Source organism: Dermacentor albipictus, chromosome 3, assembly GCF_038994185.2.
Source record: "Dermacentor albipictus isolate Rhodes 1998 colony chromosome 3, USDA_Dalb.pri_finalv2, whole genome shotgun sequence".
Lineage (NCBI taxonomy): Eukaryota > Metazoa > Arthropoda > Arachnida > Ixodida > Ixodidae > Dermacentor > Dermacentor albipictus.
The window spans coordinates 32,901,573-33,045,751 of NC_091823.1; the positions used below are offsets into that span (position 1 = coordinate 32,901,573).

General features: G+C 49.2%; 1 long non-coding RNA gene across 1 annotated transcript; it reads left to right on the top strand.

The window, feature by feature from the left end:
• The first annotated feature begins 33,019 nt into the window (after window positions 1–33,019).
• On the top strand, window positions 33,020–101,679 carry LOC139057347 (uncharacterized). Its single transcript, XR_011512694.1, has 3 exons — window positions 33,020–33,074; window positions 90,414–90,481; window positions 101,278–101,679. It is a non-coding gene; the product is annotated as an uncharacterized lncRNA (long non-coding RNA).
• Window positions 101,680–144,179: the final 42,500 nt, after the last annotated feature.

Sequence of the window (144,179 nt, forward strand, 5' to 3'; positions counted from 1 at the left end):
ATCTTTTTCTTGTGTAATAAAAAGAACGGTCTTTTGGGGCTGCACGGCGACATTAGCGAGCTGGGCGACAAGCAGACCAAGTTAATCCCGAGAAATGCGGCCACGGAAGAGTGATATACTCTGTCCGCTTCTGACACTTTAAAAGCAGCTCGCCTGCGTCCCAGCAATGCGAGCGCTGCATCTTTTCCCTGGCAAAAAAGAAAAGGCGCCGATGGTGGCTCTTATCTCCAGTCGCCGTGGTCCAGATCGACTTAAGCCGTTAGCTTTGCGGCCGTCGCTGTTCGTCCATGCTTAAGCGCCGAGAGAAAACGTCTCAGTTGCCCGCGTCTCCTCTCTCTCCTCTCCCATCGCGGATAAGCGCATCGGCCTTATTCATTACGCGTTCATCTATAACGATTAGAACCATTCTCTGTCGCCGAGATGGCTCGGCTCGGCGCCCGGACCGGCGACCATTTGTCGTGGTCTTATGATGACCGCTTCGCCCGCTACATTCCGAGTCACTTTATTCGCCTCGCCTTCCTTCCCCCCCATTTTTTCCTCGCTGCTCGCGTCAGCTCTCCAGATTAAATAAAGAACGGGAGTGAGCTTCGTAGAAATTGCATGTAGCGTCGCCGTGGAAAAACAAAATGTGGAAAGCAAGTCGCGAGAAGCGAAGAAACATTGTGGAGCACTGCTTGCACTCACGAGTTCCACACATCAGGTCGAAAGATAAATAGCACTGAGAAGGAACATAGAAGAAAGCAACGCCAATGTTGTTGCCTGTGAAAGCCTAAAGAAGCAATGACGAGAGAGAGAGAGAGAAGCAGGGGGAGAGGGAGGGCAGTTGGGGCGAAGTGCCGCGCGGGGAGACGTTGGTCGTCGGGCTAGTAGCAGCAGCAGCACTGCTCGTGCCACATAACTCAGGTAGAAATCGCCCAAAACGAGGGGCACCGCCAGCGCCACCGAGCGCTCGAACGTCTCGTTAATGGGCGCCGGCTGTCTTATTTTCTTTTCTCCGAGTGAGGAACGGCCCCTGCCTTTGGAGAACCCCGCCGGAAACTTATTGTTGTACCCCCCCACCCCAGTATCTCACCTCCTCTTCGGCCAACATCACCGTGCTCGCCTCACAGCTCCACCACCACCCCCGAGCCCTCGCTCCGCTGCTGTATGGGTCTTCACAGGAAAGGCAAGCGTTCGCGTGCCCAGCGGTAGACACGCGCAGAGCTTGGAACTGTTGTTTTCTCTTCGTGAACCACTTTCCTCCATTTGCTCACCATCATCTGGGGAGGACTCTCAACCTTTACCCTAGCGTGCCCATCCAGACCTAGGTAATATAAATGGATATTTGTTCCTTCTCGTTAGAACTGACTAAAAAGCAGCAGCGCGTTCTTGTTAATAGGTTGTGGCCTGGGTGCTATTTTTGTTTCTGCACCCTCGAACGTTGGCCCTCGCTCTGAAGGAACAGTTCACCGTTGTAAGCTCTTCTGAACGAAAACTAAGAACTGGTGCTCTGTACACTACTCCTTTTCTGTGCTAGAGCGCTAATTTTTATTTTAGATGAATATTTCACGGTCTCAAGCAGCGGGGTTAAGAAAGAAGCGCGCAGGGCCTAGAACTGTTAACGCCAACTCGATTTCACGTGGCCACAATTTTATTGATATCTATAAAAAAAATGTCCTTAGTTTAGGACGCTGAAGTGCCATAGGGATATTAAAGGGCACGTGGTACACCACCGGAGAGCAAAATGGGGATGGACGTAATGAGCGTGTTGACCAGCTACGGTTACTCGTTCACTCATGGCTTATGGCCTACTATCACGACTCAGATGGTGAGTGTAGTGGATGGGCACAATATACGTTAACATGTACAATGCACACGACACTAATTTAAACGTGTTTTCAAGCGACGCTTTCCTTGCCTTTTCTCCCCTATTTGCGTGTGCTGGCTACTGGCTGCTGCCCTTCCGACTATACAACTGGGACCATTGCGTTTGTGCAACTGAACATGTGATTGTACTTGTAATTTACGTTACACAAGAACAAACCTGCACTTGGTGGCGTGCTAGGCGAAGCAGATTGGCAAGGACCCTTGCGTGTGAGCACCTTCAAGCTTTCCCCCAGTGCTGGGAAAAAATAAACAAATGAACAAATGAATACGCAGAAATGAACAGAGCCAGCCACGCGTTATGCTCTTTGTCTGAATTTTGATGCTTCGTGCATAGGATGAAGTGGACTGTCGCAAGACTGGAGGAATTGGAGGTCGCTATAATTATTCGTCTGGCAGTGAAAGTAAGGCCGTCGATGAGGATGAAGACCATGTATCCTTCTACCTATGTAATGTAGGGGCAGGGAAGGATAACTTGATACAACACTGTTCGTTAGTTTTCCGCCGGAAAGAGTCACAGGTAAATATTTTACTTTTTGTCTCGGTTTCGTGGATAGCCGACATGTCGGGCCATATATTGGTATTGAGAAACCTCGTTGTTGCCTGATTTAGGCGTCGACTATATCGCAGAGTGCTTCGTTTCCTGATATTGTCGTTTACTTCTTGATGAAAAAAAAAAACAAGTGTTAATATCCAGTCGGCCTTCAAAAAAATTGTTGAGCGCAAGCCAACGCTTCAGTTTTAACACGTAATCATGGAAATTCATCCGCTCGCTCACCGGTTCCTAACAACGTTTTCTGAAGCCTCGCGGTACTGCACCGAATCACAAGCCGGTCGTGCACCGAATACACGACACCATGACGGGGCACCGGGTGGTACGCCGACGTTTCGAGCGCGCACAGGAGGCAGTTGGGGATTCCGTCGCCAGTTGCCGCGCGGCCCCGCACCTTGAAAAGTGAGGCCGGATGTGAGTGGTATGTCACCTTGGGGACGTGTGCCGAGTTCCCAATGCGCTCGTCACGCGAGTCTATAGGAACGGGGCGCGCGGCTATACCGCGCTCGTATCTCGTCCCCAGTGCTCGTAATGTGGTGGCGCCCTGCGTTGTACGCCGTCACGACGACATGGTCGCTCTTCTTGGACTCTCCTTTCCAACAGCTTTCCCTCGCCCACCCGCGCTCTTAGCGGCGGCTTCGCGAAAGACCCCTTTGCCCGCATTATACGGGGCGACCACGGTGACTTCCGTTCTGTCGCCTGGCTCGTAATTTGTACGCAACCTCGTCGTAGATCGCATCTTGCGCCACGCAGTGGGTGTGTGCGTGCGTGTGTGTGCGTGTGTGCGTGCGTGTGTGTGTGTGCGTGCGTGCGTGCGTGCGTGCGTGCGTGCGTGTGTGCGTGTGTGCGTGTGTGTGTGTGTGTGTGTGTGTGTGTGTGTGTGTGTGTGTGTGTGTGTGTGTGTGTGTGTGCACGCGCGATGCGTGTTGTGTCGCGGCGGCGGTTTATGTAAACGCCGAACGACTTTTCTCCCTCTCTCTCTCTTTCCAGGCCGCGCGTCTTAGTGTGCTCGCCTCAGTCCCGCCCGCGTTTTCGCCTGTATTTCGCGCTCCCCTCGCCCCCGCCAACGTGTTTACTTTTCTCAAACGCCGCTGGTGATTCCCGGAACGCGCTCCGTGGGGCGCGTTCCAGGTGCAGCTCGCCTTCATCTTATTCGTCTTCCTGCGCCATTTCTCTTATCGCGACAAGGCTGGCCCCGAAAAAAAAAGAAAAAAAAAGACGTGCGGCTCGCCACAGCGGTCCGACAAGCCCTGACTGCGGTGCGCGTAGCGACCTTGCTCTATCGGCATGTCGGTCTTCGCTTTCCTCCTCGTTTCTGGATCGTCCCTGCGGCACCCGAAATGACGTTGAGTGCCGCCTTGTTCTCCCCATCTTTTGCCACGGGGGAGAATAACGCACGTCACCCAGCGGTCTTCGTGCGCCGCCGTATGCACTCCGAGGTCTGGACAGGACTCGTATACATTTTACGGCTGCGTCTTTCTGTCTGTGCTGCGCACCGGTCGCTAGCTTCAGAGCCATCCAAAGTACATGCATCCTACATGCATGAACAATAAAATTTCCCGACCGCTGTTTTCTTTCTTCTTTTTTTTGTACGTTCACCCTGCACATTACGTTATCTCATTTGCTCGCGCGACTTATGCTGGGATATTTGTGGCTCTCGGCATTACTTTCCGACAGAGCTTTGTTTTTACTATGCTTACTCTCTCTCTCTCTCTCTCTCTCTCTGTCCTTCTCAAGTGCGTGGGTCGCTGTCGGGGCCGTGTAAGAAGCACGGTGTTGTTGCCCCCCGACATAGCTGCCTTCTTTATCTCACCGCACAGGCATGCACGCGTAGAGGCTTCGGACGCCACTGGCTACGGGTCGAGTCCGCGTGACGCCGACTCGCGCTTTACAGTCCGGCCGTGTGGAAACGGGGGATTAAGAGGAGCGTATTTTTTACGGTTACGGATCGATTATTGGCGCTTTCACTCTGCCCATACGTTGTGCCATCGCCACGACTACCGGCAGCAGCGCCGAGATGGCGGGCGGCTGTGCCAGACGTGAAGAAGAAGCGCGGTCGGACCGGGAGAGCACTCCGTCGGAAGCTGGGCCGGCCGGTCGTGATTGAGTGGGCAGTGCGCGGGATGCGTTGTTCGGGGAGGACGAGCGGGCCGCCCGAGGCGTAACGCGCGGTTTTAGGACAAGCGCGGCCGGCGCACTATAAAGCCCGACTGCGGTATATGGCTTGAGTGCCTGATCCGGGGCCCGCGAGGGTGGCGTGTTTGAGGACTGATCTGCATTTCGCTCCTCAGCGCACGGCTGGCGCATAACACAGTCCGACTCGGGCTCGCTGGCCGGATGATTGCAGCGGCGCTTGGAAAGTGCTGTTGAGCTTGGTGGGAATGCGCTGCTAAGCAGAGATTATAGACCGGATTTCTTGCACACGCGTTCGTTTCGTGCAGCCAAGGTTCTTTGGCGCCGGTACGGTAGCCCGTTTTGGTCGAGAGGGAACGCAAGACTGGCCTGTTGTATTTGCAGTAAGGTTGTGTCTCTTGTATAGCTGCCTTCTCCTTGTTTCGCAATAATTATATTATAATATGCTGTGATGATGCCCCCTTTTCAGTTCGCTGTAGTCAGGTGTGTGCGTGAAAGGGGTGGATGGCCGTGGAGGGGGGAGGATCAGAGAGGAAGAGAGAGAGAGAGGGAGAAATGAGGATAATATTATTATGCGCGTGTGCGTATTCGTTGAATGTCGCACATAGAGAAGTTCACGAGTAAAGTAATTATCTAATCTACGTATATACGGTATAAGTGTGGAAGTAAGCCGGTTTATAATTACGAAACACTGTAAAGAGAAAAAAAAGAAAAAGAAGCCCACCGACCCAAATCGCTGAGGAGAGGATGCGCAAAGCTGAGTGACAGGAAGCACCGAGTGGCACGGGTGCTCTCAAAGAAAATAAAAAAAACCGTTCATGGCGGCGCACTTATTTTTATTTTCCCCTGAAAACGTTCTGAGAAGGGAAACTAATCTCCGCGTTCGCGGCCAAAAATACTCGTCGAGGTAGGAGGCCTCCGATGGAGGGCAGGCGTTCGCTCAGTGACTGATGCTGGCGGTGGGAGAGTTAAGAGCTCCGGCAAACAGGGCCTCGTCGCAGAGGATGGCGCGGTCTCGGTTTTGCCTCCTTCGCGAGCTGACGATATTCATCCGCGTCGCTGTGTACACTGTACGCGCACTGCGCCTCGGTGAATAACGTACAGCACCGTCGAAGCCCGCATGGTTCCTGGCTCGTAGTCAAGTCAGGAAACAACGACGCAACTAAAATCCCCCTAAAAAAACACTTATGAAGTTCATAACGGCACATGTGTCTTAAAAACCACTCTTACTCTTGACCGTTCTTTTCTTTTGTCTCCACGTAATCCACTGACAATGCGTGTCCAACACTTGAACAGTTTGGGGACACAACTGCATAGGACTGTCTGCAGACACTCTATAGACATTTGGCCCTCTGCGTAAGTATACTCGATAGAGGTATGTCTGGACGATCTCTGATTAATAGATGGTCTATATAGGTCTGTGTGCAGACAGATGCCGGTGGCGGCAAGTTAAGAGCCCAGGCAAACAGGCTAGCTCTGGAGTAGATGGCGCGGTCGCAGTTTTGCTTCCTTAATTCGCGAGCTGACGATATTCATCCCCGCCGTTGGATTTACTATGCGCTCACTGCCACCTCGCCTAAATACCATGCAATGGTATTGAGACTCCTGGTTTTTGCCAGCAGAACTGATTGCCTGTATACATCACTCCTAGCTCATCTGAAACGTATCCTACGTGATGTAGACGGAACAAATTCTACCCCTATTGACATCCTGAATCGTGAAACAGATTTACAAGCCGGTCATGTTTGCACACATCTTAGAATTATCTGTTTCTCTAGGCATTTCCATTTCGCCTACACGCGATACAGTTGGGTGACGCCCAAGGCTGTTGTGAATCGAGACTTTTACTTTTTAATTTAGTGATATCGCGCACAATGGGCAGGTTGCATTGTGTTTCCTCGAGGACACGTGGTATGTCGGAGATAAACGTATCTCGTGTTTTCCGAATTCCTAACTTGCCCTTGAAGATACTAACGAATGGTGAGCCCTGTGTAGACGTGGCCATGGCTCGGCGTGAGGTCTTCAGGAATGGCACGGCACGTAAGCTTCTGTCCAAGGCCAATCCTTCCTCTTTTTCACTAATCTACCTCTGGCCTCGACTTCAGCCGGCAATGGAGCATCTGATGTAGTATTTAGAAAAAAAAAAGGAGCTTGATGGGAGCGATTTCCAGTACTTCCTCGCAAGGATGCAGGCGCACTTGCAGATGTACCCACTCGTCCTCCTCCGCGAAGCTTCGCTTACAAATAGTAAAAAGTAAAAAAAAAAATGAATTCTCAGGTTTAACGTGCCAAAACCACGGTATGATTACGAGGCGCGTCGTAGTGGGGCACTCCGAAAATTTCGACCACCTGGACATCTTTAATGTGCCCCCAATGCAAGAGCCACGGGCGTTTTTGCATTACGCCCCCCGTCGAAATGCAGCCACGTTTCGATCCCACGACTTCCTGTTTCAGAGCAACACCAGAGCCGCTAAACCACCGCGGCGGTGTATACACACACTATGCGAGCATATATACACAAATGTAATCATTATACATGTAACGGTATACGTCGCGTTGCAATTATGCGAGTATATAGAGCAAGCAAGCGCTCGTTTCTGTCCAGGGTTCGCGAAAGCCGTAAAGATGGCGACGTCGGTGACCCGTCAAACGATTCGTTTGGCGCCCCCTGCTTCTGCCTCCTCTCGTTATACGCCTCAAAAAGAGAGCGAGCGAGAGAGAGAGAGAGATAATTTGAGAGACGTGCCGCAATTATTCTAACGACCGGCGAAATCATCCCACAACATCGCGATGCCCCCGAAAAAGCCGTACGCTCACGTCGCAAACTCGATATTGCAGGGTGCACCGTTTCCACTCTACACTGCTACTGTATACTTCCGTTTCCGTATCTACGTGTCCTGAATCTCTCTCTCTCTCTCTCTCTCTTCATTTACTGGCTCATTCGCTTCACTTTGTACCATATTTTTGCCGAGCTTCATGTGTGGGTTGGCGCCCAAACTCGAAAAGCTGAAAGGCGAGTATCCATCTGCCCAATGGTATAAAGGCAGGAAAGAGAGAGGAGGGGGTGAATAGGGAGATGGGGTTTGAGAAAGAGGCGGCGTGTTTTATAAGGGTGGCCGCGGCGGCACTCGTCAAGCCGCCGACGCATGCCGCCGCTGTCGCCGTTTAGCATTTTTAGCGGCAAGCTGCAGCTTTCCGCGGTGATGTGCGAGCCGTCGCAATTATCAAGCCCGCTCACGTTGTCATGGTGCGGTGCGGTACGCGACCGCGCGTGCCGGATTCCCGGGATGTGCACTTCGGGAAGAAAGGAGAAAGGGAGAGAGAGAGAACGCTGCGTCGCTCAAGAAAAAGAGAAAGACAGCAGCAACAAAAGTGGAACCAAAAGGAGGCGCGGAGTCGGTGGCGCTTGAAATTCCGTCGCGCGCGCGCGCGCTCCTCTTCATAAACAAACGCCTTCCATCTCTCTCTCTCTTCATTGCCGTTATTTTTATTGCCGTTTCGCCTCGGCGTTTCAGCCGCGGCTCATTTGCATAATCTACCGGCACCTTTTTCCCGCTGGCTGACTCTGCTTAGTCGAGGGGAACGCTCTCGCGCGCTCTTATACTCGGGTTGTGCCGGACTGCGGAGAAGCTTGGGCTGCGTGGATTGAGACGGTGGAGGCGACCGCCGCCGCCACCACCACTTCGGGATTGTTTGTTTGTTTTTGATTCGTCGCTCGACGAACTCCCTCGTGCCCGCCCACACAGCGCCGAGCCTTCTTCTTAACTTCTCTCGCTTGGGTGAGCGATTAAGTTGCGGGAATGTTTTAAGCAATGTTCATTACGCGGGAGTCGATCTGCGACGCGACTTCTCTCCCGACGTGCCCGCCGCCGACGCTTCTATATAGCTCCGAGTGCGTGCGTTATATGCATGCGGAGTCGCGTTTCTCGCGTCGTCTCTCTCTCTCTCTCTCTCTCTCTCTCTCTCTCTCGTGGCGGCCGGCCCCGCAGTGCTGGTGCGTCCTGGGAGAGGAGGAAAGGAGTGAAGGACGAGGCGGTGGTTTGTCGCGTTTGAAAATCATCTCACGCTGCGGCGAAATGACTCGCTGCAGCCGTGCCCGCGGTGCGGTTTAACCCGGAAGTCTTTATTGCGTGGAGATCGTGCGCGCGCCTTCTTCATCGTGGCGGTGCGTTCCGCTTGTGGAAGCGTCAACATTGGAATCAGCATACGCGAGTGCGACCCGGCCGTGTAACCAGCAGTTTGTGTGGCTCGGCGAAAAAAAAAAAAAAAAATCACCGTTTCTTTTTTTTTTCGTTATTTGGAATTGGGTTACGCATCCCCGCGCTGCATATGCCGTGCTAGTTTGTTTACTCTTAAGGGTAATCCGGTGAACTACCTCCCGGTCCCGAAAACGATCGTAGTTTGTGTTTGCCGGCAATAAAAGAGCGCAGAAAACGAGTATCCTGCACAGTGTCATTTAGCGGAAAGGATTATCTTGAATGTGAAGTGGAAGTACCGTTGCTAAGCTTAATTAGCGCAACCTCACCATCCCTAGCTTCGTTTTTCTTATCTTTGTTTTTTCATGGGAATGAGGTCTGTCGGGAATCGAACCCTTGAGCTCGTGCTCAAATTTCTTTTTTTTTTAACTATTTACACTGTTTTCCCGTCTAGTGTGTGTGTTCGTGTGTGTGCGCGCGCGTGTGTGTTGATTGTCGCAGGCGATCTCTCCGGTTTCTTCTCAAACCAAAGCAAACGACCAAAAGTGCTGCTCCGAAAAAACGCGTGAGTTTACACGTGCACATCGAAGCCAAACACTGATATAGGCTACATATACTCTTCCAACATAGATTGTCTACAAAAAGCCAGACATGCGACTACGTACGATGCAGTTATCATTATCGTTGCCAATGTTAGTATGTTTCTTTCTTCTCCCTACACGTACAGTGGTAGACGTTTTCTTTTCTTTTGTTTTTATTTTTTATTTCTTTGTCGGTATTTATTTATTTATTTATTTATTTATTTATTTATTTATTTATTTATTTATTTATTTATTTATTTATTTATTTATTGCTTATCACTAGTTACGCCTCCGTGGTAAAGACTCGTAGTCAATACATGCGAAATACCGTAAGGGGAGCTTTCCCACACATCTTAATTTCCTTACCAAGATGGCTGCGTTCCAGTTAGTAGCGCAGTTAAAGGTGAAACGCGCTTTTTGAAAGTTTTGATTGTGCGGGAACACAAGGTGGTAGGAATGATGTCTCCGGCCAGTATGTCGAGACCTTATTTAAGATTCTAGCCCTAGGTCCGCCATCTTGCTTAGGTCAGGCAAGGTGTGCGGAGTAGCGTACTTTCAGAATTTCGCGTATATCACCTATAGGAAAGCGCTCATGTCCCGCCGTTCTCTCTGTGCTACCGTCTAGTTTGCGATACTGTGCCGTCAACGCAGAAAGAGAAACCCCGCACGACTTTAACAGGAGTAGGGAACAGCATTTTGTAATATTGATCACAATTGAACAAGTAGCGAATGAAGAAGAAAAAGTGAGGCGCAGCACTTGCGCGGCACCATGATATAGGAACCAGCGTGCTAAATGGATTGAACCAAATATCAGAACGAGATTTCTTCTGCCCGTCATTCTCGGAATTTTTCTTTTTCTCCATGCTACATTAGAACTCTCTGGCGGCGATCCCAGATGAAAGAGCCATGTATTCTTTCACTGTTTCGTCTGTTTCTCTCTCATTCGCGTGCATTTAAACTCGGGCTGTTTTTTTTTTTCGGCATCTTATTTACGACACAGCTCCTTTCTTATCACCTTCTCTCTCCCCCATCTTCCTTTGTGCTTCTCGTTTCTTTCTACAGTTCTCGAGAAAAAAAAAGAAACATTAAAGGCTGCGCACTGGGCCGCTATTGCGACATCCGCTGGCAAGTGCGAAATGAAGATCGTAATCTTGTAGACCATGCAGCTACACCAAAAGGGATCAGAAGTCCCTCTTTTCCTCTAGCTGTCCTCGGCGCACTGGGTTTGGTTGCCTTCGGATCCCGTTTTAAATTACTTGGGCCTTTTGACAGAGTGCCTAAGGCAATTCAGGCCACTTATCGCGCCGATCGAAAAATTCTCTCGGCCGGCTGGCTCGAACGACAGAAGAAGAAAAATGAAAGAAAAACAAACGGTCAAAACGAAATCGTTTAAACCTTCTGTTTTTACCTGCAAAGTGTGCCGCGCTGCCCAAAGGTTATATAGCTCGAGAATCGTACAGCTCCAGTGATTTCGTCTTGTTATCTTTTTTCTCTTTTCTTCCCTTTGCTCAGCTTCGGCCTTGTATATTATAGGCGGTGTTAAAATCAGTGTTCCTTTCAGATTCGATCTGTAAGTGCAGCCACTTCCTTTTGCCATGCCCAGGTGCTCGAAGACAAATTGTCGGTATCATTTTATATCGGGATTCATTGTGAAAGGTTGTGCAAAGCACGAGTACGGTTAAGTGTGTTGCGTAATTTTTCTGGGCAGAGACGCTGATCTCAAGAGTACTATAATGCGATTCTCGCGTTACTAGCTGCGTTCTTTCTTCATTTCATTTCTTTTTTTACAGGCCGGCACACTTAGTTACAGCACCTTTGCAGGGAACAGCTCCACGGTGGACAAAATAATGAACCCGAAAGCAGCGGGCTCGGCAAAATCTGCATGGGGCACATACGGCTTCATAACGCGCAATTTTATCTAAAAGCTTTCCAGGCCAGTTCGCGAACTAGTAGACCTGTCGCCAAATTAGTTTTCGAGTGAAGACGACCTCTCCTTACTTGTCCTAGCACTTCGGCTGTCTTCTCATCTCGGTGTATAGCTTGTATGAACTGCGCAACAATTAAACATTGGTTAGGTGCGTGATCCCCGCGGCGGATTTCAACAGTGATACGAAGTACCTGGAAGCGAGTACGCGCTTCCGACCACTCCACGGGATTCCCCAGTTATCGCTGAACTGCCCTTTATTCTTTTAATCTCGCTTTCACGCGATGCGATGCTAAAACCCGCAGCCGTGCAACGTTGCCCCTCCCGGCGAAGGCGCGCTCCAACCATTTCGTGCGCAGTTCTCTTCAGCCAGCGTCGTCGTCGCCAGCCCCCCAAGTTCAAGACCCGTGGCATCGAGCTGATATCGCGCCTCGCCGAGCACCACGGCATGGCGCGATGATTCGGGCTGCCCGCCCGAGGCCGCGGCGCGTTGTCACCGCTGCCGGCTATGACAATAACCTCCCTGCGGCAACCCCGCCGACTCTCTCGGCGAGCAGCGACGGCGGGGCGTGTAAAGAGAGAACGCGCGCGCGCGCACACACACAAACACAGGCAAAGCAAGAAAGGAAGCCGGCGCGTGAGCGAGCAGGCAGCGAGAGATGAACCAGCGAGGAGTGAGGAGGCCGGGCGCAACAGCGCCAAGACAGCCGTGAAAACAAGCGCGCCGTGTAGGAAATAGGCGACGCCTCCCCGAACCCGAAGGAGTCGCGGGAGCAAAGACGCTGTGGGGCACGCACAACAAGGAAGGAGCGGAGACGGAGGGGAAGCCGGGGCTGTGCTCTTCGCGGGCGGCAAGAAAAAAGGCGCGCCTTGGACGACGTCGACGCGAGCTCTCTTATCTCGGGTCCCAGGTTCGCGCTGCAGGCGGAGGCGATAGAATGAAGCGCCTCGCCGTCGCAGACGCCGCCGCCGCCGCCGCTGCTGCGGCAGGCTGGCGGGGAAGGAACCGCGGCGGCAATGCGGCGGCCGCTCCTCTCGGCTTTGCTGCTCGCCGGCAGCCAGCGCCTCGCTGGCCCCGAAAATCGATGGCGTCAGCCCCTCTCGCTTCCCTCGGAAAAATTCTTTCGAAGCGCCGCTTCGAACGCCGACGCGCGACAACGGCGGGTGGCCCCGCGGTACAAAAGTCTTTGTTTCAAGCCTGCTTTGATATTCGCCTCCCCCTACCCTCCTTGTGCTCGAGCGCAGTTGCCTCGCTTCTCTGTTTTTTCTCTTCAGGGAGTGCGCTTTTCTTTCTTAGACTTAACTGCTCGCGGCGGCCTTCAGCATCCTTCTCCTCCGTCCCGTCGTCGACGTCGTGTTGCCGCGTGGTGGTGTTAGTTGTTGCTGCTGCTGTTTGATCGTGACATGGCAGCCTTCCAGCTGGGTTCGCCGCGCCCTGCCCGGTTGACAGCCTTTGGGAGGCGAAGTAAAGGACGCCGGTGCGGAAGCCGCCTTTGCTTGGTTCACGCGCCGCGCGGCGCAGCGACAGATACGCAGCCATGAGGTTGCTGGGGTCTGAGCCCACGTACTTGGGAAAAACAAAAAAGAAATAAAGCGATTGTGGTGCTTTATTATCCTGGTTGTACACACGGTTGGTTCTGGGCTAGCAGTTCACATCCCACTTTATTCCATTTGCTTTTCGAGTTTGCGCTTTAATCCGTTTGTTGGAGATACAGAGAATCGAAGATGCCGTAACGGGGCTATAACAGAATGACGGCCGCCGCTACGAGCACCTGAGTTAGTATTATAGCCAACAAACAGACACCAAGGACAGCATAGAGTCAATTGCTTGTACTTATTAGTTGAGTTAGAGAAATTATAAATTGGCATCAATGAAAGTGGATGAAAAAACAACTGGCCCCAGGTGGGGCTACAAACCCACGTCTTCGCATTACGCGTGTGATGCTATTACCAACTTAGCTGCCAAGGCGCGTATTTGCCATCCAATTTCAGGAGTAATTATGTTACTCTACTAGAACTAATCCTAGATGGTTTTAGATAAGTACCTCAGAAATGAAACGAAGATACCCCAGATAAAAAGGTACGTATATATATATATATATATATATATATATATATATATATATATATATATATATATATATAATGATTTCACTTCTTCCGTTGTTCTTGTCTGGATCGCACAGGTTTTCCGCATAGCTGTGAAAGTAAATATCCATACTAATAGAATTATCCCTGAACAAAGTACAGTATAACATCATCGCAGTTAAAAAAGCTCGTGTCTTTCACATTAACGACTAGTAGCCTTGTTTCCACCGAGGAACACCATTTGTTTCAAGTATCCCTCCTTTAAAGCTGTTTCTTAAGCTAAACATGAAGAATCTGATCTAATGCCATTGGCTAGTGTTACACTGACAGATTAACCTTTTTTTGCATAATCACGTTCCGGACGTTCATCAATAAATGCGCTTGCGGACTCACGGACAATGTGAATAAGCGGTTGCGGCCGCTCCATCACAACTCGGCTCACATAGCACCGCTCACCATCGGTTTGTCACCTTCCCCTGTTTTACACGGCGCGCAAATGCGTCGGTCTTTCGTTTTGTTTAGAATCACGTCTCCCCCCCACGCCACCGCGTCCCCCGTATTTTGAGGCCCCGGCCGTGGCTGCACGCAGCGTCACCTCAAACCGGTCGCGCGGCGGGGGTCTATAGGCGACACTTTTGTCAGAGCGGGCCGGTGGACTTTCTGAAACGATCCGGCGCTACTGCACCTCTACACTGACGCGCCATGTATAATGCTCGTTTGACATCGTGCATACATGCTATACGTGCATGCCGGCCGCTGCAAGACGAGTCACTCCTCTGTTTAGAGAATTCACCGCGTCCGCTTGACAACATCGCCTCCCCCGGCACGCCACAGACGTGTCCAACGTCTACATTAGGACTTCGCTCATTCTTCTTAGAGAGGTGTTTGTCAAGACGTAAAGCATGCGTCCTCGTCAGCGGCAAAACTCTCTGGGATTCTGCGACGTTCGCGTGCGCTTTAGTTATTCGCTTCATTTGAGGTTTCGAGGCTGGTTCACTTTTCCTCTCCTACTCGTCACAGGTCGAGAGCTCCTCGTGACCCGATCCTGTTGCTGCGTCTTCTTTGATTTTCTTTGCTACCGCTGCCAACCCAACAATACGCGGTTGTCAGAGCGTTGCACACAGTATATCATAGCGCGTGATTCCAGACAGCTGTGACTTCGCCACTTTTGCAGGAATCTTGCAGCTACAGGTGTCAAGCTTGCTGGTTTCATATTTTTGCCCAAAGTGCTACCAGGATATCTGATATCGTGACAGAGGTAACAGACTTGGAAAAAAAAAAAAGAGAACGATTTTCTGCTAGAGTTATTCTTGCACGTATGTGTGCGAGGCGTACTGTGCTCAATCGTGCTTACGATCCTTGTTGCATATTCCCAACACATGCGTTTCTTAGAAGGCGCCAAATTCGCATTAGTGGCCTTTAATGCTGATTGTCTTTGAAAAACTTATTGCGCTTCGCTATGTCTTCAAGATTTGCTTTTCGTCGAACTATATATATATATATATATATATATTTATATATAATGTTACAGCAGCTTGCAAACATTCAAGAAAATGTTTTAATGCATGCGTATACATACACGGATGCGCGGCTATGTCGAGTTGTCATTTAATGGCAACTACCACATCATATACATTGATGCAAATAAAGCTTAAATTTAGCCGACGAAAATGCTGATAGAACGTTGTTTGCTTGTGCCGCCAGTATGCACGCTGAATAGTCAAGAGAGCTATAAAAGAGAGAGAGAGAAAATGACAAATAAAAGGCACGGAGGTTAATCAGGGCCTAGCCCGGTTGTCTACCCTGCACTGGGGAAAGGGGAGGGAAAGATTAAGAGAAGAGAATGTCCAGTGTGGTTATCGCCGACCGTGGTAAGGTTTTCTGCCCTACATCCACTGACGGTCACTCAATCCTGATCACAGACGGTCGCTCAGTCCGGTAGCTTTCAAATATTGCAGCAGCACTTTTGTGGCCTTCTGTAGCTGCGATATGCGAGGCCACGATCCCAAGGTGTTGTTCAAGGTGAAAGCTTTTCTAACAGATTTAAAGATGTGCAGAGTGTGTCTTTCATTTTCAAAAGATGGGCAGAAGCACGAAAAATGTTCTATAGTCTCCTCGACATCGCAGCCGTCGCACTCGGCGCTGTTAGCCATTCCAGTCAAACACGTACATGCATTGCTGAATGAACCGCCCAAGCGTAAGCGGCACAGCATTATTTCCTCATTTCGCGGAAGCCCAGGTAACAGCCGCAGTTGCATAGATGAGTCGACGGAATGCAATCGATGCTGGGTGAATTCAGGTGCGTGCCACTTCTCCAATGTCATGTGGTGCGCTAGCTTGCTTAAGTGTTGGGCTGCGTCAGTCCTCGATACAGCCATAAAAACAAAATTTGCTCCTTCGCGTGCTTTCCTAGCAGCTTCATCGGCGAGGTCGTTGCCGCAGATACCGCAGTGACCCGGCAGCCACTGGAAAACGACGTCGTGTCCTTTCGCTGTCATACGATGGCGTGTTTCTCGTATATGCGACAAGAGCTGTTCACAGGACCCGCGACGAATAGCTGGCAAAAGACATTGTAGGAGCGCCTTCGAGTCGCAGAGTATCGCCCACTGATTAGCCAGTCAAGAGTTTCCATGTGACTCCCCTACGTCAAGGGAAATCCCAACCTACTCTAAACATGGAGGATGATGCGCCTAAGGAGCAACCTCAGACAGGAGCGTACGTCGACATGTCTTCCGTGAACCTGCGTTCGGGCGTCGCCACGTCAGCGATCCGACGGCACAGACGTGTGGCAAACCGCACACCCGATATAATGCGATGGTCTTTGATAAGACAATGTAGGTGGTGGTTCCGAACTTTGGCTTTCTTTGTAGACGCCATTGTATTTTTGCAAGGCATGGCTGGTTCGCGACGAAATGCAGGAGACAGACACTCTCGTTGTCACGGGATACGTGTGCATTCCAGTAGCTAACAACCATACCGCGTTCTCGACCGTCAACCAAGGTTTGCGCAAGGAAACCACCTCGATTTCTTCGCGCCACGTCTTCGGCGACACGCAGATGGATGAGATCATCATGGCGGCACTTGTTGTTGACTCTGTATGCTCCAGTGTCTTTACACAGTGGCGCAGACCGCTTCCAGTTTCTCCTTCTCGCTAGGCGACATGACATTGGCTTCGCCGTCACCAGCGACACGCCTCTCACGTATCATAGCTTCTTGGAGCTCTGCGATCAACTGTCATTTTCGGTGCTTGTGCAGTCCTGCTCGTCATCCTCGGTGATGACGAGCAGTGCGTCGATCTGCTATTCCGAGATACATAAGACTATCGCGCCATCGAGATTACGTATCACGCTACGGATTGTATGACTCAGTGTACGCGCAGAGGCAATCGCTTGTTATCGGATGTGGACTGTTTCGGGCGAATGCTACAGCCGATCGTCAGGGTTCACTGAAACGACCACTCCTTAGTCCGAAAAATTCGCCGAACAACTCCCTCTCGCGCTTGGCGTTGTGGGCATTGTTTACGACGTATTCGCCGTTTCATTCCACATGGTTAAGCTTGCTGATGTGGCGATGGTGGATTGTAGCTACACGGGGGGGGGGGGGGGGGGGGGGGGGGGGGGCTTAGCCTGGCGATCGAGCAAGGAAATTTTTCCGGCTTAGCGTATCTTGCATAGTCACTGGGGAATTCGCCACCCACGAACAGATCAGTGGATCTTTGGAATGAAAGAATACATGGGTCTTCTTTGCGGTCTGTAACAGACCCCTCCGAACACACACGGTATTACAGGCACGCACGTCAAAAGTCCTTCTGTAGGTTCTCAAGAGCGTGGCTTTGTTCTCGCTAGGTTGGACAAGACCACAGAGAACTATTCTATAATCTCCCAGCACTTTGAACGCGCTGTTGCGCTCCTTTGGCTCGTTTTTCTTCAAATAAAACCTAATGCTCATTTTACAACTTCAATAAAGTTCCTGATAGGACACTGCTAAGCGCTGCCATGAACGCGCGCATCAGCCACATCACTGCCTCTCACGATTCATCCCCCCTTAATTGCCCCGAAGACACACACCCTCGATAGTTCGGTTCTATAATAACGTTGGCCCTCTATCACCACCGGTATCGTTGTTAAATGCGTCGGGTTCCCGGATGCACGGAGATACTGTTGCTCTCTCTCTCTGTCACACAGCCATCTGCCTGTCTATACCTTAATCGGCATTACAACCCCTTCGTAATCCTGTAAAAAGGCCCGCTGAGCTGCCGTCACAGGAAACTAATCCGTCTGCAGGGTCAGTATTTCGCTGACGCTCTTTTTTGTGCGCCCAGCACACGCGGTGCGAAGCAGACAACGAAACAAAGGAGAAAAAAAATGAATAAGGGTAAGTCGACAGGACTCGGCAGGGGAGCCGCAGGGACGCTTCCTGTTATTGCATCACGAAACGTGGGGGATATTCGGACCGCGAGCGAACGGAGCAATCCTTATTTGCGAGGCGCCGGCGTGTCTGGAGCGCTCATTTATACTTTGGCGTAACATGGTAACAGACACGGCACGTCGACCGACGTTGCCTGCCCTGCCTGGCGTGCGTGCGTCTCTGAGGTATATGTGCGTGTGTTTGTGCACGCGTAGTTGTCCCGTGCACGCGGGGTTTCTTAACGTCGCACTGGCGGCTTAATTATATCGCCTTGATTTATGAGATCTGCCGAGGTGAAACAGGCACTTCGCTGTTGGGAGTTGGTTCTGCTCTTTGTCCTATGCCGATGAAAGTGTTGCCACTTGCGCTGTAGGAACAGCCGCCTCTGGCACCGAACCAGCAGGGCCTTGTTTGCCCGTGCGCTGTGTCTCATTGATTTTCTGCGCGTACAGGATGACGCCGCGCTACCGCTGCACTGTCACGGTTTACTGGTGCAATGAGTGTATTAGGGCGTTAATTTCCCTGTTCACTTCGCCTGAGTACAGCCGCCCGTCTGCTTTTTTCACCCCTCATAACACAACGAAGCTCTTCGAGATGATTGCTTGCATCATCGGCCATTTTCTTTCATAACAACGCAAATGTTCCGGCAAGGATTGACCTCGGGGACGAGAACTTCTGGCGCTCTGCTAGGACCTGTGTCGTAACGCGAGATACATTCGTTCAGTGAAAGTGCAACTGTACCGACCAACGCAGTTCTTAATATAGCTCTAATTTTAACTTCCACTACGTTGTCACTGGCAACGGTGCTTGTTCGTTGCCGATGATTATATTAGCGTGCGTCTTTAGGTATAGCTCCTTACAGTCACGCGCACGAAGTGCCCCTGGTGTAGCAACATTGAGAAATGTGTGACGGGTGCCGGGTGTAGCTCTTGGGCGAAGATATGCCCATACGACAGCTGGCGCTAATAGAAGTTTAGCGCACGGCGAGGGGTGGAACTAACTTGGGTGTTTTTACTTTTGTTCCCCCCCCTCCCTCCACCCGCTCAGTTGCGGCCGCTGCGGGGTTTCGCTTCTCCTTTTTGAGGCGCGTGTTACCGCCGTCCGCTGGTAGCTCGTGTTTTCATCTTTCTACAGCGGCGCTTGGCGTGGTGTAGGTAACAGGGTCGCGTTGGCGTCGGGCGGGGCTGGGTGGTGGTGGTGGAGGTGGGTGGGAGCCCCTAAATTAATCCGGTGTTAATCCCCTGTGATGGATTTGAGGAGAAGCGGAACGCCGCCCGCCGGCACATAGATTGGACGCCACGTGCACCGGATCGCGTTGCGCCCTCAGGAGCTGAGTGGCAGCAGCCCTGCGGCTCGATTCGCCTTGGCTTGGCTCGGCTTGGTCTCTCGCCGCTGCGCGTGCCGTCTCTTGACTCGATAGCCCGAGCGCAGCCTAATATATTGGTATCAGGAACCGAGCGAACCCCCCCTCTCCCTTCCTATACTTCGCCACCGCCCCATGAACCATTCCCGTTTGCTGCTTCCTGACATTTCCTATTTCTTTTGTTCTGTTTTGTTTATTGCTTTATCCTGAAGTTTCGAAATTCGAAAAATTCCTCGACTGTTGTGGCGCAGTTGGGCCTCCTGCAGCATCCAGTATATCGCTTGAGTGACAGCGTTTCACGGTAGAATGCTGGAATCTTTGGGGCCTGCGAGCAGCTGGCATAGCTCCCGTAGCAACCCGACACGAGCGACATTGTTTCTTCTTGCGTTGTTTTCTTTTTATCGGAGGGACTGGCGGATTCAATTTTGGTTATAAATGATCCTCCACACAAAGACGCTGTAAGAGGAGGCTTGCTCTGTGTGTTATGAAAGCACGCTCATGTGACGGTGTTTGGAAAGATGTATAGCCGAACTTTTCTTGCGCTTGTCTTTTTGCATTCGTCTTTGTTTACTGCGAAACGGGTCATGAATAAAGAGTGGCATGTTTTTCTTAAGCACTGAAAAAAAAGAATGAATAAGCTAACCCTCAAAGGAGGAAGTCTATGTAGTATGTTTTAACGGTTCTTGTCTTTAAACGAGGCGGATGCAGCTTCTCAGAGTTGCCGACAGTGTGCTGAGCGTTGAACTTGTCTTCATTTTTATTATTCACTGGGCGCGCACGTTTACAAACTTTTCTGAAGATATCGGACTCTTACTTACGAAGCAGTTCGTGCGCCTGAGCGATGCGTAAGAACAGCCTCCAGCCAATCGCGACAGCGAGGTAAAGGGAAGAAACAGCATGTTAACCCACACTGACCTCGATTTGGTGCCTTCACGCTAAACATTTTACACCTTCCACATAAAAAGTGTTCGGCTATCCCATGACTAATACCCTCAGGAGTACCTTTTTCCCTCGGTGTCCTTTCTTTTCATCTCTTAAACCACTTCCCCCGTGTAGAGTAGCAAACCGGACATGCGTCTGGTTCACCCTCCCTACATTTCATTCCTTGTATTCTGCTCCTATTCCTTCCCTCACATTAATGGGGTAAGATCGAATTGTTGGTGTTAACCGATGTTGTTATCTTGTTTGCCGGCTTTTTCTCGCAAGTAAAAATGAAGATGTCTATGACAGACGACACGAAAAGTGCATTAAGTAACCTTTAAAGGCTATATCTCTGTCAAAATCTCCTGTCGGAAATTTCTCTTGCACCATTAAAACCCAATCATCAATCAATCAAATCCCGTCGAATATTTCTAAGCGTTTAAGGCTGTCAGCATTATTTTTAACCGTGCTGTGCTTTTTCTCCTCTCACGTCTAGTTAAAGCTCCGTCGTCGTGCTCAATATAATTTTTCAAGAGCCTTAACCGTAGCTGTATTACCCATGGGACAAGCAAACGCACTTAAGGGTACAAATATTTTTATTCTATGCACTCGGTGAAAAGGGTAGGGCAGTGTACAGCGAGCAGATCATTAATTAAGACGGCTGTCCCATAACAAACGCTTCTATTGAATGAAAAACCATTTTCGTTTCTTCCAACTCGGCATCGTCCACACAAGAAAGAAACCCGGGCTGTCTAAATTTAGAGCGCAACATGCACAGAATAACCTGTAAGCTCTTAACTATACGGGTTATAGTGGCGCTCTTTGTGCACTAAGTAGAATACGTCTATGATTAAGCTACGCAGATACACCGCTGTATTCCTATCCCTTACTGTGCAATCTGAATGGCGTAACCAGCGAAGCCCTTGTGATTCTCTTAAACTTTTCTTGCTATTTTGTCATTAATTGTATTCTTAACCCACGGTGTACGCATTTACTGGTTCATATATTATAACTAGCTATAAGAGTATAACAAATTAGAAGGCAACAGAGTAATATAGAGCGGCAATAAAAAAATTTGCAGAATTAGATATCTGAGCACTTTCGGTCCGTCGGTTGGTCGGTCGGTCTTCATAATTTTTTTATAAGAAACAATGCGATAATTGCAGTTATCGATCTTCTCGCATTACTAAGTCACCGCACCTTTATGACACCCATTCAACAAACACTAAAGGCATTAAGCATTGTGCTGAAACATGGTTATTTGTACTTATTTATTTACTGCTTCCTCAACTCTGGGAAGTAAGCCTTCATTCTAAAGGAGACCGAAAACTTGGAAGAGAAACTAGTTGGCTTTGCTACCACCTATTGGGACAGGGCGAATGTGAATAAAGGTACGTGATCGGTAAAGAATTTAAGGACATGTTATTGCTAGAAGAACCTCGTCGCAGCACCATAGCTATCGCGGGTGCCGGCTTAAACACCCTTTGAAACATGTAGCAGCGACTACCGAGTCAATCTCGTGAACTGACTAGCAGCAATGCTAACATTTGAGCACCTGCTCCCAGCACTGTTCGTGGCCTCATAAACATCCTATGGATCGTTTTATTGGCGAAGAGCAACGTAGCCTCGAACGAGTGCGCCGCGCCGGTGTCCTCATCTGAGAGACAATTACTGCGCTGCACTTTACCCCATTTTTTCCTTCCCAAACCAAGAATCTCTCTCTCTCTCTCCTCCTCGCACTGGTATGTACGATGTCAGTTTTCTCCCAGCGGTAGCTTGCAAAGGTAGCGGTTTAATTGTGAATTAGTGAGAGTGTAACGTGCTCTTTCCTGGATTTCTGCGATGTCAGATGAGTCAAGGTCGACGGGATACCACTTTGCTGTATTTGGCTGCAAAAATAACTTTGGGTAGCAAGGGTGAAGCGCATGTTCAGTCGCGGCGACTTCGTGGGCACCGCCGCTGCGGTAACAGAGAAGCGTCCGCGTTGTACAGCCAGCATAAACAGAAATGACTTAATGTCATCGCGTGTATGTTCGGAAGGTGTTCCCAGTGAGCGCTCGGCGACGAACTAAAAATTCGGCACCCATGATAAAATTGGGATATGAAAGAAAGCTGCGTATCCGAGTCGGTCAACTATTGCGAATGGATGAAGTTAACTCATTTTTCGTGCGCGTGCATTAAACTTCTTCTGTTCGAGCGTGTTCTAATGTTACCATGCTTGGTAATTAACGTTCTGGTGGAAGATCGACTGAGGACGTATCATGAAAACAGTACTTGCCGACTAAAAAAAATTAAGGTGTGTTCTTTTCCATTCTGTAACCAAAACCATGCCTAGCGTGTGCTGGCCAACCCTAGTTCACATGGCCTCTCCCGTTCTTCCGAATCTCGCCGGCAAGCAGTGGACGCCGCTCATCGCGCGCTGTATTACTGCAGAAAAAAAAAAGTTGCTGTTACAAAGAGTAGTTCGTTTTTCAGCTCTCTCGAGTAGGCGAGGTGCCCTTGCACGCACAGGCACCACTCGAGACCTAAGAGTGCGCACAATCTATCCACGCGTCGCGTGCGTCTGGTTTATCGTGGCATATTCGCGGTCACTATCATAAACTCACTTTATTCGTGTTAACAGCCCTTTTGATTGAGTTATGTTATAGTTCATCTCTTTAGTGAAGCTTGATGCCCGGGTGCCAGATCAACAATGTTTAGAATATGGTATCGCAAAAATTTTAGGAGGACGAAAGCTAGGAAAACGTCCTTCCTCGGAGCTTCGCAGTTACCTGGATTGGGATGTATACGCTGGTACGGCACACCGCATGACGCATGGAGATAGCTCTGATTGTTGTCGCCTGAATGACACCTTAATAATAACACGCTACTTGTATAGGCCACGTGTGGAAAATCTTCAGACTTGACTCACCTCCCATTCCTATTTAGGGCAGAGCTGCGGGAGCGCCTCTAGGCCCGTCGCCGTTCGATATCGCTGCTATATCGAAGCTAAAAGCTTAGTGACGGCATGCTAAGAAGTTTCCCAATCCAAACAGCTTGTTGACACCTCTCGGGAAAGCGCGAAATCTTGCTAGTCGCCGTCAGCAGCACATTTGCCGTGCACCCTCCAGCGCAATCCCACATACCAGCATGGCGCCGGACGGCGCTGTGATCGCAATATGGCGGCGCCCTCAAAAAAACGGCCTATAGTGATTTCGCGGGTCTCTGTTCATTAATCAAAGAAACGTGAAACAGCAAGCACCCCATAAGCTAAAGCCCAAATGCACAGTTACCCACTGCTGACACTCCGAGTTGCATCGTTGAGGGTTCAACGCGGGCAGGGGCGTCGTCCTGACGAAGCAGGCGGTAGAGGAATTCACTGTCGGGGCAGATCTTTCTCCCGGGCTTCTGGCAGCCAGGCGAAACTCTGTCCTCCCGTGCTCACGATGCGACACTTTCTCTTTGTTTATTTTTCCTTCGCTATCCGCACCGCGGGGCTGACTCCGCTAGCAGAATCCGAAAGGCGCACGCGCGCTGTCGCTCCGGAAAACTTTCGCGTGTTGTTCTCTTTTAACCTCGCAGTCCCGACGCGTTCTTTCTCCCTGACATTTTCATTCTCCGGGCCGGTGCGGTCGTATAGGCGCAGCGGATTATTCCGACCGGCTTGGCGTATCTGCTCGTTAAGCACCGCAGAACTGGCGCTCGCTCGCGCGCGGGGCGTCGTCTTCGCTTTCCAAATTCCGCGCGTGCCTCGTACTCCCGCTAGAGCCGAACCCCAAGCGCGGCCGCTGCCTACACTCCACCCCTCCCCCTTCCCCTGTTCCCGTCCCGTAGCGCCCCCTCTCCCCCGTAGACTACTCGAAACGAATTAGTACCGTTCATCCTTCATTCGGGACGCTGTCGAATTTTAGTCTCTCGCTCCTACCGCGTGCCACCCTCCAACTGCGCCGCGCGAAGTGCAGCAAGGACGCGCGATCCAACACGGACTCGCTGGCTCTCCCCACCTTCACTCCCCCTTCTCCACCTCCCTCCCACATCGTTTCGCAGAGTCGCGGCGCTCCTAGACCCGTCACATCGGCGAAGCCGTCGCTTCCCGCGCTCGTCACACCGTTAGCTGCGTGGCACGCGAGAAATTCGCGTCAGTCATGCCCTCTGCGCGGTGCCGGGAAGAACGGCTGAGAGAGAGAAAAAAAATCGCCCGTGCTAAGCGGTTTCCAACGCTGCGCTCGCGTTGTCTTTGGGAGCCGGCACGTGCCATCTCGTTCCTTATGCGTATACCTTGGGCTGTGCGGACCAATTTGAATGCGAAGAGACGCGACGCGCGCCGGAGATGCGCCTGGTGCGAGGCTATATTATACTGGAGACGCGAGCGTCACATCCATGTCGAGTTAATCCAGGTCCTCTAGCGTCTTAGGCCGACGTGCCTCTCAACTTCTCTCCGAGTTGAGCCCCCGCTTTCCAAACGGTGCGTCTCTCTCCCTCTATTTCTTCCTCCTCCGCTTTTCTCGTGCCTTACTAGTCTATCTCTCTCTCTCTCGTATACATCTTCCGCCTAACACGCGCCTGCAGTATTTCAGCTTGATACCCGTCAAGCCCGAAATTAAATGAGGGCCACCGTTCGAAGAAGCGCCCGGGGATGGGAGCGCTGTGCCGCCGTCGAAGAACGCCGAAATGCGTCAGAAAGGAGAAGGAGGTGGGCGAGGAACGATGGGTGAGAAAGGCGCGAAGTGTACGGTCTCGATCTCGTTAGCCTGTAACTCGCCCAAATGCGCCACCGTCTTCTCCGCGGAACTTCTAAATTTAGCAAGAGGTGGAGAAAGAGCTAAAGAGGAGCGTTAGATGGGGGCGGAGGTGGCATCGGCCTAGAGCCTCAGCCCAATTGAAGCGACCCCCGTCTCTTTTCTCACCCTGCTCTTTCGCTTCGCCTTCCGTTTTCTCATGGATCGCGTGCGAAATGCGGGAGCACTTCTTCCGGGGTGGCCATGCAGCGGCTGCCGCCGCCACCGCATTTCAGCGGAGAAACGGATGATGTTAGGCTCAATTGCCGGGCCCTCTAATGCTCCGCCATTCCTGCACTCGGAACGTTATTCTTCTTGTACATTATTTGGTTCATTTTTCGTTTCTGCCTTCATTCGCACCCTCTTATACGTTTAGACTCGCCTCGAGAGAGTTACGTCCAGCCGAAACTGCTTCACGCGTTCGAAGAAAGCATCCCCCATCACCGATGCAGCACACGCTCGCTTCGGGGCTGCAGTGCGTCGCGCTCTGTGGCGGTCCGATTTTTGTTTTCATATTTTGCTTTATTAAGCACCTCACAGCACCGCGAGCGCGATTCGAATCCTGAACACGCGAATGCGTGTCTCTCTCATGTGCGAAGCGCGAGGCTTTTGATGCGCAGGCATTGAACTGGGGAGGCAGAGATGTTCGGTCTTGTAAGCCAAGCGGGACGGCCAAACACGGCGGCCGCAAGAGGAGAAAAGAAGCGCGCTTTGCCGCAGTGCGGAAAACGTAAAGGAGAAGCCGCCTTTTTTGGTGGAGGACGACGTATTTTTGGAGTGCCGGTAGGCGGCGGCGGAAGCAAATTAGCTGTGGTGTTGGGGAAAGCCTTTGTTGGCATCGGCCGCCATATTCAGGTGCGCCGCTTAGTGACTTTGTCGAACGCTAACCGTGGAAGTTCGGCGAGCGAAAAAAAGTTTATTCTCCTGCGGGAAAGCTCGTGGCGCCCCTTTCAACTAGCATAGTTCCTATATATAGATATTATACTCAGACCATACAACAGGAACTGCTTTCAACTAATTTCCGATGTGTAAAAGCATGATTTTTTTATGATACGGCTGCTTAAGAGTGCTGACATCACATTTTTTTTTGACGTTTCTTTTCTTCTTTGTTCCGTTGAATGAAGGTTCGAATCTTTTCAGCACTAGAAAAAAAGAACGATCCGGCAAGCGCAAGAGCGCCATAAATTATTTACTATGACTTTTTTTCACGAAACAGTTTCGGTACCCAGGAGGTGAATGGCCCACAACATCAAGGTGTATTGGCTCGCACCGTTCCTGCGATTGCTGCAACTTTATTGCTACACGACGTCCCCAAATATTGCTGTGTCATTACGTCACGGCAATGTCGTTGACGCCAGGTTCAGTGTTTTGAAACTAACGTTAGTATAAAATTAAAATGTCATCAGAACGTTTCCCAATGTCAGCACTGACAGTGTCATCATTTTACGGGCGAGAAGCGAGCCGCACAGCGTGGAGTTCTTTTGTTGTTTTCGTTTCAAAACCCCAAAATGTGAAATGGCGTCACTGTTCTGCTTGGAAAACAGCGCGGTACGCAATCACTGATGAACGTCGGCAGTAAGAAAGTCTCTTGTCTTCAATTCAGGGGGACTCGGCATTGCTTTTCATGCTGCTATGCGCTACAGCGAAATGTTGTCAAAGGGTATCAACGCGGGCTTGAAAGTAGATGTACGATCGTAGGTTGAGTTTTCAAGGGAAAAGAAAGGCTGCGCACATGCGCGAAGACTGTTAGAGTTGAGAGATAGGGGAATGCTGGCGGCATTCCTTTAAGGTAAGCCTGCCGTTATTTTGGAACACACGCGCTTGACACTCCAACGTGTACGAATATGCAAACGAACTAGCGTCAGTACAATTTCTTTACTTTCGTGGTGCCGTCACTCTCCATCCCGTACGATGTCATTAAAAAATATGTAGTTAACCTTCGCTTTCATCTCAATGACCTATGCGCGGTATTTATGCAGTGTATAATATTCGTGATACTGGTCGTATCGGGGTTTAAAAGTGTTATAATGTACTGACCGACCCTTGCTGCTGCACTGCCATCATTGGGCTAGTCTAGTTCACCGTAATGATTCCCTCTCCACGTGGCTGGAGCAATGTCTATATAGCATACGGCTTTCTTGAAGCGGTGACACTAGAGAAAGTAAAAGATGTCCTAGTTTTGATGCATTTCATTGCAGCATAGGAGGAGGACGAAAAAGAGGAGGAGGAGGTGGAAATAGAGAGAGAAGGCAGGGATGTTAACAAGAAATGCGTCTGGTCGGCTACCGTACTCTGGGGGACGGGAAAGAGGGAATAGAAAGATAAGATAGAATAATGCTCGAAACAGTATACCTAAATGCGTAAATGCGTCAGTTTTGATTTTACAGGTTCTAAAAGACAAATATGCGTGATGAGACCGACTTAAGTCATTGTTTCTTATCAAAGGATCGATTTCTAGCATAGAGACATACATGAGGCTACCTAGCACTTGCCTACAGGATCGAGAAACATGTACGCAGCTCTTGCAATCATTTCTCAACCTTAAAACGCAGTGTTTTAAATTACCTCAAAGTGCGATCGCTTTAAGTCAGTCACTCTGTGATCTCAGGTGTGTTTACTTCTTTCATCATCATTCAGTTACGATTCATTTTTCGTCGTGAGACGAAATAAAAGGTAAACGCGCTGCGTTTTTAACGCTGCCTTTCATTTATATGTCGCGATATCGCATCACGCACGACCTCGGCGTTTCCAGTGAAACTGAACGATCGCCGCCGCGTAGGGACCTCAATAAAAGAATAAAAGAAAATGCAAAAAAGAAATCGCACGACCATTGGAAAACACCGCCGTCATCAGTCCATGCGAGAGATGGTTTAAACGTAGTTTAAGCTTTCTCGATTTCCTTTTTCTGTTTCTTTTTCTTTTCTTTGCCATCGTTCCCTGATTTGCTGCAGCGATCCGCATCCCTTCCATCGCAAACGGTGCATCGACCGCGCAATAGCGAACCAGGAGCATAGCGAGCGGCCCGCGAGAAAATGCAGCCGGTGCTGCGCCGAAGGCGCGCCTAATAAAATGCACATCCGGTGGCGCGGGCCATAAAAACGTGCCAGTTGAGGGCCGACCCCTTCCCCCCCCCCTCTCCTTCCTTTCGTCCTCCCACGCGTTCTCGACCCTGTGTACCGGCGTCGTCCACGCATCTTTTCTCCGGCGCTGCTTCAGCGGCCTTCCAGCGCTTTGACCGTTAAAACGCTATAAGGCAGGTTGCCGTCGGCGAGGCTAGCTATGGTCTCTCTCTCTCTTCTTTTACGTATCAACGCGCCCATGCGTTAGCCGTCTGCTCGTGACCCGGGTTAAGTGCTAGGCGCGTTCCAGGTTTAAGTCCTCGTGTGTGTTTCTCGGGGTTAAGAGTACAACGAGGCGAACGATGCAGAACTTTGAACCGACGCGCGCGCTATTTCTGTAGCGGCCTTGGGAACGCTAGTTATGAATAAACGCAAGAATAGGAAGGAAAGAACACCAGGTTATCCGGTTGGTGGCAATGGGGTGTTCATTAATGCTAGAAACAGTGCTTAAATGACAAAGAAAATTCGCGGGTAAAGAAGACTTGACGAGAACTGACGAACAGTTTCTCTGGACTTGATGGCTTATTTATTAACTTTTGTTTGTTTTGTGGGATACACACTTGTATCGCTCTTACTGCTCTCTGAATGTCTGAGACCCTCCCGCCCACCCCGGTTCAAAATGTTGGCGCTCTATGCCAGCTGTCCCCCCTTCTTCTTTTTCTTTTTTTTTTTCAATGTCCTCGAAGCGAGAAAGGCGCGAATCTTGATAGGCGCAGCTGATCCTCTTGATGTGAGATAGAGACTACTGCCATCAATTAGTTTGAGTTTCGCTTAACCCCGTAATGCCAAACGTGTCATATGCGCCAAGCCGAGTGGGATATCTCAAAATCCTTATTGAAGCAAACCAACCGTAACACAGCCTATAACTAGTGTTTAGTGGTCGCTATAGAGCAAGTATTTAATCGTGCCTAGTTCAGAAAACTAGATTGCTAATTAACTACCGCACTAGTTCAAGAACAGTGTTTTGTTCCTGTTATAGTTCTATATTTCTTCTTCTGTTTTCTTATCAGATGCATACTCAATTGCGAGAAATAAAGACAACAAGTTGATCTAAATTTTCCTGATCTGGAACTGGGATAGGGAATCACGGAGCTGAAGCCCTACGTTGTATACTCTAATCGTCTTAGTTCGCGTGTTCTATTCTTTCGCCAACACGAGCCAGCAAGCCTAGCAGCACGACTTGCTTAGCGTCGCTGCCCAGTATATCATCTTGAGACCCCCAGTATGCACTACAGATTCCGTCGCGGCGTCAACCGAGCTATAGAAGAATTTCAATGCCGCACAGTTTCGACGGATCTCGTGCCGGTCTCCGGCTCCTCGTCGAGGGTCTCGGTTGCACTACCCTCCATCCGCGTGCATGTATCTACATACTGCGCGCACTCCTTCTTCTCAGAGACACACGGGGGGTTGAGCGCGCCAGTTTGGTACATAATTAGGAGGTAATTTAGCGGCGAAGTCGTTATCGCGCCTTCTCCTCGCGCCCGCATCTTGGAAGTGCGCGTTCCTATAGTCCCGGCACCATTAAATTTTTCATCTGTCTTCGTCACGAAAAAGTCCCCAGTCGGCGGCCTGCTCTTGTGCGCACGTTTCTCTCTTTTTTTGTTATTTGTTTTTTTTTTTGTTTTTACTCTATCTCTTTTACAGCTCCGACTTTACCTTCAGTTGGGTCTTCACGAGGCTCGTTTCCTTAATCGCGTGTTCCAAGTTATCGGCTCCTCTCTATGTGCTTGTATGTTCCGGTGCCGCTGTTCCAATGCCGTGCTCCAATTCTGTTGTTCACAATCCTTCTCGCGTTTGCTTCTTATTTTTCCTTTTTCTTTTATTCCGCGGAGGCGTCATTCATTAGGCTATACGCCGCAGCATGTGTATTTTGCCGTCGTTCCTTGGCTCGTTGCCGTCTCTCGCTTCTTCAAAAAAAAATAAAAATAACAAAATAAAATGAAACATAGCCAGGAAGAAGAGTCGCTTGCAAGTCGACCTGGTGCTTTTTTATATTCTTTCTCCGTGCCGGGTGTATACTGTTGGCGGAGAGATCCGCCGTTCTCCTGACTTTGCGTACACAGTCAGTCTCTTCTTCTTTGCTTCGCCTTTCCTGCCCCATCCATTTGTTTCACTCGTCTCCTGTATAGCGCGTATAGGCCGCCAAGTCGGGTCATTATTAGGTTGTCGTCCGTTTTCGTCCCCATCTTTTCTGCCGTTATTGTCTGCCTCGCGCGGGCTACGTTAAAACTGGATTTCTCCCCTAATGGGAGCGGATGATGAGGCGCTTCGCCGGTTTTCCATCTTCTTCATTTTCTTTTATAGCGCGTATGATTTTATTTCGAACAACGCATTTGTCGTTCAATGCCTGTCTTTCTCGTGATCTTTATTTTTTTTTCTTTTACAGTGCCGTGCGCTCTGGCCGTCTTGCTTGTCCCCCGAAAGCTCTTAGAAAGTTGGAAAGATGTTTCTCCTCTTCTTTTCCTTCATTTTTTTTTCTCTTATTTGCGAGCAGCATTTGTCGCGCAAGGTGAAATCTGCAGTGCCGCCGGCTAAGCGAGGTGCCCCGAAAACGGAAAGTGCCGCTCTCTTATTTTGCGCTGTACGAACGTGAGGTTAATAACGTTTAAGCCTGTTCCGCCCGAGTACATTGGTACGCGTGTGTGCCTCTGGTACATCTTTATGCACGCTTCTGTAGATGAAGTTGGGCCCCGGAAAAACAAGAGAAATGCCGGTTGGGCCAATTTTCGTCGTCGCTCATTCGTTTTGAGTTTCGCGCTGCGCTGAATTCGCCGTGTTCGGGGCAACGTTGCGCGGCAGCCTGCGAGTGTATACACTATGAACAGTTGTCACGTGTCTGGATACAAAAATCGTGATTTGCTAGACGTTAATGGCTTAGAATGTGCGCCTCCGACCATAGTCGCTATATGGAAGAGGAGCTCTGTTTACAATGACTGCTCTTAAGAATACTTCTGCCAGCTCTCGGAGCGCTTGAAGCAGACGTCACCATATCGTTCTGGTAGTAGAGGTCTCCATAACCGACAGATGTTTTGCCCGGGATCTCGTAAGATTCGATGCCGGTACAGTATAGCGTGTGCTTTCCTAATGCGCGATATTTCCGTGATGTTTTCTTTCGTTGCGTATATAGTTCTCGCTGATGATAGGACACAGCTAACTTCTTAAATATTCATAGAATTGTCCGAGGCGACATTCTCCTGTATACCCGTTACCTCCCTGCATTTCCTTGCGCCAATTATCCCTGGTTACCACCCGGCGATGCAACTACGGCATGCGGCTTAACTTGGGCGCTTTTGGCAGGAATTAAAGTCTGTACTTACCGCATTCTCAGGCTTGAGTCACGCAGCTAATCCCCTTCAGGTTTCGAAGAGAAAACAAAAATGAAAGTTGAGAATTCTTTCTTTACATTGGTGTATTATAACGATATATAAAAAGAAAGTTATGGCGGGGAGTGATGCGAAGGATCATGTGGCGTTAACGAGAAACGCAGTATCTGCATAGGAGTCGAAGAAAAAGAAGGCAAGCAAGAAATAAGAAGACAAGCGGGAAAACTCGTGGTTTAGCTTTAATCTACGACCCGTGCATGATCCGGGATACGGCGTCCGGCTCACCACAGCGGATTATCCGCGCGGATAATTTGAGCTGGGACAACATCCTCTCCATCCCTTAATCTAGGGTGCTAAGCGTTTCTTTACTTCCTCTTTTTTGGGGGGCTTAACTTAGTCGGGGAGCCATCACTTCCGCGCTCCTGTGTATTGTTCTTGCGGGTGTGACTCACAGCATGACGTCGCCGAGCTTCGAACAACGTTCCTACGACGTGACTCAAGAGCTGATCTCGGGGCAATTTTTGTTCGGCGCTTAAGTGTCACTGCCTGGTGCAGGCAAATGTTTTGTATGCGGCTGCCATGTCCCACTGGCACTCGGTGAAGATTTGCGCATGTCTTTGACGTTCGTCGGCGCCGTATTTTATATTTGGATTTTTCTTTACTCTTTCGCAATTTAGAAACGATTACAACCAGAGGATGTTACAGCGATGTAAACTTAACATCAGCCGATTGGGGCGATTATCCCCAAACATGCAGGTGTTTTTATTTATTTATTTATTTATTTATTTATTTATTTATTTATTTATTTATTTATTTATTTATTTATTTATTTATTTATTTATTTATTTATTTATTTATTTTATATAAACAGTTAGCCAGTCGTCAGTGTGTAAGCAGTGCTTGTTTTAACAACTGTCGTGCTCTGTAACTGAGTGCGTAGTCTCGGAATCGATTCTTGAGACCTCTGTTGGAGTTTTCCGAAAGGGCGTACTGCGGTAAGACGTCTTCTGCGCTGAAACTTCTCACATAATAAAGAAGTCCGGCGGTTCCAGGCCGATCCAGAACTGAAGCGTTTCTAATAGATATATGTGGGAAGCGTGTTCAGCCGATCGACCGCATGGAACAAGTCACGAGAGAAAAAGTTGGACGAAACCAACAAAACTCATGGCTCGTTGCATCTGCCTTGTCAGGCTTTTCTGGCTCTTCTCTGTTTTACGCAAGAGTATTCTCCTGCCGATTCTGGAAGGGGCTTCAGAGACTACGTTAGGTTTACCTTGTCGAGTATGCTACCCTACGCGTGAGGAGGAACATGGGAAAACGAAAGTGGGCGAGAAAGAGAAAGCTGCAGGTAGCGATACTTAGCAGATAACAACTCTTTGATAGCGTGGCTGTAAAGTGTAGGATGCCAACTATGATATACTTTCTTTTTCTAAGCCGTAGCAGATGAGCCCTTCTCTATAGAGAAATTAATTATCTTTAGTGATGCCATTTGCATGACTAGATATGTTTTCGGGAATCGGAGCCCAACAATAGCGTCGTTCGCGCCCTTATTTGGCCGAAATTGAACTGTTCAAGGGAGTGCACTTGTGTCATTTCACTTTTACATTTTATTTGTCAGCGTTCCTATGGTACGTGGACAAAATGTTATGATGCGTGGGTGTTCACGTAGAACAGCAATGATTTTACCCGTATAGTTACGGGCTCTGATTTATCACATGACAAGTCAACAGTAAGCTTCTTGTCTGCTGTCATTGCTTGCAAAATCTACAACCACATTTTTTTTTCTCTTTGCAGGTAAGCTGCTACGTTTAGAACCTCGAACTAGGCTGGGTCGATTGACAAGATGGCAAGTGTTCATTTATATTTTGTGTCTGTGTGTGCGTACGTGTACTTGAACAGAAGGAGAGAGATTTATAAGTAGGTCAGTCGTCAATTCAAATGCAGCATCTTTCTGATATCAAGATACAGCGCAAAAAAAAGAGGTTCGCCGATGATTACGATACTCCCTAACGCGAAATTTGAGCACAGCTCTATACGTGTTTTCGTTTCGCGATATATTGGCTGGCACAGACAATCTGTCTCGTGCGACACTTTGCAAAACGCAGATGCATGCAAGCATGCGCTCTCGTCCATATCTCGGCGAACTCACTCATTAGCAAACTTATTCAGATTAAAACCGACCGTTAATGCACGTGGTTTGAGGAGGCACCTGAGCGATAGAGGTACAACAATGCAGCAGCAGTATCCCAGAGAAAACGTTTTGATCAACAGAAGCTGAGTACCCCTCATGGCTGCTATCAATTCCTGAGGTTTCTACCAAAGTGCCGGGCATCTCTCGTGGATGTGACCTGTCGGAAATAGCTGTGACACAGTCAACACTGTCGCATATCTGCCATACCTACAGGGGTTGCATTAAGGTTTGAACAAATGGTTTACACAACGTCTGCATTCCGCATATCCTTTACGAGAGAACAGGGAAAGTTCAAGCTATCAAGAGTGCCTCACTGCCTCTACCACAGCAGAACTTTCCGCCATAATGTCTGCTTTGACCTTCATAAGCTCACAACCGCACCTGCTCGAATGGGTCATGCCGAGCAACTATCAAGCCTCTTAATGGAGCATTGATTCCACAAGCATGAACAAAAAAAATAGTGATGCTCTAATATATGAAGCAGAAAAGACATATAAAAAAGGGGGTAGAATCGCATCATGAAACATGATCCCTAGTCATTGTGGCATTCCAGGCAACACAGAGGCAGACAGTTTAACAGGTGCGGCAAAAACTGAAAATGACTAATCTGATACCTTCTTTTCATATCAATGCACGCAACAGTTTGCGTCAACCTTCTGTCCGATTATCGAGAGATAGCTGGTTTAAAAATGGTGGTCGAAATTCTATATGGTTCTATATAAATATATATGGTTCTATATTCTTAAATTACATTACTTCCTCTGCAAGTTCTCTGTTGTGACGTACCAGGCGCCAATCTGAACTTAATGTGAACTTTGCGTTAGCGCTTTCGGACATATATTCTTTTATGTTGATATTGAATCTTGTTTTTTTCTGTTGTCTGTTTTAGCCAGCCCATCTTTGTTATGCACTGTCTCTCTTTTTTTTCTCGTTTGTTTCTTTTAGCCGGCCAATTCCTTACAAGCACTGTTTATCTAAGACAGAGAGGAAGTAGCGGACATCCCCCGTGATCCCAACCTTCTTGCACACGCATATAAATAAGTTCTAAAGAAACGTAGACCGGCTGTGTCTGCTTTTAGTGAGTTTGACTCCGAGTGAGCCTTAACATACATATATTTCAATTTCGCGAGTTAGCCTGAATGAGTTCTGCATATTTTGCCACCCGCGGTCTCTACACCGGAGCACCTCCTATTTGACAAACTTTCGGCCGTGCTATCCGAAATAACCCGCATGCTTACGCCGAGCAGCAGCGCATGCGTGTGCGACGCGAATAACCCGCATTGGACCTGTTTGCGCCGGCAGCTCCAGGACGGCCCGAACGTAATATCGCCACGCGCGAGCTCGCTCCGCATATGTGGAGTCATTAATGAAGGGCTTCTCATAATTGCACTTTAGTCCACACGCGCGCCACTCTACCAGATCGACGGCGCCGTAAAAGAAAATAAGAATAAAGTTAATGACGGAAACACAAGAGGCTCAAGTTTTCGCCGTAACGGGCTCGTTTTTTTCCCGCGCGGTCTTATTATTGCACTTTGCTTTTCGTTTCCCTCATCGCCATGCTTCCGCTTCGTTTTATGACACCCCCAGCTTTTTTTTTTCCTCTTTTATTTCCCAGTTCCGCGCACGAGCAACAAAGCTTGTGGTCGTCTCTTGCTTCTCGTATTGTCTGGCGCTCTCGCATCTTTGCTTTCCTCCCCTTCTTTCCTCCTTTCTTTTTTTTTTAACGGGCGTAACTCGGTAGTTGCGGAAGATTGTCTGGCAGCAGGCGCTCGAAAGAGAGAGAGGGGCCTGCGCTGTTAGGGGGCGAAGTAGCGGGAAACGAGGGAAGCGAGATGGTGTACATAATTTTGGTTTAACGGTTATGGTAGCGGGCACGAGCGGCAGCAGATCCCTTTGCAAACGATCGGAGCTGTTAGGCCCGGGACGATATATACCGCTTGTTGGGACGGCCCCTATACTGGCGGTGCTGAGCTCGGCTGCGTGTACAACGGGTGAAAGAGGGGGAGGGGGCGCGGTACGGGCGTTTTTCTGTCTTCGCAGAGTGTGAAGAAACGAAGATGTACGACGCGTGGTCTTTTTCTTTCTTTCTTTCTTTCCTCTCGGGTGCCGCTAATCTTGCTGGCTGCTACCAGATCCCTTCGCCGTGTACGTCGGCGTTATAAGCGGCGCAGCTGAGAGACGGTATAGAGCGACGTCGAGCGTGATTCCGCTCCCCATTTCCCGCACGCACTCTTCCCCTTTCCCTGCCCCCCCTTTATTTGCGAGCTCGTGGATGCTCAAAGGAAGATTAAAGAACCCGCGGTTCGCTTTTAATGAGATGCCGGGAGCCACGGCTGAATGAACGCGTTCTCGCCTTCATGTGAGATCCGGGACTGTTCATTGATTCTTTTTTTTTTTCGTACTTTCGAGATATTAGCATTGTCCCTTCCGTCTCTGCTTGCTCTTCTCATATATTTCCCTTCTGCGTACTTAATAGAAAGATGGAAGCAAAGGAATCGGCAAGAGGAGAGCGGCAACCATTTAAAACTGCCACGGTGGTATCTGCTGCGTAAACGTTAAATGTTCCGTGAAATCTGAACTCTTTTTTTAACCTGTATTTACGCGATAACAATATCGCATTTGTGTGCTCGGTGCGCCTTGTTCAGGTTTTAGTTGCGTCTTCTCACTTTATGACTCGTAATTTCCGCTGCAGTTTTCCTTAATCATTAGTGCAGCATGCCAGGCCACTGGGTATCCTCACATCTGTAGCTTTTATTGAAGCGTCTAACTTTCTCTCTCCTGTCGTGCACAAGGGGAGACAGGCTGAGGACTGTTCACATAAAACTGACTTAGGATAGAAAGAATGCTTTTTTGTAGCAACTTTTGGTGTGTTTCCGCCATATTCCTTATGCTCTCCGACATTCTCTCTCTCGGTCCTTTTACTCTCGTGCTCCCATTCCCGCATTCCAGAACACCGTTCAAGTGTCAGCAGTGAAAGCTGGGAGGTTACAGGGTGTTCAGAAGTAATTTACCTCCCTTCGTTCTCTCTTGTGTATTTTATTTTAACAAAAAAAACACGATACGGTGTCATGGATGGCGCGCGTGGTGCATGCGCATTCAAGCGTTTGTGCGCACTTTGCTGGGCGTAGTGTAAGCTTGCCTTGGTTGCAGGCCGGTGCTTTGTTCGTCGCACTTTCTTTCGTGTGAAATTATTTATTTCGGCATAGCGGTTGCGCGTCAAAACTTGAGGGAGAAAAATAAATCAGCGCTCGTCCTTGTCGTCTCGTCTCCGTCCGCGTGCTTTTTCTTTTTTTTGCGCTGCCGCCTTTTCAAGTATGTACGAATACTCCCAATTCGTCACATTAAACAATATTGCCTATTGTATCGTTTTCTTCTTTTTCTCATCCTTATGGTCCATATTTCATCTCCTCTAGTGAAAGGTGGTAAAACAGACGCAGCAGAAGTTAGCTTACCGGCTTTTAATGTTTGTGGCGCAGAGGATAAGCCGAAGAAAGAAGAGATGGGCAGAAAGGGTGCTCTTGTTACGCTTGTCTATTGTGCAAGAAACATTGCCAGCTATGCATCAACTAGTCCAATATAACACTTCGCTAACTTACGTGCCTTTCCTTCTTTCTTCGTTTGCTTCATTCTCTCTGAAAAGGGTGTAGAGGGTAAATAATTTTGGTTCGCGTTTTGACACCGAAAATCCTCGACAACTCAAAGGCGCCAACTTATTTATGTATTTTTTCTTTGCGGCGAGGGCCAACCAGCCGCAGCAGCACGTCCTGGTCCTCCTCGTCGTCCGTGGGTCAGCGCGCGCTAGCGCCCCAGCACGCGCGCTGCTAGCTGTGACCCTCTTTTTTTGGGGGGGCCTCGCCGAAATCGATGTCTCAACCATGCCCGTAGCAGGCCGCGGCACGGAGCGGGCGGCGCGCCAATCAATATTTCATTTGCATTTCGCGGGCAGAGACGAGGAGAGGTGCGATGGAACGAGAAGTGCGAGGGCAGCGCAGACGCAAACGGGCGGGAAGCCCCGCTACCCTAAATGAAAGCGTAGCCCGTTGGCCCTGCGTGCGTGCGTGCGCGCATTCACTCGTTCGTTCGGCTGGGCCGCCGCCTCTTCATCTCCGGGCCTCCTTTTCTATACACCGAAACGGGGCTGACCCGAGTGGCCGGTTGTATCGTTATCGCCGGACGCGTCCGCGCACCGGATCCCGCCCATTCATTCTCGTGCCTTTCCCGCTCTCGTTATTTTCACCCCTCTCTCCTTGTGCGTGTGTCTCCGACTCTCTCTTATTAGCGGCCATTCGCCTATATATGAATAGCTAAGAGCCGATATAGTGGTGAGGCGCGCCGACACAAGAGGCACGCCACATGCATTGGCATTTTCGGCAAGGCACCGCCCCACTTACCTTTTATCTTTTTTTTTTCCTTCCCGCACCTTTGCGATCTCCCTGCTCTCTTACCTCTCTGCGCGTACGCCTTTCCCGCTAAAGAGATAGGCTTGGATGCGCGGAAATTGCCGAGGCAGAAGGCAGCACCGTTATAGCGGTGCTTCTGGCGAGCGAGCGAGCTCATCAGCGCTAGCCCCTCCACGTGCTACTTGTGTGTGTGCGGTGGAATCTGCGTACTCGCACTCGGCGCGAGGGACGCTCTCCCGAACACCACGGCGGGCATCCATCAAGCCGGTTCGCGCGCCGAACCCGGGCGGCGGCGGCGGTGAGGGACGCATTTCCTCGAGCGATGCATCGTGCGGCTCACGCCTTCGCCAGGACTAACCGTGCTATATGGCGCGCGGGCATCCATTAGCACCGATAGACAATGACGCTCTCGCTGCGTTTCCTTCGCCTCACTTTTTTCTTCCTTTTCTTTTTTTTTCCGGCCTCGACTGATAGGCAAATTGCAAGTAGATTCACGGCCCTGTTATAGATAGACTGGGTATAGTATATCGCGCTACGGAGGCCCTTCGTGCTCGACGCCTCGTTGGTATATAGCGCTCATTAGTTTTGCAGGGTGCTCGTTAGATTCATAGTGCCACGGTGGCATCATACACTGCTGGGCGCGCTTTCTTATCGGAAGTACGCATTGCCCTCAGCGGTCGATTCCGCGATTTTAGGGAGCGATGTGACCCGTAAGGTCTGTGTAGATGGCGTTACATATCAATGTCGCTGCGCACTTTAAAATTTTCCTTCCTCCTTACTTGACTCCAATCAAGCATGAATCTATATGATGTCAAATAAAGGCGCAAGTCAGTGCAACTTTTTCTTCTTTTTGCGCACGAATCCGGATGCATTAGTTCGCGATTACTACGCAGTTCACTATCTAGAAACAGGCATATCATGCATCTCAAGAGCACGCGTGCTATACAACCGATCGCTAAAGTGTGATCAATGCGCTGACATTGTGGCCGTAAGACTTACTAATCAGAAAGTTGGTTATGTCGCGAGCACTACTTATTGCGTTAACGAGAACACAAAACCAATACTGGCGGCTTCTCCAGGAGTTGGCTAACGTACAGTCGCACGGTTTCATCCGCACAAAACAGTTCTTCTATACGACCACGTCAGCCGGAACACCTGGTAGAACTCCGGGGCCTCTAATGGCCTCCCGCATATTTCTGGGCTTCCACTCGCGAGTATCCTTCGGCGCAAACACTTCGTCCCTCGCCAGAGTAACCACCCCGTGAAGTATCGCGTTCCACTCGAGCGTCTCGAAACGCGATGTGTGTGTGCGCGCGCGTGTATACCGGCCCTCGTATGTACAACAGGGTGTTTGTTCCTCGCGCTATCTATCGTGGCGCGTTGCGCACGCATGTCCGCGCGTGCTCCCTCTAGCGGACGCGCCGACCAAGATTGCCTCTTCCCGACGACTTCCAACGCACCGCCGCCGCGTTCCTCGAGCGTGTCTTTGCGGGGGCGAGCGGGACTCGAACGGAGGAGGACGGCGTCTTCGTCGGCTTTCACGGGTGTCACCCATCGAGGAATCCAATTAATTCGCGCTCGCGGGGCTCCAGGGAGATCGCATGTGTTCGCGAGCGAGCTCCTTTCTGCTTTTTTTTTTTTTGAGTGAGAAAGAGATTGGCATACACGCTTATCGCGAGCCGGCCGCTGCGGGAAAACTGGGAAGCTGGTCAAACAACGGTGCTCCCACCCTCTCCGTCTCTCCCAGCGGTAATCACGCGCGGGCTCCATGGAGGCGCCGCCGTTGTCTCTGGCGCGAGACGCGCGCTCGAGGAACGCCGAACCTGCGGGTGCCCTGCTGTTGCGCCGCCGTTCATCGCGAGGACTCTTAGGCGGGGGGTGAGGTGGGGGGGGGGGGGGGCGGAAGGCAAGGAAGGTATTTTAGTCCGTCTGGGTCCGCGCTACTGACCCTCCAGCGCCGTCGGGAATCCCGGCTATAAACTAGTCCCCGGGAGCCCGGCATTGATCTTCGAGAGTATCCTCTTTGCCGGTGTTGTTCAGTACATTGAGAGAGAGAGAGTGTGTGTGACACGGAGAGAGAGAGTGTGTGTGTGTGTGTGACAGAGAGAGAGAGAGAGTGTGTGTGTGTGTGTGTGTGTGTGTGTGTGTGTGTGTGTGTGTGTGTGTGTGTGTGTGTGTGTGTGTGTGTGTGTGTGTGTGTGTGACAGAGAGAGAGGTGGGGAAGAGGGGGTGCGTGTGTCTGTGCGAGTGTATATGAGTGTGGATGAGGAGGGTAGTGATTGGGGCAACAGTGAGCCACTGAACGAGCGTGTGTGAGAGAATGGGTCAACAAAAGTAGTGAGTGCGGTGAGAACGATTGAGTTAGCTTGTGTACGTGCGTGTATACATGTGCGTGTGTCAGTCTATAAGAATAACCTTGCAATGAGATGCTGGCAGAGCTCTGCTCATCATGATTCTCGGTTCGCGCTGCATAACTACGCTATACGAGGTCGTAGCTTAATCTTCGTAAACTCAATCACGCCGTTTCCGGGCATGCACTTCACGCATAGGTTGAAGGCTGAGAGGAACTCGCCCCTCAAAGCATATACTCAATAGACACAGCGAACCTAATCGCGGCATCGTAACATTAAGGAAATAGCGCCTCACCTCTGCCCGTTGGAGGCGAACCGGGAGAGCCATAAGCGATCCTATCACAATAAGAGCACCTCTTGGCAGCACCGCTCGACTCTGAACAACCATGGGAAATTGTGGCAGTCTCAAAAAAAAAAGGAAAGAAAGAAATCTAAAAAAAGAAGCACTACATAGACTGCAGTATCTTCTGCCACCTTGCAGATTTATTTCCCGAGTTTTAAGCTTCCCACGTGTTTCTAACTGGCCAGTACCTCGTTCTGGTAAGTGCACGGCCAGCTACGAAAGTCGGCAAACTAAGGAGAATAAAAAAGAAAGAAAGAAAAGAGCCGGAAGCGAGGAAGACGTGCCCGTCATCTATGTCGAAACTCTGTATCGGGTCTGCGGAATCCTTTTACGCCGTCGTAAACCGGTATCACGGGTCTCCTAGGCGCTCTTCCTTGCCCAGCTCAGACAAAGGCGCACACGGGCTGCAGCGGCAACACCGCGGTCTCGTAGAGCGCGCACTCTTGTCGGCGCTTCGATAACTCAACTTGGGTTTATTTGTCGTGCTTCTTTCCCTTCGCCATCCTCGCTTCTTTTCGTATTTCTTTCATTCTGTCACGCTCTCATTTCTTGCTTCTTTAGTCACACCGCGCTAGAGTTTACATTACATCGTGGTGGCCCTCTCGACTCCTCCTGAGAGATTAGTTTCCTCGGGTCACGGCCTATGTTTATTTATTTATTTATTTATTTATTTAGTTAGTTAGTTAGTTACTTAAGCATCGAGTGACGGGGGTTGCAAGGTGGAATTGAAGAACACGAAACATATGGTAGCATGCGTGCAATGCTATCGATAAATACGACGCTGTAAACGCAAACAAAACGTAAGTAGCCAATACTAATAATGGCGTGCTATTTTTTTTTTATTTAGACAAAGGCTATAAGAGCAGGTAATGGCTTATTTACAATGCTATAGAAAGCAACCAATGTGTGACACAATGCGTACAAGCATATGCGATGTGAGGCAAAAAAAAAGAAGAAACTATGGATAACACGCCCGCACGCGTACCCTCATCCACCGCAGCCAGCCAATCCCTAATTTGTTAAAGCCAACAGTGCAGGCGGGTGCTGGCTACCATGCATTCTTCCTCGCAAAAGTGTCGCTGCTTCAGCCAAGCAGCCATAGTGCACCCAGCAGTACGTCAGTGCGTCAGTATGGTGCAAAGCTCAAACACCAACCACGCTTGCGCCACTACAGTGACGCGCAGACATGAGGGGTTCTGGTGCCATCGTGGTGACACCAGTCGCCCTCACACCTGCTCTATTCGCGTGCTCTAAAGCAGGCGTTCCCAACCAGGAGTTCCGCGATCGACCAGAACGGTGTCAATTTCATCCCTGCCTTGGTTGTATTTTCTACATCATAGAGTTTGAATTTAACCATTAAAACCAGCACTTCAGCACTTCGGTAGTCTTCGCGAGAAAGATTCATTCATCGCAGCAATCATCACAAGGCAGTGAAAAGGTGCATCGCTGGGAAAAAATAAGTGGATGGAGAGGGGTGCATAGCACCCTTTGAAGGCAGATGGGGGTTATCCAAGGCCAGAAAGTTTGGGAACCCCTGCTCTAAAGTGACGCGATTCAAAGTTCTACAACGAGCTGTGTCCGAACCTATGGTAGTCCGTGTTGTTTAGTCTAAAATATCGTACATACTCGAATTTAACAACTTCGCTTTTGAGAATTTCACTCCTACTACCATGTCGCCATTTAACTGAGTATTCGACCGCTGCCCTAACATGTACACCGGTGCTACATGCGCAAGATTCCAAGTATTCTTTGTATTCCAAAGTAGGGAGGACAGGTAGAAAAGATAGAGACAGGAAGATCAGCCAGTGGCTTGACCGACTGGCTAGCCTCTGCTAGTGCAAGGGGGTAAAGGGAATTAAACTATGGCACAAGTGCTGGGAGAAGCGGGAAATAACACCACATAGGGTCACCGACCATGCTTCAACACGACATGTCTAGGTCTCTATAGCGGCTGTGCAAACCGCAGTAATGTAATATGTTACTTTAAACAAATACGTACATCTATGAGCAAAAGTACACTGACCAAGGGTTGCGCGATAAAACTCATTTTCTCCTCTGTCTGTGAATGCAACTTGAAATTAGAGACTGCAGTTCAAACTTGGCATTAGTGCACTCGTCAGTGTCCGTTTAGGACTGTTAATTACAAAGAAATTCAGTTTTTTTTTCTTACTACCCTGTGGCCCGTATACTTTTGCTCACGAGTGTACGTATATTTCGAATAATTGGCAAATTCACCCAACAGCGCTCGCTCCACGCAATGTAAGCTCTTCCAGTGTTCGCCTCGTCTCCGGTGAGGCCACTCTGGTAAAAAGGCGCTCAACCGGTATCTCGATGCAGACGTGTCCTGTTTCGTAAGCAATCTCGTCTCCACCCTAAAAACACACAGGTAGCGTTTCGCCTAGCGCATTGCTGCACTGACTCTCAGCTGATACAACGACAATCACCGCGACGTCTCGACAACTCCGGGTTATCTATTCCTCGGGCTATTTCCCTAAGAGTTTCCTCTACTTACATCAAAGGCATGTTTTCTCAGCCGTTGAGGAATTTCTGTACTTGTCTTAAGGGATTTTCTTGGGGAAACTCTTAGTACACGGACATTTTCAATATCTAAGACCAAATATCTGTTTGTTCGTTTATTTTTTGTAGCCGACTCGTGGCCAATCATTTCATAGTGTGCATGGGCCATGGTTTGCAAATTCAAGGCAAACCAAAATTTTAGCTTAACCAGGCGCTGCACTCGCTCGCTGCTGACACGTAGCCTACTACGCACAGCCTCATTTATTTCTTTATATTCGGGGGAGGGGGCGTGAAGGGGGGTGAACGCATCACTGTCAAGAATGGCCCCTTTTTTTTGGATGGTTCTAGGAGTAACCGTCTGTAAGGACACAGATGGAAGGCGCCCCTTCTAAACATAGGGTCTGAATCCCACCCACCTCGGGCCTATCCGTTCTCGTTCTTTTTTTTTTCTTTCTTTTCCTGCACGTTTCTTTCGGGAAACATCATTCCTGCGTTCTGATGTCTGATGCGTGTACGTTTCTTTGTCTGCGCGCACGCGCTTCTTTCCCGTCCTCTTAAGTGCAACGCTTCGTCTCCCCGGGCTGCGCGCAACGTCTCTGGATTGTCTCCTTCACTTTGGCTTGGTACGCGCATGCGCTGAAGACGCGGGCTATTACTGAAGCCACTATACCGTATATAGCGCCCGCTGCGCGTCTGTCGTCGCTTCACACCCCATCTAAAAATACATAGAAACGCTCGTTCGCCCTTCTGCTCCGCTGAAACAATTCCTTTTTCTCTCGCGAGAGGCCGCTATTGCTCATTCATTGCCAAGCTTTCTTTCTTTCTTTCTTTCTTTCTTTCTTTCTTTCTTTCTTTCTTTCTTTCTTTCTTTCTTTCTTTCTTTCTTTCTTTCTTTCTTTCTTTCTTTTCTTCATTTCTTCGTTTCTGCGTGCTGAAGAAAGTGCGCACGGGAATTAATCTTTCTTTCCAGCGCCCGGCACGTATTCTTGCGGTTCTCTACGCCTTGAAAGACCCCTTGGCGAATGCGGAGACAAGTTCTTATTCATCACACCCGCCTCTTGACGCACGAGCTTCCCGGGATGGATGTATTCTGACGTTTCCTTTTCCTCGATTTTTTCTCCCTTACATCCGTCTTCAATGTGCACCTTTGTGTGAGCGCTCCGTGCCCCCCCTCCCCTCCACCCTCCCCATTTTTTTTCTTTTCTTGTTTCTTTTAATGCTTGTGTTTTTGCATTCTGTCTCAAGTTCTATTTCCTTTCGCTCCAGGTTGTGCGTCATGGTCGAGTACGTAGGTTTTCCGGAAATTTTCCGGAAGTCCTGCTGTTTCTTTCCTTTATTTTTGTTTGTTCGTTGCTTTTTACAGCTCAGTTGTCTTTCGCGACTTCTTGAGTGTGCATTGCCGGTGGCTTCATATTTTACGAGAGAACTTTTTATGGTCGTCTCGGCTGGCCGAAGTAGACCTGAGTGCATGTGTGACGTTGTAAATGCGGTTTTCGTAAGATTTTGCCAGTAGAATTATGCTTAGGTGCCCTATACGCTTACTTTCGTGTAAATACATTCCGTACAACGTGCGAGTGTGTAATTATAGATATCACAAATGATATTTACAACAGGCCTAGATACTTTCTTTCTTTCGATAGGAGGAGGAGGAATTGAAGAGAGAAGGCAGGGATGTTAACTAGAAATGGGTCTGGTTGGCTACCCTACTCTGGAGGACGGGAGAGAGGGAATAGAAAGATAAGATAGAGAGAGGGAAGGGAGGTGGAAGCCGCGGTGAGGGTGCTCGCGCACGCACGCGGAGATCCTCAGCGAGTCAAAGGGGTTCACATAGGCCAGTCGCCCACAAGAAAGACCTTCATAGCTTTGTGGGCCGACGAGCAATGGGGACAGTCTTCAAGTGGCACTTGCACAGGCAACGGCCGATCGTCCAGTCGTCGCAATGCGATAGATAATGTTTGTCTTTCCGACTGAAATCGATAAACTGACACCAATATTTGGCAGCTAAAGTGAAAAGTTTCCGTGTCTTGTAATATCTGTTTCTTACTTAGATAGCTAATTGAGCCATGGCCTTGAGAGTAGTCGCAGAGAGGGGAAGAGGTAGGAATGGAAAGGCGGGGAGGTTAACCAGGAACTTGTATGGTTGTCTGCCCTACACGCGGGGAAGGGGAAAGGAGGTAAAAAAGATAAGGAGGAAGGAAGAGAGTCGCTATCTGTACCCCTGCAGATGAACGTCCACTGGCGTCTAGTAACGACTGCCCGTATAGCGACATTGCCTTAATGAAGGCATTAGTGCTTTCTCGGCCTTGTGCTTACTGGAATTCTTCGGCTAATGTTCCGCCGGTTTGGCTTCTGAGAACGATTCGTCCTCTAAGCGGCTGAAACCATAGTACGCAGAGCACAAAGTTGTGAGTCGAAGATTGGGCACTCTCGGCCCTTATCCTAAATATGCGCATGTGTTCGTTAAGTGGTATCTATTATTACGGTGGTTTGCGTAATCTTTGAGCCATTTGCGAAGCGCTGTCAGGAAAATGTTCCTTGCCGGTCTTCACGGGTGAAGTATAAGAACGGAAGTCAATATTGATAGCTCATAGACCCTTTTTGTGGCGCCCTCGTGGGCGACGCCATGTTTGATCACGTGGTGACGCGCTCAATGCTCGCCTCAGCCGCCTTCGTTGCCTCGGTGTCCACAACGAATGTGCATGACGCCCGGTGCCTATCAACAAATTTTTCTTTCGGCAGATATCGTAGACGATGACTAGGTGAGCTACACGAAGCTTCGGCCACAACTTCGAAAAATATGTGAGCGCTTTCAGAGCTCATTACGCCTTGTCCAAATGGCGCGAGCAGCGTATGCGGTCCTTGTACTATAGGAGTGGAGCTAGAATCTGTTCCAAGCTTTCCAAACTTTCCACTTACGAATTAAATCAAGATAAGCGTACTTTATTCTTTATTTGGCAACGCTTTGAAGCAGCAGCTTGTCCTGCTTCTGACTAAGTAATGTTCGTCAGTAGGGTCACTATCTATTTCCTGCTTAGTCGCTTGCGGGTGTGTTCAGCTGCGGTATATTTTTTCTTACTGTGCACAAGGCGAGGAACATATATGTTCCGTACTTTGTAATAGCTTGTAACAGAGACGTATCATCGCTAGTCATTCGCATACTCTGTGGACCGTCACGAAACCTTGAGCTTTGAGCATTCGTGTGATGTCAGTGTAGTCGCTGTCACTCATGCTTCGGTCCATTGATACAAGCATGCGTCCATTAAGTTATTTTTGATACATTGGTGATAAAGTGGGAGTAACTTTGGATGGGAGTTTGGATGGATGTCTATAGATAACGAGCGAGGAACTGAATAAGCCAGGAAACGGCGCTACTCCCTCTGTCACTGTGTCTCACTCTTGCCGACGTTCCGGGGTTGAAGTTAATTCTTAGTAGATATGTGATACGACGCTGGCGGACGATATAATTGTTTTTATCCTCGAGGAAAGATACGCATCGCGAAGGGCCGGGAACACAGGCAGTGCTTATGTAGCAGCGCTCCGGGGACTTGGTCACACAGACTCATTCCATGTCTTAATATGCCAGTCAGTATTTGTGCAGCCTACTACTGCGCACGTCTTCCCTCTACGGTTACGCATTTTGCAACATGAATGGAGCACAGTGCGTTAGCAAACACGAAGCATGTTGCATTTCTGACAGCACAGTAGCAGGGCAGAAGTGGTAATGACTTCGTATCCGCGCTCTTTCTTTGAGGCAACTTTCGGCGCGGCGCCGAAAGCGCCATCTCATTTCTCTGGAGCGAACTGCGCCGTGGAAAGTGTCTACACGAGGAGACGGCGATTTCACCGATTCATCGCGGTTTCAAAAATGTTAGTGCAAGACACTTCTATGGTGTCTCGCCCGTATTCCTTCTGTTGGTCAAAATTCAGACCTTTTATTCGATCGTCCCGTTTTTCTCTCGTGCGTTTATGCGTTTCCTCGCGTTGATTGTTTCGCGGGTTTAGCGCACACTGGCTCGTTGAATATTTAATTTCTTTTATTCCCCCCCCCCTCCCCCCTCACTCTCTGTCCCCCATCTGTAGTGTGGCGTTCTTCTCCTTCGAGTGCTGCTTTGTCGTCTTACTGCTGGACACCGTCTCCACAAATACAGGCCACACCGCCGTCGAGTCCTCTTGTGTTCTCGAGCGCGTTCTCCTCTCCCCTTCATTTTGCGTCCGCCTTCACCGGCCGTCGGAACAGCTGGCCCAGAGTTCTTCAGATATACGCCATTCACGACAGTGCATTCCCCCACCTCCTCCTAAGCGCCCTTCCCTTCCTTTCGTTTTTTTTTCTTTTTTTCCTCCAGCAAAACAGTACTGCTCCTATTCGGTTTTGTTTTCTCCGTCCCCCCTGTTCAAGCCCTCTGCCTCGGCCTCTGCTCTTTCTGCTGCGGCTATGTATAGTGCACATCAGCAGCGCCGATGTCTGCGCTCGCATGAAAGGCGAGGTCCCCCCCTTTTATTCTGCGCCTGCATTTGGAGTGGCGCTCTGGCAGCCTCGCGTATAAGTGTTTCTTTACACTTCTTTTTTGCTTGTTTCCGATCGCGTTCTGTGTTTCCGACTCTTTCCAAAAAAAGTTTATATATATATATATATATTACTTTTTTACCCTGCGTGTATTGCCTTCTTCGCCTTTGATTCGCGCAGAGAAGAGCTGCCGCGATGTGCGACCATATCTTTGGCAACTAAACGGCCCCAATTAAAAGCACGGCGCCTCTTCTTCCTTCATTCCGGCAGGCTCTGTTCCTCGCTGCCCTCTTTTTATTATTTTCTCCTTTTTTATCTCTCTCTCTCGCACTTCGAGCTCGAGCCTGGGCCTCTAGTTTTTTTTTTTTCTCTCTCACGTTTGATTTCTCAGATCCCAGGCGCTGCTGCTGCGATTGGGATTGTCGTTTGCTCGCACTCGTGCAGGCGTGTATTGAGTTGGAACTCCTTTGTTCGGTGTTCTGAGCCCGTATCCCTTCGGGACAGCTTAAACGCGAAAACACAGGGGAGCTGCTCGGTATCTCGAAAAGACAACTGACGCAGCCTGGGATCTCGCGCAATTTGTCCGCGCGATAAATGCGTACAGTTGTAGCCTGATAGGCTGTCACCAGAGGATACCTAATTTCTGAAGTCATGAACATCTTTTTTTTTTATTCGGGTAAGTTTGAGTTACCCATTTGTATTCGGGTAAGTTTGAGGGTCCATTGTTTTAGTTCAAAGCCTTTCAACTATGCAATTACTGCGATCGAAAAGTGTGATGGAAACTTCCAAAAATACATTCGCAGCGCTGGCATGGGTCGTCGTCCCAGACTGTCGAGCTTTACGTGCACATTCATATCGAACTTTAAGTGAAAACAACGCGCGATGCTCTAAACTTAGTCCGAAGCTCTGTACTACTGCGTATCTCTTATCACTTTTGTAGTTCTAGGATGTTAACCCTGTAATGTACAACGTATCGCATGTGCTACGCTGAGCTCGATGCCTCAAGATGCTGATTTAAGTGTGGGGGAACATAATGTAGGTATTTGCGCTCTTCTTTTTAATATATTCTGAGGTGAACTTAGACGCGAGAATTGTAAAACAATCAAATTATCATAATAATTAGGTTTCAACTCGAATAACATTTTAACCCGCTGCGGTGACATAGTGGCTACATGGCTTCGGGCTACTGAGCTTGAGGTCGCGAGCTCGATCCCGACCGCAACGGTCGCATTCGGATAGGGGGGGGGGGGGGATGCGAAAGGAGAAAAAAAAAAGAAAATGAGTGCTCACATACTTAGATTCAGGTGCATGTCAAAGAGTCTCAGGAGGTCAAAATAATCCAAGCTCCCACTACAGCAGCGTGCCTCACAATCAGACACTGGTTTTGGCGCATTAAACCCCCAATTCGTGTTAAATAACTTTTTTGTTTTTTCATAAATGTTCCCTCTATAAAGGGGAAAAGGCGTTCCAATTTTTCTATATGTGCAACTGGGTTTGGATGTTGCAGGGTTAAGCACCATATGTTTATTTTAACGCGCCGTCGTACTCTCGACGCACGTGCCCACGGAGCTATAGCTAGCTTTACGTGATGCGCGGGCGGGCGGGCGGGCGGGCTTCCCCGCCACGCTCGCGCGGCGTCCCATCGCGGTGTCCGGCGAAGCGTGGCTCCTTCCATTCGCTCGCACGGGACGAAGACGTCGCTGGGGCCGCTCCGTGCGCGTACGTGGAGCACTGCCGCCATCGAGCCCGGCCCCTTGCAGGAAGGAAGCAATGCCTGATTACCCCCCACCACGCGCGTTCGCCGCCGTATATCGATGTGCCTGCGAACGCCGCCGCGACCGCGCGTGTCCCTGAGCCCGTGGTGCGAAGGCCGCAGCGTTGCCGTCTAGTCCTGCCCTGATTTTTTTCTCTCTTCTTTGTTGGCAACCAAAAAAAAATGAAAAAGAAAAGGTTCATCGTTCAGAAGACGGTCTCCCCGGTCGTGTCTTTACTTCGAAGTACCACCACCAACACCCTCTCTCTCTCTCTCTCTCTCTCTCTCTCGTTTTGTTTCTTCTTCACTCTACAAAACAAGGGTATCCTTTGCAGCTTTCTTGCGTGCTATTGTAAGCTTACTTCGAATACGCTTGTACCGCCTTTTTAACTTTTCTTGCTACGCTCATTCCTTTAGCCACGCAGCCACTCGGCTTTCTTCTGTGTGTGTGTGTTTTTTTTTTTCGTTTCTTCTGCTGGTGTTCCCATTTGGCCGACATTGGGATTTAATGAGCCGTGTCTTGATGGATAGGGCAAGAGGTAACGAACATGTCGCTACAAATGTTGCTTCCGCTTTCATTCGGCCTCGCAGCGGCCGCACTTTCGTGGCTCTTCCTCCATTTCTCTGTTTTCGAGGCTAACTTTCTTTTTCCCTACCTCGCTCTACCCCCCCCCCCCCCCTACCTCATTTTTTTTCCTTCGTTCCCGAGAACCTCCGATAAGGCCATCTTTTCGGCTGTCCTCTGTCGCCGCTTCGTGTTTCTCCTTAACGTCTTCTTCTTCTTCTTCTGTTTATATTTTTCAGTGTCGTAATTATACTATACTTGATTACTATAACGTGTGTCTGATTCGCGCGTGCCCCCTCCCCATGAAAGATCTGTGTCCCTGCGTGTTCGAGGAGAGCATTTATTTTTGGTTATTTTTGCACGAGTCCCGGTGCACCTCCTCTCTGGGCGAAGTCTCTCGCAGACGGTCTGTTCCTGCTGTACGGACGGCGAGTCAGGAAAAGGATCCCGACTAATTACTGTTGGAGTAATTAAACACTGTCCAAACACCGTTCACCGTCTTCGGGCTTTTTTTTTTTCTAACCAGCTTCTGGACGGGGAAAAAATAGATTTTTTTCGGCTTCGGTCGTGGAGCGAAACGACTTCTCTTTTCGTGTGCTGCTGTCGACTAGCGAGGGAGGAAGATTAAATAAACCCATATCGATCTGTTTTGCGTGCCCGTTCGTTCCACGGTATGCGCTCTTAAAATTTGTAGTCCTCCTTTTTTTTCAATGATACGGGGTACGATGTCGCCCTGAGAAGAAACGAATGAGAGTCACCTCTCCAGCTTGTGGCATCTCACAAACCTTAATTCTCTTTCAACTTAGCCTTCGAGTTAAATTCAAATTGTAACTGGTGAAAATAAACTGCAACGTGCATCCACGCAAATCAGGCTCGCGAGTGCTTGTTAAATTGTTGATTTATTTATTTATTTATTTGACAAGGTATCGAAATGCTGACGAGTGTGTGTGCGGTGGCTTCACCACAACGCTCACTCGCTGTATGATTGAAAGGATGGTTTGAGCTTAATTGAATCATCTTGTTCAAAGTCTGAAACGAAGGTGATTTCATTATGTATGTCGGCTTCGTCAGGACCGCAAATTGATTATCTAGCTTAAATTCTGAGGTTTTACGCGCTTAAACCACGATCTGATTATGGGGCACGCCGTAGTGGGTTGACTCTGGATTAATTTCGACCGCCCGAGGTTCATTAGCTTGCACCCAGTGCACGGCGCACGGACGTTCTTGCATATCGGTCCCATCTTAATGCAGCCGCCGCGGCCGGGATTCGATCCCGCGAACCTCAAGCTTAGCTGCCCAACACCATCGCCGCAAAGCCATAACAGTGGGTATTATCTGCCTTCAATGACCCATGTAATGTTTCCCGTCTTTCCTCTATCTACGGCAATGCAATGATTTGCTTTTGTTATTGTTGAAATAGACATACAAGCCCGCAATCACTATAAAATTGTGGTGGTGGTGATAAATTTTATAGAAAGGGGGGAAGGGGAAGGGGCTATTCTGCTTTCATTAATAGCATACAAAATTTCCCATAAAAATCTGTAAAACTAGATGATCGTGAGGAAATTGGGAAGCGGCGTATGATATTTCCCGGCGTGATGTTTAAATTCACAAAAGCGGATCCCTACGCTTACGCATGCCGCACCAACGTATATGCAAAGAAAAACATCTACCTCTTCAGTGTATAATGACGATTTCGATGTCAGCGCTCATCAATTTTATGCAAATGTTCGGCCGTACTCTTCAGGGACCGGCTTTAGCAGCCACTCGTACTTTTTTTAATTTCTTGCTCGATTGAAGTTTGTCAGCATGCGGGAAATGTAAATCCGATCTAGCGTGAAGCACTGGAAGACTTACGCGGCAGCAGCAGCACTCGCGGCGGCATGCTGTGTCTTGACCCATTCCTGCGTTGTTAACGAAGCAGAGAGGTCCTCTTTCTGTAATCGTCCCAACTGATATACTGCAGGTACTTCGATGACGTTGAGTTCATATTTTTTACTCGTACGTATTCACAGTGATCCCCTGGGCAACAGTTTGTAAGAATTAATGCTCGTCTTGAACCCCTGTGATTCGGCAGAAGTCAAGAAAATAAATTGCAGTTTTTCGTTTAATGTGGTCGCACACGAAAGCAGTGATTTCGATCATTGGTAAACCAGAGGCGTGGAAATTTCAGTTGCATAGTGCGAAAGTTGCAGTTGCATAGTGCTTAATTCGCATAGTGCGAATTAAGTCCAATTAATCTCGGCTGCTGGAGTGAGAGGACGCGAGTGCGCCGAACGCTTGCATTTCACGTGACGGCAGCGTTAGGTATACGGCTTGCCGTGCAATAGCATCCGTCATGTGTGGCAAATACTTCTCACGCATTAGCCTATAATTTTAAACACACAACTGTATATGAAACAGCGGCAGCGACTGCAATTTTCTAACGCATTTCACGTAACTTTGACGTCATTTGCACAGTGGTCATTGAACGTCTAGCTGCTGTTGTTCTTTTTACTGCTTTCTAACTCCTTTAATCCTTCCGTAATTATTTTCTCTTGCATAGTGAAGAAGAAAAGAAATAACGTCTAGTGACTCCGAGCAAAAAAGGAGAAAAAATAGTAATAGCCGCAGCGGGGGATGCTACCAAAGAAGCTGGATTGTGTTGTTTTAGTTCAGATTTTATGTTTGTCTTTCCTGTGCTTAGAAATAGCCGGTGTTTCTTTTAAAAGGGCGTTCCTGAAAAGCAAGCGGCTGGATTTCGTAGGCGTGGCTGTGCACAGAGCTCGGGATGCAGTCCGAGAAAAGATGGGCGGTTGGCCATTAGCGACGGAGCGCTCTGGTTAAGCGAAGTGAAAGAGAAAGGAGAAAAAAAAAAGAGAAGCAAGCAGCACAAGTTGTGCAAAGATCACAAGAAACCGAGGAAGGCGTAGCATGCTTGCGTTCACTGAGGCCTTAAATATAGCTACCTCTCAAACACAAATGAAAGGAGTTTGAAGTAGGAAGGGAGTCTGAACTAATGTGCGGGCCATACTGGAAGGGACGACGCACTTCCGGATGAATGTTGAGTAGAAGAAAAAGAAAGGGGGGGGGGAGTGGGAGGGGGAGGGGAAGAATGTGTGTAGTTATTAAAAAATACTGTCTCTAGCGCACCCGCGAGAGTAATTGAATCCATTATGTGCGAGAGTTGGAGAGGTGCAGAATGTAAAAAAAAATAAGGAAAAATAAAACGCGAGATAGAGCGAGGAAGAGAGAGAGAATCAGGTGGGGACGAGGCAGAAATAAGATACAACGTCGAAAACAAAAGAAAAGGTGGGCCAGGAGAACAAAACATAACTTTTTGATACGTGAATCACGAAAAAAAAAAGACAAGGTGGGAGATGTGTGTGTGTGACGTCGGATTAATTAATTGCGCGATCTCAAGAGGCGAAACCTTTCATTTCCTCCGAGGCTTCCATCGGGGTCTGCTGGCAAGGAAAATCCTTGGTGGGGGCGCTCGGCACGTTTCCTTCATTATTTTTTTGTATTTCCTTCGTCTTCAACGCCCTTTTCGTTGTACAGAGGGCGGGCTCCGTGAAACTCAGGAGCGGGTTATGGTGGCAGAAATGTGCGCGATTCAACGCCGTCCTTTGACGAGTTATCGCCTAAGCTAATACGGGTGATAAGGGAGCAGTGGGTTAAGGGGTGCTATCGGCGAGGATAAGGACACCCGATCGCGACATGAGGGCATCCAGTTTCCGTTCGACTCTGAGCTTTACTAGAAGCGGGGGTGTACACACGGAGGTGATAGCGCGGATGTGGGTAGCGTGGAAGCCCGCGTACAGAAAACAAGCTTCTCCGGCCACTTTCGGCGCTTTTGCTTCAGAAACCCACTTGTCAGTTTCAGCAAAGCCGTTGATCTTGTTGGAGGGGACCATCTACGCACACCAGAGTTTCTAAGGGTCCTGTTGCTGTTTGTGTTGATACTTATCAGCATAACGCATTGCTTTTTTTTCTTTATACATTGTGCATGCGACCTATACTTATCTGTGTACCCGTAGCATTCGTGTTTGTTTCGTTGATTAATTACTGGAGATATACGCGGAAGGTACAGTAGTTAGACCCGCTCTCGCACCAAAACAACGTTAAGTAATTAGACTTCGTCTCTCTTCCCATGTAGCATGCACACACATACTACAGACACCCAAGTACGCTCACCAAGTCTACAAACTGACATAAATAAAAAAAATGGAGGAGAGGAGGAGGAGACAAAGGAGGGAAAAGACAGGGAGGTTAGCCAGTGTAAGTACCGGCTGGCTACCCTGTGCTGGGGATAGGGGTAAAGGGAATAAAAGGAGAAAGAAGAAGAAGAGGAGAAAAAAAAGAAAAAAAAAGAAAATTCACAGAGTAACGCGAAACTACGCTCTACAACGTTCAAAGGCGGTCACACAATTCGCACGTCCTTAAAAACTTCAACAAAGCCCTTAAGGCCTTCAGTGCCGAAGCCCGTCTGGACCAATGTCTTAGAGCTTTTTCCTCTGTAAAGGGGCGATTGTCCAGTTTTGCGAGAGCGGTCACAAGCACTGTTCTTCGCACTGCGTAACGGGGACAGTCACAAAGGAGGTGTTCAATCGTCTCCTCGCAGCCGCAGGTGTCACAAGTAGGGCTGTCGGCCATTCCGATACGGAATGAATATGAGTTCGTGAACGCCACGCCGAGCCACAGGCGGCACAGAAGTGTTGCTTCCGCTCGTGGCAACCCTGGTGGTAGGCGGAGTTGCAGACGTGGATCCAATTTGTGGAGACGTGCGTTCGTGAAGTCACTGGTGTTCCACAGATTTTGTGTAAGCTCGCGGGCGAGGGAGCGAAGACTTGTGGCTGCATCTGTTCTTGACAGTGGTATGGGTATGATCTGGGCGCCATCATGAGCCGACCGGGCAGCGTCGTCCGCACTGTCATTTCCTGAAATTCCACAGTGACCCGGTATCCACTGGTAGATGATGTTGTGTCCCTTGTTGATTGCGCGATGGTGGAGTAGTCGGATGTCTGCGACTAGTTGCTCATTAGGTCCATGGTTGAAAGGGGACATCAGACACTGAAGAGCTGCCTTTGAGTCACATAAGATGGACCATGAATGTGATGATTTCTGAACGATAAACTCCAGAGCAGCACGGATAGCTGCGAGTTCTGCAGCCGTCGATGATGTAATGTGAGATGTCTTGAACTTGAGGGTGACGCACTCTGTGGGAATCACCACTGCTCCAGCTGAACTATTAGAGGATACAGAACCGTCAGTGTAAACGTGGATGCGTCCTCTGTGTTGTTCATGTAGCACTGAAAGCACGGTTTGTTTGAGGGCAAAAGTTGACATCTCTGTTTTCCTTTTGATACCGGGAATAACAAGGACAGCGTGGAGTGGATGGAGGCACCACAGCGGTTGAGATGGTCGTGCTGCAGGCGTGAAGTTTGACGGTAAAGTTCCATTGTTGGCGGCAATAATCTTGCTAAACGCTGAACGTGGTCGAGCGGCAGGAAGGGAGGCGAGATGATGCGATGGAAGTCGGGCGAAGTGCCTGATATGCATCCTCAAAGTGTCGACTTGAAGATACGTGTTGATAGGGTGGTCATGCGCGATGGCTATTGTTGCTGCCGTGGACGCACATCTAGGAAGACCAAGGCAAATTCGCAGAGCTTGAGCTTGTACAGATTGGAGGGCACGGAGGTTGGTCTTGCCGGTCCCACCCAGTACAGGTAAGCTATAGCGCAGGAGACCGAGGAACAGTGCGTTATAGAGTTGGAGCATCGCACTCACAGACGCACCCCATGACTTTCCCGCAAGAAATCTGAGCACGTGGGTTATCATGACTAATTTCCTTTTTAGGTAGGAGATATGAGGACTCCAGGAAAGGTCTCGGTCTATTATCACTCCTAGAAAGCGGTGCGTCTTCTCGTAGGCAATTGGCTGTCCATTAATTCTGATAACGTATGGTTTCATTGCTTTACGCGTGAAAGCGACTATAGAGCACTTCTCGCAGGACAGCTCCAGACCTCGTGCTCGAAGATAACCTGATGTTAGTGTGGCCAAAAAAAAAAATGGAGCTAACCAAAGAGAGTCGTGTACTGGTACCGAATCTCTTAATTTAGGTAACTTTCTTAATAGTGCTTATGTAGCGCAGTTTAATGAGGAAGGGGGGGGGGGGGGGCTGAGGAGGCTTGCTTTTTTCCAGCATAGATCATTTTTCTCTTTTGAAACGCCTATCAGCACTGTGCGAGTTTTTTTTAAGTGTCTCTACAACATCCGTTTCAAATTCCTCTTCTGCAGAAGCGACTGCATGCTTACTGACATTTCACATTTCTTTTTTTTACTGAGAGAGGGTATCTTATGATTCTGATCCAGAAATACCCATCTAGATTGGGATGAAGACTCTCTGCGGAGGCAGATGTGAAGCGAGAGGCAGACTGTGCATCCTTGAGCGTTTCCGGTCCCGATGCAGTGTGCGAACGCGCGCCTCGTCCTGCTACGAAACCGCCTCAGTTTCTAACTTTACCACGTGGCATACAACACTGACTCTATTTGCAGAGCTATTACAGGATGCTGTGCCTCACGGCCTTGTCATACAGCTCCGTATCACCTAACACATTTGAGAGCAGAAAGCGAGCTTGTAAGCTACGTGCGACAGGCAGCCCGTTTTGTTATGTCTGAATAACACGAAGAAGCGACTTCTATAACTCTAATAAGTTTGTCATTCGGAAACCAAGCACACGTTTCCACCCGAACGCCGAACAAACAAGCAAAAAAAAAAGATATTCTAAGAAGTGGCACTATACGTTTTTGGTCTCTTTCTCTTTCTTTGTCTCTCTCTCTCCTTTGTTTTCAAGGCTTACTTCCCTATGCGGAATCGGAGGAGAACGCGAACCCCACTAACGGGAATCGTACGTTGCGCGGTAACCTTATCCTCCATCCACGCATTCGCAACGCCCCCCTTTCCCTGTATGCAAACGTGCTTCACATTGGCACAAATAAATCGTGACTCCAGAAATGCGCATGTTTGTTTATATTTATTTATTAAGATGTAGAAGTATGGAAAGCTAGGCTGCGTCAGAGCCGGCTATCAGAAGTGCCGGGTTCTATACCCAAGAAAAATTAAAAAATAAAAACAAATAATAAAGTGTCAAAAAGCACAATGCACACAAGGAACACAGACGCGCAAAGGCTCGTCTATGGGCAGCGGCACCAAAGGCAAAGTCCAGGATGGTCACAGGAGTGAAGGAGTTGACACAAGTCTCTTCATATATGCATATAAGTACAACACCAACGCTGTATCAGCTCTATGAAAAGAGAACCACAATGTAGAGGACAAAGTAGTAACGCTGCTTATGGGTAGACCACAAAATTAGTCTCCACTAAAAAGTCGTGAAGGGCGTTTGCAGCATGCCTTTGCCTATCAGGGCGTGGCGACGGTCAAAGCAATTTGCTCGTCGTGGGTGGTCAAACGAAGGGTGCTCAAAGGGTGCACAAACGATCACGCACACGAACCCACTGTTGGTAATATTGAGCACGTTCTATGATAATGCCCTCTGCTGCGACGTCGTAGTTATCACAGTAACTACAATGTGGGGACGTTCGTATTTTGATGCGACACATGAGGCGAGACATGTAGGCTACGTCTACATTCCTCGGCGGTCGAGCGTGTGTTTAACCTTTTTTTGGTTCAGCGAAAACCGCAGGAATGCGTCAAATGAAGACGTTACATGATTTTTTTTTTCGTACTCTTGCGTACTATGTCTTCTGTGGCTCCCTGTACTTGTGTGCACATTTTTGTAAGAGTCGGAAGCGACTGGCCTCAGTGACCGATTATAGGCGTGCATTTATGGACGTCCGCACCTATTCACACCGATAGTACCTTCTTCCCTCCCTCTCCTTTCTTCTCTTCCCTTAAACCCCTTCCCCTGTGTAGGGTAGCGAACCGGACGTGCGTCTGGTTGATCTCCCTACCTTTCCTTCCTTCCTTTTCATCCTCCTCCTTTGTAAGGGTCCATGCTATCTGACTTTGCCGGACGATCAATTTTTACGATATCATTTTTTTTTCCCATCCGACAAGGAATAGCCGGTGCCGCCAAAAGGCATCAATGTCTCTTTTCAAATCGCGTGATTAAGAAAGATTCAGTGTCCTTCCACTCTGTGAAGAAGGATGACCAGCGAAGCTGTGAATGTGGGCCCCTTCCTTAGTGGCGAAGAGCACCTCGAGGGTCGGTCCGGTGTCGCACTATCTTTGGGATCGACCCACGTATGAAAACTTCTTGGTCTATGCCCACGGAGACGAGATCTGCCAGAACCTAGCCATAAATAGCTTCCCTGCAAAAACTCATCTATCGGGAAAAGACAACCAAAAAATTAAACATAAAAGAAACTAAAACGGACTTCCAGTCGGGTGTCGGGGTTCATGGTTCCGTTACTGAGTGCCCGACGAGTCGCATTCGAGCAGAGGCGAGCATATTACAGCAGAACGCGACCGCGCGGCGGCTTGCGTTGAGGGGTAGGGGGTAAGGGGGAGGGGTGAGAGGCTGGCTGGCGCGCGAGTCTCGCCCGCGGTGTGGGATGCTACGGGGGTGGGCTGCCGTGGGGGGGGGGGGGGGGGGGGGGGGCGGCGGCGTTCTAGCGGCAGCCGCCGCCGCTCGCGAGTCTAGCGCCGACGGCGGGGGAAGACACGTCGCGGTTCCCGGGCTCCGTTTGTAATCGTGATAGATGATGGCCCGGGCCCGCGGCTCTAATCCCGTGAAATATTTTTGACGCTTTAAGCCGCACGATGCCGGCGCGGCCGCAAGAAGAGGAAGTGGGAGACAAAGAGGGGGTGCGACGGGAAATGAGCGAGGGTTTGGAAACCCGAGCGGCCACTTCGAGCGTGTACGCCGCGCAACAGCCGCCGCAGCAGCGTCGGCGCGAGCGAACGGGCTGCCCTGGCCTTGGCTGGCCCCGAAAACCACCCCCCCCTCCCCTCTACATCCTTCCCTCGTTTTTTCTGAGGATGCTGCTGCAGCTGCTGCCGCTGATGCGGAGGTGGCGACGCGCGGTCGCAGTCAGCGGAGTGTCTGTCTGCCTTCTCACACTGTCGTTGATAAAGACGTTTCGCATATACGACTCTCGCGCACGACGCAAGGCTGACATCGGCGTCGCGCCGTTAAGGGCGACGTCCCGCTAGTTGTTCGTTCTCGCTTCCTTTGTTGTCTCCTTAATGCTCGGTCTGCAATGTTCACGCGATGCGTAGTCTCTAACAAACAAAGACTCTCGCCCGCAGTGTCGAGAACGCGTGACAGGACATAAGATATTGCGAAACAAAAAGCGAGAATGACACTTGGTTCTTGTGTGTGCTCCTGCGAAGCAGTTCTTACGAGAAACTAGACCCGTTTCGTTTGTTTGTCTCCTTCGATTCGTTTGTTTGTTCACTTTCGCTGAACGGACGCGATGTGTGTGCGCTGCCCGCTTCTAATGTTTTGTTCTATACCGCGCTATCCCATCTGCGAGGGCGGCGAAGCGATGCGAACGAGTGCAGCTGGAGATTTCATAGTGCCCACTCGTACCCTGCAATGTGAGATTGTTTTTCAAGAGCGCGCGAATTTCCGTGCCATTTGTCTTGCGGAGTGGCGTTCGTGCCTCGCTACATTTTTTTTTTTTTTAAGGAGACTTTGCTCCTTCGATGCCGTCTTGAGTTGTATAGGTAAGAACCCAGAAATGGTGCAGACGATCTCGGGAAGTGTATTGTGATCTTCTGAGGGAAACATACGCATATATGTGACAGTTATATAATGACAGTTTGCATAATAAGCATCTCTTTGTTATACGTCGTATGAACGCAGAGGTGCGTGCGTGTGCCTGAGCTGTTTTCGCATGCATAAAGACGTGCGCATATTCCCCGTATTACCTCGCCGGTTGCAGTTAAACGGCGCCTTTTCGGTCATCAGTGTTGTCCAACGTGCCGCCGCCGATATATTTTCGCATTTGCATTTTAATCTGGGCGCGCTGCTGCATTATATGCTGTTCTTCCTTGAGTCTAAGCGTGCCGTTATAAAATGAGAGGCATTTGCGTTTTCTTCCTTTCTTTTACCTTCTCGCTCACTCCCTCTCTCTCTCTCACTCACTCACTCACTCACTCACTCTCTCTCTCTCTCTCTCTCTCTCTCGTCTGCCTTAATGAGAAGCACGCGTCATTAGCTATAGACGATCGACTCATCTTCTGCCTCAATTTGGATTTCTTTTTTCTCTTCCCATTTCCTTCCGGGACGAGCCGACTTCTGCCTGGACGCGCGGCGTGAATGAAACGCGGACTACGCAAACGAAAGAAACGGCAAGACGCACTGCGCGCAAAACTTAAAGTGCGCGTGCCGCCCTTTGAGCGTGTCTCTCCGCTCTTAGTATCCGCGGCCGTTATGCTGTGTAGCTTAATACTCGATTTCTTTACGCCGCATTAACGACGGGCGACGTTGGCCGGCCGGCGGCACTTGTGCGCGTCGGTGTAAGTAACCTCTCCTAGCTCCCCATTAGCCCGGTATAATGTTATGCGGAAACACGCTCACATTTCTTGTTTTTAATCCCGTGTATAAGGATACGACGGCACAGCGGAAGTTCTTGACTGCAGGTTTCGCGTATAGGACGACGCGATGTGAATGCGAACCTTGGGGATCTCCCGTGAATGACCGAGGCCCGCCTCCCTCCCTCTCTTAAGGCGAGGAGGGGCGCCTTAGCTTTCCGGCGCCCATAAATGCTGGCGCATTTCGCTGTTCGCTCGTTTAAGATCCCCTTACACAAACTCATTCCTCGTCCTTAAATTCAGCGTGCTAGGTATAGGGGCTCCGTCAAACCGACGCAAGAGGCACCTAATGGCGGTCAAAGAAAGGAAACTCCCGTCAAGTGTTTGAACTACACTTCTGTTAATACCTCTGTATACCCTTCTATTTCATCCTCTACTCTGCACTTTACGCGCGCAGTGTGTGTCACGCTTTTTTCATGTTTCTGTGATTGTTTATTTTTGTTTGTGCCACTAATCGGTTGTTGACTTGAGTGTCTTGCATATTTTTTTTTTCTCGAGGCAGGGGCTAATTATTTTTATCGCTGGTATTTGGAGGGCAGTGAGCTGGGCAAGTCTTAGAGTATCGTAAAGGAGAAGTTGGTCACCTTAAGTTCGGTGGCCTTGGCTACATCGTTTCTACAATGCCAGTTAAGAAGCTCAGGGCCCGCCTCTGTGATTTCGTCCAATTCGTGTTCGCCTGGCTCGATTAACTTAACCATTGTTGAAAACGCGATGATGGTTAGAGCGCCGGCAACCCAAGCGTGAAAGGCCTGGGCGTGTAATAAATGAACCGTGAACGCGAATCGCTGGATTTAAATTGTAAAAACGCGCTTTGCTACGCAAAGATTAGTCGTAGCATGGCAGACGTGAACGCGTTAGGTGTAAATAAAGCGATTTGGGGACGCCGCTTAAATGGAGCGTAACTGGGGCAGAGGGGACGTGGCGGTGGTAGGGGAGGTAGTATACTCATCTGTACTGGCTCCTTCGCGAGAGGTTTGTTGTATGTGCCTCGAAAGCATTAATCCACATCGTTTCGCATAAGACTTTCCGGTGGTTGAGCAGGAGCAAAGCGGAAAGCTGGATTCTTACTGCCCTTTCCAGTGATCTTCAATACTATGTACAGAGACGCTCACTTGCCGCCAGGCTCAACAAGTTCAGCGCCCGGCCATTCTCGGCGGAGGTGGCCCTACAACATCGACGTGACTCGATATCCCATCCGAGGACCGTGAAAGCATTACTGGGCTTTTTTGCGATCCATCGGACTCAGTGAAGGCCTAGTATTTCCTTATTTTTTTTTATCTTCTCCTTCGTTCTGTCTAACGTCTTTCTTTCTCATTCCTGTGCAGGCTAGCAAAGGGGAAGCTTGCATCTATAGTTAACCTGCCTGCTCTCTCTTGTCTGTTTCCATAGCTTTGGTAAAAGCGTATAGTAGTATTTTAAAATGAAGATATTGGCTTATGTGATGGCAGCCAACTACTTCAAGCCATTAACGCTTCGAGGGGAGCGACTGCTTGTGATAAACTTAGCGCCGAGGGGAAAACAACGATCTAAAAGAGGACGCGTCTGAGGCTCTCCAAGGCTGTTATAGTTCGAATGTACACCAACTAAAATATTAGGCATTATTTGTAGGCAGAACTTATCGAATAGGCAAGCTTTGTACTCGGAGCCGGAACATTATACTAAAGGCGACGTGATGATGCCACCTTCGAATTTGAGAATCAGCTGCGCCTGAGGTGACTCACTGGCATAGCTTCCGGTCGTAGATGGTTCATTCATTGCGTATTCACTTTAGGAAGCGAAATGGTCACATTCCATTAAGAAAAGTATAACCCATGGCTCATCCTACGATACTCTGGCGACCTTTCTCGCAGAAAAGAAGCATAATGTAAGAAAGAAAAGGGAAAAAAAAGTACGACTAAAGCTAGTGAAAGTGACTGACGAAATGTGTGAAGAACACTGTGACGTCATCGGTGTCCATGATTACGTACGGAATTCAAGAAAACCGAGGTCTGGCCGTTATCTGCCGATCCGCTTAGCAAGCACCCTTTTCTGCGAAAGAGTGGTGGTCAAGGGTGTTCAGTATCAAACTTTTGGTTTGCGTCACTTTACTGTACTTTGGCGAAAAACAAGTAAAAGTGTTCCCTTCATGCTGTGGCATTTCCTCCTAACAATGCTGGACAGATGAGGGAAGGAAATAGGCGCATAGCAGGGGGTGTCCACCCCATACGCAAACGAGAGACAACTGTGGCAACACCTTCGTCTCGTCGTCAGGGCTTTTCCTCGTCCCGCTGTCGCACTGTCCGCTCCGTTGACGTTGGCGCTGTAGCAGCATCAGTGCAGCGCCTCGCGGCCTCGCAGAGAGGTCCATTTCATTTGGGAGCCTTGTTCGGCGCGCCGCCCTCTCGAACCCTCCTTCCCTGTACAGCCGTACAAGTCGGCTCCCTCGCCCCTGTTCGGGGTCCGCTTCTTATCAAGTTGTCCCCTTTCCTGTCCGGCCACGTTTTCTTGTCCTTGTATTTTTTTCCAGCATGTCCACGCCTCCGTTGCTTTCATTTCCCGGGGAAAACACGGCGAAAGGTTTTTCGGGGGGAATGGTTGACATGGAAATAATCTCGTAGCTCTCTCTTGACACGCAGGAGGAGAAACGGTTAAGAGGAGGAGGAGGAGGAGACGGGAATGGTGGCGGTCGACGCTGCCTGTGGTGCTTTATTCGACGTCGTCGCCTCGCCGGCGTGGAGCTTGCTCCTAACTGGCGCTGCCGTTTTGCTGCGGCGCGGGTTAACCTCGTCTTTTGCTGACTCTGCGACGACGTCGACGACGCTACGGAGCGAGCTTTGTTTGGCGTCGGGTTGTGTTTCTTTCTTTATTCTCTCTTCTCGCTTTCTTTCTCTGTCGCTTTCTTTCTTCTTTCTTCTTTCTTTCAGCCTTCATTACGCAGAGATGTCGGCAACGAGCGCTGTCTCTCGCGCTGTTGCCGGTCGTGTCGCGCCACTCGAGCCGTTGATTGGACGGGGTCGGGAATTCATCATCGCATCTCGGGCGCGAGCAACTTTGGCGCGTTTCTCTTTACGCGAGCGATCGTTGTTGCCGCGCGCGACGGCGAGGGGGCGTTGCACGCACAGCGAGCGGCTTTCGTTTCCGTTCCTCGCGTCGCCTTGCTTCGCGCCCTGTGCTGCGAGTGATGATCGGAGCCCTGAGAGGACGCCATTAGATTGTTGTTGTTTTCGTGGCATTGCACTGGCCAGCCGCTGACACCCGATCTTTCCTGTTGTTTCGTTCTCTTCGGACCGTATGTAAAAGCCTGTTTTGGCAGCAGAAAGGGTCGCGAGTTACCCGTCTATCAGTTTGTTCACCCCGGGTTCGTTGCACCATCTTGAGTGATGTTTGCAGGCGACGCAGTGAGAAGAAGCCATGCCCCCGCACTCGTGTTTCCGTGCGTGCTAAGAAAACTACGTGAATGAAGACGAATACGGTACCTTGGGCGCCAGGATTCACGGCTTAGCTCGTATGCATCTCGGAATTATCTTATACTTCGTAAGCGAGTTCGCTGACACCGAAGCACTTTTTCGAGGAAGCGCGCTGGAAATGAAGCGTGTAAATCGAGCGTCAAATTTTATTTTCAAACTTAACGGGTGGAAAGAAAAATGAGACATTATAGCTTCGATACGGTGATTCCATCTGCGAAAGGAGAGACGGGCGTTTCATCGACAGCATCGTTTGGCGCTCATTTCCTTTGCACATTTCAAAGCTGTATAGTGTTGCACGAAGGTCGGCTTTATTTTGGGAGTCCCCGCGGAGACGGATGTCGGCCCCGCGACGCGCGGTCCTGTCCCGTGCGTGCTACGCCGGCAGCCGGGTGGGGGAACCGGCAACGCAGCGCCGCGTCCTCTTCGCGAGACCGAATTCGGGAAGTCCCCGGTCCTCAACGGCGAAATTTCCGGCGAACGCGTCAGGGACATCCCCTCCCCGTCGTGCAATAAACGCACCGAGGGAGAGTCGAATAAATAACTGGCAAATTGAGTTTGTCGCGGGCGCAAGATCGAGCAAAGGTACCGCGTCGCGGAGACGGTTGGCCTCCTCATCACGCTTCTCGTCCCGGCAGCAGGCGCACGGGCGGCGCCGCATGCGTTCATGCCGATTTCATAAATGTTTCCTCTCGCGCGTACGCTCTGTTCGGCCTGTACGCGCGTTTGTATCGCACGTTTCGCGGGCCCTCTCCGTCTCTCGTTCAAGCTGTGTGGGCGACCGTCGTCCCTGTGCAAGGTAGGTCTAGTAGGTAGGTGGAGGGGGTGCGTAAATTATTCACAGCCTCGTTATTCGGGTCCCCGGCGTGTCGTCCCTCTCTCCGACCGAGGCCCGTCGCCAATAGATGTCGCGCGGGCGCACGCACGCTCGCGAGGTGTGCTCGCCTGCGCCCTGCGGATTAACCTAATCTACGTCATCGCCTCTCGGCACTGAGTCAACGAAGAGTCGGCCTGTGCCTCCTGCACGCGGTTCATTCTTCTCGCGCTCTCTCTCTCTCGCTCTCTCTCTCTGTCTCTCTCTCTCTCTATTCTCTGTTTCTTGTTTTATTCTGTGACAGGCCGGGCTCAGAGCTGTACGGTCACGTTCCGGGCATGTCACACAGCTTTTCTTATCGCAGCCTTGGTGGAAAACCCGCCTCTAGGCGCCTACCTCATGTGTTTTCTTTTTTTTCTATTTTGTTTATTCCCGCTGGTGTTAAGCTTCGGCGCGTCTGTTTGCGCGCGCTGCTACCGAAATGCGTGCGTGCCGGACCCTCGTCATCACGAAAATGCGGGGAAGCTACTGGGCGTGGCGAGTGCGACTGTCAGGTTGGCCGCATGCTGGAGGGTTATGGATGCGCGCGAGAGCTGGCGACGCCTTTGGCTTTTTTTTTGTCTGTTCTTGCTTGCTTCCGCGATAAATACAGTGGCGGCGAAGTAAATGTAATTATTTCCTTAGCCTTGAGCCTTTCTTTCTTTCCCGAGCTTACGGTGGTGTGCTGCCGGCCAAAAGAGGAAAAGCAATCGCGGAAGAACTGTCAGTCTCATCCTTTAACGCGATTTCTATGTCACTGATTGATGTATTAGAATTATTCTCGCCAGGCTTCACCTGTCACAGTAGGACTCTTCGATTATCTGTCCCTGAGAGTCCCGGACTACTCGAGGCGGGATTTAATCTAATGAGGGTTACGTTCCGTGCAGTCCTGGGTAGTCCGGGACGACAAATCGAAGAAGCCAGTGTGTTGCGATCGCAGCATGTCAAGAGACTCCTTGAGCACTTACGTCACTTCCATTGCGCTTCTGAATGAGGACATATCATATTTCAGTGGCTGCCTGTACATTGCGGCGTCGTTGGTAATCACCTCGCCGATGACGCTACCCGACGTGCCCAGGACGGCGCACCGACACTCCTTATACCTTTATCGAGAGTCGACGCTGCAAGAGAGCTAAGCAGTCTCGCTCGTACCGTCCCGTTAAGTTACTGGCACACACCACGGAACTCTAAGTGTCGTTTATACAGCCTCGACCCATCACTGAAACTTAAAGCACCAGCGAACCTTTCACGACGTGACGCAACATTGCTGTGCCGGCTGCGGGTAGGTGTAGCATTCACCAACTCCTACAGCTATCGTATTGGAATGGCGGATTCACCAATGTGCGCTAAGTGCAAGTGTGAAGAGACCATCAGTCATCTCCTGTGCCACTATTCTCGCTTCTATAATCAACGTCAGACTCTCCAGTGTGCCTTGAATAGACTAGATGACAGGCCATTTACGGAAGCGAAGATCTTGGGAGCCTGGCGTCACAGTTCATTAGCCCAGAAAGCAGTTCGAACGCTTTTTCACTACCTGAAGGCAACAGACTTGAGTGCCCGACTATAGACATCCTGCACCTAAGTTTTCTTTCTCTCTTTCACTCCCCATTCCCCTCCCCACTTGTAGGGTAGCAAACTGGACTCAGTCTGGTTAACCTCCCTGCCTTTCCTTCTTCCCAACTCACCTCTCTCTCTCTACGTTGCTTCACTGACTCACGTGTGAGCGAATAATTGACTCTGAGCTTTTCGTTCATATTAAACACGTATCTTGAGCCACCATGCCTGCTGCAATGATTGCATTCTTCTTCTTCTTTTTTTTTTCGGTAGCACATCCTTTTCCCGTGTGAATCGTCTTGCACAGTATCGATAAACGGGAGATTTTGTCAAGCGGAAGCACCACTTCTGTATCGAATACGGACAGCATCTGCTCATACACCAACATGGTTACTTAAGATGAGGCGCGTCGATTCTCCGAGCCAACTGTATACTGCATGCGACGAGACAGAAGATATTCAACACTTTCTGTGGTGCCCAAAATATCGAGATGAACATGGCGGTCATTTTTAGAACCTGCAAATTCACCCGCCGTGGTTGCTCAGTGGCTATGGTGTTGGGCTGCTGAGCACGAGGTCGCGGGATCGAATCCCGGCCACGGCGGCCGCATTTCGATGGGGGCGAAATGCGAAAACACCCGTGTGCTTAGATTTAGGTGCACGTTAAAGAACCCCAGGTGGTCAAAATTTCCGGAGTCCTCCACTACGGCGTGCCTCATAATCAGAAAGTGGTTTTTGCACGTAAAACCCGAAATATTATTATTATTAGAACCTGCAAAAGAAGGACCTCTGCATGCGTGCCTTCACCCCTTGTATTCCCAGTAGGGTCAGTCATAGCAAGCAAAGACGCTTCACGTATTCTTGTAAAGTTCCTGAGAGAGACTGGCTTGATGGACATGTGGTGAAATATCGCAGCAAAATTGTCCTCGATTGCCAAGGTAAACCCTTTTCTGGCTACAAGCCATAATCTACGTTATGCAAAACAAACAAGGCTGCGGCCTTTTCTGCATTCACCACTGTGGGTGTGGTATTGACTTTGCTTACACTCCAATGTGGAGTTTTGTAATCAGGGCACATAGCGGTGTCACACCGAGCTTTCGAGGGTGAACGAAGAGAGCGTACTAGTTTACTGATTCTTGCTACGTCATTACACCCACTATCTTGCTTAAATACGATGGACTATCTTCTGTCTAGGGCATGTTGTTCATATCGTAGCTTTAATATATGCTGTAACTCTGCGAATCCCTCGTCACATTGAGCGGCGTACGATGAGTCCGCAAAACGCGCAGTCTTCTAACTTTTCTCTGCGTGACTGAACGGAACGCAACGTGATGTGTACATGCCCATGATACGGCGACCTGATTTACCCTTACCGGTTCTGTAAAGCTTGCGTCAATAGATACGCGTGAACCTAGATTTGTCATTATTTCTGTTCTTTTCCTTTCGTTGCTTGTGTTCCTTTCACTTCATCTCAATAACCTGTACTAGAGTGCCAACCTTGGCAAGAATAATCGCAAATATATTAGGATTTTGTGTGATCTATCTATCTATCTATCTATCTATCTATCTATCTATCTATCTATCTATCTATCTATCTATCTATCTATCTATCTATCTAATCTGATATATTTGTCTTATCTATTTGTCTTATCTATTTGTCTTATCTATTTGTCTTATCTATTTGTCTTATCTATTTGTCTTATCTATTTGTCTTATCTATTTGTCTTATCTATTTGTCTTATCTATTTATCTTATCTATCTGGCTTTTATATCTGTCTTATTTATCTGTATATCTTATCTTTCAATTTCATCTATCTCAATTTTCGAGCACGACAGATGACGCGCTTATTGCAAAGATAACGCAAATATTGCGTCGCAATTTGAGAGCCCGTGCTCATCTGCGCGCTCCGAACGGGCGCCTTTTCGCGGGGGTCGACGGGAGCAATCCGTCACTCGGCTCTTAGCACAACTTAACGGAGAACTTGGCGACTTTCGAAAGATTATCTACTGCCGGCCTCCGCTGTGAACAAGAAAGGGCCTGCCGGTCGAGAGTGCGAGCTAGCGCGACAGACAAATGGCCGACGCTAACGGCAGCCACGTGTGCCAGACACGGGAACTAGATTTTCCCTCCGGTGTGGTCGTGGCATATATCTAGTAGTGCGCGTATTGCAGCGGCTGTCGACCGTATCCTTGCAACGGTGCGCCGTGAAAGGGCGAGCAGGAAACGTGTGCTTGGAACTCGCGCGCGGCTGAACAAGGATGAACGAAGGGGCTGCAGTCGCGAGCTCGAACGCCGGGGGTGAGTGAACGGGCCCCAGTGTCGCGATCATCGCGCGTCTCTCGTGGCCAAGAGCTGCAGCTGTAATGAAGTTAGGGGAGAAACGTGGCCTCTCTGGCTCGTGGCGCTGTCCTACTCTGGGTGTTACTGTCCCAGAGTTTCTTTCTTTCTTTCTTTCTTTCTTTCTTTCTTTCTTTCTTTCTTTCTTTCTTTCTTTCTTTCTTTCTTCGCGTAGCAAGAGCTTCCCTCTCTCCCTACCTCGCTTCTCCTTCTTCCCCTCCTCCTTTCTGACGTTCGCTGCAACCAGTCCTTTTGCTCTCGGAGCATATACTACATTCTTCAGGTTCACAGTTCCGTTTCCGCGGAGAGCGAAGATATGCGCAGCTTGCTCGGGCGTGTCGTGACTGGCGCAGAGAGAGAGAGAGAGAGGATCAAACTTGCTAGATCTCTCTTGCGTCAACAAGATTTCGCTAATACGTGTTGTCTGCTGAAGGGAGCGAATTAGTAATTAGCGAGAGCTTCAGTTTTGTGTTACGAAAAGGCCGGCTGAGCCAGTGAGGGAGTCAGTGACAGCAACATCGCCTTACTTGCTTGATTTTGACATTGGCGTTTCTTGCATTCCGATTAGCTTTTTGTTTGTTTGTCTGTTTGATTGGTTGGTTGGTAGTCATCGGTAAATTATTTTCCACGTGATGAATAAAACTCCTTCTCCTAACAATGAGACACTCACCAAGTAAAGAGAAGGAAGCACGAAAACTGCTACATATCTTTATTTTAGAGTTGTGGAGGATTGGAATTTAAGTATGGACCTTCGCGTATGACCTTGATACGAGACAGCGATATGCTGAGCTATTGTCATATGTGGAGAATATGCTTTCCTGATTAATAGCACCTTTGAAGTCGTGCAATATTCCGAGCTCTGTGTGCCTGGCAACGTGCATCTCGTTTCATTGTGAAAGCAGGTATCCCGGGTTTTCTTTATCACAAAGGCACGAAAACGCCTGGCTAGTTCGTGTTGCTTGAGTTCGGTAATTTAAGATCGCTTGTTTGTCATTGGAATGCACATATTGTGTGGTCTTCATTTTTGCTCATGCACGCATGGCAGCTGTATACACTGTACGAATGCTTTTATCTGGTCATTTCGCAGATACTAACAATGGGCTCTTCCAGTGGGCCGGCGAATGCAAGTGCCAAGAGATCCTGCGGATTAACTTTGCTGGCTCTTTGACACACGTAATTTCTTTTTTCGTCGGCTTACAGCGTTGTGGAGAACACCTTGAAGGCACGCACGCCATGAAGCTATTATCGAGCGCCGCTGAGTTGAGGCTTCGTCACTTAATAAAAGCTCGGGCGAACATTTTTCATTAGAGATTAATTACTGTCCAGCGGCCTATGAGACGCTAATGACCTGAACGCCTGAACGAAGTAAAACAAAGGGGCCAGGCACACTACCTTTCTTCTAGTACTGTGACGAAATACAAGAGGACAAAAGCGAACGCAAAGTCTTTAGAGGCGCTTATGCTGCCCCACGGTGTGCTTTGAATCAAGGAGGGCTTCAATGTGGTAATACTCGGCGCATCGTCAGGCTCCCCTTGTGTGCCCTGCCACGTTTTTACACCTGTATATCGGGGTCATCACAAGAGGGGGAAGGTGTTCGCTTACCCGTGTTCAATCGATAACTCTATGGTGACGACTGTAAGCATCGTTGCACACAAATCAGTGAAAGTTGAATGTGAACATAAATAACGGCTGAAGAAGGTAATTGTTAAAATTGTCAGAGAACGAATTAGGGAAAAAAAGAAACTGTCGAGCCCCTTTGAGCTCGGACCATCTCGCTTCTGAAAACGCCGCTTACCTGATTGCAGCGCCAGGAAACCAGTTCATCTGCATGCTTTAGGGTTGGTGTAATGATTAATGAGCGACCCATTGCGTGCTGGCCGCTCCTCGTGCTACCCTGCTGGAAGGCTGCGGGAACTATCGATCAACGACCCAATCAATAATTCAATCAATCGATTGATTGATCAGTGGTTCAATTAATCGGTCATTCGAACGCAGCGGGAAGTAGTCGGAAGAAGGCCGAAGAAGGCAAGACGTCCCTACTACGGTCTAGAGCACTCCAGCAGCCTACTTCAGAGCTATCGATGTTTATTAAATCCCTAGCTGCAATGTTCCAGGTGCTGGGCGCAAAGCTACGCAACTTGCGTGTTCGCCTGGTGGGCCTCTCCGCCGATGAAACTGCGCCTAAACCCGAAAATTCGAAAATGTCGTTTGTGTTTTCTGCGCTATAGAAGACGCGGACAAAGAAAGGAGGGTACAAAGCACATGAAGTACTTACAACTCATTTATTTCGAAGCAGAACATGCGCTAATATACAGGTATGCGTACTTTACAGTGCGCGCTAGTCTCCGGATAAGCAATTTCTTTGTTGGGAAGAGAGGGGGAAGGCACGCTTACACAATACCAGCGTAACCTAAACCAAACAACCATAACGCGGCGCTTTCTTTGGTCGACAGCACACAGGTTAAGCCCTGTATAGGCAGTAGCGTGGACGTGTTTTGGCAACCTTGTAGAAAGTTCAGAAGGCGCAGAAAAGCCCAAGCCTTTTCTTGTCTCTCTTCTAGTTATCTTGCGACAAGAATTCATTTTGATGCCCTGCTCCTGCTTGTCTCCCCGCGACTTAACGTTGTTACGAACTCCAACCGGTGCCACCAGTATTACGACATCCAACCGGTGCCGCCAGTGTTACGAACTTTGCACCGCTGCACCACGATTACGGCTTTGTGGTCCCGTAGCGCTCGTCACCCGTTTCGTGACAGAGCGTTGGTAGCGAAGACTCCGAGCCTGGCGTCGATGAGAATAACAAAAGGGACTTTATACATTATATACAGGTTATCATACAGGACATAAACGGATCGGCACTGGGGCCGAGAGCTCACACAAACGCGACTGTTCTCGCACGACGGCGTCCGGCGAAAACGCGTGACACATCTCACCCCAGTCGGGAGCGACCCTCTCTCCAGGTGGGGTCGGCGGATCCTGTTTTCGAGCGGCGTGTCGCTGCTTTTATAATCCCCGAGGCCCATTGTCACTCAACCGGCCCAATACAAAGTCAGCACACGACGGTCGTCCGAGGGGTCCAACCAGCGACCGCGCTGGCCACTCGGTTCAAAGTTCGCGCGCGCGGTGACCTCCAGGCAAGGGAGGTGCGGCGCCGGGCCGTCGGGCACACGCGGACACGTCAAAACACGCTGCTCCGCCGAGGCTTCTCCCGCACGAAGGCGCAGCATCTTGACTTGTGAAGGGAGAATTATGGCGCTCGCAGGATAGATTCTGCATCTTGCAGATTCGGGATCCGGGCTTGTGGTAATGGCACAACAGCATCCCCGCCCTCAGATAAGGCGCCGGGAAGACGAGCTGCCTCCACGTGGCTCGGATGCCAGGCGCGCACGTTCGTCAGGCTCGTCCAAGTTCACGTCCAGTGTCGGGACGCCAGGTAACCTCACGTGCCCAGGTCCGACTCGCCAGGACAGGAGCTCTGCTCACCACGTCGTCGCCAAGGCACCTTGACCAGCTCCGCTCGGGTCGTTCCTAAGACCTTGCTTCTCGCCACTGGTCCCGCTTGGTCGTTCTGCAGCTTGCAAAATCGACCGGCAAAAGGCAACACCCAACACGAACAAGTGCCCTCTGTCCCCCGTCAAACACCAGACAAAGCCATAATTCAAATCAACCTAATTAATCGCTATCCCCTTTTGCTCCCGCTGCAACAAGAGGCAGGTGTACGATCTAGCACACAAGGCTCAAACAATCAGTTTTCAAATCAACAACACAACAAAATAGAAACAATTAATAATCAGCAATAATAATGACAAATAGAATGGTCCCCTTGAAATCGCTTTGGACCGAAAACATACTTCTGAGGAAGCAAATGAGGTCATTCATTTTTCCCGGCGATATTTTCGCGGAATCTGAAGCTGCTTATATTTGCGACCCTGCTTATCCGTGTAGCGGCGGTACAATAAGCCAGGTTCCTTGCCAAATGAAACCCCCTTTTTTTCCACTCCCCGTTTGACGCTCTTCCTCAGATCGGCTAATGAACAGCCTTCCTGTTGCTCGCGAATCAGACTTTTTCTTTCAACTGCAGCCTGCTCCTGCCGGCTGGCGGAAACCGGAGCGAGTGTGGAGCCCGCGTCGCCTAATTGCGGCGTCGAGTCTATATCGCGGCTAGCACTGCACGCGTCACTCCCACTCACTTCCAGGACCCGCTCGTCTAGGCCAGCCTCCGAGCTCTGCCTCTCCCGTGACTGCTCGCCACTCAAGTTACCGTGATCGGTCCGTGTGCCGCACCGCTGTTCGCTCACCGACGCTAAGTCAAGTTCCCTCGACAGCGGGCGCGCTTTGGATCGCGTGGGGGCCATGTACGCCACGTCGGCAAAGAATGATTTGCCGTGATCCCTCAGCAACTGCTCCGAGCTATTTGAGAAGAGGTAGGAAAATTGCTCCGGGAGGGCGGCTGACACAGCGGCTTCGGTGTTAAGTTTTCCAAACTCTCCTTCAATGATAACCGCTGCGATCGGTAAACAGACACTCTCCTTCTCGGCCACTTGCCGTATCCTCACGCACTCTCCCGTAAAATCACTCGAGGAGACGAAAGATGGGTGAACAACGTCCATAGTTGCTGCAGAGTCCCGCAGTGCTCGGCACTTCTTGCCGTTTACCTTAATTTCCTGCACATAGGGCTCCAATAGACGTATGTTTTTGTGAGTTTCCTGTATCGTTGCAAAAGCAATTCTCTCTGGGCAGCTTGCAGCGATGTGCCCTTGCTTTTTGCAATTGTAGCAGGTTAACGGTCTCCGTTTTTCAAAAGAACGCGTCATTTCGTTTCGCTGTTTCGGACCATCGTCATCATTCTGAGATGCATTCTGTCCATCCCTTACAGTTTCTTTGGGAAAGGACTCGTCGTCCCGAAACTCGCGACGCGTGATTTCCTTCCGTTCGTCGGGCTTCCCGTAAAACACATCTCTTCTATCAGCTTTTTCTACGCGCACTGCCTTGCTGTGCAAGCTGCGGCGTGTGTAATACTCTTCCGCTAACTCTGCTGCCTTGTTTAGCTTAACCTCCTTTAGCCTATCTTGCAGCCAGAGCCGGACATCCTCATCAATGCAACGGTAGAACTGCTCCAACGCGATGCATTCGACAATTTTGTCGCGGTCGTCGTAAACCTCTTCGCCCTTCAGCCATTCCACCAAGTCGGCTTTTAGACGAAACGCGAAGTCAACATTCGACTCCTTACCCTTTTTTGCATACCGGAACCTCTGCCGGAAAGCTTCGGGCGACAATTTGTACTTCCGCAGTAGCGCTTCCTTCACATCACTGTAGCTCTCAAACGCCTCTTTCGATAAGCAAGTTATTACGTCTGATGCCTCCCCAGGAAGCAACGCTAACAGATTCTGTGCCCAGAGGGATCGCTCAATGCTATTCCGTTCGCACACGTGCTCAAATTTCACGAGGTATTTGGCCATATCCTCTCCGACGACAAAGGGTGGAAGTTGATCGCGTATTCTTGGAACGTTAGAAGTGAGACTAGGCGCTGGCGAGCTATTTCGGGTCTCCAACTCTTTCATTTTAAGCTCGTGCTCACGAATCTCTCTCCTTTCCTCCTTTTCCTCCTCGCGACGTTGCTGTTCTCTCCTTTCCTCCTTTTCCTCCTCGCGACGTTGCTGTTCTCTCCTTTCCTCCTTTTCCTCCTCGCGACGTTGCTGTTCTCTCCTTTCCTGCTCGCAACGTTCCTTCTCCTCCCTTTCCCGACGTTCATTGATACCCGCCAAGGCCTCAGCGGCTTCCTCAGCCGTTACGTCCCCAGTCCTCATGACCTCAAGGATCGCATTCTTTCTTTTGGTTGAGCCCAACTCAATGCCCAACTCCTCACAAATTTCGAGAAGTTCCTTCACCTTGTACTTCTCCATCGTTCACACTGTCCTCCTGCTGTTTACCCTTTTTGAATATACCTGCCGTACGCTACTATAACACTACTCGTAAGACATATGCAAGTATTTCACACACTGCCCTGTTTACCCTCTCAGCATCCCCTGGTTTTCAAAACACTCTTACTAGGCTTGAAACACACAAGGTTAAACACAATGCAACACCAAGTCAATCCCTGAGCTACTATAACCTGTGTCAGAGAAAGTCTGGTGTTTGAGGTAAACTTCAGGCACTCACCGCGCCGAGGTAGCTGATGCCGGTCAATCCCGTAGCTGCCATCCAGTGTTACGAACTCCAACCGGTGCCACCAGTATTACGACATCCAACCGGTGCCGCCAGTGTTACGAACTTTGCACCGCTGCACCACGATTACGGCTTTGTGGTCCCGTAGCGCTCGTCACCCGTTTCGTGACAGAGCGTTGGTAGCGAAGACTCCGAGCCTGGCGTCGATGAGAATAACAAAAGGGACTTTATACATTATATACAGGTTATCATACAGGACATAAACGGATCGGCACTGGGGCCGAGAGCTCACACAAACGCGACTGTTCTCGCACGACGGCGTCCGGCGAAAACGCGTGACACATCTCACCCCAGTCGGGAGCGACCCTCTCTCCAGGTGGGGTCGGCGGATCCTGTTTTCGAGCGGCGTGTCGCTGCTTTTATAATCCCCGAGGCCCATTGTCACTCAACCGGCCCAATACAAAGTCAGCACACGACGGTCGTCCGAGGGGTCCAACCAGCGACCGCGCTGGCCACTCGGTTCAAAGTTCGCGCGCGCGGTGACCTCCAGGCAAGGGAGGTGCGGCGCCGGGCCGTCGGGCACACGCGGACACGTCAAAACACGCTGCTCCGCCGAGGCTTCTCCCGCACGAAGGCGCAGCATCTTGACTTGTGAAGGGAGAATTATGGCGCTCGCAGGATAGATTCTGCATCTTGCAGATTCGGGATCCGGGCTTGTGGTAATGGCACAACAACGTCCTGCTCGGGACATTGACGCTTACTGGGCGTCCAGAAGTCGGCTTCAGATGGAGTTTGATGCACTCACATGGGCTAACGCAACATGCTTTCTATTTATTTGCGTATGTAATAAAAGATATAGAAAGAGAGATCTTGTTCACGAATTGAAAGAGTCCCAGTCGCTGTCGTGATCGGTCTAATGTTTCGCGTGCTTTTAATTTTTTTTCTATATATAGACTCTCTATTCTTGCACTCGGTGCCGTGACACTACACCCTTTTGAAGTTCCCTGCTGTCCGAATGATTGAAAAAGCCGTACGTGACAGTGACGAACTACGCCCCTCTAGACCTTCTGCACCAGCACCGTCACCTACGCCTTGCGACGTGACTGGGCCTGCCGCCCGATGTTTCCCTTTTCTTGTTCGGCATTAGCGCATATGAGTTTTCTTTTATATTTCATTGCACATTTACTATATATCGGCTAGCACAGGCTCCTTCTGCGTTCGGAATTGATAAACTCAGTGTTCAGTTGGTACATCACGTGCGAGATCTTCCATTACGACATTTTGTTGACATCCGTTGGCCCGAGGCAATTGTGGTGTTCTTGTCGTGTACCACGAGCACTTTAAACGTTAGGTTAAGTTGGGTTGAGCTATATTACGTTACGTTAAATCGCAATGAGAGGTGGGGCCATGGCACGTTAAAGTATAACTTGCGCCGGTTGGGTTGAGTTATATTACGTTACGCTAAATCGCAATGAGAGGTGGGTCCATAGCACGTTAAAGTATAACTTACGCTGAGCTTTAGGGATTCCTTAATTCGAGACAAAAAACAATAAGTACGCGCGTCTCGCCTCGTTAACGCCAACGATTGTATGCACTCGAAACGCGTGCGTGTTCGTGCGTGCATATATATGTGTATGTGTGTCACCTTTATCATTTCCACTCTTTCACAAGTCGCATGCCAACAGGCCACAGAACATAATTTACTTATACCGTGTACCGAAGCTTTTCAAAAGCAGTGAAGGGTTGCATTGACGTTTTTGAGGTGGAGCCCAGACATGGTACGCTTCCAGAAAGCGTCTCATAGCAAAAAGCGTCTGCATTCACGCCTCTCTCCAAAGCTTGTGACGCCCTCTCAAGGCTGGCGTCCAAGTGTGGATCTTCGCTCTTTGGCCATTGCATGCCGACGTGTCTCCGTATAACTCCGAGCTCGCAATGCCTGCACGCTTTCTCGCATCGGTAATCGGCCTCAGTGGCCGCCCACGTCTTTAATGGCTGGCTCTATTTGCTTTAATTAGAGGGGGGAAAAAAGCAAAACGAGGTAGAACCGAAAGTCAGGGGTCCGTGGTTTTCCGCCGCCGCCGGGTGATTAAGTGCCCACGAAAATAGGCAGGGGCAAATCGTGTGCGGGCCCGCGCGGTGTCGTGCACCGCCAAGGCCTGGCTTAATAGATGCATCTCCGCGAGCGCGCACGCTACAGCTCCGCCCCGCTCGTATACGTGCAGCCGGCGCGCGCGCCTCTTTTAATTTTCCTGCGGCCCTCGAACAGGCACCAAGCGCACTGGCACGCGCGCACTCACGCGACTCTCTCTCTCTCTCGAGCCGACGGATGCCGCGGACGCTCCCCCTCCCGACGTTTTCTTTCGCTGCGCTCGGTTGAATCATCCCGCGTTCGCTCGCCGTAATGGTTGCATTGGTTGTCCAGATGCCATGTGCTGCGGCCAGGAAGGATGCGAGCGCCAGTGCAGCAGCGGGGACCGGCTGTGAGGTGGCGGTTGTGCACCGCGCACTGTGTCGCTCCTGTGAGGCATCCGAGTCGGGCGACGAAAGGTGGTTCTGCTGAATCGTCTAGATAGAGACGATCAAGTAAGGAGAGCCCATAAGCACGCAGTACGACCGCATTTTGTCGCGGCAGTGGTACGCGAGGAGACTCGGCATTGAAGGACTCTGGCCTCGGGCACTAAGATTCTGCAGTGGTTAGAACTGTAATACGGATACGTGTAATGCAGCGTCTCTTAAAAGCACGATCAATCAATCAATCAATCAATCAATCAATCAATCAATCAATCAATCAATCAATCAATCAATCAATCAACCAATCAATCAATCAATCAATCAAAACGGGAATGTCTGTGCACCGAGTTCTAGGCCCTGCATGCATATAGTCCTAAATAGGGAGCTCAACAACGGCCTTTCTTTGACGAACGACACAGCGCTGTTGACGTAGGTAAAATCAAGAGCAGGTTCACCTAACGTGTTCTCAGCTATATAATTTTACAAGACGTCTATTTAGCAGTAAAACACCTCGTTATTTATTTATTTATTTATTTATTTATTTATTTATTTATTTATTTATTTACTTATTTATTCGCTACCGTTGCTTCACTGAATACTCGACCGTAGTTTTCTGGAAGATCACTCTTCAATGCCAAGAACAATTGGTAACGCTAGTACGTCTTCGCAGGTGGCTACGATCGCTACGCCTACACAGAGCATATAATCCGTGTCGTCGTATCTCGAGTGCTGTTTCTCCGTCTGACGGTTTCCTCCTATCGAAGAGTTGTCAACGGCTACCCCAGCCGTCTCGTGCGCTCGACCGGCCATCGATTACTCGCGCTATCAACCAAACTGATCGATCGATTAGGACAACCAATCGGCCGAGTCAGCCGGCTCCTCCCGAGTCTACGCGTGGGACGCCAATTGTTTTCTCCGCGGTGTTCGCTCGGCCGTGCAAACGGGCCTGTGCGCGCCGCGTGCCCCGCGCACGTCCACTCTGTGGGCACGCGTAGCGCCCCGAGCGACGCACTCACCCCTTGTCTTGCACGCGTGCTTATTCGCGCTTCCAGGAGGTTAGCAGCAGCCGTGAGAGCAAAGCCGGGGAGGAGGAGACCGCTTGGGCTGCGAGGAGGGGAGCTAGGTATACGGAAAGTCCGAGGCGGTGGAAACGATGGGCGTTTTCGTGCGCGCCGGCAGCTTCGATCATAATTCAGTGGATAATTCAATCGTCGTCGTCGTCCTGGACAGAGCGCGTTGGCCCTGCCAGAAAGTCCCGGGCCCGAGGGTTAATTATAGACGCCAATGAGCGGAGCGGGGGCCGGCGGCGGACATGGGCTCTTGGGCAGCCCTGCCCCCCCCCCTCGCCGACTCCCCCCCCCCTTTGGCTCCCCCAACTGCCCCCGCTCAATGCGCACTCTTTTACACGACCCAGGTGAGGCCTTCCCCTGAGGATTGCGGCAGCTGTCCGCCTCGGTGTGCGGCGGCCCCGCGCTGATTCAATCGCGCATGCTCCTCGGCGATGACTCTTCCGCGTCGGCCGCATACGCTTCCGCCTTGTTTTCGCTCTTTCTCTTTCTTTTTTTTTTTACGTGTCTGCCTGCGAGGCTCGGCCGTGATTTGAGCGCGGCCCCGAAGAGCTCTTGAAAAGTTTCCAGGTTCAGACTTGCGCGAGAGTTGCGTTCGCCCGGTGACTCACGAAGCGGGTCGCGGAGCAGAATATTGCGGACTAATTTGCACCCTGCGCGAGACACGGCGAGTCTTTAGCGAGCCCCAAACTGTTGCAGCTGTAACGCGGTGCTTTTGCACTGTGAGCGAAGGTGTGGCGGTTATTCGTGACACGTAGCAAAGATCGCGCCGTATACTGAAGCATAAAATTGGACTAAGCATGCTTGATATGTTAATCGGGCACGAAACAGTGTTACTGAGAGCCCCGACCGGTCGTTCTTGTTTGTAGATAGTTATATACAGGACGACCACTGAGTAGAGAGAAAATGACATCATCAGTGCCAATGCCATGCAGTATAGGATGCAACATATTCGAGACTAGCAACAACAGCAAAGAAAGGTTCGCAAGCGTGGCAACTGTTGCGAAGCTGCTGATGGTGTTTTTTGAAACCTTGAGAGACTCCTTCCCAGTTGTGCGCGTTGTTGAAAACGTTACTTTTTTTTTCTTTTTGGCATTGGATATCGCTACGGTAGCATAAAACTAGTTTTGTTCAACACTGCTGGCATTTAACGACAGCCACTACGAAAAAAAAAAACGGGGCAGGTTCAGTTGTGCTTGCTTGCGTGAGTGTGTTTGTGCGCGTGCTGTACACGTTGCTTTCGAGCATTCGTCGACGTTTAAAGGTAACGAAGCGCGCATGAACTTGCACATTTTCTCGCTGTGCTCGGAAATATCCGACAACGCAACATAAAACGTTCGTTGCCTTCTCTCGTTTCTCTGTTTCCCTCTTTACGCGAAAATCAATAGTAGCGTCGGGTGGCTGGTATTTATATCTTTCCCCAAGGTTATCTTGCCATCATTTCTTCCTTTTGCTTCAGCAACAGCTCTGGTAACGCGGTCTGAAGAATGAGAGCTGCGTCTGCAGGCGATAACTTGAAAGAAAAAAAACAAAGAAAGAAAATGTTGCTTTTGAGATCCGGCCTGAGGTGTTTTATAATCATTTCGATTCTCAATTCGCGAAGGAGCACATTCTTTTCATTCCTCTTTTTCGCTAGTCGAGCAGTTCCATTAACGTCGATTTCGCAACGGCCGTCGTACCGGCAATAGTGTCGAAAACATCATGCAAATGTGCGCGACTTCACAACGCACTAAGGATGCGTAGTGTTATTTATTGTTCTCTCTCTCTCTCTCTTTCTCTCTGTTTTCTTTTATTATTTAAAGCAAGTCGGCCAATGTCCTCGCATTTTTCTTGTGTTGCATAACTGCACCCTGCCTAGGTTATTCACCGTAGAAATGTCTTTGTGAATTGAAACCCGAGGAAAATGAAGTCTCGAGTTCCTTTTATCCTCACTTTTTTTTATTATGAAAATTTCTACAATATTAGGCGACTCATTAGGCTTGCGCAAGCTGTTTGGGCGGATTGTATTCTCCCGGACTGCTTTTGGCTAACGTGTTTCGTTTAACTGTATGACTCAGTCTTGTTCGGTTTCTGACGCGCTATGCTATTTCTGCTAAAGAAAGAAAAGTTATGTTTAGTACATTTTTTTTATTTTCGCAGGGTTTTCTTGAAGACATGAACACATAAAAGTAACTGCAAGTTCTGCGTCAGAGTGCACTTGGAGTAGTTTTATAACTCGTAATCCGGACAGGCCCACGAGGCTCTAAACACTCATTTTGCGTGAATGCTTGCCTCGCAAAAAGAAATACAAAGAAAGAAAAAGCAGAGAAAAAATAAATATTGCATACCTTCAGCACCTTTGCTATTTGCACAGCGTTCTAGCTTATTTTTAATCCGAGTTCATAATCGGGCGCATACACTATCGCAATGATATTTTATCATTTCACTGCGCCAGGCTTTTGAACAACCCCTCGTGCCATGTGTTGCCGTAAAAAAATGATTCTCTAATCCTCCAACGTAACGTCCCAGCCTACGTAAAACATGCCCTTGTTGCGCAATCACCCGTATTAGTTATTACTCTGCGAAGGAGAAGCACGTGCAGTGAAACACGTGTGTCGCATTTTGTGGCACGACGGGAAGGACACTACACAAAACACTCGTCATGCCGGCGTTTCTGTTTCTTGTTCGATTCGAAACCGAGCGAGGCGTGATGAAGTTCCCAACATAACGGCTCAGTTTTTCAGTATCGTTCGTTCACCTGTATCAGTGCAATGGACCTCGTTCTCTCTATTGCTTTCGTTCTTTCATACGGTGCAATGTACAGTACGCTTATTCGCTTGCGAAGAGTCTCGCAAGCATCGCCATAAGAGACGCCGCTCGCGTAAGTCAGAGATATCCACTTCACGCATAGCTTCGTGGACGTGCTTCGTAGCGAGAGGTCACCGGCGTGACCTTATCAGTCACGCCGGTGTCACGGCCTTCGCGCGGCGTACGAAATCCTGCCGAACTCATAGAGCCGGTGACGGGGTATAAGCCTACGATAGAGCTCAATCAACGCGCAAGCCGCCTGAAGGACCGAAGCTGCAGACGGGACGAAAGGGTCTTCGGGGTACATAAAGAAGAAGAACGGTGAAATATTAATGAAACAGCGTAGCCAAACGAATAGGCAGCCGCGCAGACAGATTGCATTCGTTCTTTCCTTTGCTCGCGTTGTCTTCTGGTTGGGGAAGCGGAGGGAAGGGTTAGCCGCACGGCGCACTGCCTGCCGGTAGCGGCGCCAGTCGACCGAGGTGAGCGCCCGAAGCTCTTCCGCTCACCTCCATTTTTTTCTGATTGTTCGCCTCATCGCGACGCTTTCTTTCTCCGCAGTTCGTTGTTTTTCGTTCAACGCGGCGACCCCGTCGCCGGGGCGATGTGCCGTGCTGGCGCTGCGGAGGCAGGGCGCTTTGAATTTGTTTGGTTTTTCCCTTGGTCGCTTACCCCGCTGGCATCTACCCCGGCGGCCCCCTGATGGATGGCTGTAATCAGGGAACGGGGGAAAACTCAGCCGGAGCGCTCTCGCGCTGTACATGTGCGCGAGTCGCCGCTTGTCAGCGAGGCTCTCTCGCCGCGCGTATATGGCGACTCGCGGACGGTATATTGCCATTCGCATTTTTATTCATCGCTGCCCCCCCCCCCACCCGCTCTGTTTACTTGATAGGGAGGTAGCTGCCACTCTCGCTTTTGTTTTCTTTTTTCTCCTCCGCTCTCCCTCTCTCTCTCTCTTTGCATATCGTCGGCCTTGTTGCAGACTCCTCTTGGACGCAGTTTAAATGAACGTTCACTCTCTTCTCCGCTCTCTGGCGCGCGCTCGCGCCCCTGCTTTTCAGTCAGCCTCGTTTCATCGCTCATGTCATTGTTTGTTTTCCAGGCCCTCCGTGGCAGCAACTTTAGACACTATATGCTCGCGTGATTCGTTTTCCTTCCCTTCTTTCGTTTTCTTTCTGTATTTACCTCTTTCCTTGCGTGACCACCTGTACGCCGTGGCTTCGTGCGCGTACGTTGTCTCTAGATGAACGACGACGTTGTTAAACGCTGCGTGCGTTTACTTACTGCACGCGCGTATAGTTATGCGTCCAGCATTACAGGCATTTTTGGCCCAGATCGATCTAGTTTACCCCCCCCCCCTTTTTTTTTCTCGTGTGCCCTTATCCGACAAGGGACGGCACACAATACGCAACTCGGTGGCCTGGAAAGTTCACCACCACCCGCTACGCTCTTAACATTTTACCTGTGCTGTCTATACGTTCATATGCTTCGGAGGCAATGATCATTCATTCATTCATTCATTCATTCATTCATTCATTCATTCATTCATTCATTCATTCATTCATTCATTCATTGATTCATTCATTCATTCATTCATATTAAGTAATTCATTCATATTAATTAATTCATTCATATTAATTCATTCATTCATATTCATTCATTCATTCATTCATTCAGTTATTCAGTTCATTGAATGTATGCTGTATCTTTACACGGTGCTAGTGAAAGCATTTAGGTAAATAGCACTGTTTCTCTTCTTCTGAAGGAGCGAGGCGATGACTGTGCTGAGGTGGTTTGCGCATTTCAAGGACAGGCTAGAGCAACTGCGGCAGTTCTTCACTCTCTACTAGCTATCCACCGAGCGACGGTTGAGAAGCGCGACGTTCACGCCTGCAGGCCCATGAATCTCGATCCACTTATCGACCTGTCAGCGCACCATCCGCTAGCTATGGGACCGCAGCTGATTTCATTGCCGAGGGACGCCGCGTAGGGCGAAAATAAACACCGGCGCTAGACAGTGACGAGAGGTCGGCTGGGCGACAGCTCCCAGCTTAGGAGGAGGCGACCGAACAGAGCTACCCAAACGGCGCAGTGCTCGTAGAAAATTTGCAGCTGTTGAGCGGAAGCGTTTCTTTCTATAAAGAGTCTCTCCCCTCGATGTACTTTCTTATTTCATTCGAGAATTCGTCTTTCTTTTCTTTTTTTTCGTGATCACTTCACTCTCTCTCTCTCTCTCTTTTTCCTCGTGTGTGTGTGTGTGTGCGTGTGCGTGTGTGCGTGTGCGTGTGCATGCGTGTGTGTTTTGAGCCCGGTGTGACGGTTGCAGGACATATTTATGCGTCGGTTATTTGATATAGCCCCATTCGCCTCCTGGCTCTGTCCCCGTTCTATGGTATTTGGAAGTCACTCCCTCTGCCCCTTCCTCAATCTCCTCTCACGGTCTTTTTCTTTTTTTTTTTCGTGAACCGGCTGAACGCTGGGTGTCTTTCTTTTTCTCCTTCTTCCCTTTTCTCTATTTCGGTTGCCTTTGGCCTGTTCTTTCTCTCTAGCTCTAACATCCCCCTCATCTGGAATGATCTCGTCTGCACCGCTCGTCAGTAGAAATTCGACTCCATCACGAAAGCAACCATAACTGCTAAAGATGCGGAGGTTGGAGCCAGTCAGGGTGCAGAGAGGAGAGCGTCGGCTTCCAAGTCGGCCTCGGCTTTGCTTCGCTAGTCTCCGGCGGGGAAGAGCTTCAGTTAGAAACGCGACGCGTGCGATGTACTGTGCTTAAATCCGTGCAGGGCTATTGCAACTACTGGCCGCGCTGAGCCGGTCATGGGCGCGCCCAAGAAAGGGTCGTGACCAGTTTTCACAGGGCACGTCGGGCACTATGACCACGATTTCATCTCTTTCCAAGAACGTTGCCGTCGTGAGACGAGATGCGGCCATATTTTTTTGGTACTCTTTGTAGCTTCGTGATCCTAGTAATGCATTTGGGCAAGCTTGTCCAAAAACGTCCATCGTATAGGGGATTTTTACCACGTGACGTCACGAAGACGTGGTAGCGCTGCCGTCGTCACATTTTGCGCAGACGAAAAAAGAAAAATAAACACGTATTTTGTTCATTTTCGTTGAAGGCAAGATTAATTGACGTGGTCAAGTTTACCGAAGCGTTACTTTGCAAAGGTTACTACTGTTCGAAGCGGTGAACAGCGCAGAAAGACGTGTCAATGTAGACGCCTGCTCCTTTTGCCTTGTCAGATCTGTTTCGTTTGCAAGCATGTAGATTGTCAATACTGTTTCTGTTCGCTCATAGTCCATTTGCCGCTATCCAAAGAACTGAACGAAGTGATACACCAATATGAGGAAATTCGCTGGTTATTGTCGTGGCCGACACCTCAATGGCGTCTGCACACTGGCAAGATCGCTTTTCTCGTTCGCTGACGATGGGGTATGCGATTCCGCGGTGCCACTGCACAGTATTACGAAAATTGCGCGTCGAGGTGGCAGTGGAGGTGGCGGAGGTTTCGGGGCACCGGCTTCAGAAGAAGCCTTCTCGACTTCATCCATCACGTGGCAGCGAATCTCTCTAGGGGAGGTCGCCCCCACCACCGTTAGATTGCTGGCTGACTGGCCATCCTGGCGGCAGTGAAAGCTGCGAACGAGTAAAACCGAAACGTGAGGAGGGCGGGCGCCAGCGGCCGCGCCAGGAACCGGAAATGCCGCATGTGTCGCCCCCTGCTTGTCGCGAGCGGAAACTGGGCCTGGGAGCCACGCGTTCGGGGTCGCGGCTCCCTCGTCCCCGGGGAGCAGAAGGCGGTGGCGACGTGGCCTGGCGGGCACGTGTTTCTCGTCTCTTTCCGTTTCCTACCGGGTCGGGCATAGTTTTCCTTCTTTCCTTTCTTTCTCGAGCTCTATTTTGGCCTCCGTTCCTAATATCTTTGATCTCCTGACACAACCCTGTTTCACTCGTATGTCGAGATAACGCACCATCGCGTGGTCTGGCAGGAGATCCTCTTCCCCGACATTTCCGTCGAAAAAAGTTAATGCCAACGCTTAAGTCGGAACAGAAGAACGAGATAGCACGTTCAGAAGTCGACCGGCACATTCTGCTTTTCTTTCTTTCTTTCTTTCTTTCTTTCTTTCTTTCTTTCTTTCTTTCTTTCTTTCTTTCTTTCTTTCTTTCTTTCTTTCTTTCTTTCTTTCTTTCTTTCTTTTTGTAAGCTTTAACCGAGATCCTTTCCAGAGACATCCTGTTTATGAGATATAGTGCAGGCAGCGCCGCTGGTAGTGCAGACCTGCCTGAATGTCTTAAGAATTATTACTCCTTTAGGTATTTCTGCAATCAGACGGGATCATTTATGTGATCCGGTTAACCATAAGTGCTCAAGCGAAAGAGTTTGATTTCGCTGAGTTGTGGAGAGAGCTAGACCGGCCAAACGGGAACGTGCTTCAATGAGTCTGCGCGAGGACAAAAGCTTGCTGTAAAGAATCAATCAACAGGGCACCTTGCATTTCATTGCAAACAGAGCAAATTGATTCCGTTTTATGACAAAACCACGTTTTTAAATCGGGAGTGAGGCAAGGTCAAACGCTGGATCGCAGAAGAATATTTCATTAGGTTAGAAAGAAACTGATGTATCAGAACAGCTTCACTGTCACTGATGGAGAAGGAGGTCGAGTTTTTGGCAGGTATACCTTGCAGTCCTGTGACACTGTGGTGTGCACATAACATAAATCTGGCTTCAAAAGAATAAACATACAGTTAAAAAGTAAGTTAGCGTTGGCCCTGTTTTGTTTTTGTCTCTGCAATCATCTCCTGTTTTTTTTTTTTTTTCGTTGGAGAGCTTTTGTCCGTGCATTCAGCCTCTATCACGCAAAGGAAGCGCTGCTTGTCTTCGACTTCTTTATTGACTGTATTCAAGGCTGTTTGGCTCTCGTGGCCTTTATTATTATTATTATTATTATTATTATTATTATTATTATTATTATTAACTATACTCATAGGATGTTGGTGCCTGTTAAACGGCTCCGGCTACTCCTTTTCCCTTAAAGGGACACTAAAGGTTACCAGAAAGTCAAGTTAAAGTGGTAGAGCAATGTTCTAGAACGTCTAAGGCGTCAATATAATCGCGAACAGAGCTTTAGTAACCGAGAAATTGAGGTAAATGCATGACACGATTTGAGACCCCCCAGCGACATTCCGGTACTAAACCGATGACGTAAGGTCTCCCCGTAATTTATGTTACTAATACTCAACTACTCGTAATAAAAATATCATTTCATTCGATTATAGGACGGAAAAAAATGCTACTTGTCTACGTCTGTTCGATTCTAAGAAAAAATAACATTTTGACGTTGCCCTTCAGTAATATGGGCGTTCGAAAGGTTTCGTTTTCGCTCGACTCTGCGCGCTCGACCCTGCGCCGCGCTCGACCCTGCGCCGCGCACGCTTTGGAGTTTCAGTACTTTCGTTATCGCGTTGTGCTGTGAGGGTTCTGCTGGCTCGCGAAACTTTCATTTGGAACAAGCAGCGAGAATGCCACGTCCATGTGATGTCGTGGGAAGCCCTCGTTGCTTTCCCGCTCCGGAGAGCCGGTGTCGAGGCCGCCGTCGTAGTACGCAACGACGCCGGCAGTGCGAGCCCTCAGCAGCAGGTTGCGCTCGTCGGTGCTCAAATCGCTGAAGTTGAGCCCACCATCGCGAGCCAATCTGTCGGTGTCAGGGTCCATTGCGACGAGCGTCGAAGTTAGCGTCATAGAATGAAGTACCAGCTTATGGGCGTATTGCGGTATAGTAGCGGCGCCTGGTGGCGGTGCGGGAAACGACATCTGGGTCATGCCAGCTTGGCTGTCACGAAGCACGTTTCTAGGCCGAGTTTTGCGTCGATTCGCACTTTTTTATGCCCTGTTGCGAGTGCGAAAAGGCTCACAGACCAAGCCGACCACGCTGCGAGCTCGCCGCAGCGTATAGTTTAACGAAAACGGACTCTCCGTGTGCCGTGGGACGTAATGCGTTCCTCCTTCCGCTAGCCACCATACTCCCGCTTTCGCACTGCTGTCGGCTCTGTCTTGGCTCTGTTTCTGGCCGCGCGTTTGCGTTTTGCGCAGAAAAGCCGTAGCGCCGTCTGCGGACGCCGTTCTACTCACCGATGGCGCAACGTCACTATGAGACCATGATGTCAGTTCTCCTCGATCGGAGGGCGGGCGATTTGAACTGCGCTAGAGGTACGCGGACGCTTCAGAACGCATTTTCTCTTAAAATAAGTCTCTCCTTGGCACGAAACAAGCGTTTCGAGGTTTCTGTGATGGTATTTCAACAGTCCACGTTGACTTAATAGTAACCTTTAGTGTCCCTTTAACTCATTATTGTGATAAAAAAATGATGAAACAACGAATGAAGAAAAAAAGAAGTCACAGGTCTCGATGTAATCACGCTGACGTATACACACAGTAACCATCGCTGGTGGAAGACACGTCGCACACACACAGAGAAGAGCCACAAGAACACAACTTGCGCCTCGCTTACTGCCTAGTCAACGGAACGATTGTTTTCACGCAAAAGGTTCGTGAATGGAGCTAGTTGGAAGCTGTTCGGGTTGACCGACGCTGATCATCGCTGATCACTATACATACAACTGACATTTACTCAGCCTTCTAATCTTTGTCTGTCATTGCCTCCGTGCATTTTCTTCGCTTCGCGTACGAGTACTCCTCGTTTTGCTGTGTGTAAGCCACATCATCGCATTACCCGGCTGAGCACTTAGGCTATAGAGCGAGATAGTGCTGTGGAAGACGCGGTGGTTTTGAGTGCGTTGACGCTCCGCCTCAGTACCGTTGCTTCATTAATCAGTGGTCAGTGCTGTCGCAGAAGCCACAGTCGGGAAGGCCGCCGGCTTCATTTGTCACAACGCCACAATTATCGTTTTCTTAGTCCGGCAAACTACATCGTTTCGCCATTAACGAAGACAGAGCGGGCTCGTTCTGCGTTTCTCGGGCGTTTTGCGTCTGCGTTTGCCATCAGCTCTCTCCCAGTGCGATACACTGCTGTGCCGCCTACGACTGGGGTTAGTCTTCGCAAACTCGCACTCCTACACATCTTTTGAAGTGCTTAAAACCTTCATATGCGATCGCTGCAACTTTGAAGAGACCATCCAGCACCTCCTCTACCACTGCACCCAGGTCAATCTCAACGTCGGTCTCTTCGGAGCGCGCTCAGCCAACTCAACGCTTCACATTTTACAAAGGCATTCATCCTGGATGCATGACCACACCCATCATGAGTTCATAAACCTACGCGCGTTGTACTGACTTACCTCAAATCGGTGGACTTGCGAGGATGCTTTAGACACCTTGTGTCTACTAATGTGTATGTGAACTCTTTATCCTTTTGTATCTGTCTTCTCCTTCCTTCTTTCAATCCCGCAGTCCCTCTTCTTTGTGCAGGGTAGCCATTCAGAGGTTCCTCTTGTTACCCTCCTTGCCTTTCCTTGATCTCTCTCTCTCTCTCTTTCCCTCTCTCTCTCGGTAGCTCAACTCATGCATGGAAGACAGGAAATGCCGAGATCTAGGTCTTCAAGGTTGCATGCTATGGTCAACTAGTTCGTGTGCGCGAATGAGTGTATGTCCGTATGCGAATATGTGTGTTCGCTGTGTTTCGACGCAAATCATTTAGTGTTCTAGTATACCGAGACATAGAAGTGCGTGGAGACAATCTTCTGGACACAGCCTGTGTGAGGAAACCGAGCAGGTGCAACGCTACTTGAAATGTGTCAAAAGAAGACAGAAGTGAGACGCAGGAAGATGGACTAACCCTCGTCGAGCAAGGAATGTCGCCGGAGCCAGTGTTTCCACAATTTTACTTGTCAAGACAAGCTCCCTTGTCGAAACGGGGGCCCCAGCGACAACCCTTGCACGACTACAGTCAATCACTCGAAGGATAACGGTTTTCGCCACGGCAGCTCATATTCAAACCCGTTGTTTGCAACCCCGTGAGGCCAACACAGCATTCGGCGTTGGCAGAATGTATGTCGAAGGTCTGTTATCTGGTATTTCTTATTCGTGATTTTTCTCTCATAACATCATCATTGTCAGTTTAGCTCATTCCTCTTATTCACCGTCCCCATTACCCTAAAGCTGAGTAGCAGGCTAGAAAACTGAAACTGAGGGAAACCGCCTACTCTGACAATAAGTTTATTTCTCTCTGTTATCCGGGTCGCGTCACAGGTAACTTCTTATATTTGCACATTTACCCGATATTTTCACTTCTTCCTTAGGTTTTTCTGAGCAAAAAACAAAGGGGGAAAGGGGTTAAATTTGCTGCTATTGGTCCAGTTTGTATCAGTGATATGAGGCACTGCCACGCTTACAGCTTCTCGTAGAAACTTTCATGTTGTACCTCGTTCTGAACCATATAGTTGTGATATCGTATTTGAAATTGCTGTAGGGAGAAGCTCGCTTCACGACAAGGCGGATAATTGAAAGCCTTCGCAAAGCGACTTTGGAGTGAACTAAAATTAGTCGAACGATATGATTTACACGTGGACACTTTGTATAGCGACCGTGTGCGTGACTGTGTGGACATGTGACATACACACAGAGTACGTGTTTTGCATTATTTGTGTTGCGGTGCTAACGGGCGCGATTCAGCTCTCTATTATGTGTGAAATGTGCGCGTCTTGTTGAAACCAAGTTTGATACCAGCCAAGCCTTCACAGCACTTCGTAGTCTCTTAGCGATTTCGCCGACCTCGAAGAGATGTCTGTCGCCGGTCTTGAGATAACCATGACAGTGATGAAAATCAACGCAGAGTGATTATAACGAGGACGACGAAGCAATCATCAGTGCAAGTTGATAGCGCAATAATAGGCGTTTCACATTTTAGCCGAATTCCGTGTAGTGAACTTCTTATCAACATGTACCAACAATATGGATATCTATTCGCGACGCTTCAGTGCTTGTACAAGGTATGCCAAAACGAAGTAACTTGTTCAGTGCTGCAAAGCTAACTCGATTTTTTTTTCAGGCGAAGTTTCTTGCTTCAAGTAAGAAATGCACGAAAACTTGCGACTGCGCATTGTTCAAGCTGCAGTTCCTGCTTTTTTTTTTTAACCAATTTTGTTCTCTCTTCTTCAAGTAACAAGTTTACCAAAATGCGTGAATGGATTTCGCTCGAGACACTTCCCGTAAAAAAAAGAAAAAAAAGAAAAACAGAAAAAACAAGAGAAATAGCGCATGCTGTCTGCCTTATCACTCAGCTGGTTTCCTCAAGCTTAACCATTGCTTCAATGTTTGCTTTTTTTTTCTCTCTTTTCCAGGTAAGCAAAGTTCGACGCAAGAGAATTTTCTCCTGCTGCTCCACCAACACTCCATCGCCAACATTGCAGTGAGCGAAACGCCAACTTTATATGAAGTTTTTTTTCTTTTTCTCTCTTTTTTTTACCTCTCAACCTTTTCGCTCCTAGGTCGAATTCGTGCGCTAAGCCCAGGCCCCGCGCTCAACGAGAATATGTTTTCTTTTCTGTATGTCTCCAATTGTTTCCACGCCCGCCCTGCCGTCGGCGTAGTCCGCAATGCGGCGGGTGGAGGAATATTTTAATGCAAATCCACCATCGTGCAGCCGCAAGGCTTATTCTCGGCAACTCCTTATTCCCTTTCCGTTTCCTTTTTTTTTTACTTCCATCGCTCGCGCTTGTTTGCCCTTCGTCGTGTATCAGTTTATTACTTCCCTTCGTCCTTCCTTCCTTTTTTTTCTCTCTCTCTCTCTTCGCGCGTTCGCAGCGCGCTTCCAATTCCTCCTCTTTCCGTTCCTTCTTCTCCCTCGGCGCTCTTTTGTTATAACGTCGCTGCCGACAACTGCATAGATTAGGTTGAATATTTCAAGAATGGCCGCGCGCCGCCAACTTCTTTTGTTCGCTGCCGACGCGTTCGCTCGCTCGTTGGCTGGAAGGAGAGAGTGTGACGACGGCACAGGCCGAGGTCGCGCGCGCGAAGGAGAGCGTATGCGCTCTCCTGTCGTAAGAGGGACGCGGTAAACTGGCGTCTCGTCTCGTCAGAACCGTGCATCGTCTCCCGAGGCTGATGATGCTCGCGTCAGCCAATCGGAAGAGAGCGCTTGCTTGCTTTGTTAGTGCTTTACCATTTTGCTATGCGTATACACTTTTGGCAGTGCTTTGTTTCGTTGTTTTCTCTACCTATGATTTTGGCCTAGTCGTACCTATCTGTGGATAAACTTACCACATCTCACGTTTCATAAAGAAGAGAGTATAAGACGGCTGCCACGCTGTTTGCGATGACTGCAGTGGCTCTGAAGGTGCGACGTTTGCGTGCCGAGAATGTGGTCGCGGGTTCAGATCCCGCTATCCGCCTGCGGCCGCGTTGTAGGAGTCGGGCCGAATGTGAAGGAAAAAGACGGGTATCTTTAGTGTAGATTTAGGTAGATGGTAAAGAATGTACCTTCTCCTTACTTATTCAGCATTGATAAGAAGCCTTCCACTAATGCTTAGCTCCTTACCTTGCAACCCAGGTGTAAATTTGCGACGTAAAGAGAACATTTTCGTCATTTTATCACGTTCCCCTGCCGCGCGTGCTCACATTGTACTACGCAGTCAAGACGAACATACAGGCAGCCGATTCTGAGACCTACCGTTTCTTTTTCCTTGAGTAATGCTTTACAAAACTGTTTAAAATGCTTAAAAGCATTCCCTTCTGTTTCCTTTTCTCTAACACTACTAAGCATCGCCACTGTAAGCGGACTATACTTCTACTTCAAGTACGTGTTTCAAAAACTGAATAAAAAAAGTACTACCAAACGGGATTAGAGGCTGGGAAATTCCACGAGATTGTTATTAAAGAACCCCTCTCTCATTTTAGCAATGTTCATTGTGGTTAATGGAGATGTGCATCATTTATTCTACATTTAATAATAGATGTGAAGGCTCACGAAGTGCCGCGAAATGTCCTGTTTTTGGAATGACATCGCATGTTTGAAAAAAAGAAGCCATCGGCACAGTTATTTCTTTCTATATACAAACTAGGTATACGTGTTACTTTAACGACGTATATAATACAAAATTGACAACAATGTATGGTCAGTATGCGCGCGATGCTGCAAGACAAGAGGCATAATAAGGGGAATCCTGACGTGCGCTCGTTTAGGGACAATTATATCGAAAGAGCTTGGGCAACAGATTGAAAGTGCGTTGACGTCATGTAGACGACTTGTAAATAAATTGAAGTTGTGTTGACGTCTTATAGACGTCTTGCTTACCACTGCTTATCCTACAGCTTGCTTACTCCGCTTGCTACTGTTCTTACTTACAGATACGAAACTCATACGCATTCTTCAATCAAAAGTTGATGAAAAGTGCGAAGTTACAGTCCATATAACAATTTCTACAAATCTGTCTGCAGCTTTTCTGCGGACTGGTAAAATAAATTAATGTAAGGCAGTGACCAACGTAAGCGCTGTGGGAATGGACGCTTTGCGTCCTTCCGGAGAACTGGTGACTGGCGTCGTAGCCTTCACGCCTGGTGAATAAATGAAATCTGTGGTAACGTCTTGTAGACGTTTTGTAGAACAGTTCAGGTTGTGCTAACCTCTTATAGGCATCTTTCAGATGTCAACCATTCTGTTTATCTACAGGTACGGAACTTATGGACATTCTTCCGACAAGAGTTGATGAAAAGCGTAAGATTATGAGCCCACAGGCTACACGAATGTGTCTATCGTCTTTTGTGCGGACTTGCAAAATTGATAACTGCAAGGCAGCACCAGCACAAGCGCTGCCGAAATAGACGCACTGGCGACTGGCGTCGTAGCTTCCGCACTGCTGCACGCTTTTATCCAGACTAAGTGTATGCAGTACGTCTCTGCAGCGACGGAATAACGGTGAAAACCAACGCGCGCTGGGGCTTTTTTTCTCGCGCGTGCGCGAGCTTCTGCGTGAGGACGAGACCGAGTGGTAGAGGCCTCGCTGGTGCCTGTCGGCGGTGAATGGTGCGTCGAGCGTTGTTCGCCATGACATGCGCAATTTCTTTTCGTGTATTACTCGCCCTTTCTTTTCCTCTTTCTTACTTACGATTACGAAACTAGAAAAAAATATGTATATTTATCGGCGCTCCAGCTAGCCAGCAAGAAGGGCAAACTCGAAGCGCCGGGAGTTTCGAATAGGTAGGAGGAGGGAAAAAGATGGAGAGTTGGGCAGAGAATAACTTAAACGACCCGTAGCGAATCAATACGCCAGAAAAGACAGATAAAGGAAACTTTGCCTTGTTCCACTTACGGTGTTAAGTTGAACCTTCCGAAGTTTATTTTTCATTCCTCGTGCTTCGGTCATCTTTTTTGTGTTGAGTTTGTTTGAACAGCTCGTCACACTGTCGTATACGTAAATTTTTTTTTTTTTCGGTCGAGTGCGTGCGCATCTATATGCCCGGCCCGCACACTTATGCAAGGACGTCCGTCATGTCGTGTACACTTGCGTGTCGGCGGTGGCGCTGCGGTGATTTCATCGTGGGTTTCAGACAGCAGCGAGAGGCTGTAACAAAAAGAGAGAGAGAGAGAGAAAGCAATCGAAGAGAGAGAGAGAGAGACAAAAAATAAAGGGAAGGAAAGACAGGGAGGTTAGCCAGTGTAAATACCGGCTGGCTACCCTGTGCTGGGGAAAGGGGTAAAAGGAATAAAAGAAGGAAGAGAGAAGAAAAAAAGAAAAAAAAGAAAAAACAATGCACAGAGTAACGCGATGTTGCGCGCAACAATAGTCAAAGGCGTTCGCACAATTCATATGTCCTTAAGACAGACGGGTTTCGGCACTCAAGGCCTTAAGGGCTTTGCTCAAGTTCTTAAGTAATCGAAGAAATTGAAACAAGGTCGCGGGGAAAGCAAGGCACGCCGCTGCCTGCCATGCTCGGCGAGACAGCCAGTTGGAACACGCGAGCGAGGAGTCAAGCACGGACATGCGGGCAACTCCGCCGAGTCTTGAGCTTCGCCTTCTTCAAGACGTAACCGCGCGAAAGCGCGCTGTGGCAGCCGCGCGGCGAGTAACGCACTGGGATGCGGGCATTTGCAAATAGCGTTGGGAGACCGGGGGGAATGAACAGTTCCGAGTCAGGTGAGCGCGCGCGCGCGCCAGCTCTGACGGCAACAGCGCGGAGGCGGCGGCCAGTGGCCCCGACGAGCTCTCCTCATTCGATATTCATCAAGGTGTGGTACTTCGCAGGATTTGCTCATTGATTTATGCCCCGAGGCATACTTTGAATATTTAGCGTAGCGAGCGCGAGAGTGCCATGCCCCCCCCCCCCCTGCCCTTCCCCCCGGGCTTGCTTTCTCCGAGCATGTCTCCCCCTGCTGACACTGAGGAAAAACTTTTTTTATTATTACTATTAATATTATTATTCGTTTGTGACTGCCGCATCGTTTTGATTTTCCATTGGTTTCCTTTCTTTTTTCATGTCCGTCACTTTCTTTTGCTCGTCTCTAATGCTTTGCTGCTTTTTATCGAAGAAGAGTCCTTTTGGCATTAAGAAGTCTGTGTTTCTTTCTATCCTTTCTGTTTATTTTTCTTTTCTTTATCTGACTTACCACTTCGCTCTTCAGTTCTCGGTTATGTTTTATTCCAAAACTCTACAATAACGTTCTTTTTTCTTTTGTTTTGCATTGTATATTTTATTTTTATCTCTTTAGTCCTTTCAAGCGAGTGACATAATTTCGGAAAGAGCCCTATGCGAAGTGCAATGCTCTCCCCGTATAGCGAACGCTAATTTACATCTGTATTCTTGTGCCGCATGTGCATAAGTAAAAGGCCCCGAAACTGTTAAGTTCGCTTGCCCTCTTTTCATACTGATAAAATGATGCCGTCACTGGTCACTGCTTAGATGAAGGTTGCCTATTGATCACGCGAATGCTCGCGTTCTATATGGTATATACGTGATGTCATCTCGGGAATGACTCCGCAATCTATGATATACATCGTAAATAGTGCTTAGTTAACGCGTAGGGTGTCAGCAAAATGGTTCGTTCTATTATCACAGCCGTCATCGGAGAAATTTTGCCCGACTGCAGTTTAAAAAAAACCTCTTGATAGTTTTTCTGAACAGCGACGAAAGAGCGATTGTCCCAGTACTTGCAAATGTGAATTCAATATTTAAATTTGCCATAAACATCAATTAGACCGTTCCGTTTTACTATTGGACGCATAAGGTACGCAAACTTCTTAGAAAGATACGTCGTTGACAAGTGTGTCCTTTGCAGTCGTAAACTTCTGAACGAAATAAAATTAGAAAAGAAAACAGTTCTCGTATCGTCCTTTAGGTGCGCGCTAAACCATATTTCAGGTGCTCAAAACTTATGCAGAGCCTTCCACTATACGACTTCTGTCATAAACCATGCAGTATTTTGTGGATTTAGACAGCTTGTAATGACGACTGGTACTCATTTTTACACAGTAGTATTACGAAGAAATAATTATGGCAGAATAGGCGTCTCGAGTTCGGGAAATTATGGGCGAAGGCAGCCATGTGCTCTAAGTGGACGAAATCCCGATGTGGTCCAGAGGACCGCAGAAGTATATAGAGTCAGAAAAGGCAAAATCACACTCTTATGTCGAGCACCGATTAATGAACAAGTTGAACAGGTAGGTACACGATGCCGCAATGGGGTCCGAGATGTGCCAGCGCGCAAATGAGAAAATGTAGACAAATGAAATACTCGGCGCAAAGTTCTACAACAACGCTCGAAACACTCGTGTGCATTGCGCAACACGCACACAGTTGAAATCACCCCGAGATCACCCCCGGGGTGATCTCGGAGGCCATGGTGTTCTTTTCCGCCGCATAATTTCAACGTCGCGCTACCGCTGCGCGCGAAACGTGTATTGTTTGCGATGGCGCCTCTTCGGAACACTAAAAATTACTATTGCGTTATTAACTGCCACAGCAGCACTGTAAACACGAAAGTGTTGAGGCCACGAGTGAAATTCTATTCCTAACGAAATGGTACGTAAAGTAAGTAAACTGGCAAACGCAGAGATCTCGTTCATTGATCGCTCGCGACTGTGTGATTATTTTTATTGATTATGATTTAGTATGTAATCCACATGAATTTCATGATTACTGGCTATATAACGTTTTTCTTCAAATAAACTTTTAGTCGTTAGACCAGCGCTTCTCCTCTTCTTTCTCGACTTTCGTTTGTGCGTGCGCTACCCAAGAATAGAAACAAGTTTCGCTGCATGCGCTAGCCGTGTTCGGAGTTCCTGCGTGCCGAGAAATTGAATATGTGCACGATGCATAGAACATGACCGGAGTTCGTTCCTGCATCACTACTGCACCGATCGATAGAGTTACTGGAAGATAGACGCCCGCGTCTTGGTCGCGCCATGGCATCGCTGAAGCAGAAATGATTACCGGTGCTTTTAAGCTCACTCTCTTGACCACTGTTAAAAAAAAATACTTAGCTATTTACACTGCTGCCTCTATTCTATAATGTAGGGGTAGTACTAGTTAAAGTCATGCACTCATATCTTATTTGTGTTGTGAGGCGATATATTTTGTACATTTCCGTACAGGGCCGATGCAACCCCGTGGTCGCCAACAGAGACAACAGATTTGTAGCAGAAATTTTGTGGAAAACTGCAAAAATTAGATTAGCCAACAGGCGTTGCATGCGCCGACGATTTTTCCGGCGGCACATACGATGTAGTCTCCGATTAACTGCTCCGCACCACCTACATGGCTAAGCAGACGCTGCCCTTTCGCCACATTGTAGCCGCGAATGTAGTCGTCAACAACTCAGATCTTCTTAAAGGCAGATCGATGCGTGTACATCGTGCACATGTCCTTCGAATGAAACATCGCACACACACGCACATAAGCGCGCACATGCACACACACCGCGGGCAGTACGAAACAGACACGTGCAGTGCAAACACGTGCAGGGCATCAGACAATCAAGGCGGTGTGAAGGGGAGGTTGGGGAGTTGTGCACCCGCTGGCTGAAATTTTAACTCGTATGCGGCGCTCTCACGCCTGCGCGGCAGCGCCGCTCAGCGGTGCCGTTGTTGTCTATAAGTTACATATCGTTACATTTCTGGTCGTTAAACCGCTTGAATCAACGAGTGAAATCAGTCAACCAAACGCTGTGGCTAAACATCTGCAGAACTCGTATACAGACTGTGTAACTTCCCTGGCCTCTCGCAGAGGGCTGAGAACTACCTGCCCTCTCTCCGCCACTTTCTGGAAGGAGTGTCCCGCCGTGACGGCTGTACTTACACGGCTGCGTGCAAAGTGAGCGTGCGTGGACAGAACGTCAACGCCGCCTAGACTTCTGCAGAGCGTGCCTCCGCGTGTACAGACACTTGACGAATGGACTTCACTTCGCACGCTGGGCCGAACGGCTCTCCGGGGTGGTCCGCGCTTCCAGCTAGCGTCTCTGTCGGCCGGTTGACCGGGCAATCGAGGGGACCCTGCGGCGCTGTTCCACTCCTTAGCCGCCGTCGCTGACCAAAGAGACCGCGTGACTCATCGCTCGCGTCTTGACAAATTCGTTGTGCGGGCGAGTTAGGCCGACGTAGAGGGAGCCACGCTGTGCGCATGGGTCGCGGGGGCGAATCTCAGTGTCCGTGGGGCGTGCACCACCCACGACTTTTTTCTTGTCTCGAGACCTTTCTTTCGTCGTGAATCGCGAAACGCTCTTAGCAGAAAATTGGAGGGCGTCTGTTAGTTTTGTCTGCCAGTTCCCAGAACCGTAAACAGCGGCTTCGGCGCCGAACGTTTTTACGGTCTATCTTTCCCGCTGAACATCTTTCATTTTGTCACGTCGGTCTTCAGTTGTCGTGGCGAGTTATTTACTGCCGAGTTGATACTATCAAGTCGGCCTCTCAAATACCACCCTCGTGTCTGAACTTCCAACGGACGGCATAACGTTGATGGGAGTTCACAATATGAAGTTCTTTCAAAATGCGCTTCTGTAGTAAAGTGTTCTACTGCTGCTACACAGGAGGACATTAAGTTCATAATCTGGACTTAAACAGACATACGGCTGCAAAAGGCATTTACGAGCGCTTATTCTTACCTTATTCGAATGGCCGATAGACCAACGTGTGACTCTTGCGAATTTGAAGAAACCGTTGCGGACCTGGCCTCTTTACGCCAGTCAGACCATTCTTCTTCAGACCTCGCTAAACCAGCTGGAGCGTAGAACTTTTCTAAAAAAAAGAATATCGAACTGTGGCCACATGATCGAGTCGGTGGCACAGAAAGCTATTCGTGCGCTACTGCACTTATTGAAGTGCACCTGCCTCAGAGACGGTTTGTATTCCTCCTATGACATCTTCCTGCGTGCAGGTAGTGTTGACTCTATTCCTCTTTCTGCTTCATTTTATCTTATATACTCTCCCACTCCCACCGCCCTGTAGGTTAGCGAACCAGACAGTGGCCTGGTTGACCTCGTTACCTCCCTCTTGTCGCCTTCTCTCTCTCTCTGTTCTCTCCCTTGTAAGGCACCACGCGAAATGATGTGGTTTAACTAAGGTGCCATCTAAAAAATGAGCGCTGTCGAAGGGGGAAAAAAAAAACGTCCATTAGTAAGTTAGTCATCCTATTCCAAACGCGATATTACCCTCGTAGTTTGTCTTTCCACATCCGGCAAGTCCGCTTCCTTCCCTGTAGCCGTGTTAGGTGCACCCAAGGTGGCCACACCACGGTCTCGCAACGCCGGAAGTCCGCGTCTGTCATCGCACCCTGTCGCTCACTCGCCTTGAGCTCGATCCTCTTCCGCCCTGCGGTCGTGCGTCCTCTCCGCTCCACGGACGAAGAGGACACGTGCGCGGTCGTGCCAGAAATAAGAGGCGACCTTGACAATCAAAAAGCTTCCGTACACCGGGACAAGAAGGACCGACCGCAAACTCGCCAAGCTACGACAAGGCACATCGAAAACAAGAGAAGCAAAGAGAACGCAGTTCAAGGGTGCTGCTTCCGAAGACGCTGTCTCTTGTGTCGCCCTCCTGCGGATTCCCCGAAGGAAAGGAAGGAACCCGACTGGGGCAGGCCGGCGGGGAAGCGCTGGGGAGACGGCGGTTCGTGACGACGCCCGTGGGGCCGAAGCAAAGCAGAGGACGTGGGGGCCAGCTGCGTGTGATTGTGTCTTTCTGCGCCAACGACGGCGGCGGCGGTCTCGAGATTTTGAGCATCTGACTGGCTTTCCTCGTTCCTAAACGAAGTCAGTGGGGGGAAGGGAGAGAGAGAGAAGCCACTGGCACCCTCCCTTCCCACTTCCCTGGAACACTCTCTACTACAACAGCGGAGAAAGCTTTCAGTTCGGTCTGCTGCTCAGCTGTGTCTCTTACGCCCGCGGTGGTATGCAAACCGCGTCTTCTCCCCATCCCGAGACGTGGGACACGACCGCCACCACCACCACCACCCCGTGGTCGGCGGGTGCCGCGAAGAAAAACGAAGCCGGCACCCTCTCCCCGTATAGCCTCCGTTTTGAGAGTTTTGAGCCTTCCGCTGCCCCCCCTCCCCCCCCACGGCCATGGTCTTTCTTTGTGGCTCTCGTCGTGGTTCGCTCGGCCGCCAGCAGGGTGCCGCCAGCCGTCTTGGCGGCGCCGTTGCTTTGACGAGGCTGAAATTGAGATTGGCTTCGCTCAGTGCACGCGTTCTCGGCGTGGTGCGTTATGGGGGCTGGGCTCCGTGAAAGTAGCCTCTTTCTGCTGCTTCCTTTTCTGTCTCTGCTTCTTCTTCTTTTCGTTCTCCCGTAAGCAGAGCCTCGACATTCGCAGCGCACACGCGCGCGCACGTCGTTGTTGCCGCGTTTCGGTTGATGCACGACCATTAAACTGGGCGTTTCAGTGGCGCTTTTACGTTCGCTGCTGACGGGATAACAACCACCCTCCGCTGTGGCTCCTCGGCTTTCCATTTTTCTTTTTCTCGTTGTTCAATCGGGTGGTTGAACGCGTGTATTTTGTCCGAATACGGTGGGTAGATAAAACGTTCGCGCTTCGTTTTCTGTTATGTGGAAGGGATGGCGTAATAAACACGTCACCATATATTGTCTTTAGGGACAGCTAAAATAAGGTTTGCGCATTCTTCGCACCTCTCTCTCTCTCTCTCTCTCTCTCTCTCTCTCTCTCTCTGTGTGTGTGTGTTTGTGTCGGTGTGAGAGTGAAATATAGCTAAAGAAAGAGAGGGTAAAATGAGAAGAGCTTTTGGTGGTCCTTTTGTCAAGTCCCAGTGAAATTGGAGCCGAAATTCGAGCGAACGTGGGCCATGAGATTTAAAAAAACTTAATTTGTTGTTTGGACCTGAGGTTGAAAAATTGAGCGGCTGTTTAGCGCTAAATGCGAGCGAAATGCGTGAGCACTACCTCGCATCTCTTTGAGAACCCGGATCCATGATTAAAACCACGTTAACCAAATCGCAGAATGTTCAGGAGCTCACTCGACACACCTACTACCTCCTCGAGGTAGTAGGTGTGTGTATATATAACTGGCGGTGGTGTATATATATCTAGTTCGACATCGACACTCCCGATGCTAACGTATTAAAAGTGGTGCTCACTGATTGTACAATTGTCTCTACCTGCTCCGTGGAGACAATCATAATAGGTGTCGTCAACTCTAATAGTTGGCAGCTTGACAAGTGGCTGCCAACGAAGGTCTAGCGAAGCCTTGCACACTCTTTCAGCGTCTTCATTTCTGGGCAACTAGTAGTAACGTTTCACGTTGTTTCCTTCCTATTCTGCAATGGACGCTCTTCCGGATGAAAGGCATGGTAGCATTAGACCGGAGTGAAATGGAAAGTTGCACCCGGATTGCGGTTGTAGATAACGGCTGTCTTATGCGGAACGGTAAATGTTAGTCCAACACTGGCGCACAGTTAAACTGTTACAACCTGCCGCATTGTCTAGCAAGGCAATTCGTGTTCCAGAAAGAGACCAAAATAAAAAAAAGCACTCATCAGTCCGACGTCGTGGTCGAACTACAGACGTCATAGACTCCAAAACGCTGTTTGATTCTCAGCAGAACGGGGCTGAGCAGTCTTTTGGGTGACAAGCGCAGCATGCTGTTATGTATTAAACATGTAAAACTTAGCTTTTCATTGGATAAGTAAACTGCCGTTTTTGTAAAGAAGCCGTTATGTTAATGTTCACTTGTTAATGTTTCCCTTCTCATTCCTTTCTGCTCGCAGACAAGCACCGATCCGGTGGCGTCACTGCGGCGTCTGCAGACCACATTTTTCAATGGGCTTAGAGTGCGAACGGCGTCTGTTAACCACGTTTCGGGCCCTTATCGGCCGGAAGAGACTGCGTCTGGAGTTCCTCGCTCGTTAAATTTGCTTAAAGACTGAAAGAGAACGCTGACCTAACAAAGACACAAGAAAAAAAAGAAAGCTCCCCAACGCGGTCTCCTAGATTGGCCGTCCGTGCGAGCCACCGGCAGACTCGCCATGGCCCCCAGCTGCGTGACAGCCGTCTCCTCAATTGGTTTTTCTTTACCATTGGGCTCTAGCAACTGGGCTACGGAGGGAGGACCTGCCACCCACCGGGGCACCACTGTGTAACATAACACCGCCATAGTGGCATCGCTTATAGTAAAACTCCAGATACTATGAAACAGGACTTTCTGTGTCAATTGTACCTTTGCGTTTGTGTGCTTGTGCGCGCGCGTGTGTGTATGTGTGTGTGCGTTATCAATTCCTAAATAAGGCTGGGAAAGACGTTTTCTGAGGTTAACCTCTCGTTCAGATACGCCACTTCTCTCGCGCAATGACTGATTTGTAAATTAACAACGAACGATAGTGGAACAAGTAGTAGCAGTTCACAGTTCATGCTGGTGCGACTTCTTCGGAATACCAGAGGGCAAGAATTGTACGACATTCACATGTCGCTCATTAAGAAGCACAGGCGAATAATTAACAACCTTGTGCAACTTTTCATTGGTTCCTGTGCGTATTACCTTGAACGATATTTGTTGTCGCTCAAAATCCTATACTGCAGTTTCTCGCTCAAATGTTTCTTCAGATGAGAAGCGACAGCCACTAATAGGCACCAACCATGAATAACCTTGTCGGTATTCACCTCTTAGTTCATAAAACAAATCGTGTTTCTGATACGAGATGTACGAAAGCTACAACGCAATTTTGCTTTTGTTCTCTCCATATTCTAATATTTCTTTATTCCTCTTCCTCCCCTTTCCGAGAACAGGGTAGCAAACTGGCCTTGGTACTATTAACCACGTTGATTTTCCCTTATCGTTTTTCTCTCGCTCTCGGCAGCCAAGAAACGTTACGTTAAGTGATTACGGGCTCTGTCCAATCCACTGAAGATTTTTTTTATGTGATGTACACGTAGGATGAAAATGTATTGTTATTGCTGATGTTGTTTTATAATTTACATGGGAACAAAAAAATATAAGTGTTCGCCGAAGCGAGTTACGCAACAGAGACTCGTGGTAAATATGCTAATTACTAGTCTCGGCAACGATTTTACTCCCATAGCTTGCACTCTGTCATGTAATACTGTTCCGCCCTGTTTGTACGCTCCTTGCCTCCAACAACGCTCGGACTGGACGTAGTGCATTCGCAAGGGACTAACTGGTAGTCCTCACTGATTACTCAATTAACCGTTCGTCGAGCTCTTTACTATTCTTAATATGCACTAAACAGGGTGAGACTGACTTTGCGCGCACTTGAATTTCCCGCAACGTAAAAAAAAACGCCACGTTTCGCGGCACTTTAGTGGCGCAGGCTGCTCTCAAATGTGTGTCCGCCCTTCCCTTTCCACTTGGCCAGCGGTCCGTCTCTCCCGGTGCTTCCCGAGCACTTGCGCCACCCACGCCCTCTATATGTCACCTACTGCGGTGTTCCTTCTCGGGAAGAGAGGAGGAGCCCTTCCAGCCTTTTTAAGTTCATTAGCCCGGCCCTCCCTGGCGTGTCGGGACTTGCAGGCGTCAGCCGGAGGCGGAGAGGGGGCGGGGGAAAGAAATACGTAAAAAGAAGAAAAGCGAAGCGGGTAGCTCTCAACCTCAGAAGCCACGCACGTCGCTCGCCTGGACAGGGGTCCGACCTAGCCAGCCAGCCAGCCAGTCAGCCAACCGGCGAGCCTTACAAGAACACCGCACGCAGCGGCCGTCCTGAAGACGAAGGAGAACGGCGTGAGTGTCGTGTGCAGGGTGTGCGCGGGTAGGGGGACTCGGAGGCAGCCGGAGAGGTTTTCGGCGCTTTCAGTTTGTCACTGAAAGCACTCCCCCCACCGGCATCTCGTCGACCAAGGTGCTGGCGTCGCTGGTTCAGCGGGAGGGTTTCGCTGATTGCCCCGGTGTGGTGGGAGTCGTGGCTCTGCAGCGCGTTTCTCTCCCGCGCGCTTGCCACCGTCCTGGCGTCGACGACGAACCCGGCTGTCTGGATTTGGAAACGTCGTGCACAGGATGTGGCAGCGATACGACGGACTCCAAGGTTAGTCGCTCCTCTGCTCCGCTCGCACGTGCTTCCCTGCAACCCACAGCTGCAGCGCTCTCGTGTACGGACCTCGTGACTCAGCGGCACCGGGTTTTTCTTCTTCTTCTTCGTCTTTCACTTCTCAAGACGGTATCACTTTTTACTTAAGGTTTCATTCATTTTCTCGAATGACTTTCTTTTTTTCGCTTTTTCTTGCTGGAGGGCGTGTAGATCGAACATTCGTTGTCTCTGAAGCCATAACGCGACCATTTTTATCTCTCTTGTCTTTGCATCCACTGTAGACCCCTAAATAGCTTTCTTCAGACCGGTTACTGAGTTTCTGTAGTGAGAACGCATTTCGTTTAAAGCGTCCCGCTCGCATGCCGGACATTTCGTGAGCCTCAAGATTTTAAGCGTGTTTCGCTGTTAACCATTTCTAGCTCAAGTAAGACGGCGTTCGAAATTACTTTTATTAGTCACTGCGCACAACTGCAGATAACGACATCAGATAATTAGGTATGTCGAGTTAAGGAAGTACAGAGCTATTTCGGTTGAGTCAGAAGAGGAGCAATTCATTGCACATATTGGGGAGACACGGAGGCCTTCTGCTGCGAAGCACATAAGTGTGCCAGTGATGCTCTTGCTCAGTAAGCTCGGCCCCAGGTGCAATATTCTAAATTTTAACTTTGTAAAGCCACTTAGATTTGTTGACCCACGTCATTTTATTCGACCACTGCAGTGTCGGCCAGTGATGGCAAGTCAGCTGATCTACCACTGCCCTTTCTATAATGCTGTGAAGAAGTGGCAGATTTCTTTAGATATCGTGTTTGAAACGTTGTTTGAAGGAACACTGTGTTTGAAACAGTTTTCATAGACATAATTGCTCACATGTTGGAGTCGATGACCACTTATTGAACTTTACTAAACGTTTTGCCCAGTTTCTATGTGCATGCATCGCTTCACCCCGGATTAAGTGTGCTAATCTGATTGTTAGTAACCCTTTTAATAGTTCACTTTGATAATGCTCCTATTGTCGCTACCGACTCTAGCTGGGATATGGTGTGTATTTGCAAAATCAAAACCTATCACCAATTCATGGTTTAGATAACGGCACACTCGGCACAGCGTCCAGAAAACGTTCAGATTCTGCGAAAGAGCGCAAGTAATCGCGACGCCTGGCAAGTCATACTTTCGCCATCGTCTCAACATTCATTATAGGCGTGGTACCGCCTACCTGTGAAGTCTTTGACGATACCGTGCTCTCTTCTAGTGAAATGAATATTCATCAATATTACGGGTCTCGCTTGAAGCAAGCTTCGCTTTTCCAAATAACTCGTTTCCACTTTATTTCAGGTGATACTTAGCGGGCAGTTTGATATAACTACGACGTGGTGCAGATAGAATGGGATTAGTGCGAGCAATTTCGACCGCGAAGGCCGCTCGGTTCGGTAGTAGGCTCAAACCATCAAGCATCACTTCCGCTTTCTTTAGACATTTCGCGCAGAACTGCACCGTGTCTTTGTAGTAGCAGAGATACAAACTTAAGCATGCGCTCTGAATTCGTTCCAAGTGCATAAACCTTGCGAATTTATTGGCTATAATTCGTAGATTGTTATATGCTCCGTAGATAAATAATTAAAAACTTAATTATCGTAATTCTGTTAATTATCCAATTATGCATTTTGATTTCTCGTAGAAGTAATGGCCGCCTCATCGAGTAATATAGATTAAGGGTTAGAATTGTGCTATCTGCTACGGGGAACTTATTTTTTTTTAATTTGGTATAACCAACGAAAAAGCACCCTATATTAATGGTTTATAATGGTTACGTTGCTGTTTTCAAGCAAACTAAGGGCCAGTTCCAGAGCGAGCTTCATATTGTACGCACGTATTACGTCTACTGCACTACCGCCATAATCGACTATATTCATAACTGAAATCGCGGGCGGCTATTAGGGAACCTGAGTTATTCATATAGACGCACTGAAAACCTCCACACGCTGGTCTGGTCCAACCACGAGTTCATATCGCCCCCGTTCTTTGTCATCGCAAGCTCCTGTTATTTTAATCTTTTTTTCGCGTCTCGTTCAGCTGTCGCCCCCCCCCCCCCTCCATAAGAGTGCGGTTATGAATTCCCCCCCTTCAAGACGCGCGCGCTCCCCGCCGACTCCTGTCTCACGGTGCCCCACCAAAACCGCGCGTGGCGCAGACTCTGCACATCGCCGCATTGTCTCGCGCCCGCGATGCTCTCTGCTCCCTGTTTTGTCTCCCGGCCGCATCGCATTCCGATGGAAGAGGCGCGAGCGAGCGCGCGCACGCACGCACTCGCGCCAGCCGCCGGAACTCACTTTGCCGCTGGCTCACTCGGCAGGCACCAACTCGAGCGGCATTCCACCGAACGCATTCCGCGTACGAAGAAGAAAAAAAGCGTTAAAAAAAGAGAGAGCCGGCCTTCCCGACGCTACTCTCTGCTCCCTCCGCGCGTCCTCCTCTTCCTCCCCCACGCCTCCTTTCCCTCCTTCCTTCGAGCCTCCCCGTCTCCCGCCGGTGTTCGGGATCGCACGGCTTCTTCTTTCCCCACCTTCCAGCAGCGTTTCAAGCGAACATCGCCCCCCTCCCCCTTCCTTTCGTTCCCCTTCCCTGTTCTTCGCTCGCCGTCGTCCCACCGTGCGCATCATTGCCGCGAGCGGTGCCATCGGCCGTGCTCCGAATGCAGCCGCGGATCAACGGCGCGCTGCTTCGATCGCACCGTCGGCAACCGCGCTGCGTCGTTGTGCCCGAACGCTGTCTGTGCACTGGTGTGAGCGTGTGCAGACCGCGCGCCGTGGGCCTGTGCAGTGGTCGACCCTAGCACTTTATTTTTCTTGCCTCCTCTTTTTTTTTTCTCTCTCTATCTCGCACGGGACGGGAGTTTGGAGGGTACCGATCCGCATGCCGCGTCGGCCACATGCCATGCAAACGCCATCCTGTCCCCCTGCTCCCTCTCCTTTCGACTCACGCCTAAACGATGCAGCGTCATCTGGCTTTCTCAGCTGGCGCTCAAGTCGTAGTGAACACGCTACGGCGTCGCCGGGTGCATCCTCCTATTCGACAAACAAATGCAAAGAGAACACACACACACAATTTTTCTCGTCCCTTTTCGACTTATCTTTCCCAACTTTACCCCTCTCCCATTGCAGAGTAGCCAACCGGGCAGTTACTCTCGTTAACCCCCCTGCCTTCCGTGCGATATCTCTCTCTCTCTGTCTCTCTCTGTGTAGCTCTCCGTATTCATGAAGACAAACGCTCGATTGGCCGTCGCACATTACGGGGGGGGGGGGGGGGGGGAGGTGAGGTCGATTTTTTTTGCAAACCACCACGGACCTCCGTCACGGTTTGAGCAAGCCCTGGTTGACTGAACTCCCAAGAGTAGATAGCGCCAGCCTCCATAGCTTCCAGAGCGCTGTACCATTTTGCTGAGACAAAACGCAGTTACTGCGAGCTCGTGCATTTCGCTGTTGGCGTGCTGCACCGCAACGTCTTCTTATTGAACGTTGAGCTAGCCTCGGTAAACATAAGTGCTGACGCCCAAAAGTAGCAAAAATGAAAACGTGCTTTAGTGTACTGTTGGTTCCTTCAGATATATTTAGGCATCTTTCCGGTGGAGTCCGTTTAAGTGACATCTGTGGTTTTCACGCAAGTTCGTTAACTACTCAAAGCATGTCTTCTGTAGCACCATTCAATTGTTCTATTGTCGGCTTTAAACTGAGACGTATTAACGGGATAGCGTTAAGGAGTCCGTATCGCAGAAAATCCGGCGTCGGCGACGGGCGTCGCTTCGGCGTGAACATTTTAGAACCGCACATACCCAGGCCGTTTATGTGACGCAAGAAATTCACTGAACTAATTGAATTTCTCAAGCTAAAGTAGGTAGAAAAATCGTAAACTATGACTTACACGCGCCCTACAGACATGACAGCTCTCGGATTGTAATTTTACTATACGAGAAGACAAAATTCTGTTACGCGAAAACTCGAACAAACCCCTTTTCCAGCATTTATACCATACACAAACCAGCCGCGGCGTCCGCCATTAGCGCGCGCCGGCGCCCGGATGTCTTGGAGGCCACGCAGCGGCGCGCCGCCCGGTTCCTTGTAATGCCTCCAGTTGGCGCTCGCGGCCCTCGCGGCCCACGCAAGAGGCAGCGTTTCTACTAGAAAGCCCGCCTCCATGCATAGCGCTTGCGGCCAGCCTTTCACTGTAAACATTACGACTACATTCACTGCAGTTGCCGGGAAACATGAGAAGCAGTCAGGGATCTTTGAATGCTATCGGCGTTCGACTCTTAAAGGCGAAGCTAAAGCGTCCTCCACATTTCTGTTTAAGGCAGACAAATAAACAATGCCGCTATTAGCCTGGAACATTGTTCTAGTGTATACTAGAAAAATAAAATTTAATGGACTTAAAGGCCCTTATTCCCCCCCAAAATTTTCTACACCATATAGAACAGTTCGTAAGAGTAATGCCAGTCAGTCGTGATGTTTGGCATCTTGTTGGTGGAGGCAGCCGATCAATAGCAACGCCTACTTACGAACGAAACGCTTAGTAAATTCGGGCCCCATGACTGCAGGGTACGAGTGACGCGCGTTCTTCCGCTGTTTGCGTGGCAGCTGAACCGAACCAACCGTCAAGAGTCAACAGAACATGTGCTCTCCCTGCCTGTTCTTGTAAATAGCAACAGCTGGCATCGTGGAGGCAAAGCAACAACATAACGCAAAGAGTCGAAGGCTGACGGAGACGTCCCGTCGCCGCCTCGACGTTTTGCCTTGCTGATGAGGCGCCACCGTCCGAACCGCTTTAAAGACGGTCGACAGGTCGGGAGGCGCTTCTCGACCGGGGTACGAGACGTCCGCCCACTCTGCGCCCCCCCCCCCCCGCCCCCTCCCCGTGCTTCCCCTTACCCCCGGTCCCATAACCCACTTTCTAAGAGCACTCTTCGGCCTCTGAACGTCGCGCTATCAGGAATACCGATCTCGAAGTAGATAACTGTGCGTGCTTGGTGTTCATTGTGCGAACTACCACGTATTACATATTAGTGACCCCCCAACGAGAAACATCAAAGCAGTTTGGATTTGTACCGCATGCCCTGATAACTTTATTTCCTTTTCTTCTTCTTTAAACAAAAACATTGCTTACAAGCAGAAAGAAAAGATGAAAGCAACATTTTCCTGTTCGAGTTTCCCGTCCGTCAGCGGCACCTATGACGTCCTTGTTACTTCTTAAATTTCAAGTTATTTTGTGTGTGTGTGTGTGTATTTGGACCGTTTTGGGGCTAAAAAGTTCTCTGGAGATTCCAGGTCGGGCCTTTTTGCTCGTAGAAGCAGTTAAAGTATTTAAAGTGTGGGCCCGTATTCCTACGTTATGTTCTTACGATAACGCAAGTTCTTACACTAGAACTGTTCGGAAGAGCAGACAAAAATGAATCCGGATTTCCAAGGTATTGTTGGCAAAGGTGACCGGTCAGCGGAACACGGCACTTACGAACAAAAGCACCGCGAAATAAGCTCATCGTTTACTTGTAACATGCGTAACATAACGTAACGTTAAGCTCATTTTGCCAAATTTTAGTGGTTGTCATGGACGACCGCGTACGGATACGACACTAAGGTTTGTACCGGAGGGAATCAAACAGCTGGGGCTGCGATGTTTAAAATTTCAAAAGCGTGAAACCATCTTGGCGTATTTAAATGCCACAAATTAAGTAGTTGAAAGACGAGTTTCGACAAATATTGTACAAAAGCTAAGAGTACCGACGCCCGACCAAGCCAGCCCTTTCCGCAAACGTGAGAGTGAAAAAGGAACCTCTACAGTAGGAGCGAAAAAAGACTCGGTTAGTCAAAAGGACTTCAAGAGAACTACTTATCGCAGCGAATTACTCGAGGCTGTGAAAAGCCTGACTCTTTCTTTTTTTCTTTTTTTCATTGTCCGCTCTTTGGAATGAGGCCACCGCAATCCGGAACCGAGCCCGCAAACTCGCCCTCAATAGCAGAATGCGAATACTACCACTACATGTCTAATCAATAAGCCGTAATGAAGCGGCGATAAAGGACACTTATTGGATAAGTTCAGGAGTCACCCTTTCATTGTGCTGAAGACCCAAAAACTTTTGTTATTGCTAACACAAATACGTGCGTTCATTGTGTCAGGATAACGCTAAAAAAGACTGATCGATATGGTTCTGTGCGGCCGGCTTGTATTGATCAGCGCTGAATTTGGATCGCATTTCTTACGTTTTGTGCGCTGGAATTAAACTATTTTGCTACGGGGGAAAAAAAAGGGTTATACTGTGCGCTAGACATCGCCGCCAACCACGTATGGGTTTCGAAAGGCCTAGGTATTACCGTATAGTCTATGTATCTCGAAACGAAACGCCAAGGGTCGATATACTTATCCACTTCTGGCGTAGCCGAATGTATTCGTGTTGAACAGCTTTGCTTTGAAGCTTATACTTTTGTTTCTTTGCTCAGTTATGTTTGTTGCTAATTTTGCTGAGCTAGGATTTCGGCAGTAGAAAATCCAATTATACTGATGGTTCTGCGAAACGGAAAACGATGTCAAAGCTATAAGGGCTCAAGATCGAGATTGCATCACGCAATGATAAATTGCTTTTAATGCGTAGCATTTATGGAAAGATTGAAAACGTATGCATCCCATGTGTACTTTATTGACTATCTTTACATTCCATAAAGGGGGGCACTTTTGAAATGAATTCAAAACATTCGGTGAAGCGGGGTTGTTACAACTTTATTGCTATAACTTCACTCTTTGCGTGGGAACTCGACTCGCATTCATCGTGGTAAGGTTTGAATAACCTTCTAGGTGAAAAAAATTTAACATGACAGTTAAACAGTCGACAAAAAGATGAATCAAAAGTCACCTATTTGCAGCGCCTTTTTTTTTTCATATATATACTATAGCTGCTTGAGTTTACGCTCCATCAAAAAATACTCATTCAGCAGATTTTACGATTTTCATTAGAAAGAAGATTGGGCAACCGCTGAATTATGGTTATCTTATGACAAAATAATAATAACGACATTCGCACTAACCGAAACTTAAGTTAATATATGAAATATTGATAACGAAAGCGGTAGCAGTTCGCTCTTCGCTCCGGCTATGCAGAATCAAATTCGCGATTAGACGGGGGTGAGCATGAGGTCGTAGCTTGGTTGCTTTAACAGATGCACACTCTTCATCGCGTACGTGCAAAGTATATACAAAACGCCTGCATTGTCAAATTGCTTGATTTCGAAGTCATGAAATTGAAATAAGCCTTTCAAGCTCGAGTATTTATATTAGGAAACTTGGAAATAAAGCGAGAAAATTCGGAAGCTGTATGCCGGAAGATTTCAATCGGTTGTTGAATTTTCTTGTATTCGGCATGCAAATAAACACAAATGTAAAACCAATCTCTCCAGACTCTCTCGAAGCAAGCGTATAGTTTTGTGATCAACGCCGGTCTGTTCACCCTTGTGCTAAGTTCATCTAGCGAGAGCAACCTCCGCACTCCCTATAGACAGTGTATCTTGTCAAGCCTTTATTTGTATATGTCTTTTTTCGCTAAGTCACTTCGTTATGTAGAATTTCTGCATATAAAGTGTAGATAGATATCTGACATGAAAGTGGCTTCTGCGCTGTGTAGGACGAAAATCGTGCAAGGCTATTGAGCACTTTAAAAAAAAATCCAGCCCATTGAATGTCCGGCGCTAAGTGAAAGTCGTGATGAGTGAGTAAAGTTAATTTCGTTATGTATTATATTGTACGTAGATAACATGTAAACGCAAAGCATACGCATAAGTAAGACCACAAGGCAAGCGTGTGCTATGTACACGTGTCACTATACAAGGTGTCCCAGCTAACATTAGCTAGAGTTTAAAAATATGCAAATGCCACGTAGCTGGACAGAACAATGGTAATATCGTTTACTGTCGCTTGGAGATACTCAAACTATATTTTTTTCATTACGCCTAATTAGATAATTATCTTAAATAAATAACCAACTTCTCAAGTATTATAATTAGATGAAAAACGTCAGTGATAAAATTGTAGAGCGAGATGAAAAACTTCCGACAAATCTTTCTGTTGCTCAATACGCGCTACATAAAAGTGTTCCTCCGAGCATGAAAGACAACCGTACGTGCACGCAAAATTGCCGCACGACTGGTCGCTCGAGGCACTTTGCGTGTATTCGCGGGCTTCTTTCACGCTCGGAATAACTTTCTTACGTAGCAAGTATTGAGAAACAGAAAGCTGTATCAGGAGCTTTAACGCGAAAGCGTTAAAAGGCCCCGTGTCGCATAAAATCAGGCGTCGATGTCCGCCGTCCCCGTCCAGCGTCTAGCGTCCTACATCGCTCCAGTAAAAAAAAAAAAAAAAAAAAAAAAAAATTACCACATTCCGAATTGCGCATATCCAACCACTCTTCCACCACCATAGTTGCTCGTACCTTGTCTTTCATTCTTTACAAAGTTGTTCCCCAGAATTTTGAAAACGGCAGCCCACAAACGAATGTAATGGGAAGAAAACAACTACACCGACAGTGCATATCTTTTATGTTAACTCTCCTCAGACTGAAATATTAAAAGTGCGAAACGATGGCAGGAGATCGACCGACACAAGATGCCGCGCTTCTACCAAAAAACTTGCCTTCGTGCATAGCGTTCGCCGCCAGGGTTTCCCGCTAAACGTTACGGTTACACAGGCGGCAGTTGCCGTGAAGCGTGATAGGCAGCCAGGGATCTTTGAATGCTATAGCGTTCCACTCTTAAAGGCGTAGCTTGGGCGTCCTGCAAATTTTTTTTTCATGTCGCTCTACAACTTTTGACACTTTTAATCTAATTATTGCATTTGAGAAATTGAGAAAATAATTAAAAATAATTATCTAATTAGGTGAAATTAAGAAAATGCTTATCTCCAAGCGACGGCAAACAAGATTACCTTCGTTCTGTCCAGCTACGTGGCATTTGCGTAGTTTATACACTCTGGCTAAAGTTAGGTGGGACACCCCGTATACTTTTAAGCACCTATTATCTGTGACACGCATTGACAAAAAAAGAAAAAGGCGTATACGCACTGTTTGTCATTCGTGTCGGAAAATTGCTTCTGTACACGCGACGACTGATAGCCAACGGCTGTGCAGGTTCCACAAGACAGCTTTAGTGAGACAAGAGCGCACAGTACCGGGCGCCCACCATCTACACCGCGGCTGCAGCGTTTCTGCCCGCCATTCCCGAAAATGGTGGCACTTCTGGTCCGCGGAAGGCGCAGAGCACTTTGCGAACGCGCAGCTCGGAGAGCAGACTCGTAGCTCCAGCTGTCGCCAGTTGCTAGAGCCCGCTGGCCGCCACTGAAGTGATTCATAGGTCAGTGACACACACACACACTCTCCGCATCGTACGCGGCGTACACACACTCACACGCACACTCACCTACACCGGGTGGAACAATACACTGTATACGGCGCTGACAACCGCTGTCTCCGCTGAGCGTCGCTGCGGAGCCCGCTCCCGAGGGCCATCGTCGTGTGACAGCTCGGCGAGAAGGAATTATTCATGGCCCACGAGGTCCTCGTCATCCCTTTTCGTGCGGCGACCGGGACAGTGTTATACCTTTCCGTGTCGTCGGCATTACACGCGTGTCTCGCCCCGGGTGCGCTGCGACGTCGTTGTCGTATATAGTAATAGCGCGCGGCCGCCGCGGTGGCTGTCCGGCTGTCATCCCCGGGACGTCGTCTCGGGCCGGGCTGCGTCGTCTCGAGCATGTATCGATCACTCGGCGACGACGACGACGTGGAGCTGTATATGCGTGCGTGTGTGTGTCTATTCGACTGCGTACACCCGAGAATCGTCCCTTCTCGGCCGACAACGAACAAACCTCCCGGGCTTGCAGTGCCCCGTCTTCGCTCCCGTTCTTTCCCCCTTTCGCTATAGAAGTCGTCTCTTTCGTTGTCTCTTCTCTCTTCCGCTAGTGTCGATCGGCTTTGCTCAACTCCCTGGCTGCGACTCAATTCGCGCTCGTCGTTCGGTCAGGGACTTGCGCAGGCCGAGTGAACTCGGACGTATTCACTTCTCCCTCGCAGTTATTTTGTGTGACCAGACTTTCTAAAAAGCAACCATGCCACTGTCCCTCGGAGTCAGTTACTGTCAAGCCGTGCACCAGCTGTTATGTGCGGTTGTGCTTATACAAATCTGTTAATAATAATGGGGAGGGTTTCCCTCACCATTCAGTGTCTTGCCGTTACAGGAGAGAGAGAGAGAGAGAGAGAGAGATGAATGCAGGGCATGTTAACCAGAAGAATGTCTCGTTGTCCACACTATACACCGGGGGAGAGGGGGGGGGGGGGGCGAGCGAAACAGGTAATAGAAAGACAACTACGGACACATTGCTGGTTTTAGTTAACTTTTTGTTACCATTACGGCTTTATAAGTTTATTTTGTCTGTCATTTCAAATTCGGCAAACTTTTGCCATTCGAGATGCGATAAAGCGGCATCGCGCGAACTGAAGCTTCGTGTGATCGCACAGGCAGTGTGGCCTAAGAGCTCTCAACGAATACAATTGTCGAAGGCTTCGCGCGCGGGGAGGTATATTCCGAGTGACGGTTGCGCATGCGCAGATTTAGACGTACGCACGCGCTCTAGCTTACGGGCGCGCGAGAGTTCTGGACGCTTGGGTTGCGGTCCTGGAGGCCCAATGGATCGAGTGCGCGCTGAGCTCTTGTGATACCTCGAACTACGATAAATTAGGTTACAAATTATGAAATAAGAGAACTGGTGGCGTCCAGCGCTGTATAGTCAACAATGTTTTGAAGGCAGATTTTCTCGTGCTTCGATTGCGTATTGCAGTGTTCACCGTCCCTCTTGGCAATCAGGAACACTGAAGCAGGGCATGGATAGATCATCGGGTTACTGCCATTCCAGTAACGTGACTCTCCATGCAGAACCAACATCGCGGTGTCGAGCGTTGCAGGTGATCATAACCGTCAAACAAAACACACTCTTGTCGCACGGCTTGCACGCAGCTTCCTCGTAGTCATATAATGTTACTTCTCCGCCCTGTAACGGAGACACGCATCTAGGCACCCAATGTAGAAACGGATTCCGGGCATTTTTGGTGTGCTCGCGTTCTGACATTTTATGCACTCCCCTCTGTACGGGTCTCTCTGACGTGTTACGTGTGACGCGAGCAAAGCTTTAGCCTGTGGCGTTTGGGCAACGAAAGGCGCGCCCGCTGTATACCCGCATAAGTACAATTGCTGTCTGGCGTCGCTGCCTGTTCCACTGCGACATTTTCTGCGTGCGCTTCGTCACGCTTTGTAGGCGCGTCAGGCTTCCAGGGCTTCGCGCTGCACCCCGTGAGTGACTTTTTCTCGGTTGCGTACGCTCTGCTTGGCCGCAGTGCTCAAGAGCGAGTAAAGTAGACGACGCGTTGCTGTGCCCGCCGCTGCCGACAACTTGCCATCGCGGAGACACAAGGGAAAGGCGGTGCGCCGCGGACGACATTCACTTCATAAAGGACAAGTTTTCTGCGGAACCACCGCGGAACAAGAGTGAGAAGGAATGTCTTCGCGCTGGAAGTGGTGCGGAAGGAAGCGATGGCGAAGCAGCGGAAGGAGGGAATGGTTAGTGGATACAAAAGTGGCGGGCAGCAAAAAAAATTGAAGAAGAAGTAAAGGAAAAGCGCACGCACAACGTGCTCGCCCTACAGGACACAAAACAGCCGAGACTTGCCTCTCTTCGCGCATGCATAAAATATGAGGGATCCGGGGCTGAGTCCGTGTGTTTGTGCAGTCCCGCGTATACGCGCATGCGTTTCTAGCGCCCGTCTACGTGTGTGGTTCACGTATATGCTGAGAAACTCCGTGTGCGAGGTGTGCAGCTGGAGCGACCGTGCGTTTGTTTGTGGGTGTCGTGCTTCTGCGTGTTCTCGATCCTGATGTTCTCCGCGCGCTCGTGCGAAAGCCGACTCATACATGTACGTCGTATGCGCGCTGAGTCGCTCTCCCTCGCGTTCCTGTCACCAACGGGACTATAGCGTAGTGCTCGGGCGACTACGTTATAGCGAAACTAACCTCGCCCGGAGCGGCGCGAGGTTGCCTTTGGTTGTGCCAGCCATTGCGATGGCAACGATGCGTGTATAACTTCGGCGACTTCTTGCGTTGCGCGTTCCTGCGGGTGTAAGATCTTGCGTGGCTGTTTTTATTGTTTTTTCCTTTTTTTTTGTTATTCTTTGAGAGGTTTTATTGGAGGGGGGATGCTTATGTCTGTACAACATGTTTTCCAATAGTAAGTGTAACACAGAACGCGAGCGTTTGCGCAAACTGAGAGGCCGCGCATCTGAATTACTGATAATAAGATGCGGTGAGCTTGGTATATTTTTGGGGGACCCGCACGAGGTGGTGCTGGAACGTAACTCATATTCTAAGCATGTGTTTTCAGGAGCTCTGAAGCGCTCTTTCTACTCACTCAACCATATATAACCCTGGTTAGCGCTTCCCTTGGAACATCAGTGCATGAGAAAAAAAAGAAGAAAGAAAGAGCTGAAAACTTGCTTTGAGTTGGCTATCGGTCTTGTGCAGACTTGAATATGACAGCGAACTAGTTTTTGGAGGCTGCTATTATAACCACTTTCTTTTTCTTATCGTGGAATAAACTACATTGCACGCGTTCGTATTCTCATCCTCCTGTCACAACTGCGCGGAGAATGGCATCGTTATCTTGGCAAAACAGGCCAGGCAATAGGCCTAACACTGGAAGAAACTAAGTGCCTGCTATGGAAAGAGCGAGACAAACGGAGAAGCAAATGATACACAAACCTGGGGTAGGTACTACGGGAAAGCTCCGCGGGAGAGCAAGCATCTGTCGGTGATGTCCTTGCCATGCGAACAACGGTCGTCCTTAGTTGCCTTTTCTTATGGCACCATGTCCATGTGTCGTTAATATTTTTTTTTATTTCAGTCTTACCTGCGCACTTGCCCGTAGTGTTGTGCTGTCACCTTTGTGACAGCACAGCGCTAAAGGTCAGTGCGTGAAATGGACATGCCTTTGCTTGTTCTTTCCGCTATCCTTCCCGTCTTTCATTTCTCCTTACCCTTCCCCAGTGCAGGATAGCAAACCAGAATCTCTTCCGGTTGACCTCACTGCCTTTCCGACCTCGTTTATTTTTCTCTCTCTCTCTCTCTCTCTCTCTCTTTCTCTTTCTCTTCATGGGGCATACATGCTTCCCAAATTCTGGCCACTGCACTACGCACTCAGCCATATCTTCAGGAGCGACATCACCATGCCGTAACTTTCGGCAATATTTCTTCGACTTATCCAACCAAAGGGCGCCAACGCGAAAATAAGAAACATATATATTGAGCGTGCTCGTCTAGTAGCTTGGTTTCAATCATGCCGTGTGTGCCTTAAGATTACACGTCCTCCCTACGAGGGGCATCGCAGGGGAGGACTTCAGATCATTTCGATCACCTCGAAGTACGGACGGCAGATCGCTGGTAAAAAAAGGCTAAAACACTGCACTTGTCAGTTATCTGCACAGAAAGTTATTAGAGCCCTGTGGCACTGTCTGAAACGAACGGCGCCCGGCGACCAGCTCTGAACGGACAGTAACCGTTGTTGTGCGTGTACGAGTAGATTACTTCTTATCCGTTTCCTTTCCTTCTCACTTCCCCAGCATTGCGTAGGAAACAGATTGCAACCTCGTTAACCTCCATGCTTTTCTTCCAAGCTTCTCTCTTTCGCGTGTCGTACACGTATAACGTCAAGCTTTACTGGCCTGTCAGCTTTGATGCAGAGACAGAAAAGAAAAGGAAAAAGTGGAGGAGGAAGGCAGGGAGGTTAACCAGTTTAGCTTAACCGGTTTGCTACCCTACACATGGGAGCGGAATGAGGGGGATGAAAGATGGGGAGAAAATATAGGGAGCACATAACACGGCACACACATCGTTAGTTAGTCTGTCATTCTTGCGCGGTACGTGATATCACTATCACAGCCGCTTGTCCAAGCCCGTCTCCTTCATAAACCGAAGTGGTCCCTTCGTCGCCTTCATCTGCGATGTCTTCTGTCGGCGATATGTGAGAATAGTTGCAACTGACAATGGTCTATTGTCAAGGTGCGCTAGAACGGACGCCAGGGACTGTCTCTGAACATTATATTCAAGACAGTCGCACAGAATGTGTTCCAGCGTCTCCTCGCAAATACAGGCATTGCAGAGAGCGTTGTCGGCCACTCCAATGCGAAACGAGTAAGAGAGGCAGAGAAGAGCGCTGTGGCAATGGAGGCCCATAGATGGGACTATTTTTTTGCGCGGAGGACCACTGGCGCGAGCTGGGGCGGTCAGACGCGAAGAAGCAAGCACGTGTGCCTCGAATCGCTCGTTTCCCGGCCGTTACCGCGTCGTCGTCATGCCTGCATGATTTACGACCACCCTACTTTGTCTTTCTCTACTTCGACGCATCTTTAGCCAAGCGCCTGCTAGGCCCGCGCACATCACGCACCGGCTTGTGTTTTTGATGTCTCTAACTCTCTGGGAAAATGTTCGCCCGCGAAGATTAGGGAAGCCGGGGGAAATCCGTGTAATGTGGGAAAGAAGGGGAAGAGCAGGAAGGCGAGGGCGGGGGAACGCGCGTGGCCCATCTCATTACTTGAGAGGCGGGTTGTCAGGAGTTGGTTTTTCTGCGCCCATTTTATATTGCTTTTCACGGTACAGTTGACAGACGAGCTTTTGATGAGAATGCCCATATATTCGCCTTGCAAATGTCGCGACACCTGATCGAAGGAAAAGAGGGGGTTCTTCCTTCCTGTGGAACGAGTTGTCAGGCTTCACTTGCATTGCTTGGTCCGCTTCCTTGCGCGTTCCTAGTAAAAAAAAAAGTGGGATCGTTTATACATAGTTTCTCTAACATTAAGAAAAATCCTGGCAAAGGTCACGCGTTTCTTTCTTGTCATTGGTTATAGAAAGGTGAAAGTGCGGCTCTTATTTTTCAGTTCTGGCATCGTCTGCGTTGCACGTGTAGCTTTCTCTATCTCTCCCTTCTCGCTCTCTTTTTCTTTCTCTTGTTTTTTTTTTCTTTGCCGTTATCGTTTTCGCGTATTGACGGCACGTCTACTTCTGTCGAAGGAAGGCTAGCTACATCACTCCACACCATTGCGTAATTACATCCTTGACAGCCGTCTACGCTGTTCACGCTATAGGGATCTTACGCGCTTTCGCAGATCGCGCATTGGGCCGACAGCCACTTATCCAGAAATGTATAATGTTTTGATACCTGCTAGCTTATTATGAGTCTTTTAAAAGGAAGTAATTAAGTCTTGAGTATTGCACGTGTGGTATGGCAGGCTTGTCTTCTGCTGACCGCGACTGCATGTGTCATTTGATTTTTTTTTTTTCATTTTTGGTGCAAGTTGGTAGGGGAACGTATGGAACACCTAAGTGAATTATGTTTCGCTCTAGTTTGGGCCTCAGGTGGCAAGCACAACAGACAACCAGAGTAAAAATTTGTTTCTGGTTGCAGCGAATATTTCCTACTATGCAGAATTGTACAAGTAAACAAAAGATGGCTCGAATTCACGAAAAAGTTCTTAGGCCGAGAACTTCGTAAGAACAGCTGTTAGCCTATCGCGAAAGTTAACGTATTGTTGAGGGCGGCCGCTCAATTTCAAACAGCTCTGATGAACAAAGGGCTCTGTGAATTCGGTCCGTGAAGCGCAGCAGGGTTATTGCGCCAAGCTCGGAAGGCAAATTAACTTCCGGCCCTTCATTTCTGGTATGCCTTTACAACGACGTTGTTATGGGGAGTTCAAGAACAGTTTTCCTGCGGCGGCTGGCAAAAGGACGGCCACCGTCGGAGTAAACTCGCATCTAGCAACGCAGCCCTACCGGGCCATCGTAATGCACAACCGGAACGCCGGAGCTTGTGTAGACGGCGCAGTATATACAAGAACACGTGTCGCATATAACGGACACTTTGGCAGGGCTGAGCCTGTATATTGGGACGCACTTGAAAAGGCTAAGAGTTATAGCGAATGAATTGCGCCGGATATAGTGAACCGTTTGCGAAGTCGTGAGCAGATTTGGGGAAGTGGCAAAACATACTCCTTGTATAGGACTTCCGAAGGGTGTCGGAACGCACAGCTTCGCTGTCTTTAATGTCCGAGTTGCTTGGATAGGCATATATACCCGCGAAAGCTTTTTTTTTCCCCTTTTGCCTTCTTTCTCACCGCGTAGTTCAGATGCAACAGAACAAGCAATTGAAGAAAAAGAAAAAAGGGCAAACAAAAATTTGAAAGAAACGAGACACGTTGGAGCTTACTCGCTCGAACGAGTGGCGCCATGCCCACGTCGTTGCCGAAGCTCTCGAGAAACGCGCCGGTCGGCGCCGGCGGCCAGCAGTAATCAGCTTAGGCCACTCGAAGCGCTGTTTGCCCACTCGATGCGTGAAGTGCTCTTTTGTGTACGCCGTATTCGTGAAGCTATATCCTATAGACCCTGCATTCCTAGCAGACTGCCGTGACGTTCTAGTCCTCTCTCGAAAACTCCTGCTGCTTCGCTTTAACCTCGTCCCTGAGCTTCGGTCTCCGCCTCCACTTCATTACTATGGATTTATAACTTCTGCACACATATGTTTATCGTCGGCTACGGGTGTGCGTAACGGGCTATGACAGTTGTTACGTGCTCCCTGAAGCATGCACAGTGTTTGTTTTTCTTTAGTTTCTCAGTTTTAAAGAAAATCCCCTTAGAGCTTTATTCTAATGCAGAGTTCTCCGTGGAATTACGCTCCTTTTAACTCTTGAGTCTATTCATATATTTATCACCTCTTTTTTCTTATATAGAGAATCATGTTTATGCATAACCTGTTGACATGCTACAACTGGTAGTTGACCGAAAGTGTAAGGCCAGAGGTGTACGCACGCCAGTTGACAAATAGAAAAAGAAATCCTTGTATAAATTGGATTCGGGAACCTTAATCCCTCTTACTTTTGCGTTTAGATGAAAGAGAAAATCCTGCCAGGCAGATTTTTCGACATGAGAACAACTTAAGAAGTATCAGCGTGGTTAGGTTAGAACGCCCACTACAGTTCCATCCGCCCGCAATTGTTCAAGGGGTGTACATTTCCATATTGTAGATCTAGTGTGGGATAATCCACCATATTTCAGATTGTCCATAGACAGCTCGTACATAGCACAACTTGTTAATATACAAGTTTTAATCTAATTCAAGCCTTCAGACTGGCTATAGCCAGGCGCAATATTTGTGTAAGTTATAAATGCTGCCACGTACTGCTGTAACTTATACACCGAAGGAAGATCCACTGCCTGCAGGCTTGTCGAGCGCAAAGCAACTACTAGCACACAATGACCGCGCCAGCACTGCCCTTACGCCGGGTGTACTTGCGCGCTGGCGTGCACATAACGGAACACGACGTCTTCCGAATAGTACGGTACACCAGCTATACCGCCGATGCAGATGAGTTGCCCAGCACGCAAAACTGCAGCTGCGCCAGCCGTCAGGCACTTGCTGTGGGATCTGTACAAGTATGAAGCTCTCTGACGAAAGCTCCGGGGACATGTGAGCGGCTTCGAGGAGGGGCGTTCGTCCCTCAGCGGAGGCAGAAGGTGTCTTGCAAGCGCCTTTGCTGAGGAATCGAGCATTGTCTGCATGGTGTAATCGTACGTGAGAGCTTTTCTAGCTAACTATACCTCTGTCGACGTCTCCTGACTCCCCAACGCCATTAACCTTGGTAGGCCGATGAACCATTCATATTTTAATAAAGCCTTGTCATCATCATCTGCCCAGCTTCGCTACCTGTGTGTGACTACAACAGTGCTCCCGTGCAATCAACTGGCTAGCGTTGAGCAATTACTTCGGCATGTCAGTCGAAGAAGCTCATCTGCCGAGCGAACGTTTTTTTTTTTTTTCATGGTCCCGTGAGCGACATGCACTGCTGATATTTTTCTATCTCCTCCTTCCTTTTCGTTTTTTTAGAATCCGAGTATTTGGAGAGGTCGTCATATTTGCTTCAGAGTACTGCATGGGTGAGTTGCAACAGCACTGTCATCTATAGGGACACCGAAACTGTCTCAAGCGGGCTAAAAGTAGAATTCCATATCCCGTCCTTCGTACTATAATCCCACCGTATCAAACTGATACGCTGCTGTCAGCGGCTTTGAAAGTCCTCCGAATCTTGCGCAACATGTTTTTTTTAATTATTATTATGAGTAGGCCTCAGACAGACTTGTCTCATATATTTTACGAAATCGAAGTAGTCCCTGCTTTTTCGAGTTTATTGTTGTTGTTTTTTCAGGCTGTGAATTTTCAGTGTGAAGGAGAATTCCAGCAGCTTTCCGGAGTCTAAATATATGTGGGAGCTTGGGTCTTGCTTATTTCGATGCTGATCATCCTGGCTTGTCGATTCAAGTTCACACGAACTCCATGCAAATGAGCGGTCTATGAGTGGTGGCTGAGCCCGTGAGCTCAAGTCCTCTAACCGCCGTTGGTTATAAGCAGACGTTAGTCGTCACCATTAACTGACAAGAAAGTACGTGGCCCTTGCAATCCACCTTAGCAAAGAGGCTCGGAAAGTTGGATGGCGTCGTTGCAGTTTGACGCGGTTCTGCGACCGAGTGTTGTTGTTTTTGTAGTTGGTTTGTCGCCTTCGCTAATAATAATCTCAACATCCAGAGTCGCTGGATTTTGCTCTTACGAACTCGTGACAGCTTTCTGCGAATACGGGCCCTACTTCTTAACACTCTTTCGTAAGGATGCTGCCGCTTAATTCTTGTAAATATGGAGACGTATCGTGTTTCGGACATAAATAAACTGAGAAGAAAAACTGTGAACGCTTCGCGCCACTGAATTTTGTTGAGTTTGTTGTCGTTATTGCTTTAAATTCGCAGTGAACTTTTCTGCCTGCTTTAGAAAGGGTCACGAGTTTCCAAATGAACTGCTGTGAGTTAGTGAAATGTGTGTCCAGTTTCTTCTTCGTTTTTCTTTGTCAGCAACTCGCTGCGTTTTCCATAGGTGAATACGTACTAGCCCGAATAGTAAAATGAATACTGGAAAGTCACTCGTACGTGTCACACCATATTGACAGATCGATGGATCGACGGTTCTTGCAACTTTGTAAGGGTGTGTATATATATATAATCTGTGACATCCTAAAATCAACTAACGTGAAAGCTCTTACGTCTGATGACATTTCTAGTGTTGTGTTTCTAGCCTCAAACATCGTGTAAACGATCATTTGTCGCATTTCTATACAGTGTTATGGAGACACTTGTTTGACAATGTTGCTCAAGCTATTGTTGATTTCGTTATAGCTAAACAATACCCACAGACGCATTACTTGGCGGTAACGTTACATAAAAGTTACACTTTAAATGAAATAATCTGCCACTCTGGAATTCCACGCATGTGTTAGACCCTTCCTTACGACTTGCTTCGTAACCGCACGAATTGTAACAGTCCCCGAGAAGTGACTGCATGCCTGTGCTTGCAGAGTAAATGCGCGCATTAAATTCAGGTTTTCTATATATTTGCTTGTAACTTGCACCGATACCGTTTAAGTTTCGGTTGAATTTTATTGCATTAGGAGATTCGTGAAAAAAAGGTATGTGAATAAATGGGTCCAGTTTCAAAATTTCTCGTGGTTTGTTCTTATTTTATGTTGTTCTTCAATTCTGTGCCACCATCGAGTCGGATTCCGCCTGCAGTTGGTAAGTGTATATTGCTTCTGCGTTATTGTTCAGAAATTTCTGAGGCTTTATATCAATTCCGCTACCTTTCCGCAAGAATGGGCAAATTAAAATGTGGAGTTCAACAACCCGAAATTGACACGTTCGTTTATGAGGGACGCCTTGTTGTGAAGGCCTCCGGATTAAGTACGACCGCCTCGGGTTCTTTACCATGCAGCTATGTACACGAGCGAGTATACACTGTGGTAGCGAGTCAAACTTACGACCCTGTGCTTAGAAGCGGAACGCCATGATCACCGATCCATCGCGGCGGGTCCGCTCAAGGGTAGTGAGAAAAGGTGGAAAAAAATGCACGGAAATCACCGGCGATGATTTAGTATCAATGTAAGCAAATAGCCGAACGCTTTCAGAAATCTATTTACGGCATTAAAGGAATCGCGGGCTTCACGGTGTATATTTCTGGCAATGAGGATATTTAATTAGTGTCTTTTGTTTTATAGCGTAATTTCGTGGAAAACGGAGCCGTTAGCCAGTACATCTGTAGCGGTAGTATAAGTGGACAGCATGCGCGTTTCAAAGAGCTCTGATCGCTCCTTCGCGTTCGGCAACAAACGCGAGCCGTAAATGGATTGCATGAGCGTGCGCAGGAATTCAGTCGGCGCCTTTGTATCGGCGGTGAAATTCCAACCTCCGGGCACAAAAACGGGCGAAAGAGCCAAAGAAAGCGATTCGCTTTGATGGTGGTCCGCATACTGAAAGCTTCAGCAAGGATTAGTTGTCGTTACGACAGAGTACTAAATGTCGTATACCATAGTGGCTAGCAATGCTTCCTTCGTGCGGTGCTTCGGGTGTGCCGCTGTGGTTCTCGGCATGATTCTCTTGAAGGCAGTCAGTGTTGGAACGCAACTCCTTCATCAGACGTGCTGCGTTCGATACGAGTTCACCGGTTCCCGTACTTTGCACGTGTAGCCGCTATGCCTCGTCCCCATGCGTTCTCTATATAGTCCTTCATGCAACGAAGCGTGTGCGCACACCTATCAGCGGTGAGTGCTCAAGAGCCATGTTGCGGTCGGTCACGTCTATACATGCACGTATAAGATTAGGATTGGGTGCCCGGGCTCGTACCGTTACTCGCACGGCGGCGGGCCGCGCGGACGGAGCGGAAATTTCTCTTACCCCCGGGGTGGCCGGCGCCAAACACCGGAAATTATCGACAGGCGAACGGAAATGACGCAAGACGGGCCTCGCCGGCCGCAGCAGCGACAAGCACTTCTTCGATCGCGCAGTGCTCGTCCGCCCTTCAATGGCTGCCGGCCCCTCCCCATGCAAACAAATCAATAATGAATCCCAGGAAAGGGCTGTGCGAATCTGGCGGTGCGAACCGAAACAGGGACACACGGTTCCGAGCGCGAGCCTTCTGCGACGTTGCCTCGCCGAGAGCGCCCTGACCAATTGCTACCACGGCGAGCACACCCCCTTTCCCTCTTCCAACCTCCTCACCCCCGCCCCCCATCTCCAACTTCCCAATTCTTCCCTGCGGTGAGGCTTCGTGTCGTGTAACTGGGGCTCAAGCTCGAAGCTGTGCTCGCCGCCTTGTGAGGCTTTGTGCCGCAGGTGCGGGTTGTGTTCGCACTACGCACTTGGGGTCGAAGCGCAGGGAATCTCCTTGTCAACTTTAACTTGTTCTCGTCGGAACGCGTCTTCAGAAATCTTCTGTGGAGTTGAAGCGAATCGGAAGTGCAAGGTAGAGTACATCTGCCCGCTGTGGGATACTGGCGAGGCCTTGCAGAGGGATTCAAATTCAAGTTAATTTACCAGACAATATGCTGGAATGTTCGCTAGGCTAAAAGCCGTGAAAACGGCTTGACCAGGTGACCGGCCCAGGTGACCGTTACGTGGCAGCGGCTATACAAGGTGCACAGGTAGAGAACTAAAGATACGCCGTGACAAAGGCAAAAATGAAAAAAACATGCAGATTGCAATGCATAATATAACATATTCATAAATCACACAAATGCACTTGAAATACGATGCACATGAAATGGATATGCAAATTACAACACATAGTACAACATATTTATCACTCACACAAATACACTGAAAATGCTGCAAAAAAGTTTTGATGCTTTTAATGACTGATTTGCAAGCACTATAGCAGATATTTCTAGATACTGAATCTTTTACTAGCAAGCAATAGAACAAAACAAAGAACGTAGCTGTTTTTTACTGCAACTGGTTATGTATCCATAAATGTTTAGTGTTGTTGGGACGTTGTATGCTAAAGTTTTATACTTACAGCAGTCTCGAAACCAAAAAATCCAGCTTACATAGTACGGTTGTCTCTGTTAGCGCATTCGGAAAACGAAAAAGAAAAGCTAGTCATACTCATCCCTGGGAGCTGAACACACAACCTCGTCATATTCAATCTGTCCACACACGTCGCTTGACAGAATCGGCACGCAAAGTTCGTACAGACGCACAGATTGTCATTGGATGCGTGATCTTGGATTTCGGTCTTGTTCGCACGATTTCTGCCGACGAATGTAGTTTCATTTTCTCTGGCCGACAATCGCATTGTGTTCCGGCTCTCAAATTTTTGGTTATTTCACTCTCTATAGGCCCACTTTCCCTGAGCCACCCCCTCGGGATCGCTTTTCCTTCATCTCAAGCAGCAAGAAGGACGCCGTCTTCAGTCTTTGCTCTTCAATGTTTCTTTCAGGCGAATGCGTATCGCTTGCTTGAGATTTCTTTTTTTTTTGTCTGCCTTTCGTGAAAGTGGAAATTGATTCCTCTGACCTAGCGTGTTCACGCCCTGACCAGCGAAGCTACCACAAGCTTTATATTCGCGAGACTTCGGACCCCGGTTTTATTTTTTTTTTCCTCTTTCGCCATCGTCGTTCGCTTATATTTGGTGCCTTTTTACATGAAGGCTTCGTATACATAGATCTGTATATTTTTTTTTCCTCGCGTGCATTTTTTTTCCTTGTCCTCCGCAACAGCTCCTTGCTTTCTCTCCGGGGCACCCCGTCGTGATATCGAGCCGTTAAGAATGCATTAAGGCCGCCTTTTTATGACTGCCATAAAACGCGAGCCCCAATTTGGAGCCTGCTGCCGCTGTCTGCATATCAACAAGATACTGGGGCTCGTCCCATTTCTCGCGCAGCAACCCTCCTTCTTATATAGCCTTGTCTCTCTTGCTTCTTCCTGATTCAAACCCGATCCTCTACCGCTGCCCTTATATTTTGTCGTTTTATTATAGTATACGTATTGAGCCCCTCCCGTTTTCCCCACTTTTCCCATATTCGCAGCTCTTCTCGATCCACCCCCTCGGTCGCTCCTTGCGCATTTTAGCCTTTCGTTCCCCCGTAATGTGTATCTCGGCACGTTGTAACCCTTTCTCTCCACGGATGCGGAGTGGAAGCGTAGCCGTCACGTGATCCTTCCCTTTTCTTTCCCTATCGTATTTGTGTTTTCCCTGACGGGCCACGCGCCTGTTCGTGAACGCCCGTTACATTATTATACGGTCGCCGGCGAGATGTGTTTACGATTCTCTGGTGACAACTCAGCCGCGATCGCTCCCCGCCGCCCCATCGTGAAATAGTCCAGGTCTGCAGGCAGGCAGGCAGGCAGGCAAGCTCTCACGCACACCCGGGGTGCGGGGCGCTTCCGAAACGAGGAGAGACTAGAACTGGGTGCTTGCTTCGCTACGCTTGTCTTGCTTTTTTTTTCCGGTTGCCTGGTGCACCCCGTTTATAACCTCGCTGGTGGTGACGCACGCCTGGCGATTTGTGGGTTCGGAAACTGGCTCTGACGACATGGACGCGTTGCGTCGTTAGGGACGGGCATTAAGGTGTGCTGTTTGCGCGTCTCCTCGCTTCTCTCCCCTCTCAAAAGCCAGAAAGGCGAGAAGTATGCGCGAAACTTCGGGAAAGCGTTGATAGAAGAAAGAATGGCGCTATCATAGGATTGGTGGCATTTCTTTATGACGCCGAGTGCCCTGATAAATGGACGTCCTTGGTGTACGCTGTTGTTTCATTTGCAGGCTGGAGAAGTGTGCGGAACAAACGACCAAAAGTAAAAGCCCGGTGTGCCTTGTTGGCTCCCCAATCCTTTACAAAGGAAGAAGGGGAAAAAAGACGCGTAGAAAAGGCTGCGGTGATTCACTTACTGCGCACTCTAATCTGCTCGAGTGTCCATACTCGGCAGTAGAACGCACGTCGCACTTGAAGCAGAGAGATATATATGTATTTATATAATACACTTTTTCATAAACAGCCGCTTACTCTATAGCGATTAAACTACTAAAATTGGAGCCTATGATAAGCAGAAATAAAGTATAGAGGAATTAATTGACGGCGGAACTAGGAGCGAAACACGCACTGCCTCAAGGGCAATTGCTTCAAGGATAACTTGAAGCAGAAAACAAGACTGGATGTAAGCGGCGTCCGGCGTACACAAGGCCCCGCATACGTGACCCGCGAAGCCCTCGTTCGTCTCATCAACTTTAGCGCTTGCCGCCCTTTCTTCTTTCTCTTCCAGGCCTTCGCGTACTTTCTCAGACCGAAGTTAAGTTTCTCTGCATCCTGCCCTGCTTTCGCTCGGCCGGTCATTTTGACGTCGATCCAGTGCGTACGGCAGCGCGAAGAGCAGAACCGAAAGTGGGCGGTTAAAGAAAAAAAAAGCTGTTTTTTTCCGAAGGCGAAAGTCGGAAGAAGACACGAAGGACGTTTCCTTTGCCCCTGTGATCGGATACCCGCTTGAAGGAAGCCGTCAGGCGCACAAATAGGAGCAGCAGCACCAGCAAGCAACTCGGTAGAAAGAAATCATGGTTCCAAGGTGGCAAAAAGAAGGAAGTTTTTGTACGTGGCTGGGCACTCTACGCGGTGCCATCGCCGCGGGCGCAGCCTCCTTTCTCTGGCGAAGGCGTTCCCGGCGTTTACTTTTTATTGGCAATTAGGGCGACGGGTCCGGGCGCACTCCAGCGCCGTTCTGTCTGCCCCGAGGATGTCCAGTAGCACCAGCGGATAGCACACTGCGCCGGTTGTCTCGCGCTCTCCTCTTTCTCTCTAACCTTTTAACGGCTGCCGAGCGCCGTGAGGCATCAGACGTGCGCAGGCACAGACGAGCCACCACTGCGCCTACTGTGCGCCCGATCTGGCATGTGGGGCCGCTTGCGTATCGGTGCGCAGCGGCGGAAACATCGTCGCACCACGCAATGGAGGAAGATAACGTCACTGTTGCCTGCCGATTCTGCCTTGATTGCTGTCATGAGGTCCGTCGTAGCGGCATCAGGATGACGTTACATGTAGGGCGAAGCAATCTCTACGCGTTTTGGCCACGCTGCAAGTGTAACTTTCTCTTTATTTTTTTTTACCAGGCTGCCTAAAGGTGTCTCGGGCGGACATTCAACAGAAACATGTTTATCATCATCTTTAGTTGAAGCCAATACTGACCTCTGCGACGCGATATGGCAGCGAAAACTAACCAGGAGACGACGGAAGTTCATAGGATAGATGCACAACGCGCGTACATTCATGGTTACATCCGAGCGCGCGTGCGTGTTAGAGCCTGAAGAAGAAGAGAGAGAACGAAATGGTAGTGAAGTCAACCATACGTGCCTCTGGTTTGCGACCCTACGTATGGAAAGAGAGTGAAGGGGAGAAATGTGAGACAACGAGGGGGGTCTGGGGAGTACCCATACGCTGGATTCTTGATCAGAAGTGCACGGCCTCATACTAAATGTGTTGGACACACTCAAAGGATTTCTTGCGCTACGTGTGTACTGTCGAGTCATATTTTTCTTTTGTTTTTTCTTTTCTTTTTGTGTGTAGTCAACGGCGCTATCCATTCATTCTAGTACCGAAATTTTCGATAAAGTTGAGTAAGAAAGTTTGTCGCAAGAAAGTTCGTGGGGGGGGGGGGGGGGTCAGGTCAGAAGTGCGGCGCCCATGAATCACAAGGAAAACGTGTAAGCTTAGAAGCGAACAGGGTCGTTTAGTGCGCCGGATTATAGTTAGCAGCTTAAACCATAATTCCTAACGAAAAAAAAAGTGAATGAGGATTCCCTCGCCTGTTTTGGCTAATGTGAAGGCTACTCAATGGCTCACCACGCGTTAAAGTAGGCGGAACTGCTTGGAGGTAATGTAACGTACGCTTCCCACGGAAACTTGAAGATTAAATGAAAGATAAAGATAGTGCGAACAAAATCAAGATGAAGTCGAGGTGAAAATGTCCGCTAATCCGATTCCACAAAGAGTGGTAGGGCGGTATTGCTTACACTAGGTGCGATTTGATCGTCTCTCGACTAACACCGAAACGTTTACGCAAGAGTAAATGATTCGGCGTTGTATTCAATACTAGGTATACAAGTAAAACCAAACTTGCTTACTAAAGCTAAGCTGCACTAGGCACTAGTGTAGCTAGGCGTAGTGTAACTAGGCACCAAATTTTTCGCAGTTCATGCAACACTGAGCATGGCAGAACCCATGAGGGGAAGATATACAAACCGGTTATAACGCAATTCGAGCAAGAATAGAATCGCAATCAAGTTTTCCGCGCTCAACGCTGTAATCGAGCAGAGACCTCAGCTCACTCCGAGGCAACGTTGTAGACACCTGCTTGTTACAAAAGGTAACCGAATACCGCCTAAGATTATCGTCGATCATCCTTGCTGACACCGATATTCCTCCGAGCACACCTTCGCGTCTTCTACATCAGCGTTCCGAAAGGCTATCGGATGGTATACTTACGCAACCACTGCCTCGTGCGCAGCGTTCCATCCTAAAAGTGATATGAGCCGTCTTTACGTAAGTCTCGGCGCAGCAACGCCTGATCTCCGGTGGTTCAACGGGTCGGAGATCAACGTGCCCCACCGCGCGGTATTACGTTTCTTCGCCTGTCATCTTGTTAGCGTGCATGTCTCAGCGTGGCGTGGCTTGGGTGAAATATCGCCCGTCATTTCACCTCATATATATACTTTGTTTTTCTCTTCTCCACCCGAGTAGAAACACCGCCGTTTTGTCGACGCTCCTGTGTTTCTCAGCGTTGCTTACGCAACTCACTCCGATATTACCAACTTGTTCTCGAGTCGCTCCGATATTGATCGCTCCTCCGTGGCCTGACCGAGGGGTGCGAGCATGATGATGACGCAGCGTATTTTTTTTTGTTTTATTATTCTTCGCTACAGCCTTGGAATGTGATATGCGAACTGTAAATGAAGAGCCGAGATAACCTAAATTGTTCGACGCATTCTTTCTATCAAGATCGGCGAGGTTCTGCTAGCCTGCGAAAGTGGCACGACAGCAATTTGTGATGAAATTCTCGAGACCCTTGTTGCTAAGAATGCTGTTCTTGGAGCCAGTACTCGTTGACGCCTTTTCTCGTGCGGAATGTTTCGGATGATGTTGCGTGATAGGCCGCGCATTCTGGCGATCAAAAGCTGAAATTCCGGAAACTAATAAGTAAAGGAATTCACCGGCACACACGCGGACAGTCACGTTCTGAAACATGTTCTGACCGCCCAGGCCCATTTCAAGATTTGATAGCAGCAATAAATAAGTTTTAAGTAGATGTTAGCAAGCAGCACATATAACCCACTATTCATGTACGTCGGGATGATACCAACTTTGTTAAGTCAAGCTTACAACCCGGTAGTATTTCGAGAAGTGGTGAAGAATGCTTAGATGGAGTTCACATAAGGGGACATTATGCAGGATAACACAAATTTTTTTTTCCTTCAGCTCTGAAGTATTTTTTTACGAAATTATTTGCCGTTGATTAAAAGAAATTCCAAGGTTTCTTTCTTGGTATTCCTGTCCAAACTACAGCGCTACGTCGATGTGGCGTTTACGAGTTGAAAATATTTTCATAACAATGAGTCATTCTTTGCAAAAGAAAAAAAAATGAAATGCAAAACTGCTAAAAGGAACCTGTTTGGAGCCATTTGTTCATTGAGAATGTAACGCAATTTTCAATTACCAATAAACATTATATCGTCCCGAGAAGACATTGTCAAAATCTGCAACCTCACGGCCAGTTAGTTTGGAAGCTTCAAGGTGGCGTCGTCAGTACTCTGTTGCATTGCGTCTTTTCTGGCTTACCAAGCGTCCCGTGACAGTAAGACATGCCTTTATGGTATTGAAGATGTGTAATTTACTAACCTGGCTTAACGTAATCTCTATTTAGTGTCCCATTAAAAAAAAATCAGTTTCGCCTGAAAGGCGAAGCATCGATTGGGATAGAAAATTAGTAGACAACTATACCATAGGGGTTTTATTGGCTGTATAAGCTTGTAAACGTTCGCTTTTGTAACTAAAGTAAAAATATGGTGTCACGCGCGCACAAGCAAACGCCAACACATCTCACTCGACGACCGCGCAAACTTGTCAAAACAGTGGAGCGAGGAAGCGCGGCAGCAGTAGCGAGTGAATTGCCCTTTGTGCTGCGTCTCGTATCGACGCGAACTAAGCGGTGAAAACACAGTGCAAACACACGAAGCTATCGGCACTCGGCGCACTCTGTACCCATCGCAGATCGCTTTCAAGGTAGGGCCCGTGCGGCCGCGCCACATGCAGCAGCCGCCGCAGTAGAACGCCCCCACCCATCCCTCACCTCGCTCGGTGGGTTGCGAGCGACGGAAGACGGCGCGCTTTCTTCCCGCTGTCCTTCCTTGCGCAAGCGACATTGAGTCGCCATCGTTGGTCCGCCCTTGCACGCTTTCACTCGCACATACAGCATACGGCGCGCGGCGACGATGTTATCGCCCTTGGACTTTATACGGAATATCACGGTGACTGCGACCCGATCGGTAGAAATGCGCCTGGAGTATCCATGTAATCGCTATCGCAATGATAGAGTAAAATCAATGCCGTTTAATAACTCTGATAAAATTTAAAAAATATAACGCTGACTGGCTGATTAAAATCATAACGGCTCTACATAGGTGTCCGAGAGAATAATAAAAAGTGCAAATGATTTACTAAGTAAATAATCGTGCAGCAATAATTTGCAAAAGCAAACAAAAAAGAAAACAAGAGCGAAGATTTGCTTCTCCCCATGAATGGTCATGCCGTGGAGAAGCCAGCTTTCAAGGTGCCCGCTACAGTTTCGCATAACCGCAAGGCGGTGGCCTATCATGTTTTAAATAATTTACAGAACAGTGGTGCCCTCTTCGTTGTCGCAATTCATAGTCAGGGACTTGGCGTGCAGTACTTTAACGAAGAAAACACGATCGGCATTTCAATGTTGTTACTCTTTTAATGGAGTGAGCGTTTTCGCGTAGTGGCACAACTCATTTGCCGGTGCCGCCCCCTACACCCGCTCTCTTCCCTAACGCAGCGCTGTGAGAACCAACGCAAATCCCGAGTGCGCGTGTTGTTCCCTTCTTTCACTTACGCACACCGCCTTCGGGTCCTAGTGATGTCTTCGCCGCAGGAGACGGGAGCAAATGCCGCTCGCCATCTCGGTTATTGCGTGCAGCGCAGCCAAAAGTGGAAGCTCGAAAGGTGCAGTTTTACTGGCTTTGTATAACGTAGCCTCATGTCTCTAACTTCTTTTTTTACCGATCACTCAGCTATGTTGATCACACATACTTAGGCGTCAGACTAGAACGCTGGGATCATGAAACCGTGTAGAACGCAAGACAATACCTAAAGATTTTATATTATCAACAGCTCGGTGCATGTTGATGCCCTAACGCTTTTTACCACCTTTCCACATTGCACCTATTCAGTGCAAATGTGTTTACTCATCGCTACTCGCATTGCTTGTTAAACACCCTAGAGTATGGAAACATATACAACACTACCAATAATACTACAGCGGCACCGAGATAAAGTTCACCAAAGCGTCGCTCGGATTTCCACGAGCTATGGAAAGCAGCAGCAAGCTATGATAGCTTGCTGCTTTACGGAGGTCTCTTTAGCCATGAAATTCAGTGGTGATCTTTTACGTAGGCGTGTAAGTGTTTACGCAGCAGCGGAATTTGTGAACAGCTTAACACATTTGCGCATGCATCGGTCGTGCTCTGTGATGACACTGTCGCACGTGGCATTCCGCACCACCACTCGCGGACATTTGCCCTTCGCCCCATTATAACTTCAATTAATGAACTATCTCGATACAGCCTGTATCGTTCCTATTTATTCTCATATCGTTGTTATTAGCTTGCTTCTCTTTGATAACGGGGACCAATGCTCGGTAAGCTCTAGACCTAGCGTGCACGTTACGGCTTGCACGTTACGTTACCATGTTGCGAAACGTCTACATGATGTGGTATTTTGTGTTGGAAAACTGCTCACCTCATTTATCCGCGCTCGTGAAAAAAACTTCTTTGAGTCGGCGCACGCTTGTACTTTGCCGCTTTCTTCGTAAGTACACCGCTACTCACAATCAGTAAAGGCAGCGATACCAGATATACCAACTTGTAGTTTGTGCTTAGCTAAATCTATCAGCGCACTACGACGCTGGACCAGCAACTGAGATTATGTGGAAACATTAGATTAATTGAAACTTGATAGGGCTGGCGAACAAACGCTTCGAGTCAGTGGGCTATTTCGTCTAATGCAGTGCAACTTGATCTCATTCCTAGTTCAGCGTTAACCTCTGCAGGCGCTGCACGCAACTAGGGGCAGCAGCGTTTCCAGGGCGCGGAAAGGAAGGACAGTGCCCGGGGAGATCCGCTGGTTCCCTGGCCGCTCCGCCTGGCGTGCCGTAATAAAAGGGTGGCGCGGATTTAACGATGCTAGATTGGCCGGCCGCTCCCGTCTCCCCTGGCGCTCGGACGACGGCAACGCTGCAACGGCGGCCAACGCCTCCGGCCGAGACGCCAGCATCCGCTCCCGTCTCAATCAGTCCTGGCCTGCTGCAGCTCGATGCCTGCCCGTTCGCGCTAACTTTTCTCCGCGCGCACACGTACCCACGCACTGCCCACGTGCTCTGTTCATTTGCGTCCCGGAGAAAGCAGAACAACCGCAGCAGGAACAGCAGCAACAACAACAATACAGGCTTGCGAGATGGTTGCAGCAAAGCAAGGCGAATGCTTCGACATACTGTTGAGTTGCTGTTGATTTGCTTGTTCATCGCGTCTTTTTTTTATTATTATTTTTTCATTACGGTGCCTCTGGAGACGGAGAAAGGGAAGAAGCTTTGCTTTCGGCAGCCCTCCAACATTGGGAGGATTGCTAGCATGACTGATTTCACTGGGAGTTTCGCAGTAGCTGCACTTGATCCCGCTGTATATCCAGTGGCGCAGACAGATCCATTTATTTTCATTTTCTTATCTCATTTCCCGTATGTGTTACGTGTGCCCATGTAGGCAAGCTTATAGGATGCAGTCGTCTCACGCAAGACAGGTGTAATTAGAGATACATGAGACACGTATTAGTCCTGCAGCGAAACTTTGGTAGTCTTATGACGATGCCACTGTGAAGTAGGAGATGAAGATGTTAAAATCGCGTTCCATCAGTGTAGTTGTGGTTCATAGTGGGCTTAATGGCAAATATGCTTCGGAAAATGTCTCGGTTTTGTTCATCGATGCGTTCAATATGACAAAATATATCTAACATCGAAAATATGTGACAAAATATATGACATCGAAATATATCTGTCACTCTTTTGCATCTTCATATATGACAAGCCAAAATGAACCGCTGTGGTACCTCATTGCTTATGGTGTTCTGCATTTCATCACAGTATAGCGGGTTCAATTGCCAGTCCCAGGTGGTAGTCTTCCGATTGGGACCGAATGCAAAAACTCTTGGGGGATTTGATTTAAGTACACGTTAAAGCACTTCAGATGGTGAAAACTAACTGCAGCCCCTGGCAATGGCGCCTTTGATGCTCCAGGTGCTGATTTGAAAAATTAATGTCATTATTCATTCACCGTTACATTAGTGACAGTTATACAATTCACGCATTGCCAACAGCACCGCAAGCTCGTGATTGTTTGACCATACGTCATTTTCTGTTGTGGTAGTTACTGTAGTTTCGTTATTTAACGATAATATAAAGTATCAGAAAATGCGCTTTCCGGGATGATACGCGCCTATACGAAATTCAGCGGAAGTTTACCTTTGTAAAGAGGCTAAAAGAAAGGCTTATTGAAATAACTTTATCTTCGGTATCTGTGAATTTGAGTGCTTCGATTTAAAGCATCGAGACTAAACGTGCTATACTTATACAATATCCAAGCACGACAAAGGTTCACATGAATATGGGCACTTGGAAGGATTAAAAGTGTTTAAACAGTGGATATTTGTGGAGCCAGTGTTTCGACAAGTGATTCGCGTTCTGACAAACAGCTATGTCTTGTTCAACCACTGTTTATATCCTTTAGACAAAAGGAATCTGCGCACACCTGATTGTTGATATCCTTCAACTCTATTACGTCCGACTAGCTTTTCCGTCCCATTTTTCTGATATTTAAGTAACTACTAGACGGAAAACCAGGACGTCCTTTGGCATTTGTGGGAACGAAGAGGTGGACCGCGGCTGATTGCGGGACTAGCTTTTTTTTTCCTTCTTTTCATCGCGTGAAGCGTACATTTTTATGCAAATCTACAACATAACCTACCCCATTCGTTTTCTCTGCCCTCTCCTTTAGCTAGACTTTATCACCGGCCTTGTATAAGCGCGTCCTGACGAGAACATTACTGGGGGCGGGGGAGGGGGGGGGGGCGGACAAAAATATGCCGCATATATGCGATCGAAAGCGCGAGCGTGGCGGAAGAAAGAATGCAGAGCGACAGAAAGAACGGGAGCGTCCTAAGTACGCGCTGCTCCCAATATTTCGCCCTGCTCCTGAATTTCATCTCGAACCTGGCCCGGCACTCGTTGCCCAAACGCGTTTTATTTTTTTGTCATATTCTTTGTTATTGTTATGCTAAGGCCGTACTTCGCTTTACCCTCCTAGTCTCGCGTTCCGCTTGAACAGCTGCGGAAGCCTCGGGTTTTCCTTCGCGAATGCAAACATCGCACAAGTAGAAACACAAAGCGGGCAACGTCTTCGCTAGTGTCTGGCCTCGTTCTCTTTATATTTTTCTCTCTCTTTCTTTTTGTCTTGAATCGCCAGGGCACACATTTCTTTTCCTCCATTCCACCCTTGTCTCCACGTATGGTTTGCTAACGTCCTTTTTCTTCTCCCATACGTTTGCGGTATTATAATTCAATATTTCCGGCCCATCTCTCTGCCACCTCCGGTCTGTATTCATATTTGCCGATTTCCCTGCTTTCCCCCGCTGCGAAAAAAAAAAAAAACATTCCCTCTTTGGCAGTTGGTCCACTGGTCCGAGATCCCAGGGTCCGAGTCGTCTCTTAACGTGATTGTTTGCGCCCACTCTTCGCCATCCTTTTTGCGTGCTCGCATCTCTTTCCTACGCTTACACGTGAGGTACCCGCATGTCGTTCCGTCCGTGCATTTTGGAACAACTACGACTGCACGCACTCGCTTGTGGCTTGATTTTCTTTCTTTCTTTTCTTTTTACTTCGTTCCACCCTTTGCTGCAGGGAAATAATAACGCAATGGAGTTGGTGGGTGGCGGTGCTCTTCGGCGTTTTCCAGGGCTCCTCCCGTACTTTATTTTTTTTTTTACCTTCGCCGTCCGCGAGGCTGGCGGGTCGGCGTCGGTGCGGCGCATTCCTTCGCCGCGAGGAGGACGCGCAAGCACGGCGGCACGCCCGCCCCCGAGCCAAAAGCGCGCGTGTGTAACTACCGAGTGCGCGGCGCGTGCCAGAGCGTGTCTGCGCGCTTCCGTTTGTTCGGTGTGTGCGGGCGCGTACAATGTTTGCTTACGCGGTGGCACGGGCACTACGGGCCCGCGTCGACGTCGTCGCTGTCGTCCGTTGTTGCCCTCGTTGTTCCTCCGGGCCTGTACTTACGTATGTGCGGTGGTATTACTCGCATTTCTTTTTTTTTTTTTTGTTACCTCTGTGGAGAGAAAAACGCGTTCCTTGGCGACCATAGGGGAAACCACACGGGGCCATTCCCATAACTCGTTGTCTCTGGAGTACACCCTCCCGCCCCCTCCCCTCCTTGTTGTGTATGTTTCTCCACCCTCGGGCTCTTTGAACGGTGCACCGTAAGCTGGTTTGCCCGAAGGCATTTGTCCTTTCTCAATCGCTTGCATATATTTTGCGTCCCTCTGATCTCTGTCTCTGCCCTATTCTTCAATTTTTCTGCGGTGTTGTCTTATTCGCTGGGTCGCCAGCTCGTCCGTTCCCTAGGCGCCCCTCTCTGGCGCGACTGTACGTAAACCTGCAGATCTCTAAGTCTCAGTCGCCTTCCTCGTGCTTGTGCAGACAAAATATTTCAATGTCTTCTCTTCTTCCGTCATCCTTTCTACCCTTTTCCCAATCCCCAGTGCGGAGTAGACAACCGGACACATTAGTGTGTCGCTGTGCTTAGACAAGCGGACAGTTACCCTGGTTAACGGACAGTTACCCTGGTTACCCTGGTTAACCCAAAGAGGGGGGAGTCAGACCCCCCTCTCTGCCCTCTGGCCGATGAATCGTGAAGCGGTAGCTAGAATCACTCTGTAGTGTTTGTCGCTTCCCACATCATTCTGTGTTCTGCAGCGATAATTAACAGAGTGGGAACACTACGTACCGCCGACCAGGAGCTGTGCATAGCGGCCGGTGGTCATAGAATGTCCAAGTTTTCTGCTTAACTCGCAGTTCTGTTAAACGTGGTTTGTCGCTAGTTTTTGGATCGCAGAGACTGAAGCTAAATCAAGGTGAAAACAAAGTGAACAAAGTTGCAACACGCAACTTCTGCGGTGATACACGACTTGGGTGTTTACGTGTAGCAACACAATAGACATGACGCTGGTGCAGCCTGTCCTAACGCAGAAGCTTTTTGTGCGTTCTTTCCATCAATACGTGCCACAGACAGATAGACAGATAGACAAGGAACTTTAATGATGGTCCGAGAGGCTCCGATGCCCCCCTTTCGCCCCCCCCCACACACACACGTGCCATATTACTAGCAAAAATTGCTGGCTTGATTTGTCTATGATATAGCTCGCAGAATGTCGTCCATGTGACGGACATGCTACCGAGAACGTTTTCTGGTTACCCCAACACACGTCGCAATATCAGAAACGGGCTTCGGCCGCACAAAATTAGCCCGCCTCCGTTTTCGAGCATCGATTGCGCAATTTGTCATCTCCCTCCACATTATATGCATTTTCGTTGTGTTTGTCGCATCCCGTAGCCTTAATTCAGCCGTCCGCCATCTTCCAGGGTAAATATTTGTTTCAAAAACTATTAGAATATGAACTGTATAGCTCCTCTCATGTTTCCCCATGCTGACTTCTTTTTTCCTTGCCGTACATTTCCGCTTCGTTATAATACGAATAATGCGCCGCAAAATTCGCACTCGCTCCGGGCTGCAAAAAAAAAAAAAAAGAAATGTGGTGACACGAAATAGGTTTAGCACACCTTTTCATCCATTCCTCTGCAATGTTGTGTAGCGTTTACACCGTTGCGCTTGCGAAACGAAATGCATCATAAACTCGCTCTCTCTCTCTCTCTGTCTCGGCTTTCGCAACCTATGGCGTTCCTCTACGCGTGTTGTCGTATCTCTTCCTTTGTCGACGCTTTTTCTATTATATCTTTTTATTTGCATGTGTGTGCTTGCGTGTGTGCGTGTTTCTCGAATGCTCCGCGGGCGCAGAAAGTTCCGCTTGGTTCGCGCAGGCGTCGGTGGGTCCCTCATCGCTGCGAGCGCTCTGGCGTGATGAAAGTCTCGCTGGCGCCGCGCGCGCAGCTCTTTCATTTTCTCCCGTGTCAGAGCCAAGCGGTAACAGTTCTTCTTGCACTTCTTGTGGCCGCTTCGCTCCCGAACAGTGGCAGTGGCAACAGCAGCGCTCATAGAGGCCGTGACGTGAGTGGGCCCCGTCTCGCGTCGCCCACGGCCACAGCCCGAGGCCCTCTCTCTCTCTCTCTCTCTCGCCAGCACGTGCCATAGTCTTATAGTGTATGCGAGAAAATGGCGCGTCAGCAGTATACCACTGCCACTCCTTCTTATTCGCCTTTCCTGCTCGGCTCGTGCTGCGAAGTGCTGGTGGCCAAACAGAGACGAATAAGGCGAACGAACGCGTCCTGCTCGTCGAGACCGAAAGCTCGAGTGTGACGTGGGGCGCGCCTTCGCGTGCTCGCGCGAAGTGGCACTTTAAATGCAAATCTGACCACACAGCGGGGAGCCAATGGGGAAAACGGGGAAGGGCGGGGAAGGGGAGGCGCTCAGGGAGGGAGGACGAGACGACTCGGTTGCTAAAGTTCGAGCGACCGCAAAGCGACGTGAGAGTCGCACGACCGTTCTTCTCTTCGCGTTTTGCGTCGCCGCAGCCATCGCGGCACGATGGCTCCGCAGAAGCCCATGGTATAGAGCGCGCGCGCCGGCTGTGGTACAACATATACGCACATACACAACACAATCCGAAATCGGCCGCGTAGACGTTCCACTCCAGTCGCCTGATATATGTGGACGTCTGGGGCGGAGGCAGAGTCCGCGCGGGAGGGGGGATCGGGATGGCCGAGGGGGGAAGCGAGGGAGACACTCAACCCCGACTGACTTGGCTCTATTCTACCCCGCTTGCGCGCCAGACTCTCGCTTTCTTTTTCATCCTCATCCCCCGAGCCTTGAAGTTTGCTTTTCGGCAGCAATATTACACACCGCGGAAAACGGGTACGAACGACGGCCTCTTTCAATGTGGAGCCTCTTTCTTGTTTTATTTATCTATGTATTTTTGGTTACCGTTTTTCTTTTTTGTCATCTTCTTCGTGTTCCCCTCGATCTCTGGTGTCTTCTTGTCCGTGAAGCTGTAGAAAAAAAAAAGCCCCGAGGAAGGGGAGGAGGCAGGTTTTCTTTATTGTGAGCCCATCCCCTGCATCACGCCTCTCCATTCCTGCTCGGTCGCTTCCGCGGCACTACATCCTCGAGATAGGACACTCGCGGCTTGCGCGGCCTAAAGCACCGTGGACTTTAGCGGCGAGTGACGCCGCCGTCTCTGCTTGCGTTGGCGATTATGGCCGCAGCGGAACGGCGGGCCGCTCCCTCTTCTCTCCCTCCACGTATGTGGCTATGCCGGAAATGTGTGCTCGTATGTGGCTAAGATAGAGGGATCTAGGGACACCCCCAACTGCTGCTGCTGCTTGTGCTGCTGCGGCCGCCACCTCCCTCTCAGGGCGGAAACTTGTGCGGTCGCGCACGGATTCGATAGGACACGTTCCCTTGGCTCGATATCCCTAAACATGCCCCTCAGCACGGCTACACCGAACGCGTGCACGCGCCGGGGAGAGGGTGGGTGACGGGCGCATTTTTCTCGCGACGCGATATACGCTCCCGCGTTCCCAACGCGCTGTTTGCTGGGAATTCACGTTTGATCCCTTCCCGTAAAGTCTCGCCGTTTGCCTCGTACATCTCGAGTCCTCCGGGTGCGCGATTTACTTGCAGCGTTCTCTTTCTTCCTTTCTTTCTTCCTTCCTTTCTTTCTTTCTTTCTTTCTTTGAAGCGCGAGCTTGCAGTCGGCATTTGCGTTCCCATTGCGCTCCGCTCCGTTTCGGTTTGAAAAACAGCAGTTAAATTCCGGCTGCCTTTGACTAGCTAAGCAATGAGTCTCTCTCAGCGAAATAATTCTGCAAGTATCGTTTTCAGAGGAACGTACATGCATGTAAAAAAGCGGCTCACGGCTTTTCACCACACGAGGCTTTGAGTATCTCGCTCTTACGAATTACCTGTAACACGAACGCACAAATAGGGTTGTAAGCAAATCTGACGTGAATGCGGCATTCGCTATTCGCGACTCGATTCAAGACATGAAAGCGCGGTATATGCTTCTAGAAAGTGCGCTTACTCACCCTTTCCTTTCTCTCTTCTCTCCTCCGATTGGTGATTTTTTTTCTTTTCTTTCTCTTTCGACAACATCGAGTATGAAAAATATATCGCGCATTTGACTGCTACTAATCTGGAGCCTGAATGACTTTTCGCGTAAACGAGGTGCTGGTGACATATGCCTGAAGAAAACAGGTAAAGGATTAGGTATTTTTTCGTTCCCCGATACGAGTGAATCAAAATCGATGAGACAGTGTGGCAGACGTACTAATGATGATTAGGACGATGATGAGCTAGATTAACTTACGTTGAATGTCTGCATCTGCGCGCTTGTAAAATTTTCTCGAGCTTGATCATTCTTCGGCCCTTCTACTACTTTTGCCAGCCATGTTCTATCGACTTTTACACCAACTGACGCGTTGCTTTGTGAAGTAAGTCTAGTAAAAATTTGGGCTCTATAATCGGCTTGTTTCTCTCACATCCGAACGATCCGTCCTTGGTGAAAGGTGGGAAAAATGTATCGCAGGAGAGAGTCGCTGCCAAAAATACATATATACAATATATACGGTGTGTAAGGGGATGTAGATGTGCAAAAACACACGCGGTTCTCCTTTCTTTCTTTTCATTTCCGCGCTCTCATCGTGCCCTGCCTGCCATAACTTATCACGCTCGGAGTGCCTGCATACGAATGAGACTGTGCGCGTCGGGTTGCACCCCGAGTTACGTGAACGCGCTACCGCCGCTGCGTGGTTTCGCCCGATGCAGGGCAGACATGGCGCAGGGCGCAAAAGATGGAGAAAAAGAACAGGAAAACGGAACGGTACAACGCGCTGTGGCGCCATCTCACGCGTGGCATACGGATCGCTGCCGCCGCAGCCGCCACTACTACAACTGCTGCTGCTGTCCTCGCATCGCTCGGCTGCAGACGGGACGCCTGGGAATTATATTTTTCACGCCGCTCCCCAATCGCGCAAACTGCCCGGCTTTCTTCATCCCTACTTCCCCGTGCCCTCGCAAGCCTAGGCCTTATCAGAGTTTCTCTCGTTGCCAGCTGGCTCGCAGCGAAAGAAGTAAAAAAAAAAAAGCGAGGGAGACAGAGACACTCGCGTATTTCACGACGGCTGCTACTGCTACTGCCGCTGCTGCTTCTACTTCCTCCTCCGCATTCGCACGTCCGTGGCTCTCAGCAACCGCCGCCACGGCTACAGAAAAAAAAAAAAATACGCGGGCTACAGAAGACGAGCACGCGAAGAACGCGCTCGCAGACAATGAGGACGGGCGCGAAGAATCGTCGGGTGGTCCCTGGCGCGAAATATGAATGCGGTTTTTCCTTTTTCTCTCTCTAGCTCACTTCTCGTTCTTCGCGCTCGCGCCCGAGTGCCGACCGGGCTCTACGCTCCTCATCCCTCGTCGGTCGCTCGAAGAGGGCATCGCCGAAGGGAGGGGAAGGGAAGGACGGACGACGTCGCTATCTCCCGAAGACAAGATGCCGGAACGCGCCGAAGAGAGAAGCGTTATGGGCCAGCGGCGAACAATCCCTCCTGGAATCGAGCCGGACCCGCAATCTCGGTGCTTCTTCGCTCGGCGCCCCCCGCGCCCTTGATAGATGGCGGAGCCACGGCTCCTTGTTGCTCCAGACACGATGGGCCGAGCGAACCCCCAGCCCGTGCCACACTCGCCCTACCGCTCCCCCTCCCCCCTCCCTCACTAGCCGCCGCCCCCGTGGTTCTTTTTTTTTTCTTTGTCCCCGAGTCGTAGCCACGGGGCACCCGGTAGTATTTGTCTTCGCGGGGTAGAGCGAAGAGCCAAGTGGCCGGCCGCGTCTTCCTTACTGGCCTTTCGCTTCGTGCTACTATGTTGTCCTCCCGGTTCCTCCTCCTTTTTTGCTTCGTTTCCACTCGGACCACGTGGCGTTGCGTGGCAGCTGTATACAGGGTGGGCCAATATGAGCGCTTGGTTTGAGTTCGAGATCCCGTTATTTGTCTCGCAGTAGAAACGCACCGCGGTGGCTCTGTGGCCTGTGCCGTCCTGCTGCTGAGCGGTCGCGGGTTCGATTGTCGATCGTTCCGAAGCGGCAGCATTTTCCCTTCAATTGCAGGGTTTAATGCCCAGAAAGTTCACATTGGGCTATATGAAATGCGTAATGAAGAGCCTGCGAAATGAGTTTTTGACAACCTGACGTTTCTTACTGTGCTCCCAAAAGCGCCGGTCCACGAGGCTTTTACATTCAGCCCCCATATAGATGGAATGCAACGAATGCGAATGTGTGCCGAAGTTTGACTGCATTTCATAGGACTCCGGGCATCAAGATTTGGATCGAAATCCACGGCTACGGCGTCCATAATGGCTGATTTGTTGTTGCCTACCCAATCGGTCGATATGACCGAGTCTTGTGTGGTTCCATTTTGTGCAGTGCCTGCTGCAAATGCAGGGCAACATTCATTCAAGGACGCTGTAGACGCTGGCAAGTTCTTTACATCATTTAACGAGCAAATTTCGCTGCGTTTTCGACTGGCGTCGTACCACGCGGTGAAGTTGCGTTTGCTCTGATTCCATACACCTAGAATACACATACTCTCACAGGGAGAGTACAAGGACGCTCATAGAGAAAGTTAGGTATAGGGCAAGCAGTTACTCATGAATAAAGGTGCCGCTATAATTAAGCTGGCAAACTTTTCAGTGACCGGCGTTTCTACTGTAACGACATTAAAAGAAATCCCGCTTACAACTCCTTTGTTTCTTTTTTCTCAAATTGGTTTGTGAGCCCTCCCGGTTCTTTCGAAAGAGGAAGGGAAAACCGCTCTCATACGTATTCATCCCGCCTTAGAAGGAGACGATTGCTGCAAAGATGTGCACTGCCTAGTTTTCGACTGGCTTTCCGTAAACTCCGGGCGAACTAGGCTCATAACATTGCCAAGTGCTACGTATATATATATATATATATATATATATATATATATATATATATATATATATATATATATATATATATATATATATACACATTAAGTCCTTAGATTCAATACGCAAGCGACTGTAAATGATGTATTCATACTCATCCGAACAGTATTGCGCAGAATGCTGAAGCTCCCAAG